A 138501-nucleotide genomic window follows, 5' to 3' on the forward strand; every position below is an offset into this window, starting at 1 on the left:
GAGGCGTCCTGGAAAAGGGATGAGGTTAGAGGCACGAGAAAAAACACAGTGTGCAGCTGTTCCTAGACACCACAGTTCCCAGCAGGGCTCATGGGGTAGAAAAGCAGGTTAGACACTCACCAAAGAATGGAGAGGAGCCCACAATGAAAGGTTAAATAGATGGAGAGTCTACGTCTCCTCATATCCAGCACAAAAAATGTGGAGTCACCACTGACGGACAGGTAGATGCAAGGGAGGTTGTCTGGCTAATGCCAGAAGCCTTGGGCTATGCTTCACATTCTCAGAAATTGCTGAGGCAAAGGAACAGTGTTGCATGTCCTGCCAGTGAGATCTCGGGGAGGTGGTGGGGGAATGCAGCCTGTTGCTGGTGATACAACTCACCGGAGAAGAGCATCTTGCACACATGGGTTAGCGAGACCTCAGTTTCACTGCAAATGAGCAGTGTGGGGCTGGGCTCCCCACGTGTCCTGCTACACCACAGGCATCCGCCAGCACCAGCTGCTCCTCTGGGCAAGGACTGCTCGAGGCAGAGATGTCCATCTTTCTGTGCTTCATGCCTGAAATCTCTCAGGGTATGTGCTCTATGGTCCTGTGGGTTTCTTAAGCAGTACCAAGAGGCCAAAGTATATATGTCATGAATTAGGCACAGGGGAAGCTAGACTTAGCCAGCCGCTCACAGAGGTTTCCACGGCAGAGAAAGAGCAGAAAACGCTGCAAAGACATGTATGGGAAAAGGGATTTGCAGGAACCAGAAGAGCCTCCAGGCAGGATAGAGAGTGAGCCCAAATCTGCTGCGTGAGGCATCACCACTCAAAAGAAAAAGCCCAGAGGGAAAGAAATAGAAGCAATAGGGCACGGCAGTGTGGAGGTTGTGGGGCTCACAGCAAAGGCCCCATCTCACGGCAGGCACTGAGGCACACAACTGCCACCTGCTCGGAGAGCCAGGACGTGGGAAGCACACCTCTGCTGTTGCCCTGAAACACTCTCCTGGCTCCTCACAAGAGGCAAAGGCAGCACTCATATGCTGGAGCCCACCTGCAGCACACCATTGTCTGGAGAACCGACCTTCCCCGGCGGCAGTGACAGTGTCTCAGCTGCACCCTGGCCTGGAGGCTTCCCCAGCTGCTCACGTCTGCCATGTGCAGGGCCTTGCCTCCCCGCCGGCTCTAACCGCCCAGCTCAACCAGTGCTAAAGTGCCAACGCATGCCTTAACTGGTCTTGCAGGCGTAGGCTGAGGGCCTCACCCTGCCCAAAAGCCGACCCTCCGCACCTGCGCTGCGCGGAAGGGCCGGCGCTCGCAGCTCCAGCGCAAGGCCGCATTAGCTACCCAAGCTAAACCCATGGGGAAAAACTGCTCCAGCTCTCACCCCTCCCCCTTTTATCTATCTTACCTAATCTTAAGAGATCATCCAAAAACTCTACTGCCATCTATTTTCTCTTCCCTCCAGGACCATTTTTCTCTTGGAGCTTCACCTGCCTTGTCTGTGCAGCCTGGGTCCAGAGCTTGGTGGGCAGGCCTGCAAAACACTGCTGACTCTCAGCAGGCTGCACTCCCCCTCCCACCACCCTACCAGGTCCCAGCCTCCCATTATCAACTAAGCACCTGCAAAGGCTGTGAGAGAACGTGGGATGTGGAACCCCCACCGCAGTTACGCTGAGGTTGGACACAGAACTGAGTCCAGATGCTGAGAAGATGCTCTGGGATGCCCTGGAGCAGCAGAGGAGACCAGGCGCTGGGAAAGTCCACAAGTTTAGCAAGTTTGCAAGCCACGTTTAGCTTTGCTCCCAACCCCTCAGCCTCAGCATCGATGATGCTCCAGGTTAAGAACAAGGCAGCCCATGCAGCACTGGTGCTACAGATGGCCCATTGAGAGCAAGGGGCTCCCAGATCACTGCCAGTCCCATCTGTCATGCCCAAGAGATGAGTTTATCCCAGGGGAAGCCCCCATTGATGCAGACTTGGAGGTGAAGTGGAGGACACCCTCCACCTTGAGCCGTGCGGCACCCACAGCAGCACAGGGAGAGCCCACACGTGGCGAAGCTGTAGAAAAGGAAACTGTCCCATTTAATGACCCGTTGCCCCCGTAACACAGATGTGAGCACACCGCTGATGTGCAGCAAAGCAAAGTGCACAGTGAGCGGGACTCGGTCCCCATCTCCCCAGGGGAAGGCCGGGGGGCTAAGGGTGCTCGGTGCAGCACAGCACCGCACAGTGACCAGCCAGGCGACAGGCCAGCAGCAAGGACAGAGAGCCAGGGGCTCGGTCCAGTCGGCACCAGTGTCAGGTCCAGTTTTCAGGGAGGTACAGCTCTTGTTCGGCTCCACGTGGCACAGGAAGGGCAGGGGGCAGGTCAAGCGTACCAGGACGGAGGTGGGAGGAGGTGGGCCTAGAGACAGGTCCTGGAGAACGCTGCCATGGCAGGTTTGGAGCCTCCCCGCCCAAGCCGCGGTTTAACCAAAGCAGGGGAAGGGAATAGAGAAGGGGCCGGAGGCTGAGCGGCCCAGGCCAGGGCCCTCAGGTCTATCTAGCTATTCCCACTTGCAAGATATCCGGGGCAGGTGTGGGATCTGCCAAGCACCCCAAAACGGGAGTAAGCCTGGGCAACAGGCGTTTACCAGTGGCTCCACATTCCTGACAGTCTCTCCCAGGCACAGCTCAGGCACCCCCGTGCCAGGAAGGGGGTCCGTGGGAGTGAGGCCTCCCCTCATTATCTGATGGAAGCATCGCTGGGAGGGTCGCGGTCGGACTCCTCGCTCTCCTCATTCGGGGCTGACTCGCTGTTGGAGGCTGGGGTGAAGGCAGGGGATTTTCTGCAGAGAAGAATAAAAGCACAGTGGTCACGGCACTGCCTGGGGAGAGGGAAAGGACCCAGTTCAGTGTGGGCAGGGGGCAGCTCCTCTCTCCATCAAGGCTTCACCTGAAAAGACTGACTGCTGTGCACAGCTCAGCTTCTGCAAAGGAGGCACTGCAACTTGTGTGGAAGCTGGTCACCAGGAGTCCAACTGCCTTCTCTCCACACCATACCAGGGCAGAAGTACCACCCCACGCTTTAGCTTCCACTCACTCCCACACTGGCTCCAGTCCTTGAGCAGAGCTCAGGTATCCCAGCCCACCCACTGGAGCTTACCTGTCCCCAGACTGAGTGATGAGCCTCCTGCAAGTCTCCATCTGCACGTCCAGGCCTCGCTTCATGCTGCACATTTCCATGTACTCGTGCAGGTGTCGATTCATGTCATTCTTGGCTGTAGCCAGCTCCAGCTGCTCAAGGGAAATGGGGTAGAGATGAGTCTGGGGCAAGGGCGCAGGGTGAGGGACAAAGCCAGACCTAAAGCTCCTGCCCCCCATCACCTGCTCCAGCATGGTGTCTCCCTCCCTGGGGGACCTACTTCCCCATTTCACTCCCTCTGTCCCGTGTCCTCCCCACTTCCTCCTCCTCTTCCTCCCACCTCTATTTGGTCGATGGTTTCCTGGTACTCCTTCTCACGGCTCTTGAACAGAGACTCCGTGTCCTTGATCACCTTCTCCAGGCTGTCGTCTTGCTGCTGGGGAGATCAGATGGCATGTTTAGAGGCAGGGAGGCATCCAGCAGGAGGAACCAAAGGCAAGAAAGAGAAGAATCAGAGAAATAACTGTCAGCACTGGGAGAAGAGGAAGGGATGTATGCAGTGTAGTATAAATAAGGCATGAGTCAGTCCTGCCAACTGTGGGTAGTGAGTACACTGGGCAGTAAGCACCTCAGCCCAGAACAAGCCCAGCAATGCACAGCTTTGGATACCACAGACTGTCCCCAAGCATGACACATCCCCACGACACTGACAAGGGCTGAAGATGCAGGATGGTGAGGCCTTTGGCCAGACATCGAGGCCTTTGGGCAGTGCTGCTGCTCAGCAAGCAGGTGGGCTGGAGAACCTGAGCAAGAGATCACCAGAGACCAGGCTGGACAGAAGAGGTCTTCTCTTCTGGGAGGGCTGTGGCCCTTTCCATGCATGTGGGACACGCCCTCGCACATCCCTCAGGTTACAGGTCTCCAATCTGTCTAACAAGGAGACCCTCATAAGGATGTGATAATGTATTAACATAAAGAAGATGAAGTGTAGAGGGCAAGGATCTGTACAGGCTTGAAAGCGATGGAGGGCTTGAAGTCTGGTCTTTGAGGGAGCACCTTCCCAGGCTGAGGCAGGACCAAGTGTCACAATCCAGGGCTGCATCCCCAAGGGAACCCGACACCACCATTACCTCCCCCTGTGCCTCTGCAGCTGCAATGGCGTATCCAGAGAAGTCCTCCCAGAGGAGCAGTGTTTCTTCTGTCTCCTCCCAGGTGAGGCTGTCACAGTCATCCTCAAAGTCATACTCCCTCCTGGGCGAAAGAGAACAGCATGTCAGCACCCAGCAGGAAAACCCCAGCAGGTAGAGCAGGGCAGGACAGAGGAGGGGAGGCAGTAGGCCACAGCAGTGCCAAAAGCCTTGCCCCTGCTTGCAGCACGGCTGCAGCTCTTGGAGGTCTAGCCAGGGAGAGCTCAAGTGTGCCCACATGCCACAGTTGATGGGGAAAGGGCTGGCTTCACGCTGAGGAGCCCCAGCAAGTGCAGGCCGCAACTCCCAAAAGGTGGGAAAGGAGGCACAAGAGGAGGAGAGCTGGACCTGCTCTCATCCACAGCACAAGTGGGGTCAGGTTTCCCTGGGTCGGTGTTCCACAGTGTCAGGGGGTCAGTGTCCCGCAGCAGGAGCTCATACGTTCCCCTCTCCTGGGAAGCAGAGCCACAGCTCTGCCCTACCCTCCCCATTCCATCCCCTTCTGGGAGCTTGATGCCAGTGGCAGAGGTGCGGGGCAGCCGCACTCACAGCTGGTTCAGCATCCTCTGCATTTCCTCATTGATACTCATGGCCGTGGTCTCATCCTCCTCTTCCTCTTCAGGTTTTCGGGAGGCATCGCTCTCCGACAGCGAGGTGTCTTCATCGCTGACCTGCTTGCGCTCCCGCTTCCGCCCCACCGAGGCTGGGACCTTAACGGGAGACAAGTGCAGAGACTACAGAAACGAGGCCGGGTCCGAAGTCGGGAGCAGGCAGTTGGGAGGAGATGGGAGGGGGAAGGGATAAGTGGAGGGACAGAAAGGCAGGGAAAGAGAGAAAGAAAGAACAGAAGGAAGGAAGAAAAGCGAGAGAGAGAAAGAGAGAGAGAGAGATGGGCTCATTATGATCAGGTTAAAGATGGTGCAATGGATAAAAAACATGGTTTTAGCATTTTCTAAAATTAAAACTAAGCAACTAAAGATGGACTCTATGAATCTGATGAGAAAAAAAACAAAGTGGCTTTACTGCAGAAAAACTGAAATCGCCCACCACCCCAGTCCAGAGACAGGGAAACACAGCAACAGAGACAGGGAAAAAACGGACAGTCTGAAAAAGGTGAAATATGTCAATATTTACAGTGCGGCCTCATTTACTAAAATTTTAAAGTTTGTACACTTTCCCAACTGAATGGAACTAACCAGTTGCTTCTGTAGGGACAAAGAGAGCAAGACAGAAAGGCAGCGACATCCAGAAAGAGAAAAGAGACAAAGACAGAGATAGAGAAGAGAGACAGAGAGAAGATGACGGAGAGGGGAAGGGGAAGGAGAGAGATGGGAGTTAGAGACAGACACTCAAGCAACGTGTCTCCCTCCTGCAGCTGCTGCCCTACCACTGCGGGGTTCCCCGGGCTCAAGACACACATCAGCGAGAGGCTGAGGGGACTCTCGATGCCCAAAGCAACATCTGGAGCTTTCCACCTCCTCTCTGTGCCCTTTCACTTGGTCCTCCCGAGAGAGACAGAGAGCAAGGGACTGCAAGGAGCAGGGGTGAGGGTGACCAAGCTAGGTCTCCCCTAGCAGGGGCCTGGTGGCGTCTCTTCTGCCTCCTTTGGACACTCTCCTCCCCAGAGCCGGCGGCTGAGCCTGGGGCAGCAGCAGGCACTTCTCACCTGGAACATCTTGATCATGTCCTCGCAGTTCCGCTGCTGTGCCACGTCGCACAGCTTGGCAGTGATGTCGATGCGTCGGCAGATGTCCATGTCCACTTTCATGGCCTTCTCCTGGATCTTGGTGTCCAGCTCCGTGATGTTCTGAACCCACAGCACCGCAGGAGGGGGACGAAGGAGGAAGATTAGGCAAGGCAAACGGCAATCAGCATCCCCATGTGCCCCCTGTGCCGCAGGACTGCATCCACATCCCCACTTTGCTCACTGCACTCTGGACCAGCCCTGCCAGACCACTTCTGTGCTGGATGTGCATCTGAGCTGGTATTTCTACGCGGCCTCGCTGCTCGGGTAGGACACTGCTGCCGGGTCAGAGAGGGGTTAGGGACTCACATTGCTCATCAGTCCTTTGAAGACAACAAGCTCTGCCTTCAGCTGTTCCACCTTCATGGCCAGCTCCTCCTGACAGGCTTCAGCCTCCTGGGCTTCCTGCCCCAGGCAGAGAGAGATGGGCAGATCAGCGTCAGTGTGGGGCAGCTGGAGAGCAGGGGAAGGGGGGATATGGTGGTGGTGCTCACCTCCTGCAGTTCAGTCACCCGGTCCTGAAGCTGGACACGCACTGTGTACTCCTCTTCCCATCTAGGGAGGCAAATGCACTGGTCAGATCCCACCGGCCCTGCCTCACCAGCTGCCAAAGAGAGAGGAGGCAGTAGCAGCTGCTCACCCCAAAGCTATCCGAGAGGGGGTGATGACGGTACTGGGGCGGGAAGGAGAACATGCCCAGGAATGCATGTTTCCAGATGAAGGCAGCTGCCAAACGCCTGTCAACCCCCACCCCCCACGCCACAAACCATGCCCCACCATGCTCTTTGAGGCTGTTCCCAGTAAGGGCTGGCCAGCACTGCCTGCTCCATGGCAGGAGAATCTGGGGACACTGACTGCTCGGGTCTGCAGTCAGTGTAGGCCCTCTGACTGCAGGCCCACAGCCCCACACAGCCCACTGGCCCCGCCATCCACCCCCCAGTCCCTCGGCCTCGGGTCACATTAAGTTCAGCTCCAACACTCAATTGTAGATATGGCAGAGCTGCCCTCACTCCTGCACTGCTGCAATGCAGAAGCACGAAACCCAACCCAATACCAAACCATGTTACAGCACAGGTGGCCACGCTGTGCATCAACAAAAAGGGTTGCTCTTCTGCCTGTACCAACGCAGAGGGCTGCCCAGTGCCAGGCCACGAGTCTCCTCGGCTGCCCTTATGCATAACAGGTTGGATTAAAGACCACTGTTTCATCCCACAAGGAAGCAGGATGGATTGTTCCACTTTATGCCAGGTTGGCCAGTGGGCACTGTGCTAGAACCCGCAGCTCAGTGAGAGGCTGAGCTGCCAGGTGCCCAGCCTTGCTATACAAAGACACGTCGCCTAGCAATTATTATATTTCACTACATGAGATCATCCTGGGCCACACTGCAGTGTTGTCCCAGTCCACAGTCTCTTGGGAGGCCAGTGGGCTGCATTGTTCTTTGCTAAGCGACTATCCCACAGAGCAGATGGGTTGGCACGCGCTGCGGTGCAGCATAGGGCAGGACTGCTGCATTCTGACCTGGCTCCCGGCTACCCTGGGGGGAGCCATATTCCTCTGAGAAAGTGTGGTTTCTAACCCTGAGCCAGCAATGTGTCCTCGTGGCCAAGAAGGCCAATGGTATCCTGGGATGCATCAAGAAGAGTGTGGCCAGCAGGTAGAGGAAGGTCCTGCTCCCCCTCTACTCTGCCCTGGTGAGGCCTCATCTGGAGTCCTGTGTCCAGTTCTGGGCTCCTCAGCTCAAGAGGGACAGGGAACTTCTGGAGAGAGTCCAGCACAAGGCCACCAAGATGATCAGGGGACTGGAGCATCTTTCATACAAGGAAAGGCTGCGGGAACTGGGGCTGTTTAGTCTGGAGGAGACTGAGGTGGGATCTCATTAATATTTATGAGTATATAAGTGGTGGGTGTCAGGAGGTTGGGACATCCCTTTTTTTCTATTGTATCTAGCAACAGGACAAGGGGTAATGGGATGAAGCTGGAACACAAAAAGTTCCACTTAAACATAAGGAAAAACTATTTCACAGTTCAGGTGAGGGAGCCCTGGCACAGGCTGCCCAGGGAGGGTGTGGAGTCTCCTTCCTTGGAGGTCTTCAAGACCTGCCTGGACGCGTTCCTGTGTGACCTGATCTAGGTGGATCTGCTTTAGCCAGGGGACAGGGGACTAGATGATCTCTAAAGGTCCCTTCCAACCCCTACTATTCTATGATTCTCTGGGAAAGCAATCAGAGCTGGGCCTTGCCTGCTGCTGCAACCTCTGGTTTCTAGTAAATGCTTGCAAGCATCAAGCCAGGCATGAGGATGTGAAAAATATCTCTTCTTGCTCACTCACACTGAGTTTGAAAAACAAATTCTAAAGTCTAGGAGGCCAGAAAGCATATGAAAAGCCCTCACACATGTTATCTGATGATATCAGGACAATATGATGACGTGTGAAAGTCCTGGCTTGTGAATTTCTCAGCTCCTCAGGGTGGAAATGCTGCTCTTGTACTCAAACAAGGACAAAGCATGCAGTCCTCGTGTTGGTGTTGCCTCCACAAGGCAGCTACAGAAGCGTAGTTAAAGGGGTTTCCCTTCTCTTAGGGGGAAGAGGGGGCACAACAAGAGAGGGAAGAAAAATGTCAAAAAGTAGAACTGCCCTTATATGGGAACTGCTCAAACACAGTCTCCCTCCCCGGGGAGAAAAAACGCCTTCCAACAGAAGAAAACATTTTCAGCATCTTCAGCGTGGCACTTCCTCCCTTTTTTGGTCCCCGCCTCCCTCCGGGTCTCTATATAGCCGTGACTTACTGGGGAAGTAAAGCACAGCTGCAGATCCTAGGAAGAACTCATTTCTTCCACCCCGATGCTATAGAAGGTGAGTGCAGATCAGATAAACGCTGATTTAAAGACAGGAGGCCACAGCAACCCGCCCCACAAGCACCAAATCTGCACATCCACCCGTGACCAACCCCTCTCCTGCTCGCCTCCTGTTTGGATCCTTCTTCCCTCCTGCAATGCACCACTCCTGCCTGCAGCACTGCACCCGCAGCCCAGTGCAGCTGCCAGACGCTGCCGGCTGGCACCAGGGCTGCCCACACAACCCCACGGCTGCCAGGCGGCACCAGGGCTACCCACACAACCCCATCGCTACTAGACGGGACCAGGGCTGCTCACACAATCCCCTGGCTGCCTGATGGGACCAGGGCTGCCCACACAACCCCATGGCTGCCAGGCAGCACCAAGGCTGCTCACACAACCCCACAGCTGCCAGGCGGCACCAGGGCTGCCCACACAACCCTATGGCTGCCTGATGGGACCAGGGCTGCCCACACAACCCCACGGCTGCCTGATGGGACCAGGGCCAGACCTTCTTGCAGCTTTTCAGTGTACAAAGGGGGGCTTATAAGAAAGATAGAGGGAGACTTTTTACCACAGCCTCTAATAACAGGACAAGGGGCAATCGTTTTTAATTGAAAGAGGGTAAACTTAGATGAGACATGAGGAAGGATCTTTCTGTGATGACAGTGGTGAGATACCAAATCAAATTGCCCAAAGAAGTTGGGGTGCACCATTGCTGGGAGCATTCAAGGTCAGGGCTTGGAGAAACCCGATCTAGTGAAACTTCATGGATCCTTAAAAGTCCTTTCCAACCCAAATTATTCTGTGACTACACATTGTGCCACAGCCACTACTCACCCCATATCTCCAGCATCCAAGATAAAAACTACTTGGGACTATAGATCCAACAGGCAACACAAATCCGATGAGACTCTCAGATCCCCAGCATGTGATGGCTCTGTATGATACTGGCAGGAATTCTTTGCCCCTCCCTCCAGACCACCTAGCCTCAGTCTGCTCCTCTCAGGTGTGGCTCCTGTGAGTCCCTCTCCTGCTGCTGCAACTCTTCTCCTCCCTCCCTATTGGCCTCACACCTCTCTCAGATCCCAGATTTGAATTTCAGGCCCTGCATGCTTAGAGCGAAGCTTCTCCTGCTGCACTGCTACGGGTGCACAGTGGCAACACTGCCCTGAAGAAAGGACAAGCTCAAGCACCCAAAGCCATGGGTCAGAGAACTGGGAAATCTTGTGTTACCATGGTCTCTTCCCTCTGCCCCCAGGCAGGTGGCAAAGAGATGACACCAACCACATTGTTGCCATGGCAGATCAGAGGCTGCCATGGCAGGGAGGTCTCTGCATTCTAGGAGATGTTGGGGTCAGCCCTCAGCTTGAGTAAGGGTGTGGAAACGGGATCCCATCCCATTTCCCTGTTTGGGACCTGGCTGCACCTGCCAGAAAGTTCCCAGTGCCGGCAAGGGTCTGGGGGTGGGGTGTGCTTTCCCCCAGCTCCTGGTAACACAGTCCAAAAATAGATCTCACCAATAACATTGGCCTGCAAGCAGCTCGTGGTGCCCTGCTGCCTGCCCCCAGCGTTCCCACTCCCTCTGTCACCTCCTCTCTACAGCTCTTCCCAAAGTCCACTTGCCAGAGCAAGGACGGCTCTCAAAAGCTCTCCCTTCTCTCAAAGTTTCAGCAGCACTGACAAACTCAACTCAGTCCTGTCTGGCTGCTCCACTTTGAATAGGGCGGGCTCAAGCCCACCGGGCCAAAACAGCAGCTCCAGCCCCCTGCTCTGAAAACGCAAGGCCAAGAGAGGTTCCTGCTCCCGGAGAAGGAGCCTGACCCCTGGCTTCACCATACAACACCTTAGGTACAAGCAGCAATTGGTGGGAAAGAAGAGATGCCAGCTCTTCCTTTCCACGTGCCTCGCTCAGTGGTTTCAGAGCATCTGACAGGCAACTCTGCTCAGCCAGAGCCTTATAAAGCCAAAAACGTAAGGTGTCATCTTGGATCCCCAGCCTTGATCATGGCATCAGGACCCACAGGAGCTGTGAAGCACAGCTCAGTACCACAGCTCCCACGGGTAGACTACATGGTTTCGCTCCCTCGGGTACGTCATCAGACACTTTCAATTTGCTTGTAAAGCATCATAAAGTGAATTTTCTTCTGAAAAACGGTCACTCGGATAGCGTCGGTGGCCAGTGGTGGTCTTGCCTGGCCCTGTGCCCTGACCCAGCAATGCTAGCCTGCTGCCTGATCTCATCCTACATGCGGATCTGGGGGCAGCCTCGGAAACTGGCTTGCAACAAAAGTTCTGTGGCACAATGTGAGAGCAGCAGCAGCCACCCCGCAAGGGACAGAAGAGGTGGCCAAGAGATTAGCTTTGCATTCTGTTTTCCTCTTCTCTGAGGCACATGCCAAGTCGCAGCTATTTTGGGTTGGGAGGAAGAACCCCTTGAATGGGGTGCTGCTGCAGAGCTTGGTGCCACTGAGGTGCCAGCTGGGCAAGAAAGCCACTCCACTGGGGAGAAACAAGGGCCCGAGGAGCCAGCCAGGGCCTGGGGAGCCAGCCATCCTGCCCAGGGGCTTCTCAGCATCTTCTTACAGAAGCACTTCGAGCAGCCTTTTCCAACCCAAACCCGATCACTGCTGCATGTTCACCTTCCTCATCTATTTCCAGCTGCTGCTCCTTCCCAAGCGTTTCCAGAACCCCTCCCCTTCAAAACGCCAGCTCCTGGAGTCATATTATTTCTTCCCCGCTTGGAAAACCCATTCTGCCCTCTCCAGCTGGCTTGATAAGATGGAAAAGGGCGCTGCAAGCATCCCGAGAGCGTTCAAAGACCAGGAGGCAGGTGAGGAGACCCAGGAGCGGATGAACGCGTTCAGGGGTCCAAGTTATCGCCCTACTGTCAGGCCAGGGCCGCCTCTCCCCCTCTCCACGCACGCTTCTGTGGCCCCAGCACCGCTGGGCAGAGCCCCGCTGCCTCCCCGGTGACGGCTGTGGTCCCTCGGGGGCCCCTCGGTCCCGACGCCCCTTCTCACCTGCGCTTGTACTCGTCGCGCTCCCTCTTCACCTTGGCCAGCACGTTGTAGAGGGCCCGGATCTCCGGGGTGATGGTGTCGATCTGCACGCCCACCCCGTCGGGGTGGACCCAGGAGACCCCCGGCCCCTGCACCAGGGTAGTCTCCGGCCCCAGGCCCAGCCGCCGGGCTTGCGAGAAGGACCAGATGGTGCCGGGCATGAAGCGGGAGGCGGTGGGGAAGGAGGGAGGCGCCTGGCCGGGGGCGCCGGGGCGGCAGCCGGGGGATCCCAGCGCCCGGGCCGGCCCCAGCCCCGGCCCCAGCCCCAGCCCCAACCCCAGCCCCAGGGATCGGATGGGGCCCACGAAGCCGGTCTGCACCGCCTGGTCGCGGCGCGGGGGCCCGCGGCCCCGGCCCCCTCCCGCGCCGCCGCCCTCCTCCAGTGCCTGCTGCAGCTGCTTCTCCAGCTGCCGGTTGCGCCGCTCCAGCTCATGGACCTTGGCCAGGAAGCAGCGGAACCGCAGGTTGAGCGTCTTCAGGACGCTGATGTTGGAGCCCAAGTCGTTGCGGAGGGCCATGGCGGCGGGCGGCGCGGGGAAGGGAGCGGCGGGCGGCGGGGCGGCCAGCTCGGGCCCCGCGCCCAGGGGCTCGGCGGGACGCGGGGCCGGCGGCGGCAGCTCGGGGCCCGGCAGCCCCTGCTGCTCCTGCGGCAGGAGGAAGAGGTTGGGGCCGAAGAGCGGGTTCATGGCGGCGGCAGCGGGACGGGGCGCGGGGGGAGCCCGGCGCCAATCAGGGCCCCGTCGGGGGCGGGATGCGCCCGGGAAGGCGGGGGGGGCGGGGGGGGTGCTGCGCCCCGGCCCCGGCCGCGGGGGTGCGGCTTCCGCTGCGGCGGGGATGCGGCGGGGCCGGAGCGACGCTCCCCGGCTCCCCCGCTCGGCCCCGCGCCCCGCCGGCCGGCCCCGGGCGGAGCAACGAGAGGAGGGAGCAAGCCAGAAACCTCCCTTTCCTCGCCGGCCCGGCCTGGCCCAGCCCCCCGGGTCGGGGAGAGGGGGGCGGCGTTCGGCTCCCCCGCGCTCCGCTCCGGCGGGGTCCGCGATGCGCCCGCGCAGAGGGAGAGGGGGTTCGGGCGGTCGGGGCCAGGGACACTCCGGCCGCAGGCGGGGCGGGACGGAGAGGGGCCCCTCAAGCTGACGTCCCGCCGGGCACCGATCCCGTCGTTAACCCAGAGTGCTTGTGCTTTCCCTTTTTTTTTAAAAAAATATAATCCTTTGTTTGGTTTTTTGGGGCTTTTTTTGCACAGCTTTGAAGTTTTTCCCCGATGCCGTCTCCCCTATAAAAACGGCGTCACTTTCTCTCTGCACCCTCGTTATCCTCAGTCGAGCCGCGCTCCGAAGGCAGCCCTGCCCCTGCTCCATCAGCAGCTCGCCTACAGAGAGAGCTGCCGCTAGACAATGGCGAGCCAGAGGGCAGGGGAGGCTGCTTGCAGGCAGACAACATCTCAAGTACCATCCTTGGCTTACCACCGGCTTTCTTTTTCGTTATTCACAAAGCGGCCTCGGTTCCAGTCTCCTATTTTAGCCTTCTCTAGGTCTTTTCCTACAGTCCCCCCAACCATGATCTCAACCCCAGGTCGACGTTCCAAAAAGCCCTGGCAGACACAGTCCCTCTCCCCCTTACCCAGGGGGAGGAGGCTGCACACAGATCCATGGCTACGTAAACATTTGTGGATGTGGACACCTGTGTTACGCATCTGTGTGCTCGTGGCCCCTTTCTGCAGGACCCAAGATCTCGAATGAGCTGCCAACAAAGGATGAGTGAGCAATGGGTTTGAATTTCAGGAGGAGCCCAGCGCTGCACTGCCTTGAACTCTGTGGCAGGAGGCAAGTGGGCTCCAGTGAAGTGGTGTGCTGCGGTTCTTCCCTTGGGGTCTGAGGTACAGCTCCATCCACACTACCAGAAACTTCCCAGACACCCTGAGGATGGGTCTGCCTATTGCATTTTCCCTGTTGCTTCTCCAGGCCTACAGAACTCCTCCATTGCTCCATTGCTCTTCTGCCTTCCTTGCCTGGGAGAAGAACAAATCAAATTTGTTCCCCTCCTCTGCCTTGCTGTGTCCAGCATCAGTTTTGTCCTGTGACCTGCCTGTCTCCTGCAGTTCTGGTCTCCCCACACCAGTCCCTGTTGGCATTTAACACATGTCCTCTCTCACTGGTAACCTGTCTGCATCCTTCCTGGCACACTCATGACTACTGGAAGTTGTAACTCGGTTTCGGTCCCTCCCATACGCACCTTGGGTGGGAAGTGAACTTTCCTTCTCCTTCTGATTTTACTCCCCATACCTGCCAGCCTGTTTGCAATCCCCTCCTGTAGTACCCAGGCAAAAGAGTGTCAGGCAGTGGGGTGATCTGCGGCTGCATGCAGCCCATGGGGAGCTGCACAGGCAAGAGCAATGCCAAAGATCATGGAGCAAGTGCTTTCCTAAGCTCTGTTGGTCCTGCCTCTGTCCTGCTGCAGAAACCTGGCAAGTGGAGCTGATTAATGAAATGCTGGTAGAAGAAGGCATCGCCATCCATCAGGAGCAGCTTTTTTACCGGGAGGCCAGCACAGCACCAGAGCAGGTGTTGGAATCTCCATCCTTGGTGGTTCTCAGGGCTCAGCTACTCAAAACCACAGTGACATGACCTAGTGCCAGGACAGTGCTGCTTACAGCAGCAGGCTGGGCTACAGACCCGCGGTGCCTCATTTCCACCAATGCTCCTGCTGTCTCTTGGAGAGGACAGGGCAGTGTACAACCTCCGTTTTTTACCTAGCTCACTTGCTTGAGGTACTTGCAGGGATAAAGGATTCCTCCTGACACAGAAGATGGCTGAGGCAAAGACCCAGTTTCTTATAGTTACTCCTTAGCAAATCCAGAGCCTAGAGACAATTCTGCTGCTCAGGGGACCACAGCCTCACCTCAGCACAGCAGCTCCTCTTCCTCATCTTCCCATCTTGCTTCACCAAAACCCCTGACAATCTTCCAGACGCAGCTCCTCTTCCTTTCTTTGTTCACCAAAACCCCTGGTATTTCTCCAGACCCTCCAACAGCTCCTGCCTCGAGTTGCGAAAGACACATAAATGAGGTGCTGGGGAACACGGTTTAGTTTAGTGATAGGCCTGGCAGTGTGAGGTTAGTGGCTGGACTCAATAGTCTTTTCCAACTGAAAAGTTTCTATGTGAAGGCAGTTCTAGATACTACAGCCGAGAGCCAGGGACCTAACTGACCTTACTCTCCTCAGCATTGACTACATGGGGCAGGTGACACTTGCTCTTTGGGGTTCTCCACATCCTCCTCAGCAGGAATGGATAACTTGAGGGAGCAAAACCTAACTGACGCGAGTTTGGTTATTTGCAGGTTCAGCTTCCACAAAAACGTGTGTATCTAGGGGGTTACATGCAAGAGAGAGTGTGCTCAGGGATCTAAATTTTATACCCGAGTCCCTGAAATGTGCAGTGTAGGATTTCAGTCCCTTCCTCTGGATACAGCCTGACATGACACAATGCAACCTTGGGCCGCTTACCCAGTGCAGAACAGACATTACAGCATATGACATCACTGGAATTAGTGACTGACCCACGTTGCTACCGTCTCTTCACTTTCCGTCACGTTGTCCCCAGAAGTCTCCCGTTTCCTCCCTCCGCCAGGCCGAGGGTGCCGTGTCGCAGAGCTCTGCCTCTCTATCCTGGTCTGCAGAGGTGAGCTGGCACCACTCCAGAGCCTGCCAGGCAGGAGCTGCCAGCTGGCCCTTTCAAATGACACCCTGATAAGGCTCCTCTGGTAGGCTCATTCCTCTCTGCTTGGGGAGAAAGCTTTGAAGAATCTCCACTGAATTCAAGATCTTACAATGTACATTACGTTTATTCCACTGTGCTGGCAGTCATTAACACAGAACCTTTCCTCTTCCATGCACCACAGTTGTTTTGCATGCTTCTGGCCTTCTTTAGCCTAAATAACTTCACAATACATGGTAACTGTTACAGAACTGCCTACCCATTACTTCCCCCCACCCCGAGTCATTAAATGCCACCACAGTAACAGTTGTGTACAGCACAGTGGAACAGGTATCAGGACACATCACACTGACGTCTATCAACTAAAAATGATGTCGTGTTTACTTCTCTCAAGTAGAAAATGATGCCATTTTTACTATTCAGGTCTGCTTTGAACCCTTGCTTTGCCTCAGCTCTCACAAGCCACGTTATCAGCAGCAGCCTTCAGATATTCAAATACACTAAAGGAAGGTACTGAAAGATGATCCAGTAGTTACACTTGAAAAAAATCTCAGCTTTCAGGTAACAAAAGATTCCCAGATTAAGAAGACAGCTGCAAGAGCCACTAAACTGGGTCAGACTGATGGCCCATCTAAGCCCAGGAATCAGTTTCCAGCAGAGGATGAGGACAGAGGATTTTGTGCCCAGGGCAAGTGAGCAGCAATCACTTCTCACAACACTCCCAGCCACCAGCAGCTCACAGCTCGTGGGTCTTCTGAGCCACTTGTATCTACCAGACCTTATGAAAAACATGTTTCTTTTGTGCATACAGATGGGTTTTCAACCTGCCTAAGCTTCTAGCATCCACTACGTCCTGCAGAAAGGAGTTTCATGGCAGCCTACACCTTTGGTATATTTGTTGGATCTTAGGGTTTTGGGTTCATTGGAAAAAAGCAAGCAGTTGTTCCCCATTCATCTTCTCCATACCACTAACAATCGTATCTGTCACATCACTTCTTTCCCTGTGCTCTCTTTTCCAAGCTGTAGCTGTTCTTCTCACAGAAGCCATTCCATGACCTCAGATGTATTTGTCTTAGAACCGTAGAATTGTTTCTATTGGAAAATACCTTTAAGATCATTGAGCCCAACCATTAACTTCACACTGCCAAGCCCATCACTAAACCATATTGCTCTGAACCTCATCTACACAGCTTTTAAATATCTCCAGAGATAGTGACTCCACCACCTCCCTGGGCAGCCTGCACCAGCATTTAACAACCCTCTCATTTAAAAGTTCTTCCTAATGTCCAATCTAAACCTCCCATGGAGCAATTTGAGCCCATTTCCTCTTGTCCTATCACTTGTTACTAGAGTGAAGAGACTGACCCCCACCTCACTACAGCTCTCTTGTAAGGTAGCTGTAGAGAGGGATTGTGTCTCCCCTCAGCCTCCTCTTCTCCAGGCTAAACATCCCCAGCTCCCTCAGCTGCTCCTCACGAGACTTGTGCTCCAGATCCTTCACCTCCCTGAACATTTGTCCTTATTCAGACGGAGAGCACTAGAACCATGGTATTGAAGTGCATGTACATGGAGGTAAGTTTATACAGGGAGGCAGTAATTTTCTCCATTTTGCTATCTAATAGTTCCTTTCCTAATAGCACCTAGTGTTCAAATTTTCCTGAAAGACCTTGGAAAACTCTCCTTGGGTGCTGTATGTCTGGCAATCCAGAGACTTCACCACACAGGCTTGGAGTCAGATGGTCGCATTCAGAGGCTCCTCCCTGCCCCAATTTACTGGGAGACACAGGGGAAAAAGTAATTTTCCACTATAAAGGTATTTGGTTAATGGCTACTCAACACAAAAAGACAAAGTCAAGCCCCCCAAAACCAGAGTTATAATAAACACACAGATATATAAGCCCTATAGAGCAGAGGATAACATGGGCTGTCACAAAGTCTAGGACTCCTGAGAGGTTGAGAACCATTATGGGAACCACTGAAGCGCAGCCTAAAAGAGCTTCAGCCAGAAACTTTTTAACTGGTGAGAAAGCAAAATTATCAAAAAGAGCAAATTTGTTAGGGAACGTTTGAGAGGAGCCGTGGGGCTATGTGAAGTTTATCATGCAATGTTTTAAAGAATATTATGGGACCAAAACTTACTATGGGATGTTTAGGGAAAAAGGAGGCAGCAAGCCAGATAAGGGAGAAGTGAGCATGGGAAATGGAGAGTAAATGAGATTAATAAATAGAAGGGGCCAGGCATACAGAGGTTGGCTGCTGGTCAGCATGCTTGGCTGTTTGAGCCCTACCACCATCTGTCTTGGCCTTGTACTAAACTAATCCTAGCCCTTTCCTCTGTATGCATGTGCATTTGTGATCTAGCAGGCTGCATGCTGGACTATCCCCTAAGCAGGATATGGGGTCTGAGAGACACAGATTGCAGGCAGATCATGATCTGAAGCCCAACTGCCAGCAATCCGCATGTGTTGATGCATGATCCACAGATGTGCTCCGGGTTGGATGGGCCAGGGAGTACAAACAGGATTAGGCCTTTTTATTTTTTTGCCATTAATATTTTGCAAGTGTTGTGCTTTCCAGTGACATTTTTCTTGGGCTTCTGCTGATCAGTCTGCATCTATAGTGTTTGTGCACAAGTTTCAGGCAGTTTCTGCACTTCATACTCAGCCTTGCTGCTTGCTGAACTTGGTAATGTAGCAGACCAGGACAGAAAGCATTTCCTCCATCCTACAGTCATTGCATTCAGCTCTCCTTAACACGAAATGCTGGCACAGCACAGAAAGTTCTTGCGTGAACCTAAAGCTTGCTGAGGAAAACAAACCAAGGCAAAGCCTCAGGTGAGCTGAGCTAGCAAGGCAATTACAGAAACAAGTTATGCCCCAGGTCTGTTACGCACCCGACTCCATGCACACTGTGGCAGAGCAGAAGCTGGAGAGCACACTTGGGAGAAAGCTTATTAATGAGTTCTCTCTAGAAAACGATTTATTCACTGGAGGGCAGAACTGAAGGGGAAAATATCAGCTCTCACTGGCGAGGGAAAGGGACTCATGCTGACCTGCTGCTTGGTATGTCTCAAGGAGAAACAACCACACGTAGGTGTGCAAAGAGGCAAAAACAACATTGTCCTACAGCTCCAGGAGCAGCAGCCAATCCCTGCTGCAGCCTGGAAGGCCAAGAAGCAAGAGCCTGCTTGGGATCAGCACAAAGCTGAAAGAGGGACCATCACAACAGTGAACTGGAGCAGCACATAGTGAAAACAGGGAGCTAGGGTGCAGCACAGGACCACTAGCCTGTGAGCTGACAGGCACTACACAACACAGCCTTGATCCAGGCAGCTAGGATTTCAGCTCCTAGTGCTTCTTCACGAACATCTGTGTTGTAGCAGAGCCGAAGAACAGACATCAGGAATGCCAGAGCATCAGATGGGAGCAGAAGGGCCTCCTGTTGCAGAGGAGTAAGGGGACATAGCTGAATCCCATATTCTGTGTTCAAGGGAAAAGGACGAGACTTAAACAAGAGTATAAAATTTTTAATGGGTTGGTGCATCAGTCCTTGATGCAGAGGGAAAGGAGCAAATGGTGTCCAGGCACTCAGTGCTGCAGAGACTGCCTGCACAGAGCAGGAAAGACAAGGTGGTACCTGCACAGCTGCAGCAGCTTTTGCTCTCTACGGAGGGGAACAACACCTGGCAAAGCAGTTCCTCTCACTGTCCATTCAGTTTCACTCTACGCTTCTTCCTGGCAGGGCCTTGAGGACGCATCACTTTGGGAGACGGCCGGCCAGCCTTCAAGGGTTTCCTCTGTGCCTGCAATGAATGTCTCTTCTTCAAAGCAGGTGGTGGTGGTGGCTTCTGCTCTTTGCCAACTTTTGATCCCTCCAGTTTCTTCTTTTTTGGCTGAGGCTCCACGACGGCATCGGGAACAGGGGACAGAGCTGCTGCTTCCACAGCAGGTTCTTCATCTGAAACAAGACAGAAAGATGCTGTAAGAAGAACCCACATAGCATCTGCACGGGAAGCAGCTGGTGAGAGCAGGCTCAGGCATCTCAGCTGAGCTCCAGTACTATATTACCTTTTTGTGCCTGAGGGATGGCATTAGAGAATTTCTTGAACTTGGCAATGAAGAACCCATCCATATTGTGTGTGTGGGGGTAGAAACGCCGCGTAGACTTAAGCGAGGGGTGGAAGCGACGGTCCTTGAACCTGGAGGAGGAAATGGGGTGAGGAGCTATAGAATGCCCCTGCTCAAATCTAGGCCACCAAGGAATAGTCACTTGTGCAGCTTGTGACCTGGCACGCACCTGGTGAAGCCTTCCTTGCCAAAGTCCAGGCCCGTGGCCACCAAACGAACATTGCGCTTCTTCAGGGCATAATCCACAACCCACTCATTCTCCTCCACCTGCCAGAGACGGAGCATTAGGACACAAAGCTCACCAGTGCCCCGACGAGATGACCAGAGCAAAGCGGCGGAAGGGACTTACCATGATGGAGCATGTGCAGTAGACAATGTAGCCCCCTGTCTCTGAGGCAGCATTGACCGAATCTATAGCACTAAGAATCAACTCCTTCTGCAGGTGAGCACAGCGCAGGATGTCTTTCTCATCCTGAAAGAGAGGTGAGGATGCCAGAGGTACAGGGAAGCACCCCAGGCGTCTGTCGTGGATGGATGGAAGGAGGGAGGGAGGGATGACAGGAGAGCAAAGCATATATGAGAGAGAAAATTCCAGAGTCTTTGGCAGAACTAACATAAAAAAAAGTAGCTCTGGTACAACACGCAGAATAGGAAAGAGAAGGAAAACTCAGTGTCCCAGTTGCAGGCACGTCTCAAGAACAGAGCTGTCCCGAAGTCCCTCCTCTCACAACTCATGCTGGAGTCCCCACTAGTCACTCACCTTGTTGGTTTTGACAGCAGGATCCTTGGAAATGACACCTGTTCCGCTACAAGGAGCGTCAAGCAAGACACGGTCGAACCCTCCCAGCACCTACAGGCAGATGTACGTTTGGGAAAATTACACTCACAGGTGGAGACTCATTCAGAACAAGTCCAGAGCTAGAAGGGGAACCAGAAGACTGGGGAGGAGGGATCTCTCGCTCATTCCTGTCCCCCTTCCTGTCTCCATATCAATAACACACTCCCCAGCAACTCTGCTGATCCTCCTGTGAAGAGGGTCCTTGGAGAACACGTCTTTACTAAAGGGACGGCTCAGCAGCTGCAGGTAAGCACTGTTAGGGGCACACCAAAGCAGGCAGGAACATACCTTAGGGAACTGGCGTCCGTCGCAGTTACTCACAACGGCGTTGGTGACTCCCAGCCGATGCAAGTTCCCCACCACGCTACGCAGCCGCTCGGCGTTGCTGTCGTTAGCCAAGATCATACCCGTGTTCTTCATAAGCTGAGCTGCCAGGGGGCAAAACACATCAGCAAGGGGCCAGGAACCTCCTGCACTTTTGCCCGTGTGGGCAGCTGCCCCCCTCCTTTCCCCAAGTTCAGTCCTTGCCCATTCCCTCTTTCTATGTTTCCCCAGGGAAACTCTTCACAGAGCATCCCTCCCAAGGCCCCTGGTTGGTACCTATGTAGCTAGTCTTCCCTCCAGGGGCACAGCACATATCCAGGATGCGTTCATTCTCCTGTGGAGCCAGAGCCATGACAGGGAGGAGACTGGAGGCCCCTTGCAGCATGTAGTGCCCAGCCAGATACTCAGGGGTGGCACCTGGGCAGGGAAAGCAGAACAAAAGATGACACGTGAAAGACAGGGAGCAGAGAGTAGGTCAGCTCAGCCTTACAACAGGACAGGCTATCTTACCGATGGGCACAGAGGAGTCATAAATAACAAGTCCTGTTTTTGACCACTTCCCCAAGGGGTCAAGATTCACCCCACGGTTGATTAGTGCCTGGGAAGAGAAAGAGACGGGGCTGAGGCACTGCTACATGTGACAGGCAGCATGGGAGACAGCCACAGGCTCCTCCTCACCTGCGCCAGGTCCCGTCGCCGCGTCTTGAGCGTGTTGGTGCGAATGGTCACGGGGCGGGGAACCTCATTGGCTTCCAGGAAGTTTATCAGCTGGATGAAAGAAGGGACAGAAATAAAAATGAAGGCCTGGGGAGGCAGCCAAACGCTCATCATTCAAAGGCGGCAGGGGCAGGATCCTACCTCAGGGAGCGGGAAGATGTCCATGAGCTTCGTGAGCAAGAAATCGCTGTAAGAATAGTAGGCGGCCATGTCCCGGCGCAGCAGTGCGAGGTACTCCTGCCGCGTGCGGCCCTCCTCCCGCTTCACCACAAAGTCCTGCAGCACCTCCAGGTTGCCCTTGATGCGCTGGTGAATGAGGTGCAGGTCAGGCGGCTCAGCAGGTGGGAAGGTCATTAAGGAAGCACAGACAGAACAAGAGACGCTCTTTACGTAAGCAGAGTCTGCCATGCCAGGACTCCTGCGGGACAGCAACGCTTGCACCCTCCTCCCTGATACGTCCTGCATGTTCATCAGAGCTCAGCAGAATCAAAGGGGATGGAACTGGATAAAAAGGTTCACGAGGCAAGAACTACAAGGTATTTAAAAGAATTTGGTTAGTTACTTCAGATAAATGTTAAAAAGAGGAAAAATAAGATAGTAAGAAGTCTTTTAATGCTGAAAACATTACCTCTAGCAGAAAGTCCCCCAAGGGCAAATAAGAGGTATGGAGGAGAATGAGAAGAGGAAAGAATAAACTGTGCTGGGGTGGTAGGGAGGAGGCAGGAAATGAAAATCACCAGAACATAAGAGACTCCAGACAAACATTGGACCTTTAACAAATGTCTAGGCAGCAGATATACCCCCGCCAGGGAAATCAGGGTACAGAGGAATGAACTACATGATAAGATATCCACAGGCATTTAGGACTAGAAAGGAAATTGGGGCAGGCTCCATGCTTCACACAGGGCATAACAGATTTCCTAACTGTGCTGTACAGAAGTGCAGCATTGGACACTATCTGTTAGGGCAGCTCATCTAAAAATACCTTTCACAAAACACTCTTCCTAAGCCATACTGATGATAAAATCCAAATGAAGCTTCAGTTGTAGCCAGGCCCTGTGCTGCTGCTTGCACATGGCTTAGGGCTGTCACAGATAAAAAGGATATCCTCTCTCTCAATCTGTTCGTTAGTTGGCAGTTTAAATTCTTCATCTATATCCAGGTTGAGCTGCAGATCTGGGTTCTCTTCCTCCTTCTGTCCCATTTTCTGCCTGCTTGTCTCCTCTACAGCCTCCTCTTCCTCCTCCTCACTATCATCTTCACTGAGGTGTCCACTAAGGATAAAGAACAGAACAGACGTTTGACACAAGAACAGTCCTGCACAAGAATTTCACAACTGCCATTTCTTAAATGGCAGAGTACAAAAGAATGAACAACACACAGGCTCTTTGTCTAACCCTGAAAGACGCTGCTATGGCTGCTATGTCCTCACCTGTCAGACTTCTGCTTCAGGGCAGCTTTTTCAATGGGCAGCAACTAAATAGAGACAAAAGATTAATGAAAAAAAATCCTCAGGTACCTCCTTACTTCTCACCATCTGTGAAATTTATCTGCTCTGCTTAAAAAAGGTAACGAAAGTACCAAATGGTATTCTAGGATCAGTTGATGAAATTGCTCTTGTGAAAGAAAGAGGAAAGCTGTTTGCTACCTCATCATCCACCCCCCAGGAAAGTCACCCTTTTTCACCACGCCTGATGGGTCCATTTGGCCAGCAAAGTCAAATACTTCTTGGGTAATTTAAGGGCAAAAAGCTCCTACCTCTTCTTCCTCGGATGATGAGGCACCATAATCATCGACCATCTCCTCGCTGCTCCCATCCTCATCCTCCTCCATCTCCCAGCTGGCCTCTTCTACCTCACCGTCGCTAGATAACTCCATGTTGTTCCCTTTAGACTGGACTTTCTTGGCTTTGGCTGGGGCCAGCCATTTTGAATTGCCATCACTGAAGCCAGACTGGCCACGAGGAGTTTGTCCTGCTGCCTTTACGTCACGTTTCTCTTTCTGTGGGGGTATCTTCTCTTTAACTACAGGCAGAAGAAACAGTTAAAAGTCAGGTGTTCTCAAAAGCAGTTGCCCTGCATTTTTAGTTGGTATACAGAAAAGGCCTTCATCCTAATCCTGAGCTGTCTGTCCAAGGCAAGGCACTACTTGCTCTCCACACCACCTTTTTCAAACAAAACAAGGACACATTCTCACCTCTTCCTCAATAAAGTTTTAAAGAGATCTAACCAGAATTACCACAGAGAAGCACAACTAGAAGATTCTTATGGTGTATATGACACATTATGGTACCCTCCCTCCCAAATCTTCAAGCCATCCCTCCTTCTTGGTCCCGTGACAGCTTCCCAGGTGATGCAGGATGTACCGCAGCAAGTTTAAAAGCCTCAGCTGCCCAACCTGCCTGCCACCACCCTGCTGTGAACCGAGGGTCGGTCACACGCAGCTCCAACACGCGGAAAACGGGCGTTTTACCGGTTTGTTATTCACACAGCGCTGACACCACCAGTAATCGGAAAAAAACACTGAAATGTCACCCAGCCCGTACCATAGAGCGGCAGGAGGCAGACGGGGGGCGCGGGGACTCGGGGCGGCTGCCGGTCCCCATCCCAACACTCACCTGCCGGCTCCCGCCCTCCTGCTCCTCCTCCGAGCGGCCTCTTCCCCGCCGGGCCGCCGCTCGCTGCTCCCAGACGCCTCTTCGCAGCCCTGGGCCGGGGAAAAAAGCGGCGGTCAGCCCCGGCCCGGCCCAGCACACCCGCCCCGCGCCGGGCCGCCACGGCTCACCTCCTCCGCCCGTGACTGGAGAGCTTCTTCTTGCCGGTCTCCGGTTCTACGGAAAGACACGCGGCCGTCAGGCAGCCCGCACCGGCGGCACCGTGCCGTTCCCGGCCGGTCCGGGCCGCACTTACCTGGCGGCAGGAAGCGGGCCAACTCCACCTCGGCCCCGCGCTGCTTGCGGGCCTTGCGCCCGGGGCCGCGCTTCTCCTTCTTGGTGGGGTCGAGCTTCCGCCCCATGGCGCCGCGGCCGCTCCGCCACCGCCGCCACCACACGTGCGCGCAGCACCGGCTCCTCTGCGCCTGCGCCCCACGGCCCCGCCTACAGGCCGAGGGACGGGCCCGGCTGGCAGCGGCAGGCGCACGGGCAGGCGCAGGGCCGGCGCGGCGCTTGCGGGCGGCAGGAGGGGCCTGCCGCAGGGGGCGGGAGCGCGTACCGAAAACGCCTGCGCCTGTGGGAACCTTTAGAACCTGCGCCTGTTCGGAACCAGGGCCGGAGTGCTGCACCCAGGGAGAAGGAAGGGAGCCCTCGCGCACCCTGGCACGATCAGGATGTAGCCGAGGGGTGGGGGGTGATAAACACAGGCAGGATAAAATACACAGGTAAAATACAAGGAAACTTTATTTTTGAGTTTTACCAAGATTTTGCTCTGTTTTTTTAATTTTTTTTATTTCTGTTTGTGGGGTTTGTTTTGTCTTCAAGCTGCTTCGTAGTGGACAAGTCCGGTCAGTTTTTGTATTAAAAAGGATCTTGATGGAGGTAGCTTTGTCTCTGTCCTGGCTTTTGCTTGGTCTTGCCTGCGCACTCGTCTCAGTAAACAAACTCAAAATAATATTAAGAACGAAAACTGGAATTCCAGGCGGAGGCAGTGAGCAGTGCAGCCAGGGTCGCCGTGTAACAGACATGGCGCTGCGGCCTCCAGTCACTATATACAGAGTCCATCATACATCCCCCTCTCGCCTAAGCACACTCCTTGCTCCAAGAGGCTGGCTGCAGAGAATGGAGTTTCTTCTTTTCCCCAAGACTCACGCAGCAGCTTTCATGGAGGGAAACAGCACCCAATCAGGAATGGCAGGCAGAGGGGTGGGGAGTAGGGGGGTTGGGGAAGGGGGGGGGGGGGGTCACTTCAGCTTAGCCGAAAGGTCAACAGCACTGGGCCAGGGACTCACTGCTGCTGGGCCACCTGTGGGGCGAGAAAACATGACTCGAGAGTCCATGGCTGGTCAAGGGGCTCCAGCTTTCTTCATGAAGCCCTGATGGCTCCCCTGATGGGTCACGCTGCTTAGGGACCAGAGAGCGTACGTACTTGTTGGGGGGGTGGGGGCGGAGGGGGCTCACTGCTGCGGTTGGCCAGCCGGCTGAGGATGTTGCGCTCAGACATCTGAAGGCGCACCGCCACCGGGGGGATGCGGGCAATGGTGGCGGGCAAGCGTGTCACATCTGCCTTCATGTCACTCAACAGCTCCTCCAGCTGTTTCAGAACTGGAGGAGAAAAGGACATCTGTTCAGAGGGCAAAGGACCAGAGGGAAGAGTGATGCTAAATGCCTATCCCACACGGACTTACCTTTGTGCAGCACAGCGTTGGCTGGTTTATTCCCGGCCATCGACTCCTTGGAGAGGTGCTGGTGGCTCTCAGCCAGGCATTCCACCTCTGCAAAACGTGTGTTCAGAGCCATAGAGGGATGAGATGGGTCTTCTGACATGTTCAGGTAGGCAGCTCGCCGCAACTGCTCCTCAATCACCAGTGCTTGCTCCAGGAGCTGCAAAGTGAGGCAGGAGCAGGGGAAAAAAAAAAAAAGGAATTAAAAAACATTAGTTGCCTGGAAAGGAGCCTGTTTGCACCCCCACTCTCTCCTGGTCCAGCTCTCCAGTGTCTCACAAGACAAGATTCTGCAGCCGAGTCTCCTCTCACCAGCTCCCCATTTATATAGAGTAATGCCTAGAGAGCCCAAAACAATTAAGGGCTCAATTCAGAGCAGCCGGGTAGACAAGAAAACCAGGCTATGTCTAGAAGACTACCATAAATTCTCATGGCTCCTTAGAGTCCATGCCAATTTGTTTGTTATTTTGCTCTTTCTTTATGGAGCAAAGGGGATGGAGCTCTTTCTCTAAACCCAAGTAAGGAGTATCCCATGCTACTTATAGGAAGAGTCTAAGCACTGTTAAGCAGGTGAGGGACACATGTGAGAAACTGATATGAATCCTATTAGCACAGATGAGCCAGACTACACTGAATTAATGTTCTGCCCTAAGACCAAGAACTACATGGCCTCTATTTGGGTCAGTCTTAAATTGTCTGAGGCAGATTTCGTACAGTATTTCTGAGTTCTGTTTATGCACATCATGTGGGTGGTAGCACACCCAGCAGGAGCTGTGATGGAAACAGCTACTTCAGCCTCAAGTCTCTTGCCTACCCTGTTGTTCAATAAACACGTGGAGAGCAGGACCTGAACCAAGCTCCCCAGCACTGTTTTTACAGCAAGGGGGAGCTCCTATCATGGAGTTACTGCACAAACCCAGGAAATATTGCCTATTCCCCCCACCATAAAATGACAGGGGCTACAGAAGCCTCCTCTTTCTTAGCAGAAGGTCTTGTTCCTAGAACAACAGCTGTCCGAAAGGCACAGAACAGAAATCCTTACCTTAAATCTCCTCGCCAAGAACTTATTCTTTATTTCCAGGAAGTTACCCCTGTTCATCTCACCCTTGAAGGGTTCATTGAGGATGGCGTAACGTGGATCATTCTGAATATCCTGCCAACGGGCATAGCCATGACTGAGATGGGATGAGCTCAGGCAAACAAAGGCAGCGAGAACAAGGGAATTCACAGCCCAGGCAGATAACAGTTCTGAAGAGGGGGTGGGGAGAGGGGGCACAGAGAGGGGAGGAACAGGAGCGAGGAAAAAGAATGAGAACTATGTCCTGCTAAGTCTTAACTATGCTGGCAGGAAACTACTCCTCCCACCATTGCTTTCACTGTTGTGAAAGAGGATAAAGCACTCTCTCCTTCAGCATACTCCAGCCAGACCCAACCCAGGACAGTCACCTCCACCATCACAGTTTATGTACAAGGGGAGAGAACCAGTCCAAGCTGTCAGGGTAAGGATACTTGATAATCCCAGCAAGGAGCCAGTAGTCGTGACGCCGATGCCAGATCTCGTAAGTCTTCTTTGTGACAGTTGCAGCACGCTCTTCGTTCTGCCACAGGGAATGTAGCTCTGGAAAGGCAAGACACACCACAACAATTGAAACCTAATATCATGAACACAAGCAGGGGCATATAAACAAGTTCAAGCATATAAGAGACTACTCATACCAGTGAAGCCACCATCTGCTATGTTGAACATAAAGCGCTGCTTTACTGCCTTCTTGTGCCTTTCATCTACTGACTCTTTCAGCATCTCACCATTCTGCAGCATCACCACATCTCTCTTATCATCCTCCTTTTTCTCATCTGTAGACACAGGAAGTCAGAAGAAAAAACATGGCAGATACCACTGGAAGCTGGACCCACAAGGAATCCTTGCAGGAGAGGGCTTAAGGAAGAGAATGGAGTTGTCACAACTCACCTTTCTCATCCAGAGTGATTACAGGAGGTTCAGGGGGATTCTCAATAGGTGCTCTGTCTTCCACTTTCTCCACATCAGCTGCAGGACAGAAAAAGATGATGAGATGTGGGTGAATACAGAGAGTCCAAGGTTTTGTTCTTCAGCCTGTGAAAGCTAACAGTGTTCCCTAAACTGTGTGCTCAAAGCCCCAGAATAGACTCCACTGATTGTCTACATTTATGCCAGTTTCTTTAGGACGAAGTGCTGCAGATGATACAACTTTAGGAAAATGGTATTTGAGGGGGAGAAGGGATTTATTGATGTTCAAGGTATTAAACAATTCCCTTAGAGATACCTTTGCTTTCTACTTCCATTGGCTCATCCGGTCTTTCCTTCACTTCAGGCTCATCTACTTTCTTCTCATCTGCTTCTGTGGAGTTCACTGGGGATTTTGCTTCCTGTGGCACTGTCTCCACAGGCTGAGCACATTGCTGAGGAGAAGAAATCAAATGAGAAGGGAGGTGAGGTAGTGCATAGGAACAGATGACAGTCACAGCAGTTTGGGAAGCAAAGAGATGCACAAAATTTACCAGGGCAATTCTGAGGACCTGAGAATTATCTTTCCAAGAACTTATCTCTCTCAAGTTGAACAATACAGAAGGAAAAGAAGTAGTGACATTTGCAATTCCATGAGGCAAACAAGGAACCCAACACTCACCTCCATGGGGACCTCTGTTTCAGTAGCAGAGGCATTGAGCTCCTTCTCTGGTTCAGATGACTCTCCTTGCTCCTTAGCACTGGCTCCTTCTTCTATTTTTACTCCCTCTTCTGTGTATTTCCCACCCCGGGACAGCATAGAGGACAAAAAAAGAAAGGCCATCAATAAGGTCTTCCCCTGTTACCAACCATGCATCTCCTTTGATCCCACAGATTAGATGCATCAAAATCAGACCAGCATGACTCAAGATACCCCCACTTTCCTTCTCACTAGGAATACTGGGCTTCTCACTGGTGTCAGCTCACCCAAGGCTAGTGTCCTCTCTTGCCTTTAAGGGCTTGCACATATCTTTGGCAGCCCTCCTAACATGAGAGCTAAGTTGATCTGCGTCCGCCCCCAGACCCCACCACCATAGCTCTGGTGAGGGGAACAGCCAGGATGAGGTCAGGACACAGGACTGTACAAGAGGGGAGCTCTCACCAGCTGGAGGGACAGGGGCAGGCGTATTTGGCTGCGTATCCCCTGGCGTCGAAGGAGTTGGAGTCTTGGGAGAGGGTGAGCTTGGCTGTGAAAGTTTCTTGTTCTCCTCAATCTCCGCCAGCTCTGGCATACTCCAGCGGCCATTCACATGCTCAAATTCCTGCACCTGCATGAGAGGGATAGAAAGAAGCATCGCTGTAAGTCATACAAAGCCCATTCTAAAAACCAGAAGAGACAGACCACTCAGCACACAAAAATAGGTGTGACAGGAGCGGCAACTCGCTAGCTTAGGACCCCAGTGACTGCAAGTTGTATGTAGAGCGAAGGCCTACATGGTTCTGCCAGGCACCTACCTTTTTTCGTATCAGTGACATGACCCCAATGCGAGTAAGGACATGCTGTCGAGAAAGACCTTCCCGTGGGACCCCATCTGCAAAGGTCTCTGCACCATCAGCTCCAGGTTCACACAAGTGGCGCATAAACAGCGACACATAGGCCCTGGAGCAGTTAGGAGACAAGCAATTAGACTATAAACATGCTTTATCTGACCCCTTCCAAAATGTACAGGAAATCACCCTGAGACTTCTAACCCATAATGACACAAACTGTGGGGTTCCAGGCTCCTTCAAGAGAGAGTTTTCTGACAGAACTGCCACATACATCAAGGAGACAGCTGACCAGAGTTCTTAAGCCAGAAACAATCATAAGCCCAAAAAGGACTCGGAGAGCATTCACTACATGCTTGCACGGCTATGCTACTCCCCTAAAAGCATTTGCTTTTGGCAGCTGAAAAGTCAAGTGCGAGGAACAGAACTAGGAAGAAACCCCCATTCTCTCCCACATGGAATCACCTAATACATGAAGGAAATATAGTCTAAGGGAAAGGCCAGGAAAAGCCCAGTTCTTGTTCTTCCCCAAAAGGACTAGGCATTGCAAGTATTCCATCCCTGACTAATGCAGACTCACTTGAACTCTTTCTCTGACTTGCCCCGGAGGTCCCGAACAAGCCACTGAGTGGTGAAGGCATCCTGAGGTGGCATTCCATAGCGCATGATAGCATTAAGGAAGGCTTTCCGCTGGCGAGCGTTGAAACCCAAGACCTAAAAGACAACACAGAGGTATGGCAAGAACCATAAAGAAACAGCTAGGATGTAAATGCTTGCCTACCTACCCTGGTACTAACTTACCTCAATGTTCCCTCCAACACGGGCAAGTAAGGGAGGCAGAGGCTTATCCTTATCATTTCTCAGGCCTTTGCGGCTAGGCCGACGAGCTGCTGAAGAGAAAGATGTAGCTAAGGAGGAGCGACAACTCCCAGGGTGTCACTGTGTGAATGCTGCCCTCATGGAACAGCACTGCAAAGCGTGTAAGCCACCAGAATCGAGTCCCAGCCGTTCCCGCACCCAGAAAAAGCAACCTAGGAACTCTGGCCTCACCACAACTTACCTTCAGACCTCTCATCGAAGTCCTCGTCTCCTTCCTCAGAAGCAACTGAATAGTCTGACTGATTATCTGACTGGTCATCCTGCCAGTCTGAAAGAAAAACAGCACGTGAGCCTGAGACGCTACTCCGTCACTCCCCAGCAACACGTACTTACACCCATTTCCCCCTCAGGTTCCTGCGGATTTGTACCTCTATCCTCCTGCGAGCCATCGTTGTAGTTAACTTGCTTGCGAATACGTTTGCCCTTGCCCAGGTTCCTGGCCAGATCCTCTTGTTGCTGTTCATAATGGTGACGCAGCAGTTTCTCCCAGTAATCAGGATCCACTGACTCTTCCTGCTTAATGATCTCCCGTTCAACCTCCTCTTCCTCCTGCCACCGAGAGGTAACAAATTTAGAGCCCTACACTTCAAATCTCAAACAGTCTGAGCAGAATTATGACCGACTGCCCTTAAAAGCATCAGAGATCCAATTTGCTTAATTGATCCTATACCACTTGGCAGAAGATACTAGCTGACGTCCACCTCAGACTTACCCCCATCTCCTCTTCACGAACCACATACTGGGCCACCTTGAAGGAGCTGAGATACTCATTCATGCCCTGAAGCTCTGTATCTTCTGTTTCATCCTGGTTCCGATCCAACAGACGCTCAATTGCTTTGTCATCATAGTGGATGACACTGCTGTCCTCACCTTCTTTGTTATCCCCTGAGGGAAGAGCACAGGCACAGTTGCTGTGTGGTTCGAGCAACTAGGAAAGGGTATGTCATCCTAGACCTCTCTGTAGAGCTATAATCAGCACTGTGCCTACAGTTGCTCGCTAAATAAGGAGCCAGACCTCCCCACCTCCTTCAATTCTACTCCCAGGCACTCACCCCCCTCAGTAGCCTCATCCTTGAAGAGCTCTTCAGTGCCAAACTTGAGAATGTCATCAAGTTCCTGCTTGGACATGGAGCCTGTCTTGGAGCCCAACCCTGGTCTCACTACCAGATGAGTTAGCATCATTTTCTTCTTGGCCACCTGAGTGATACGCTCCTCCACTGAGGCCCTTGTCACAAAGCGGTATATCATCACTTTCTTGTTCTGTCCAATTCTGTGTGCACGACTGAAAGCCTAGAAAAGAGATGTGCTCAGAACAGTCTAGAGCTACACAAGTAGTAGCACCACCCCACCTGCCTCCACAAGTTTCCCAGCTGCCTTCGTGTTGGATTTTAACCTTAGTGAAGTCTGGGCTCTGGAAGAATCCTCCACTATTTCACTTCCCATCTCTGCCCATCCTCAACTGCTCTGTTTTTGTATACTTCTAGAGAGGAAATCTCACATTCTTTCACTCCACCTGATGGCTTAATTTCCCTTCTTCTGCTTCAGGATTACTCTGTAGTAAGCTGTCTCATTCAGACTTACCTGGATATCGTTGTGTGGGTTCCAGTCTGAATCATAGATAATCACAGTATCTGCTGTGGCCAAGTTAATACCAAGACCCCCAGCTCGAGTTGAAAGCAGAAAGCAGAACTGCTGAGCACCAGGAGCTTAAACAGAAGAACAAAAGTAATCAAAGGATTACTCAATTACTCATTATCAACCAAAGATTTGTACCTGACTCACATCACCTGAGTGGGAATCACTACTAATTTAAGACTCCAGAAGAGCAATGGAAGACTTGGGGCATATTGACTGCTATGTGCATACAAGGCAACAGCATTCATTTTGCAAAGTAAATAGGGAATTCCATACCATTGAAGCGATCAATAGCCTCCTGACGCATGTTCCCAGTGATTCCACCATCAATTCGCTCGTATTTGTACCCTTCATGTTCCAAAAAATCTTCTAGAAGGTCCAACATTTTGGTCATCTGCAGATTGGAAAAACAACACCACCAAAGAGTGAGGGATAAGGGGATACCAGATCATCAGGTTCCTTTCTCAGACCTAGCCTTAAGGTTTTTCCACACATACCTGAGAGAATATGAGCACCCTGTGACCTCCTTCCTTAAGGTTCTTTAACATCTTCTGGAGCAACAATAGCTTTCCCGAGGCTCGAATAAGAGCACTACCATCATACATGCCATTTGGCATTTTTGGAGCTTCCTGAGAAGACAGAAAAGAAAGGGAGTGAGGGGTGAGGTAAGGAAAGAAAACAGTTTGAAGAGCTGTAGCTTCAGCTTAGTCCCTATCTGCATTCATCAGATGCTGACTCACATCCCATCATTTAGCTCAGCACCATAATGTGTAGCACTACTTATATGAAATATCAGTGCTATGCTATCCCTGTGCCTCTTTTGCAATTTGACTCCTAGGTGCCCTCTTCTTTCTTTTTTTTTAAGTCTCTACTCTTACTGTCTTCACCATCTTGCACGAGTCACAAGTCAGACTCCACCTGCCATACAAAGATATGGGAAAGGCCTCCCAGCATGTTGAAAAAAAACCACAGGAGCAGAGAGAAAGAGTAACCTCTCCATATACTAGAGAACTATCTCCTTGATATCGAGCGAGCAAGGAACTTGCTTATACAGAATGAGTTACTGGACATACCATAGCAGCCACAGGAAAGAGGTAGGGGTGGTTACAGCACTTCTTCAGATCCATAACAACATTGAGCAAAGAGACTTGGTTACCACCACCCCGAGCATTCAGTGCCTCAAAGTTCCTTGTCAAAATGTACTTATAGTATTTCCTGGAAAGAAAAACAAAATACAGCTCAGACACCCCTCATAAGAATGACTATCATATTTTCTTGCTAAACTCTTGCTAAGCTCTTGGCATTATCCACCATCTACCTAGGCTCTAACAGTGATGTTTGCTATCTCTTTATCCCTTACACAAGAGCACAGGTTCTCTGCTATAGTGGCAGCAGGAAATCTTCCTCCTATCCACTGTGTAGAAACCCATATTGCAAGAATAAAGCTGTTTCACCCTCCCCTTTGAAACAACAGAACACAGCAACTGTTGTTCAATAGCAGGTGCTCTCTTCATCCTCACACTCACTTCTGCATGGGGCTCAACTCCACTCTGACAATGAGTTCAGTCTTGGATGGCATATTCTTGAAAACATCAGCTTTGAGACGCCTCAGCATGTGTGGGCCCAGCATGTCATGCAGCTTCTTGATCTGATCTTCCTTGGCAATATCTGCAAACTCTTCTAGGAAGCCCTCCAAGTTGCTGAAGAGAAAGAAACACTCAGCAAAAGACACAAAGGAAAAAGAGAAAAAAAAATGAGGAAGGGGTCTGGAACGACAAGACAGGCAGGCTGATTTGCACTGCAAGACATACTGGAATCTCTCTGGTGTCAGGAAGTTCAGCAGGTGGAACAGTTCTTCCAGGTTGTTCTGCAGGGGAGTTCCTGTAAGCAGCAGCTTGTGCTGGAGGGAGTAACCGTTCAGCACACGGAAGAACTGAGAAAGTAGAGAGCAGGGAAGAAGTGGTAGGGTGAAAAAAAACAATAAAAACCAAAACATAACTGTGTTAAAGGCTTATTAAGTACTAGACCCTGAAAAAAAAAATGTCATCAAGCTAGGGTTCAGTTTGGATCACATAAGCTGTTTGGACAATTGCTCCAAGCAGTTCACATTCCATTGAGAGGCACTAAACTCATCTCATTTGGATCACTCCTCTGCACAGCTAAAACACACAACTGCAGCAAATCCTACAAGCCATCAGGTCCTGGTAGGTTACCTTTGCTCTTTAAGTCACAAGATCTTTCAAGACCACCAATCATTTCCAGACTGCTATACTATGTACTTTTGCTAAATTAGTGTTCCACATTCTCATAACTACTCTGCCTTGAGAATTCTAGAAATAGCTAAGTCACTCTTCCTATTCATCTCAATCCTGGCAACGTTCCAGAGCTCTGAACAAGCAGAGGAGAAAAAGAGCTAAGGGTTTGCCAATCTGTCTTTAAGGTAATTTGTGCCCATTCTCACAACAATGAAGTAATTCCAGCCAGAGGCAGCGAGCAGTTAGAAGTGCTGAACTGAAAAAGGTAGCCGTGCCATGTTCACCAACAGAAATTGACAATAAAGTGGTAACTTATTTATGAGCTTAGCCATTTCTTTGCTTATTTTACAATCAGCATAACACAAGGTTAAACTTAATGAAAGCAGCTGGTACTAGATGGCAAGAGAAAAAAAAAAAAACAGAGAGAAACCCACCATCACTTATGTTTTGGTTATCACACCAGAAGCATCCTTCTAGTGGCCTCCACGGGAATTGATTTTTCTACACAGTTGTAGTTAAAACCATTCTCATTTCAGATAAATGCAAGATATAGGAGTTATTGGTTATATGTACAAAACTTTGGTAAATAACCAGAGACAAGAAGCATCTCATTTATCCTGCAGGCAGACACCTGAAACCATCCTTACAAGACAGGAAACAGCTCTAGAAAAAGGTAGATTTAACGGTCTTGGTGGATAACCTATCATTGCTACTAGTCATTGCGTAACCTTGAGCTTTCACATCCACTTACAGTTAATGAAAGTTAATAGTAAGCATTCAGTACTACTTCCAATTAACTTCAGTGCTACGCATAGAATGGCATCCAGTCTTCATGCCTACAAGAGAGATCTGGAATCTGGACTGCAAGCACAGCTGTGATGTCTTGGAAAGATGCCTCATGCCAAAATCCAAAAAGCTAAAGCCATTTAAACAAAAAAAACAACCCATCCCACCCAAAAGAGAAAAATCAAGAGGCAATTTTGTCTTACAAGGTCTCCAAGACCCTATAAAACCAGATTTCCAATAGCAATTGTTTTTAATGTACTGAGCACAAGAATCCAGTTGAAGACAGACAAATTCATACTAGAATTAAGGCACAAAGACTTTAGGGAGGGGCTGGATCAAGAAAGTAGTCTAGTCTACCAAATTCAAACAAGCTTAGTTAAGGTGCAGCATCACACAGAAGCAACTATGTCTTTCAGCATCTACCTGGGCATTTTTTAAACACTTCTGCCCAGATCTCTCATTTCTGTAACATCTATTTAGTTCCACTACAGAACTAGATGAATGCAGAGAGCAAGCTTACTCTGGAAGAAGCCAATTATGTTCACATGGCTTGTTTTATGCTCAGTATGGTAAACCTTCTAGAACAGAGGTGGTGGAGATATATAATCTGCCTTCAGAAAAGCTGGTTTGAGAGAAACAGCAACATCCAGGTTTTTGTGTTTTCAGTGTATGCTATTCCAGTGCCTATTCACCAGAGAAAAAGCTGGTTTAACCAGAGATGTGTAAAAGTGAAGCTGGTGCCAACGATAATAAATTTCCAAATCACAGAATCCTAGATTGGCAGGGACTGGAAGGGACCTTTAGAGATCATCCAGTCCAACTCCCCTGCAGAAGCAGGTCCACCTAGATCAGGTCACATAGGAACATGGCCAGGTGGGTCTTGAAGACCTCCAAGGAAAGAGACTCCACAACCCCTCTGGGCAGCCTGTGCCAGGGCTCCCTCACCTGGACAGGGAAATATTTTTTTCTTGTATTTAAGTGGAACTTTGTGTTCCAGCTTCATCCCATTACCCCTTGTCCTGTTGATTTTTTTTTTTTTAAATAATGCATCAATCTTACCATTGAATGAATGGCTAAGAGTTGGCAGACAAATTTAGGGGCTTAGGAGAAGCTATCTAACCTTCTCAATACTCTCTGCCCGTTCCCTGCTGCTACATATGCCATGGCTATAAATCACTCGTGCTTCTCTGTACCTTAGACTGATTGTTCTTCAGCCTGTGAGCTTCATCCACAATGAGACAGGCCCAGTCAATAGAGCCCAGTATGGCCATATCAATTGTGATCAGTTCATAGGAGGTGAGAAGAACGTGGAACTTCACAGCAGCCTCCTTCTGCAAAGGACAGACATGGTAATGGGATAGGGGGGTGCCCCAGGACAAAGTAGGTGCAGTATTTCTCCATCACGTTATTCTGATGAGCCCTGGTCAAACAGCACAAAGAAATTTACTCCCACAGTTTCCTGTCACAAGATTAAAAATGCTACCCAAACCAATCCCAACCTTCTAATCTCCCGTTAATGTCTTAAACGCGAGTCTCCTCAACCCACTCAGTACCTGCTGCTTCTGACAGTTCCTAAATACAATAACAGAAAACAAATAAGCAGTGAACCGACCTATGTTATGCAAATCAGATTTGGAGAAGAGTGGCTCATAAAAAACCCTAAAGCTTATCTTTAAGTAGTTTATCATGGAATTTTAAATTTCTGTTGGTACTTAATGTAGTTCAGTTTGAAGGGAAGGCAAGGAGTCCACTCTGGCACTGGAAAAGCTTTAGCTCCCATCTTGCTTTTACTAGGAAGACTAAAGTTCTACAAAAACTAGCCACCTAAACCAGGCTCTTCCTGTCTGCACACAACACAATTTCTCAGTTGTCTAGGTATGGTCTTCACTGGGTTTTTTTGTATGTTTGCATTTTTCATACAGTGGCAGTTCTGATATTAACTTACATTTGCAGAAACGATGCACAATTTCACAGATATAAGTGAGATAAGAGGACTTGCCTACAGTCAGTATTACCTTAGTCAACTCTTTTTCCAATACTGAATTAGCTCAGACTAGTAGGAGTGTTTAAACAGTCTACAGCAGGAGTCTAAACACCCACTAGTCATCAATTTGCAGTTACCTCCCCTTAGAAACTACAAGTATAATCAGTTCCCAGGGATATCAGAGTATATGAACCTCAGCTGCTGAAAGATAGTCTACTGCAGCTCTCCTTGCAGTTCAGGCTTGCATTATACTAGAGTTCCATACCTTCATTCTGGATGCTTTTTTGCCTCCACGTATGGCATTATCCTCAAAAGTGAACTCATTCTCCCGGATGATGGCCCGGCTGTCCTTGTCCCCAACGTAGGTCACTACGTACATGTCTGGGGCCCACATCTCAAATTCTCGTTCCCAGTTAATGATTGTGGACAGTGGAGCACTCACCAAGAAGGGACCCTTCGAGTGGCCCTGTGAATAGAGTCAGTAAGAGCATTAGATGAATGCAACCACTTAGATAGGCAGAATTACCCTTGGTAGCAGTGCCCCTGTTCTCACCTCTTTGTATAAGGAATAGAGGAATACAGCTGTCTGCACAGTCTTTCCCAGACCCATTTCATCAGCCAAGATTGTATCAGTGCCCTGGGCCCAAGAGAAGCGCAGCCAGTTCAGCCCTTCCAGTTGGTAGGGATGCAAGGTCCCTCCTGTTACATCGAGGTACTCTGGTTGCCGGTCATACTTCACTGTTGGCTACAATGGAAAGAAGGAAGAGTTCAGATCCTTTACCTTAGCTAGACAGTGACTCCTTTTCTCAGTCACCCATATATTCCCTAGCGCAGATGGGGCTTCACAGATGACCAGACTAGCACCAGATAAAATTCCCAAGTGGCCAAAAGTATTCACAAAAAAAAACCCCAAAACAGTCAAGTGTCTCTCCTTTCCTAAAATAATCAGCTATATTAGATGGCTCCTAAGCAATAAAACAGCAACTTACATCTACTGTGGGAGTTTCAGGTGGCCTTTCCAGTTTCCGCATCTTCACTTTCTTTAACTTCTTACCAGGCCTGCCCTCTTCACCTCTCATCAGCTCCCTGTGCAGATACAGGCCCAAGAATGTGCAAGTTTAGTGGCTTTTCTAACAGACTGAGGTCAATTATTGCAAAGAATAAGAGGGCAATCACCCAGTTCAAGTAGGCTCAAGACAAAAGGGCTGGAACCTTCATGAACTGGTAGAGAGGCACAAGGTCCCTGCCCAAAGGAGTAATGGGTCAAAAACAGAAGGCGCATCTTTGGCTATCTCTATATATTAATCCAGCCACTGCTAGGGGCTGACATACTCCAGCAGTTTCTCTTAAGGGAACAAAACTTCTAGATACCTGTGATTCCAGTAACCTTGCTTATAGGCATCGTAATCTTGGATATCCACATCTTCACTTTCCCAGGATGCCTGGTCATAGGGTAGGTCTCTCCATTTAATCAAGTAGTGAACATTCCCCTTCTTATCCACACTGTGGAAGAAACCAGTAAGCCTTAAGCACAGTGAAATGATAGCATTCACCCAATCAACTCAAATGGGAGAGAAGGATTCCTTAATGAAGTAATAGAAACAGAAAAGCAATGCTTATCATACTCTAGAACTCCCAGTTTCCCCCAGTCATATTGGGTTTAGCTCATCCACCTTCCCTTAACCCTGCTTAAGGTCTTGACTGAAAATCCTCTTTGCTACCTCCCCTACCTGTGATTAAGGATCCTATGGATCATCATCCACTCGGGCTTGATCCCATATCGATAGAAGCGCTCTTCCATCTCAGCATATTTGGGGTCCTTGTTTTTTCTCTTTCGGCTTTTCTCCTCCTCCCCTCCGAAGTCCCCTGAGGGTGGCTCATCCATGTCATTTTTGCGTTGGTAATTACGAAACATGACCTGGCAGTGCAGCTCCAGCTGGGGTCAGGACAGGAGCAGTAAGTAGGTGTTTTTCTCTCAACTACCCAGTCCTTAAGACGTGGTTCAGTGCCCTCCACTCACCTGCAACTCTGACACCCAAGAGCAGTGCCAGTAGGACATGCCCTGCCATTTGACAAAGAACTGCCTTTCAGGCCGACCCTCCAGAGGCTTAGGGGGAGGAGCGTTAGGGTCTGCATCAGGTGGACGTGGTGGGGGAGGGCCAACTGGGGGTTGACCCCATTTCCAGATCAAGATCTTCTGCACCTTTCCTTTCAAAGCTGGGCACTGAAAAATTAAAGAGAGGTTGTTGCATCAGACTGTACGCACTCTAACACAAGTGCTGAGGAGTAGCAATGTTAACAGTCACAGTTCTGTTACAGCTTCATTGTGCAGATAAAATTTGGTTTTTGGACTTGAAGCTTTCATCCTCTTATCTCCAGCATTTCTTTGAGCTTTCTCCAGTTTCTTTCTGTTTTTCCCCCCTAGGATTGACAAAACCCAAAATGAATTCAGTATCTCAATGTAGTTGTCTCCCCAGGGCCATGTCAGTTCAGAAATTCTACATGAAATACAGAAATTGCCAGGCTTGATGAGCCCAGTAGTCTATCCAACCACAACTCCACTGAAAGCTTGTACAGAAAATACTTTGCTGCAGAACTATCAGTTCAGCATAGGGATACATCCTGAAGTAGCTTTTTTGTTCATCATTTGAAAAGTCCTTATCACCAAATGAAAGCACCTAATAGCATTTATAATACTTTATTTCAAGAACTTCCTGGAAGAGTGACATTTCTCCTAACCATCTACTAAGAAAGGGCTTGAAATTATAGAGCTTGCAGTGCAAAAAAAAAAAAGCCCAAAACAAACCTATTTGGCTCAGCATTGGTTTAATTTTTATAACTGAATTTGATTGAACTCATTCATAGAAGATCTCCAAGAAAACTGAGCCTTTGCATCCTGGACCCAAAATTGCTCAGCTGTTTGCCCATGGGCAAACGCCATCAGACTCTGATGGCCGTGACACCGTAACCCTGTTGTCTGGAGAAAGCAGTCAATCGACAAGTCAGAATCCAGCCACAAAAAGCCAAGTCTTTATGACTGATACAAAACTGAGAGGATCAGTTTTCAGAGGACTAAACATTTCCAGGGAAATACAGTGATCTGAAGGGATTAGAGGTTGATCACCTCTTGTAGCAGTAGGAGAATGGTACAAACAGAAACTCACAGTGCAGCGAGGACATAGCCACTCTCCATTGGGAATCTCTGGCAATGGGGGATTCAGACAGTGGATGTGATAGGATGAAGGACAGGCATCACAGCAGAGCAGCTCTCCACCATCCTTACAGACTCTGCAGAACTCCATATGGTGATCATCCTCTTCCTCGGCATCTCCCACAACATCCTCCAGGATTTCCTCACCTTCAGAATTATCCTCCTTTGCTTCCCACTGAATGCCCTCTTTTTCCTATAGGAAAAGGAAATCAGAAAACCAAAGTCCACATTTGTGGATTTTACTACCACAGAAGAGCAGCGTCAAGTCACCTTACATCCACCTCTCCATGATCTCTTGCACAGTTTGAGGGAATCCAGTACTCACACAGTGTGGGCAGCTCCATTTGCCTTCTGGGGCTTTCTCCATATCTGGGTCCAGGCAAACCATATGGTAGGCACGAGGGCAGGTATCACACAGTATAATTTCTCCCCCCTGCTGGCACACCTCACAGTAGTCCTGGTGATCAGTCTCATAGCCATCCACAGCCACTGTGGAGTCATCCTCACCTGTAGAGGGTTGTGAGGAGTTACAGCAGTATAAGTCATAGGTACAGGCTTTCCTACAGCAAAGGAGGAAGGTTACTCTCCCAACAGCCTATGTAGTAATACAGAGATCCAGAATCCAAAACTCTTGCTCTATCTATGTAAGTAAACAGGCCAGGGAGCAAAAGCTGGAACAGGTGTAAAACCAAACACTTCGTGCCTTTCATCCAGGAAAACTCAGCACACTGTTTGACCTACTACCAAGGTAAGAAAGAACTCCTGAGAACCTTTTCCTTATTAAAAATATCAGGTTCTTCCTTCATGAACAATTGTCCTCCCTCAAGTACGCCAAAAAGTATGCAAATTCTGCACAGACATTGCTCTAATCTTTCTACACACAGAGCTATGCTTCTGTCTCCCACAGACAGCAAGCATCAATACCTTTCTTTTTCTTCTTGCCAGCTTTGAGTTTTTTGCGACTGCGGCTGCTACGGCTTGTAGATCCATCTGAAACAGAGTAGCTGTTGATGCTGGCATCATCGAAGTCTGACTCCACATCCAGATCATCATCTTCACTCTGAGGCAGGTAAGGAAAAACAAGCTATGCTACTCAGGCATGCATGCTAGAGGCGGCAATCAGACATCCCAGCACTTCCAGTATGTTGTCACCTCCTCAGAAGGACAAGTAAGGAGCATCACTTACTGATGATCTCTTACGCTTGGAACCAAATCCTCCTAGTTTGATTTTCAAAGGTGCCACCTTCTTTGTTTTAGGTTTCTTCATGTCAGGAATACGAGGACTGGCCTTTGGCTTCCGCCGAGCATTGGGTCCTGCGAATAGAGGGGCCTGTGAGTCAGAACCACTGCCTTGACATCACTCACCCTCTACTATCTTGCCAGATTCTTCAACTTACCTTTGCCCTCCTTTGTCTTGGCTTTCCTGAGTGGCACATCTACAGGGGGCTGCGGCAGCACAGCATCCACATTTGTCACCATACTCTCCACCACTGCAACAGCTGCAGCTGCAGCAGCTGCCACAGATGCACCTGAACTTCCTTTGAAGGGGTTGTTTGTGCTGAACTCTCTCCATTTGGCTCCTAATACCATCATCATCTTTGACACTGCTATTTTAGGGTTCTTGGCTGCAATAAGTGGCCTGTGAACAGTTAAGGAAGGAAGAGTTACTGAATCACCTTGAAATCTAGATCATTATCCCTCTTCCCACTGCCACCCCCTATCAGCACCTCTATCTCAAACTACATTCCTTTCTAATCTTTGATCTCAACAGCCAATGAATCTCTCCACTCACATCTTTTACTGTGTGGAGGATGCAAATGCTCAGGGACTTTGAAAGTGAAATGGAATTTAGCATACTGCAGAAGAAAGGGAACTGGGAGTGGGGACTTGCCTCATCTCAAACACTGAAAACAAAAAAAAAAAGTGAATCAGTTATTTTACTGTTGCTTTAGGTTTTGCTCTAGGTATGACATCAGCATTTCTCATGTGCCTCAAGGTTCCAAAAACAAGGAACCTAGTCCCTATCCCATCTCTTTTTTCGCTCTAGAGGCCTTCCAAGTGCAGGCTTGCAATTCACCTGACAAACTGGCTGAAAGCTTTGTAGTTGGTGAGAGTGCGGTAATCCTCCTCTGTGAAGATATGATCAATATCCTCCATGCCCCAATCTTCCAGGAGCTGAGCAGATGACTTTGGCTCCTGTGCAAAGAGAAACACAGCAACTTTGAGAAAAAGCTCTAGTTCTGCTCTAGGAAAGAGCAGAACTTTCACATATTTACAGATGACCCAGTGGGTTAGGCACAAGGAATTTTTCCCCATCCACTTATGACAGCCATAGGACACAGCCTCAATAGTACATCAGTAGAGGCGGAAAAAGTCTTTGGATTCAATATACATCCTGGGTGTATTTAAGGCAGAAGAGGGAAAGGAATACAAAGCAGGAAAAGGGTCAAGTCAGGCAGCTCTAGCAGAGGAAGGGGAGACAGAACAGCTCCAATTCCAGGTATTGTTTACAAATACATACCACAACCATCTCCAAAATCAGATACATGGGAAAGAGGAGCAAACAGTCAGTCAACAAGGTAGCTTCTCACCTTCGAGTCATCATCTTCTTCCTCTTCTTCCTCCTCCTCTTTGCGCTTGGCTTTGTTCTTCTTTTCCTTCTTGGGCCCTAATTTCTTCTTTTTCTTCTTGCCAGGGGTGTAGTCACTGCCCTCACTGTCAGAGCGCAGAACCTCCTCTTCTTCCTCCACAAACTCATTCCCCTCACCAGAGCTGTCCCCTAGCTGAGGGAGGGAGAGAGAAGATGAAGCAGCTGTGAGAAAATACTCTCCATAAGCACTAAACACCACACTCTTCCCCAAGCTTTAGAGGGTTCATACAAAGGATTGCTGCTGTAGGCCAACAACAACAGTAATCACCCTCATCCCATGTATCCATACTTTAGAGTGTGATCTTGGGTGTCCTTTTCCTTACCTCCTTCTTCTGACGCTTGCTGAGCTTGGGCACTTTGGGTTCCTTTAGTTTCTTGGGCTTCTTCTTTTTCTTTATTTTGGGTGTCTCGGCCTCTGACAGAAGCTCTTCTTCTGGTTCTTCTTCAGGCTCTGGAGGGGAAGAGGCAACATGTCTTATTCAAACCCCATCTGTGCAGTACAGCATAGCCCACTTTGAAATCACTCAAGGTATCTACTTCTTGCTACATAGTTAAAAAACCACAGAAGTGTTAACAACTGATTCTTCTGTTACCCTTCGCAACAGATACTAGGAAATCTTAAGTTACCACTGCACATGGTTCTCCCCTTCCCCCATCACCACCTATTTCCAAAGTACTTCTCCAAGCAGAATTGCACTCAGATCTTGGAGATCAGAAGCTTGCCACAACCCAATGAGAAGCAGAATGAGCACAGAATAGATGGCCACATGTAACTAGGTGAATACATTAAATAATCTGATCAGGATACTGTTTCAGTCCATGGGTGTCCAGCAAAGAAACCCACAACTATCCAACCTCTTCAGCAGTACAGAGCATCCTACAGCTACGTGCACAACATAGGCCAGTAAGCTGACACTTGTTCTCCTCTATAGGAAAGTTGTTACTCAGCAACTCTACACAGCCTTCCCCCAACCCCCTACCTCTGTGCCAACAGCTAGCAAGCCCGCTGCCCAGTCAAAGAAGAGAAGAGCGTGTGCCAGCTGCCCACCACTGCCTGTCCCCCTTCCCTTGCCCGCCTGCCCCTGGCCTAGGAGGGGGCAGACAGGCAGCCCTTCCCTTTGTGGCAGGCTGCAGGAGCAGCCCGCCCTCCTTCCCTCCCCCACCGCCCCGCCCACCACACACACACAGTCACTCCTTCTCCCTCCAAGGGAAAATGGCCTCCTGACCACAGGAGCTGGGCAGGATAGAGGAAGCCACAGGTCAGAGGAAGTACCGTGGCCAGAGGTGAAACTGCAGAGGTTGAGCCCTCAGAAACTGGGGTCCCATGCCTGGCGCCTGCACCGTTTCCAACTGATGGATGTCCCTTCACTCCCATGGTCCTGAAACTCCAAGTCCTTCAGGCATCTCACCTCTTCTTCCCCAAGTTCTGATTTAAAGCCTCCAGTGTCCCATCCCTTACAATGCATTACCTAAAACCCCTCCAGTCTGCAGGGATTTAAAGTTTTTCTTCACCAAGATTCTCCTTACAAGGCATACTGACAGTCTCCTTCTGCCTAAGACTTCAAAGGTGCCAGAAAACTCTAAACAAAAAAAACCCTAAGAAGTCCACAACACCACCTTCCCCCTCCAGTTACAACATTTCTCTTATACAAGACTACAGCATGAGTTAGTAGGAAAACTGAAGACAAGTGTCTCACAATCCAGCACTTCAGGATATATATTACTCCTTTTCACAAGGATGCAAAGAATCCAGATGTGTGTCCACAGAGCAAGTCATCAACTGCAGCAACAAGGAAATCCAAAACATAAGAGCACCCAGGACTCTAACTCAAGTGATGAGGATGCAAACACGGGGGAAAAGGTAAGATACAAAGACTACAATAAAAGCAAAGGTGAGCAAGCAGCAGAGTAAGAACCACAAGAAACCTCAGTAATTGGGTGTGGTGATGAAGGAAAGTGGGTCACGCAACAGCCCAGGGCAGTTTGCTCTGGATGTCAGCTGGTCTGAGTTCCCAGATGAAAGAAAGGGAGGCATCCTGCCCTTTCATATCCTACCCCCCTTCCCTCTCCCCATTCACAAAATATGCAACTCGCAGGCATTTTGGTACCCTGTCAGAATTGGACACTCTGCCTCCACCCCTTACACCTCCTTAAAGCGTAAGCCCTAACAACCTGCAATGGCTTGGAACAAAATCAGCTCCACACGACAAAGCCATGAGCATCACACTTTGAAGTAATGCTCAGACCTGGATATCAAAACCAAAAATATGACTCGCAGTGGGAAAAAAATAACCAAACCGGCACATCATGTATTTCACATATTCAGCCTGAGGAAAGCGTTACCCCCATTTCCCATGCACATCCTGCATGCTCTCAATACCTGGATGCTGGGGGATAGCATTGTTCAATAGGATCTCCATATCATCATCATCGCTGCCTCCTGAGCACGGTGACGGAGATCCAATGCCTGATGCCATGTCCTCCAAACTGGGGGAGGCCTGGGCTTATACAGGGTGTCTACTTCTCGCCAGTCAAGCGAGAACTACTTTGCTGAAAAGAAAGAGAGAAAGTTATAGCAGATCTGAACTCTGTTTTCCCAAGCAATAGTGCTACCAAGAGGAGCTGTGAGAAAGCTTAGACAGCAACTTTAATAGATTGGGAGCCTACGGATAATAGAAACACTTGGCAGCAAGTATCCATTTAAAGTTGCGATGAAGCAGGTTTTGAAGACACTAGATATTAAACTGAGTCAGCAACTCATCTCTGGCGGGTAAGCCAAAACAGCTGTCCTATAGAAAAAATTCTCCTGTCCTCTGCAGCCTGCTGCCCTCGGTTATTTCTACCTCGGGCTAGGAGATGGTGGAGTGGCAGAGAAGGCAGGTGTGCCTCCCTAAGAGACCTTGCGCCAGTCGGGACGCTGTCAGCGAGCCGGCGGCCGGCGCGGGGCAGGGTACGGAGGACAGCGGCGGAACGGCAGCCGCCGGCAGCCTCTCCAACTCGCCCGCCTGAACTTGGCGCGTCGGCCGCGAGTTAACACTGCTGCAGCCGGAGCGGCAACCCAGCGTCGCCTTCCTCCTCCTTCTCCTCACACAAAAGGCAGAGCAGGTTCGGTGGCGCCGGCAGCCCCGCGCCGCTGCCCGCCGCACCCGCGCCCCCGCCCGGAGCGGGGCTGCACGGCGCAGGGCGGGGGCGGCGGGGGTGGGGGGGCAGCGTCTCGGCGGGGCACGGTCTCTCGGGCGGGGGCGCGGGGCGGGGCCGGGGAAGTCCAGCTCGCATGCGGCGAGGGGCCGCCTTCCCCCAGGGACAAGTGTCGGGCGGGGGCCAAACCGCAGGCGCTGGCCGAGGCTGCGGGGACCGGCGGGGCTGCCGCTCCCCGGCGCGGTGACGGGTGGGGGAGGGGAGGGAAAAGTCCTGCGGCCGCTCGGGCACAGGGACGGCGCGGACCCGGGGGCACTCTGCGGCCGGAGGCTGTCGGGGGAGAGGGAAGGTGTGCTCGACAGAGAGAGGGGCTCCGAGAGGGGACGGAAGGCCCGGCCCTGCCCGCCCCTCTTCCCTCCCGGCTGCTCACCCGGTTCCAGACCCCAGCTCCTCTCTCACCACGGCCACTGCTGCTGCTGAAGGGAAAATGGCTTCGGCCCCGGCACCGCCTCTTAAAGGGGAAAAAACCCGGCCAGGCTCCGCCCCGCTCCCGCCTCCATCCCATAATATGCCCCGGGACCCCGGCAACGGGCCCCGCCCCCGTATCCCCGGCAACGCCCCCCCCGCCCCGAGACATCCCATAATACTCACCCTCCCCTCAGAACTTCCCACTCACTGCCCGGCTCGGCATCCCATAATAATAACCCCTCCCGCCGGGAACATCCCATAATATGCGGGGCGCCCCCCTTCCCCCCCACCCCCCTCCCCGGGATAAGCATCCCATAATACTCCCCACACTCGCACCCCTTCGCTCCGGCATCCCATAATACTCGCCCCCCGCCCGGGACCCCGTGCCGGGGCAAGGCGCCCCCCGCGGCGCGGACCGTCGCCCGCACGCGCGCCACCCGCCCTGCCATCCTATAATAGACGCGTCCGTCCTGCGGGGAGGGGGCGCGCATGGTAGTAACCCCCAGAACATCCCATAATAGTCACACCCCGGGCACACATCCCATAATAGACACTCCCCCCCCTTGCCCAGGCAGGCATCCCATAATAGTCGCCGGGAGCCACCGTCCAGCCAGGCATCCCATAATACTCGCGGCCGCCCGCCCCTCAGCCCCTAGGGCTCCGCCGCCGCGCCGCCGCCGCCCCCCAGCCCACCCCAGCTCCCGCCCTGCCCCGCTCGCCCCACCTGCCCGCCGCCCCGGGACCGTGCCAGCAGCCCGGCCCCAGGCTTTCTACGCCGCCGTCAAGGTCCCGGGGCACGGGGCCAGGCACACAACCCGGAGCGCTCTGGCATCGCCCGGCCCCTGAGCGCCGCCCGCCCGCTGACACAGGCCCCAGGCGGCCCGTGGCGGGCAACACCCTCCCGTGGCCGGAGGCGCTGGGCCCCGGCCGACAGCCGCGCTCTGGGTGCCGAGAGCCCTGCTGGCTTTCCTTCCCCCACCCCGCATCCCTCAAAGGGGCACGCGGCCTGTGTGGCACATTCTGGCCTTCACATGCACGGTGGGCTGTGGCCAGCCGTGCCCCACACCCTCTGCCCGCAAGGCCCCTCTGAGGCTTCCCGTCCCCAGCTTGTGACACCCCGCAGCACAGTCACCGCCAGCGTTTGTGTGTGTCTGGGGAGCCCGCAGCGACTTCCGCTGCCTCCCCACCGCAAGGGCGGGCCTGCAACACGAGGCTTCCTCCTCTTCCAACTGGTGGTACCCACAGAACTATCTGTGCCCCAGGGATATGTGGCGTCTCCATGTACCCCATTGCTCCCTCTCACCCCGCACCTGGTAGACCAGGAAACTCATCGTGTAACTATCACAAGTGTAACTATCATTAACTTCGCATTAAAACGAGTCACAGACCATAATTCTGCCTGTCCCCCATTTTGCAGCTTCTTATCACGAATCTCAACAAAGAGGCACGGTCCTGTCTGTCTCTCCTGGTAAACACGTGGGTGACACCGATGGCGCATGTTCCTCCACAAACAAACGCCCCTGCTGCCCTGCGCCCAGGGGTGCACATGCATGTTTAGCCCAACCATAGTGAGAGCTGCCAGAGCACAAGTGGAGGATTTACTGTTACGGACTGGTTACAGATCCCGTAACGTGAGTCGTGCTTTGTCTGCCAGACCACACCAAAAATATGTCCACTCATGCACTGGGCAGACAGGTGCTCTGTGATACCACCCCATCACCTCTGACTGTCGGCAAACTACCTGCACGCACAACCCCTAACTGCCCGCCTCCTTGCTCCAGTGGCTCTCTGCTGAGATACTGCCGAGCTCCACCATCTTGGCCATGTGCTCTTCACCACCATGTGCTCAACAGGACATGTGTGTGCAGCCACTCTGCAACACGAGCTGCTCATCACATGCACATCCATCCTGGCTAAAACTAGACTGTACATCCCAAAATGCTGTTGCACTACTCACCTTTTTGCACGTATAGGAATCCTGCTGACCCTGCAGCCCCTCGCTGGACACACGTGTGCTGTCCCTCTCTGTCTATCTTTGCTTGAGTGACGATGACACTATCATTTACCTTGGCTCCACAGAGGAAAAGCAGTATGAAAAAGCCATGCTACTGTTCCACAGCGCCTATCCATCCTCTGCATGGATCGCACCTTTCAGGACATCCCACACAGTGGGTAAATGCCACTGCCAAATGCATATGGACCTACAGGACTTTTCATTCCCTCTTTTGTGTGCTGACAGCTGTAATCCTCCCTTATAGGACCCAGGTGGGCTGCCACGCCAAATTCCCATGCTGAGCAGCCCAGCCCCAACTGATGACATCCGGACTCCGTGTGCACCTCTTTATTCTGGTCATTTGCCAGCATGGGGGAGAGGTATGACACTGGTGAAGACCCCACCGAGGGAGTTAGTTACTGGGGCTGTCTCTACCAGTGCTCCCTCAGGCTCCTGCTGGCAGGGTCACGATCTGAAGAGGGCTACTGGCTACCAGTTGGGCAATATGTACATCAATGCCTCGACCACTAAAGCGTCAGGCTCCTCAACGAGCCACTGCTTCCCCAAATTCTTACTCTATATGACACCTGAACACATTTTTATCATTTTCATCGTGAATATTTTTTTTGCCCCATCAAATTGCTCCATCTCACCTCTGGCTCCTTTTTCTCTGCAACTTGCAGTTTCTCAGCTGGTGAAGCCTTAATTTTCACTGTAAATAAAAATCCATGCAGGATATAAATGGTTATGATTAAGGTGTTTTTAGTGTTTGTGGGGGCCAAGTAGATTAAATAGATTTTTTTTTGTTTTAATTAGACTTTTAAATGTTTTCCTTTGATGACGACACCATGAGGTAGGTTCCCAGCTGTTTGGCTGCTTCAAACCTGGAAGCTGCCCTCCCTTACTGTGGTTGGACTACTTACCCTGTTTAACTGAGTCTTCTGAGTTTATAGCGCTTGCCTTGGAAACAATTACAGCAAGATGTGAGCAACAGAACCTTCCCTACCTGCTGGTGGGTGTCAACACCCCAAACGTCTCCCCCCAGCACACTTCCGTTGGGGAACATGCCTGCGACACCCCCTCACTTTGGCACTGCACCCATTATGGAAACCCAAAAACCAACCAGAGGACCAGGGCACATCTCTGCCTGGCTCTGTGTCGGAGGGTAGCTGGTTGGAGTGGGCTCCGTATCCCCATAGCAGCACGCTGGCACAGCCTCTGAATGATTTCTGTAGTTTTGTGCATGGTCCCACAGGGTTCAGGTCCCTCAGGTCTCAGCCTCGGGACCCAGGAGAGAGTCCAGTCTCTTCTTCCTGCACCTCTCAAGTGACCTCCCCTGTCCCGGCTTTTATCAGGCCCACAGCCCTTTCTTGGTTTCACTTTCAACAGAGACCTGTTTCTCATAGGTACCAAGAGGAAAGTGTTACATTGTTTCAACCTGGTAGTCCTTAGGTGTTTTCACTTAGGCCAGAATCCTCCATTCAGTGCTGCCTGGTTTGCAAGACAAGGGTGGCAGGGGGAGGGACTCCAGAAAGGGAAGAAGGGAGACTTTCCAGGCTAGGAATGTAGGACACAGATAACAACTGTAAGCATGACTTGCTGATGCTGCAGACAGCATGATCTTAAAGGTCAATTTATGGTCTCTCAGGTTATTTTTTGTATTGGTCTCCTTCCAACACCAAAGCAGACGTGTCGATGGGTTTAGATGCTGGATGTAGTGATGCTGCCACTGTATTGCTTCATCTGGGTTGTGGGACACAGACGTACTTCTGTTCTACGCTTCTTCACTTTTGCTGTTCCTCTGACAGTGCGTTGCTCTAGCCCAACTGTAATATTAGTTTTGTCAGGTTACATACAACCCATAACATGAAAAAATATGTTTCAGTATCAGTGTAAAACTGGCATCATCCGATATATCCATAAATGTGCTACTGTTCCTCAGAGGCTGCAGGTAGATTTCACCCCTTCCTTTAACCTCATTTTGACCATTTGCAGCTAATGCGAATGGACACACTCACATTGTGTTTTCCTCTCGGCAGCTCTGTAGGCTCTCCTGACCATATTGGTGGCTTGCCATGACTCTGAGTCGAGGTTTTATGGCTTCTACTAAGTAACCCTGAAGTTTTAAGGGTTTCTGTGAAGCCTTGCCTTTTGTTTTTCTTTGGGAAGACAAATAATTTTGCCTCAAACCATTCTGAGAGGGGAGGAGTATCAAACTCCCTGGTAAGTAACTTTAGTAAGAAAGGGGTCCAAACTTTTACTCAATATTTGGTTACTATCTCAGAGTCTGTATCTCTTCAACCCCTCTCACCCTCTTTTTAAAACTATCTTGTGAGAATCCTGTGTCCACAACACTAACCGAAGCAATTGTCCCAAATTCTGCAGGTCTTCCCCAACACTACAAAGCTCTTTGCTCTGCGTGATGTACTCCTCTCCACCTCCAGATTTCTGCAAAGCCTCCACAGCAAGCTAAGGAAACAGTATATGATACATTTTCATTGTTGCTTTCTTCATTGTGCTTCCCCCTCCCTTCCCTTCTCTTTTTTGTTTATTTGTTTTTTCATAGAGAAACGTGAGCTTATTTGGTCAGCACAATGGAAGTATCTTTGCTTTGGTGTCAGATATGGAAGAAAACGACACAAGAAATACTCTCCTTATCTTATGGAGAACAGACAAGAGTCCCTTCTCTCATGTCTAGGAAGCTGCTCCTGCAGCAAACAGATGCCACCGGAACAAGAGGCAGAGTGAGATTTGCACACAGAGAATTTGGGAGTATACAACCAGAATAAGATCAAGAACCACTGAACACACGATGTGTGCTGCTTTTTCAAGAGCCACATTCCAGTGCCAATGGAGGATCTAGTTTCTCTAATAGCCACCTAGGTGAGGACTGCCCATACACCAGCATGACTCTGCATCTACTTCCCGTTAGAAGAACGGCAGCTCGGGCTTCACTCTCCGCTCGTCATGAGCCTCGTCTCCTGTTTGGCCAGGAGCAGGAGGGGGCAGGGTGAACAGCGCGGCGGCCGTGCAGCCACAGCCACACCGCCTCAGCCAGACGTGCACGGTGTGTGAGGCGGCACTGTTGGTAGAGAACTGAGGTGGTGAGAGAGATAGAGAAGATTGGGGATTGCTTAGCCCCCTGTAAATCTGAACTGTCGATCTCTATCTCCCTGAGCTTTGCTAGTTTGGTTGCTTTAAAAAACATCACAGATGTTACTTCATACCGACACTTACAGCTAAGGTTATTTGATATTTTCCATCACAAGTCTGTTGTCAGTTACTCAGAACTTTGCCAGACGGCAGACTTTCACATCAGAATTTTCCATGTTTATCTTCACCTTTTTTTTTCCCTGAAGATGGAGGCACTCAATAAGATGTAAGAAACAAATGTTGTTTTGCAATTGTAACAATTTGACTTTGCAACATTACTAGCCTTTTACCATAGAGTTTTGTATATAATGAATAATGAAAGCTGGAAGTGATACCCAATAGTTAAGGATGCTTACTAGTTATCATTTTTTAGGTTCCCATCTCCCTGAAGTGCCTTGGATAGGGATGCCCTGCTCCTTTCTTCACTAAACAAACAGTTGGATCCAGTCAGAGAAGAAGCAAGTGATCTCAAACAGACAGCAGTTACAGCCTACTGGTTTGAGCTGCCTCGATTATGATTCTGTGATACCTATTTCTGCATCCTGTATTAAAGCTGGTGCATGCTGGCAAAAAAAAAAATCACCGAGGCATATCTCCTCCAGAGCTCAGTTAGCAGAAATACTGAAAAAACTGGCTGGGACAGAATACTCCTTCATCTCCTACCTCCAGATGGATCTGGGAGAGGCGTTTCCAGCGCTGCACCCAGCAATAACTGTGCTACAGGCAACGGTGCAAATTAGCCGAGAGCCTGCATACTCCATTTGATTGGGTCTGAACCTCACTGCTGCTGAGCAGAGCTGACGGAGGTGGGTTTGCTTGAGAGAAGAGGGGCATATGACGCTCAGATCTCAATAGCGATACCTACTAAGTCACCTTTGGCTCAAAAACAGCCAGAGGTTTGCAAAGCTGCTTGAGCCAGGAGGAGGAGGTTTTCTCTTGTGCTTTAACAGGCAACCACCAGCCAGATAACTTTGAAGCCAATGATCACGTATCAGGTCCTCCTTTGAAATTAACTACTCAGGGACGGGCCCTGCTTTGTGCCAGGCACGTGAACGTCTCCTTCAACAGCCATCTCCTTTAGCCTTGCCACATTGGCACTTACACGGCAAGTTTTTTCCTTAAAAAGAAACACCTTTGGGACCAATATTTGAGCACCTTTCATACCGCAAGTCATTGGGATGCTCTGGAGCCCCAGGCTGGAGGGCTGTTTCTTCCTTTCCTCAACTACACAGGCAACACGATGTGCTTCGAGCGCAAGCAGACGCCCGCGGAGGCGGGAGCGCCCGACAGCAGCCTCCCCATCCTGGGGACCCAGCCGAGGAGGATTTCTGCCAGCCTCACGTGAAGCGGGCGGCCGCAGCCCCCATCGCGTCCGTTGCCTCTACCCGTGCCCGATGTGCTCCCGCAGCTGCATCCCCCGGCCGCGCTGCCTCGCGGGGCCGCCCGCGCCGACCCCCCTCCGGGGCAGCCCCGAGCAGCCCTCCTGGGCAGCCCCGCCCCGCCCCGCCGAGCCGGCCGCATCCCATAATAGTTCACAAAGGCGAGTCCATCCCATAATAGCCACCCACGGGAAACGCTCCATGGCAACCACCCCCCACCCCACCCCCATCCCCACAGCGTGGAGCAGCCATCCCATAATACCCTGCCGGCTTTATTGGTTATGACTGCTAAGCAGGGGAGGGGGAGTCAGGGTGAGGGGCCCCGGGGCCAGCGGGACGGGGGGACGTCGCCAGCAGCCCCCCAGGCGCGTGGTGGGATGGGATAGGACGGGACGGGACGGGACGCGACGGGAGGCAGCGGAGCCGCGGCACCGAGGGGGTCCCAGCGGGAAACCTGGCCGGGGATGCAGCCTCCCCCCGCCCCCGCCCCGGGCTGCAATGACATCCCATAATAACTCCCTCCCTCCTCCCGCTGCCCGCTGCATCCCATAATAGTTCCCAGGGAGGCAGCCCGCCGTAGGTATAGAGCCATCCCATAATAGTCGCCCGGTCACACGCGCTGGGAATAGTGCCATCCCATAATACTCCCCTCCCGCCGGCTGCGGCGAGCCCTGCCATCCCATAATAGCCGCCTGCTCCCCCCCTCCCCCCCCCGCCCCCCGCCTTATGGGGCATCCTCATCCCATAATACTCCCCTAGCGGCAGGAGGGCCTGCCATCCCATAATACTCCCTGCCACCCACCTGCCCCCCTCCGGTCGCGGGAGGCCTCGCCATCCCATAATAGTCGCGGCTCGCCCTCGCCCGCCGCAGAAGGCCTCGCCATCCCATAATACTCACCGCTTGCCCTTCCCCCCCCCCCCCCCCCCCCCACTTCCCCGGCCTTGCCATCCCATAATATCCGCGGCTGAGGCCTGACCCCGTGGGCTGGAGCCCGCGGCTCTGCTGGGCTTGGCACGGCACAGCATGGCACTGCTCGGCACGGCTGCCGCTCGGCTGGGTCCCTTGCCGGCCACCCATCCCCTCCCCACTCCCCACGCTGCCACCACCGGGCTGCCTTGCCCCGGCCCCACAGCCCGGCGCTGCGCTGGCTTTACCCCTGCCTGGCAGGTGGCTGGCACGCTACTGCCGCAGCTCTGCAGGGCTGCCCACCTCGGTGCCACACCTGCCCCGGGCAGCCCATTGCCCGTGCGGGGTCTTCCTGAGCCCTGACCTCGTTTGCCAGGTGCCATGCTGCTGTCCGCGAGGCCTCCTGCTCCAAGCCTGCAGTCACCGCGTGCCAGCGGTTCGGTCACTAGGCGGAAAGCTTTGCTGTCCGCTCACATCCACGCTACCATGTGTCTGCTGTGGAAGACAACTCCTCATCTTGCCCCCGCTCACACGAGTGCGTTTCACTTCTGAATGTGGTCTTTAGCGTTGCCTATCTCGCTGCTCTGTGCCCCTGTTGTATTTAAAGTTTATTAGGCGCCTGCGGTCGTGTTCCTGAGGCGCTTGGTGGCCTCACTGGACATGCTGGCCACCCATCCTCACAAGTGCAGCTTTGCCACATTCACTGCTTGTTAAGCCGGCAAAAGCGTCCCAATGTCTTAGGGAGGAACAGAAAGTGAAGTAACGATGCGTAAAAGGTTGGTATGCAGAAAGGCACCAAAAAAAGACTGATTTCCCACCAGCTCAACGGAAGCTCCAAGATGATCGACTTTGGGAGGTTTTAAGTACCGAGGAGGCAAGGAGTTTCCTTGGTGCTGTGTAGTGTGGGATACAGCGAAGGCGCCTGTGTCCGTTTGGTCAGATCCCCGCAGAATGCCCACGGGGATTCGGCTTTACAGCAGCAGCGGCAAGTTGGGACACAGCTGTGAGGGAAGGCGGGAAGGATGCTGTTTCCCACTGATGTTGCTTCGGGGGAAAGCTTTCCATCGAGCCTCCTCCCGGTGAAAACAGAGATGGAGCTTACGGCCGGGGGCCCACGGGCAGCTGCAGTCATTGTCCCCTGGCAGGACTGGTGAGGTGTGGTCTCTTTGTCTGGTGGCTGCGGATGCAGGAGCCCCCTTCACAAAGTCAGTGTTTTGCAGGGAGTCCCCCTGTGGCAGATCTGTTAGAACAGGGAAAGCGTCTGGCAGGCAGCACAAGGCAGTGGGGGATGCCACCCGTCGTACATTTTGTTTGCGGGTGATCTTTCAGCGGTGGTTAGAAACCAAGCAAGCAAGCAGGCAAACGCATGCAGCGCTCCACAGTCTCAGAGAGAGAGCAGTGGAAGCAGAGTCCTTTTGACCGTCCTTGCCGCTTGCTGTTTTTCCTGTTTCTGTGTACCCGGGCACCCACTGAGTTGGTCTCCAGCCCGTGTCTTTGGCTTCTTTTACATAGAGAGCAACTGAAGGGCCGAGTGAGGTCCTGTCAGGCTGAGCTAGCACGGAGCTTTCACTTGCAACATATGCTCCCTAATATGCTATCTTCACATGATCTGTTCAGATCAACGTTGCAGCTGTTAAGTGAAACATTGAGAGTGCCTAATACAGAGGAGGAACTTAAGCTGCTCCAAGCCTGGCTTTAGTTGGATAGGTGTGTGGTTTGGGCACATGCTCAATGGAAATGCATTGCAGTTTAGGTGCTCTTGTCTCCTCTTGGTGTCCACCATGGACCTACTGTGGTAGCAGTTGCTCCTCTCTCAGCCCTGGAGACAGAGCAGAAGATGTGTGTGCTTGCTGCCTGCTCCAGTGCAAAGTCCAGCACTTCACAGCACGACAGCTGCAGGAGAAAGTCTGAGCTGAGGAACCCGGTCTGACCTCAGTGGCTTGGACCCCACCTAGGGCATCCCAGTTTTCAGGGCATGCCTTGCCAGTAGCCATTTCCTCCTCTCCACGCCGTCCTCCCTCTCCTCCCCATCCTCCTTAGCCCCCACAGTGGGTCCTATTCTGGGCTGCCTTCCTGTCTTGAACCTTTCACAGAGAAAAGGGCACCTGCTACAGGCGGGCTGCTGCCCGGGGGAGCAGGAGCCATATTTCTGCAGGGGCAATAGCTGCCACTTGGCACCCGCATGCTGTAAGTGGGCATGGGAGGGCCATTAGCGTCCTGGGCAGTGAGCCATGCCAGCCTGCAGGCTCTCAGTTTGATTGCACTGAGTGAACAGGTGCCTCATCCTTTAAGAACTCACTAGATTTAATTATACCACTTCACAGTGTCCCATCTGAGAGGCGAGGCTTGTATGTGTCCACGTTAGCTGGTTTTAGAGGTGTGCCGAGACCTTTTTAAAATGGATTGATTTATACTGGTGACACTGCTAACAGACAAATCACCATGCAAAAAACTCCAGGTTTCAGGTTTGCCCTCCTCACTTCCCAAAGAAATTGTACAGGCTTTGTGTGTGAAGTGGCCGTTTCCAGCCATCAGGCCTCGTTTCTCCATCTCCCTCACAATTCGGACAGAGCTTCTGAGAAGGCATGACCTACGTCAAGCACGTGCTGTAGTCCTGCCTCATGCTGAAGTTGCTAGGGATGGCAATATGACTGACCACAGAGTGACAAGTTCAAACTGTGGATTTTTTGCAAGGAGAAAGTTACCAGCAGAGCTGGAGCTCTACTGTCTGGGCATTCCTGCTGTAAACCAGTTCAGTGCGTATAACTTTTATGATTGGAGCTGAAATTTTCCATGCTGGCTGTCTGCCTACATCTGACTTTTTATGGGTTTTTTTCCTTTTCTTTTTAAATATGGCTTGAGCCTGAATATTTAAACTACTCAGGGGAGGCGGGGTGGGGAAGGTAAGGAAAAACATTTTAGTTCAGACTGTTAAAGTACACGTTAAAAAGAACAACCCTTTACTATGAACAACTCCAGCCCAACTGCTTTGGAGAAGGAAGTGTAAGCCTACAAAGAAGTGCTGTCCTTGCATCAGAGCTACACCGGTCATGATCTCCAGAGAAAGCAGCATGAAATTTTGATAAACGATAAGGTTTTAGAAAACCATAGAGGTCCGGTTCTCATGGGCTCTGTAGGGACACTCTAGACTTCTGCCGTGCAGTGTTTCAGAGACCTGTCATCACTGACCACTGACATAGTCTCTGTGCATGTTGCAGGGCTGTGGGGGAAAGCATCTTCTGCAGCTGCTGCCCTGCCTGAACTGCCAGAGCAAGCACCCAGCCGCTGATGGCTGCTCTGGATCCGGACAGGGTGAAGGAGGGGCCAGGAAGTGCAAGGAGGACAACAAGTCCCTTGGGGAAGGGAAGCATGATGAGACGAGAGCAGGGAGCCTAAGGATATTAAAACTGGTTAAGACAGAAGGATTTATTGGAAAATGAAAGCGTGGAAAAGGGAGAAAGGAACCTTGACTGGCTGAATAACATCACTAGATTGAAAATCAAAGTACACAGGGTTAAAAAAGGTTCAAGGCTGGTAGTAGTAGTGGAAGCAGGGCCCAGAGTGGGGGGAAAACTTGGACAAGTTGAACAACCAAGCTAGTCTTGGGAGCCGTGGAGAAACCGAGAGTGAGGATCCAGTGAAAAGGGGAGCTAAAAGGGTTTGGAAGGGTGTAACATCACTGGACCTGGAGATAGGAAAGAACAAGTGTGATAGACTCGTTAAGGAGCCAAAGAGCAGGAAGGATACTCAAATAACAGAGCACAGAGGGTTGAGGCAGAAGGATGGGCAAGGAGTCAACCAACCAGGCACTAGTGTCTATCCTGTTCTTGGGGCATAAGCAAACCCTCAGGTTTTTGCATCTCATTGTTCCTGAGGTGTGACTGAAGACTGCTGAGACTGGCAGCACTGCTACCATGATGGAGAGGAGGAAAAGGAAGAAAGATAGAGGGAATTCTACAACAACTTCTGAGCTGCCATTCTCCTCATGGAAAAACACAAATGAGTTATGCATAAAAAAGATCTGCTTCCTTTACTAACTGATAAATGTCATCCTGAGACCGTGTGATGGGCAAAAGAGCATCCCTCGCAGTCCCCACATCCTCATCCTCTCCCTTTCCAGACTCCTTGCTGATGTCACAGAGGCTGAAAAGAATGCATTAATACTCACCTGTTTTAAAGTTTTTGGTTAACAAATCCTTTTCTTTCTTTGTTTGCTTTGGGTTTGGTTTTTTTTTTTTGTGGGGGAAGGTTAGCAGACCAGATAGGAAGCTCTTTATGTAAAAAAGGGTAAGGTGCTCCCAAGGTCTGTGCTGTACCTCTTCCTTATTCTCACACGTTCTGCCCACTTCCCCTTACAATTACCGTACCTGCCCTCCACACCAGCTTACCACCCAGGCTGTCAGGGGTTTCACCAGAAGTGCTGATGGGGCAAGTGACTGGGATGCCAGCACTGGATCCAGCCAAAACCTGATGAAGGCTGTGATTATTCTCCTTTACCCGTCCTCTTCAGAAGCTGTGATGCTATGGAGGATAAAGCTGGACAAACTGAGAGCAGCTGGGCCCTACAAGAGGTACCATTCCCAGACATGTTTCTCCCTGTACAGCAACACCTGATATGTTTGCTCACAGATGTAGTCACTTAGACTTGAAGCAGAAATAAAGATGGCATTAAGGCCCCCACCCCTTGAGCTACACATAGGACCAATGTCAGATGTTAAAGTTGACCTTCAAGTCTTCGTGTTACCATCTTCTTAAAAACTCCACCGGCCAGACAAAACAAAGACATTGCACCTTACCAACAAAGTTTCTAGTTTCCTTTAAGTATTTCCATGTACAGACAATGTAACTTGCTCCCTTTTATGGGTGCTCAGGTTTTTCTCTCCTGTCCCCATCCCCCTTTCTCTCCTCTCTCCAAGCACTTTCCCCCTCCCCACCCCTGAGAAACTATGGGAGCAACAAAATATAAGGAAGAGATGCTGACTTTTCTTGACTAGCCTTCTCTTCAAAATCATAGCCACAAATCACTCCTTAAGCTATTTGGGGAAGGAATTTGAGATGGATTTGATGCAGGTTTGCTGCAGGACATGGAGTATCAGCTGGCACTCATGAGTTACATGAGATCCAGGAGCTGTAAGCTCCAAGTGGCTGCAGGTTCAGACACAAGCAAAGCCGCATCTCAGATTCCAAAAGCAACCATCACTGTGGCATGAGTCCAAAGAGCTGAGACAAAAGGCTGTTCTGGACATTTTCCCTGGCATCCAAGCACAGAGACAGTGCTACGAAGATCCTGTGTTACTGGTAAGGTCACTGTGCCATCAGCATCTCAAAACGTTCCTCTGGTGAGGAGCACAGGAATCATCTTCTCCCGCAGGTCTCTGAACCTTTCCTGTTCCTTTCAGGCTTTGTTGCAGTGCAGCGCCTGACGTCTCACAGGCAACCCTGGCAGTTGGAAACACAAAGCAGGACAGTTATCCACCACAGCGCTTGGCTGCTGACAGAAACTCTGCATGGGGAAGAGCTGTCTGTCAGATTCTGAGATCCCACCCACCACCCTGCTCAGCCCGACAGGCAGGAAAAGCAGTACAAAGCTCAGACGGATCAAACCGTCAGTGCCGAGGAGGTTATTTCTCAGGATCACTAACACCACTTGGGTGCTAAACCCGAGCTGGTAGGAAACACAGGTTGGTTTGGGTTTTTTTACAGTTTTGGTTTTTCTTTTTAAACCTGATGTAGGCTGCTCCCAATAGAGGGCTATGGAAGAACCCAAGGACGGAAACCAAAGTGGCAGAAAAGGCAGGCACAGTTTTGGTGCCCCTGGGAAGTTGCTCTCCCAGCTGAATGATGCTCTTGGTACAAAGTGCCTCAGGTTTTTGGAAGAAAGTAGTTTTTCTTAGTACTTTCAGACTGCATGTCTAGAAAATGACACGAGGAAGGACAGAATGGAGGGAACAGAGTAGCAGAGGCTTAGGTTTGGAGGGAGCAAAACAGAGAATTACATGTATGACAGGACCCTCACAAGCTTCAAAAACAGCTCATGTGATGAGCCTGACCATTTCCCTTTGATGTGTGGGTGTCACCCTGCCCGTGGCAATGATCTGCTTATCAGTTTGATGATATATTGCTACTGGCAGTTACTCTGAAACAGAGAATTTTCCTGTTGCTTCTCTTATACATTCCTTGTCCAGCAAGTCAGCGTCTCCCTTTCCCTCGCTATTAGAGAGTACAAAGTGCAGAATGATGGAATGACCCATGTAATCTTTTTGTCTGTGTTACCCTTTTACTTTCTAAATTGCTCATTCATGTTACCTCTGAACTAAGGTGACATTTTCCCATTGATTATAGGTGTAGGCTCTTTGACTAGTCAATAAACTTCGTGCATCCAACCGCCAGATCTCACCAGTATTTTTCTGTCAGTGTTTCTTCCTGAATAATTCCCCACATCACGTCCCTCCTCTGGAGGCAGTTCCTTTTGGAGCACCAAATGTGGGTGTTAGTGGTTCAGATTGTGCTCCAGATGCATGAATAAGGCAATCAAGTGAGGAAGACAACCTCCAATTCCCAGGCCAACAACGAATGCCTTGTTGCTCATCATAACACACCTCAAAATCAAGCCAACTTGTGGCAGCGGCATCCTTTGCCTGCTTACAAATTGTCATCAATAATTTTGGCAAGCGCTAGTGAGACATCCTTACTATGGCTGTAGGAATTTCCCATACATCTCCCAGGTTGAGGTCACTCATAGAACCCAGATTCAGGACTCCCCCAGCACATCCCGCCCCTCTCCTCTGGTGGTTTTCAAAATCCAGATGGACACCTTCCTGTTTGACCTGATCTAGGTGAACCTGCTTTAGCAGGGGAGTTGGACTGGATGATCACTAGAGGTCTCTTCCAGTCCCTATGGTTTTATGATTCTATGTCGCCTGCTGCCCATCCGCGTACCCTCCGCCGGGTCTGCAGCCTGCTGGGCACACCACAATGCTTTCAGTGGCCACACAGCAGCGAATGCTGTCCCTAAGCCATAGCAGCATGTTTTTCCCACACTTTTTTATTTTGTTTTAACCTCCCTGTCCCCTCTGAATAGGCCATAACATAGGACTGGAGCGCTATAATCATGCAAATCGTCCCACAGTGTTTTTTGTAATGCTAATTATATCAAATGCATGCTCATCAATGAGAACATCTAATTCCCCTTGCTCATTACCTCGATGTTGCATGCTGATATAGGAGCAACTGAAGAAAAATAATCTCCTTGCAACACAGTGTTTCTGGACCCCTGCTGTCACCTTTGGAGCCCCTGCCTCTGCCCCAGAGCCCCCAGGTGATACTGGGCGTCAGCACATGCACCAACTGTCCTCTAAACCCACCACTACTACTTTACCCCTTGTTGCAAAGGCTCTCAGCTTGACACTTTGGTGTTTGATTTGCAGAACTGCTTAGGTCTCATATTTGTGGACCGAAATCAGCAGGAGCAACACCAAGGGTGTGTAAGTGCTATATAGCTCTCCAAAAAGTGACATGCAAAGTAATTCAGAACACACATTTTAGCTGCTAAGTTTCCCGCCTAAGAAAGAGTAATAACACCTTATCAGCTTACGGGCCTCTGGTGAAAAAAAGTTAATTCAAATTTATGAAGGTGTTGGATGCAGGGATGGTAAATACTACAGGAAAGCAGATCAGTGGCCCTGTTTGCAGAATGGAGTTCGGATGTGTGCAGTAAATAGCTGATGGATTTGTATATGGTGTGTGGGAAAAAAAGAAGAAAAATAGCAAACAGCTACTTCCCCCCCCCCCCCATCTTTCTGTGAGGTGGTGTTCTTCCTACGCTGGGAACAAAGAAAGGACTTGGTGGAGAAAACAATCTGTCATTGCGTAACCAAGGACAACCATGACACCTATGCACAAGGAGTAAAACTAAGTCTGGCATTTCTGAATCCAAAGTGCAGGGCTGCGAAACCTTTTTGGAGGGCTGACTGTCCTTTATTGCAATGCTCCCTAAATGTGCGAGTTCAGCATGTGCACAGCTCTGTTGGTTAAAATCCTGACGGCAGACTGAGTTGTGTGATGGGCAAGATGACTTCCACATGCTTTTATTGTTGTTGCTGCTCTATTCTTTACTTCTCACCAGTCTGTTACTACCCCGACAACAAAATTAACTCCCAGGGAAGAAGCTGGTTTGGGCACACACATAGCTCCTCCTGTTTAACAGCTTCTTACTTTTTGGTTTTTCTTTTCCCAGATTTGGTTTTTCTTCTCCCAGATTTGCTTTTTCCCAAAGGCCGAGAGGAGGAGAGAACAAGCAGCAGAGCCGTGCCCCGCCGCATGACCGCGCAGGGAAATCAGCCTTGACGACTGCTCTGTGGTGAACGGAGCGAACCTCCCGGCCGACAGCCTCTCGCCCTCAGCCGACACGGAGCCCCTCCTCCCGCCCCCAACCCCAACCGCGGCCGCGACCCGCGTGGGGCTGTGTCTCGGCGGCCCTGTTCCCTCGGGGACAGCCGGTCGGTGACCTCAACCCGTCCCCGCTGCGAGACACCTGGGAGTGAGCCGGCGCTGCAAGGAAGCTGAACCCCTCCGGTGCTCCGTGCGCCTGGACCCTTCTCCACCCCCTGCCCCCGCCCCCGTCGGGCGGGGACCCGCCGGTTCAGCCGCAGGGAGCGCAGCCGCCGCCGCCGCCAGGGGCCGCTGTTGGCCGCGGAGAGCGCGAGCCGGGCGGGCCGGCGGGAGCGGCGGCGGCGGCGGCGGCGGCAGGGGCGGGCCGGGGGCGGGGAGGGGCGGCCGCTGCCTCCCGTCAGCAGCGGCCCCGGGGGCAGCGGCTGCGGCTTCTGCCCGCCCGCCCGACACCGCGGCGGGGGGCTAGGGCTTGGGCCTGGGCGGTTTTGCGTTTTGTACCCACCGCACCGCCGATCGCGTGGGGCTGTGCCCGGCGGTGCGGTGGTGAGGAGGGACGGTCCTATACACAGGTACACAGAGGTTGTTTTGGAAATTCTCCAGGTTAAAAAAACAGAGAAAACCCCAACCGACCCGAATCAGAGCTCAAACGGTAACGTTGGTCACAACGACATCCATTTTGGCGCAGGTACCCCCCTCATTTCAGCCAGCCCTGGCTACTCCGGTTCCGTGTGTTTTCTCGCCTCCCGGGCTCCCAGGAGAGCAAAGAATAAGAGGCTGAGGGCCTGCAGGCATCCCTCTGAAGCTAGGACAGGCTGTTCCAGCTGTCACACCGTGCTGAGGGTTTGGTCCTGTCATCTGAGTCCGTTCCTGGTGGAGTGACTGGCTGCTTTATAGCCCAGTGATGTCCGTACTAGTTTTCTCTCTCTTTTTTTCCTTTTTCTTCCCCTCCCCCCTGCCCCGAGTCAGGAAGGGTCTTTCATCATCACTTTGTGGTGAAAAGTTTGATCCTTTTCCTCTACCCCTTGCCCTTCCGGAGAAAAGTACTTTCATGTTCCCTTGTATTTCAGGGACTGAAGTGGAGAGCGATTGTCTGTGCTCCAGGGGTTGGTATCTGCAAGGCAGGGAGGTTTTCCAGCTGGTGTGGCAGACTGCTGCCATGTCACTGTTACTATCTGAGCAAAAAAGGTTAAAGCAGTGATAGCTATGTCTGGCTTTAGCACGTCCAGACTCCTAGATATTGTCAATTAGCAGCACAGCAGGTTCTTCAGTGATGCTCTGCTATTTCTTTTTTATTTAGGAGCCCTTAGAGACCAGAATCTTGCCATGCAAGGTGCTACACAGGCCACACAAAAAATGGTCTGTGCCCAAAGATCTCATCAAGTGTTAAGAGTAGAGGCAGCAGATGCCATGGAAATGTGGGAAACTGCAAGGAAAACCTAAAATGATTTTGGTCAGCAGGATGTACAGCGGTACCAGCGCAGCGGCAGCCTGGCCTCTGCCGAGTTTCTGTCAGCATTGCAGAACAGAAGAGTTTGAAAGAAAAGCTTCAAAAGGAGCTAATGAAATGCAAAGCTCAGGCTGACTGTTCTCAGCCGCAGGATCAAGGACTCTGGCTGCAGATGGAAGGCAGGCAGGGTACACAAAGTGTAATCCAAGTGAGAGCAACTCTAAGAGGGAATGATAATGAAGAGGCTGAAAAAAATGCTCCGGATCTCAGATGAGCAGCTAAAACACAAGGTTCGAAAATCATACAATTATTGAGGTTGGAAGGACCTCTGGAGGACAACTGTTTCAAATCCCAGCGACTCAGGGGATGGGAGGAAGCAGAGCGTGGCTGGGAGGGGGAATAGCCTCCCAAGCTCAAAGCAGGCACAGTTTAAGCTTCTCAGGGCGTTTGTAATGCAAAATACATGTTTCGTTGGGGAGATACATCAAAGGCTGGGAGGCATACAGCCAGTATGTGGCAGAAGGTGTACAAGCAGTAACAAGAACAATTTGAAGACTAAGTCTGGCTTATTCTGGGACTTCTGAAACATCTTTTCAAGATGACTTACAGAACCCAGAGCATCAGTGGGTTTTGAGAAAGTATGAAATACATTTAAGATCATGATTACTAGTCATAGCACTGTCTTTCTGTATAATCTGAATAAGGGATGGTTTCCAGAAGTGAGTTGGCATGTCCGTTCTGGAAGTCAAAAGGCTTGAAATCTTGATGTATTTAGGTGTTTTTGCAGATACCCTGTCTGACACATATAAAACAATAATTCTGTGCTCCTTTGCCACCTCTCTGACCTGTCACTTATTTAGTCTTACTTAATAAGAAGATGTTTGTTTGTTCACCTCTGCGAATGACACAAAGTGCAGGGAAGCAGCAAATGGCATCTCGTACCCCCAACATGCTACAGCAAGAATTCCAGTTCAAACAATAATCGGAGTAGGACTTAGAGGGTCAATTATACAGATTGAAAAGGCTTTGCTGAGCTCATATTCCCACTTAACTTTCTTGAATACCATTGCTTCATGTGGTTTGTTCCTATTGTTTTAAATACATGATTTAAAGTGGTTCTGTTTTGTAGCACTTGATGTTGTTGGATGCCATCATACCCTAGGACTTTCAGCTTTGTTTGACTCTTTTTTTTTTAAATACATACTCATTAAACAGAAGTCATAAAGCAAGATAGGGGGAGTGACTCACTGAGATACAGTACGTATGTGTTCTCTTCTTTATCACTGCGTGATGGAATAAAAAGACCAGGATAACAAAGGTAAAAACACAGGCACACAAGACCTAGCTACTGCTGATTCTCTCTGGCAGACATGAAAAATATCCCAAGTCCCCTTCAGAATCCAAGGCGAATAGATTTGACTAGAATTCTCAAAAATGAAACAAAACCAATGCAAGCTGAAAAAGATTAAAAAATCCCAAAGGACAAAATGCAGCAGCCCAGACTGGGCACACTATAGCCTGTATATAACAATTGAGGAAAACCTTCAGAAACACAAAATCGGGAACTTTTCTGCTGCTTGTATCATGACCAGCACCCCCCTTTATTGTTAAAATGGTTGATGAGAGTCATTAAGACATCAGCTTCTCACTTATTTGTAATTTTGTCAAAATATTTGAGCCACAGTTTCCTCTGCTATAGGTGGAATATTTATAAAATGTTCCAGGTAAAAATAGTTCCACTCTTTTAAGGAATGAAACTACAAGAAAAGATTATGTTATTTTCCTGATGCTCTTTTTGAGAAGTTCTGTGTTGTGTTTTGGAGATGATACCGTAACTTTGGCAGAGGAGCAGCCTCTTCGAAAGGAATGGCATCTGCCACCTGACATTTCATTCATACTTGACAAGCTTCCTGAGAGAAGATTGGAGCCACACTCTGCTTGAGGTGGCCGTGAGAATGGACAAGAGGCCATCAGCCATGACTTGCAGTAAGGGACATTCCTGATGAGCATCAGGAAAGGCCTCTCCTCAGGGCGTGTTTCAGCAATTGTGTAGGTACCTGAGAGGCTGAGAAATCTCCAGCTGTGGAGGTGCTCAGAAGACGCCTGCACTAGCAACCTGAACTAGTGCAGGCCCTGAGTGTATCCTCCCTGCTCCTGGGCTTTGGCTGTGTGAGCCTGGGACCAGATCATAGGCAGCACGAGTGAGGGCTGCCCTTTCCCTCTGGTGACTTTGGGGAGAGTTTCCAAAAGGCTCTGCTGGAGCTTCAGCCAGGGCTGACCCTGTCCTCCAGCAGCTGCTTTTAAACTGGTGCTCTTGTCCTCGTCTCCTGCCTGAGCAGTCTTACCTGTGCCTGTGTTGATATAGACAACAAGCTTTCTGGCTTGACTAAGACCTGCCTTGTCACCATGGACTTGTCTGGCAATCGCTGGACTGTGGTTCACCCTGTTTTCTGCCTCCAGATCTGATCCTGATGACGACTTGACTTCTTAGTTTGACCTTGGCCCTGCCTTGTCACCACAGGCTTTTCTGACAATCTGGAGTCTGAGCTCAGCTGAGTCCAGCCATCATCACCGCAAATGCCTTGTTCACCTTGTTCAGGTGTTTCCCCTTGCTGGGGAAGCTTCTTCCTCTGCCTGCCTTGTTACCATGCCTGATTCTCAGCTGCTATTCCTTTGGGGAGCAGCCAACCCTCACTGCCCCCAACAGCCTTATTTGGGTGGGGAGTTGGGGTAGGGACCTCTTGAGGTCTCCACCCAAATCTTTCAGTGAATTTATGACAATGCCCTACCCAAGTTAAAAGGAATGAAAAAATGAGCTTCTCTGGGCAGGCAGTGCAGAAAGCATAGCAGTGAAGATGTCATGCTGGTGCTTAGGTGCATGGTGTATTAGATCTGGGGAATAGAGAAAGGACTAGAGGAATGAGAACAAGGAAAGGGCTCTAGGAAAGGAAGGTAGAGGAAGAAGTGGAAATGGACAGCAGTGCAGTTTCTGCAATATTAATCCCCTACCCTGTAAATTCCTGAACAAAAGCGTAACGTCAGACCCTGGCAGAAGGTGTGCACACAGCTGCTTCCTCTCCAGCTGCACCATGTCATAAACGATTCATACTCACATGGCAGTCCTGAATTTTCAAAGCAGAAATACCTACTGCCCTGCAAGCCCTCCTCCACCTCTCTCACTGCATCTCTCAGATATCATTAAATGTCCTTCATCTGCAGCATTACTTCAAGGCTGTTCTGCTTGTGGTGCACAGGCTGAGAAGGGGGATGGAGCTGGCCTACCTAGGGCATATGTCTCCCAAGGCAGCCTGTGACACAGGGACCTCTGTGGAGAGGCTCAGCATCTTCTACAGGTCATCTTGAAGACCTGCTTCTACAGTCACCTGTTGTAAAAGAGATGGGCTTCAAGGGAGGCTGGGATGATGGATTTAAACCCCTGACTTCTAAGTTGACTGTGGTGATGCAAAGCCACAATGTGGTACTAATATATTTATTCCCACAGCAGTCATGAGGTAAGGACTTGAAATAAGATTAACTGCTAATTTAGAAGTCTAAGAACCAGGAATTTATGCTGAACAGCATCTCTTGGTACTTTCCCTTATCATTCCTTCAACATTTTTTCAAAAACCAAATGGAATATACTGTAACAGTCCCACTCTGGGACAGCCCGAGTCCTGCTGGAAGCCACAGAGAGGCTGTTCTACAGCGGAAGCGCAAAGGCAACCCTTGGTCACTAGCAGTGAATGAATGAGATTTCTGGAACTGCCTGTATACAACAGAGTCTCTCTCTTCTGGGGAGATTTTCAGGGCTTTCACATCCGCACAGGTTGATGATGCTTGATCAAACAGTGCATGGAAATGTATTCCGCCCCAGCCTCATTCTCTGACATCATTTCTTTTTAGCAGTGAAAATCACTCAGAGCTGAAATCAATCAGCCTATGGACAAGCTACAAGGAAGTGCAAAGCACTAACATCAACCTGAGCTTCAGAACCAGCAGCAGTGTTGATATCCTCTTTTTGCTGGGGCCATTGTGAATACTGGGCGTGTTTTAAAACAGGATGGTGTTTCCCAAGCAGTTTTGCTTTAGGTGACTGTATGGGGATTGTGTGGCATCTGTGTGAGTGTACAGCTGCACAAGCACATTGGACATCCCTCCTAAATACTGTTTTGCTAAGGTCTGTGACTCACTATACAGCTAGGAACATATTTTCTGCTAGAATACTAAACATCCAACTCTTCTCCTTGACCTCAACAAGGGCTGCTAAATGCTTCAACTCTTTGGGAAAATAAAGATGCCTATTTAGGTGTCCCAAGCTGTATTGAAGACTCAAAGCATCTAGTTAAAAAATCAACTCCAAGCTTTCCCTCAGTCTTTACCACTAAATTCATCTGTCAGCAGCGGGTAGCACATCTGTGCCCTGATTCACAACAGGACTACTTCACACTGCAGCGCAGCCAAGAAGGATGAGCTTGCTCTAAGAATCTATGCTGACCAGACCTAGACAAGTTGTTTGGCTCAAGTCCTTGTTCTCCACTATATTTCCTGTACCAAAAGAGTCAGATGGGACCACGTCACACGACATCTCTGTTTATTCAAAGCAACCTTTTGTCCTTCAGCTTTGTATCATCACATTCACCCACATACAGTCTGCTGTACTCCCCCCAACAGTTTGCTGAGTTACCCTCACCTGTGCCCTATGGTCTTGCTGTAATGATTGAATGAGTGACTCTGCAATGGTATGACTTTCCCGTGGTTATATTTCTGAGTCCTCAATAGGCCCGTTCAAAAATACTGCAGTAGAAAGGGATGGTGAAGATTCATTTGGAGGGATAATTTTTTCATTTGGGAACTGTTTAACTTTTGACACAGTGTGGTCACGGGTTGACTTGCTCTCCACAACCTGATTCTTAAGCATCCCTATATCTGAGTCCCAGGCTTGCCCCCGCCTCAGTTTCTTGAAGGTGTTACGGAAACCCTCAGTACTAAAGTAGTAGATCAAGGGGTCCAGCATGCAGTTCATGCTGGCCAACAGCATGGTCATAATTAACACCTGGCGCACAGTCTTCTGTGTTTCTTGCTCAACCTTCATCACCCGGGCCTTTATCATCCCATAAACTGCCAGGGTAGTGTTGTAGGGCACAAAGCAGATGATGAAGATGACCAGGTTGACCAAGAGGAGACGAACAGTCTTCTGCTGTCGCAAAGTCTTCTTCTGGCTGCCCTGGCAGAGCTCCTGAAAGATCCGAATTGAGCAGTATGTCACAGAGCTGAGAGGCAGGAGGAACCCCAAGATTTCGGCCAGGACAACTAGGGGAAAGAGGTTTTTCTGCCACATGTTGTCACTGAAGCTTTCAAAGCACAGATAAATGGTCTGGTTCTGCACCTCACAGTGGTTCTGCTTGTGGACTATGGCCGTGGGGATGGAGCCCGTGAAGATCACAACCCAGACGATCAGGCAGAGGAGCTTGGCGACCTTGGGGCGCCGCAGATGCCGCCAACGAAGTGGGTGGACAATGGCAACGTAGCGATCCAGGTTGATGCACATGAGGAAGAGGCAGCTACCATACATGTTGATCTGAAAGACAGAGCCAGAGACCTGGCACAGGGTGTTACCAAAGGGCCACTGGTGGTTGGAGTAGTAGTAGAGCCGCAGCGGCAGAGGGAGTGTGAAGGTGAGGTCGCTCACGGCCAGATTGAACATGTAGATCATGACTACAGACTTCAGGCGCAGGTAGCGGATGAATATCCACAGGGCCATAACATTCAGCATCAGTCCCGTGATGAAAATCAGGATGTAGCCAGGCAGGAGGAGGTGGTGGTTGAAGCTGTAATCCTTGCATGTCTGAGACGTATTGGAAACCGACATGCCCAGCGGGGGTCAGGAGAGGGACTTGCTGGGATGGCTGAGCCTGCTGGTGGGCTCAGGAGGCTCGAAGAAAAGCACTGAGAGAAGTCATTCCCCTCTGAGAAGCCACAGGCAGGTCATTCCCCTCGTCTGCCGCTGGGAGGTAGGTGTGCACATCTCCTGCAGTTGCTGCTTTGGTTTGCCCATCTATGGTCATCTGGCAGGGGTAGTAATGGAGTCTCCCAGAACCAGCTTCTGCCTCTAGGTCAGCAGCTCTTCCCAGTGGCTATGAGCATGCTGAAACGATGGAGATGGCCAGTCGTCAGCACAATTCCTGGTCAGAGTGGAAGACCAAGGCACGAAAGTTTAAGTTAGAGGTGGAAATCTCTTGAAATGATACAATCGCACCATGGTGGCTTCTGCAGCAAGAACTCACAAGACTCACAGAAGACTAAGAGAAAGGGACAGTAGAAAAGTGAGTAATCAGAAGGCAGAAGAAGCCCAAACACAGAGAAGGTAATTGCTGTACAGAATCACTTGTCACTCTGCCCCGGAAAGTGCATGTTGCTGAGAGCACACGTTTACAAGAAAGGGACAGAGCAAGAGCACACAGCAAAAATAATCCAGGCAGCTCCAGAAAAAGAGAGACACACAGAGAAAGAAAAAGAAGAGAGCAGGCAGTTTGAGGGAAAATGCTGACTGGAAGGCACTGAAAATAAAACCTACGTGCTGTTGTTTTAGATCAGAGAAGCAGGACTTTGTACATCCATTGCAGATAAAAAGAATTACATAGCAGTTAGATTTGACTCCACCCTGACTCCTTCTCCCAGGTGAAGCAACCCACACAAACCTGAGTGCCAGCTGACTGGAGTTCCTTACACTGCGTTACTTTCATTCAGTTCCTTTGGTGTTCTCACTTGCATGGGACCAGTGGCGTTTACTTGGATTGCAACATCTTCAGACCATTTTCCCCTTACAGCATGGTAAAGCATGAAGCAGCTCCATGTCCCACAAAAACAAAGTAGCATAGACAGGTAAGAGGGCACACAGGAAGGAAGGAAGGGCCATGGGATTCATGTAGACAGTGACTCCAAAGTAGAACGAGACCAGTAACCCCTCTAGATACTAATGCTAGTACTGTCCTGCCAAACATTGATCAGCTGGAGTGAATCCAGTGGAAAGTCACCAACATGCTCAGGAGGCTTGAGCACTTGCTCTGTGAGGAGACACTGAGGGAACTGAACTGTTCAGCTGGAGGAAAGAAGGCTGTAGGAGATATAATAGGATGTAATAGCAGCCTCTCTAGGCTGGGTTTGCATGGCAAAGTTTTGGTAGCAGGAGGTGCTTACCAAGGGTGGCTTCTGTGAGAAGATATTGGAAACTTCCCTATATTGGACAGTGCCAGTACCAGCTGTCTCCAACACAGACCAACTGCTGGCCAAGGCTGAGCCCATTAGTGATGGTGGTAGTGTCTCTGTGACAAAATATTTAGGAAGGAGAAAAATCCCAACAGCACAACAGCAGCTGGAAGAGAAAGGAGTGGAACATGTGAGAGAAACAGCTCTGCAGACAGCAAGGTCAGTGAAGAAGGAGAGGGAGGTACTCCAGGTGCCGGAGCAGAGATTCCCCTGCTATATTCAGACTAGATATAGGGAAAAGTGTTTTCACTGTGAGGACAGTCAGATGTTGCAACAGGTTCCTAGAGAGGTTGTGGAGTCTCCATCCTTGGAGGTTTTCAAGGCTGGGCTCTGTAAAGTCCTCATTTGATCTGAAGACTGACCCTGCTTTGAATAGGAGGTTGTGTAGAGACTGCCTTAATCATTCTATGATCCTAAAACTAGCCATCTGCCCCCAAAAGGTGTCACAGTGGAGCAGGGGTTGATAAGTATGACACATTCTCCCCCATGCAGGAGTTAGATAGCAACTGCCTGACAGAGCCCACATAGACTGTGATTTCATTCAAAAGGAAAGAAGAATTTTCTGTCTAGAGGAAATCTTTACATCGAGTTGATATTACTGTAAGAGGAAGTTACTCAGCAACTTGACAAGCATGTCAGCCCTTCTGGATGGCAGTGTGGGGCAATGCACAGATCAAGAGGGAGGACGTGTTAAAAGACAGGAGTGTGTGCTGATGGTAGGAAAAATATTAATTCTAACAATAGTTAAATTGTTAAAACAAAGTTAAACAACGACTATATACAAGAAAAGTTAAACAATGACTATATACAAGAAGTCTACATAGAAGAGAGCAGACAGCTATCAATTTGCCCATCCATTGTGCTGTTGAGCAGATTCGCCACCAAGACATGTTTCTTAGAGAAGCTTATGCTGGTTTGCCAAGCTTTATCTGAGCAGATTCCACCCTTCTTGGTGGATGAAAATTGTGTATGAAGATCTGTATAAGATAATTCATTGAGACAAGGCAGATGTGCAAGAGTGCTGTTGGTTTCAAGTAAAATGATTAAATGACTCAAAAAAATCTCAAGGAGGATATGCCAGTTTTTGCTAGAGCCAAAACAGAACAGACTGGTGGGATCTTTGTCTTGACTGAGACTCTGTGAGACTATGACCTGCTCTAATATGTATGCCCAGCACAGCCAGGTGTCAGGTGAAGGTGACTTGTTTCCACAGACAAGCTGTTTTTATCAAGAGGTATTCAATAAGCATCTCTGGAGAATAAAATATGTAAGCACAGTCCATTCTATGTCAGATCAGTGGTCTGTCTGCAACTCATAGACGGCGAAGGGATAATGTAAGAACAGTGCAATTGTATAGTTATGCTCTCTCAAGTCCTCTTCCTGTTTCTAGCATATGGTAGCTCAGGGGTTTCCTGAGCCAGAAGTGACCTATTTGTATTCCTTGGAGAATTTTTCCTTCATGACTTTTTACCATCTACAACATCCAGTGCCAGCAGCGCCAAGGAGTTATGCAGCCTAATCACATCATCTCTCAGCCTGCCTTGTACTAATTTTTGAATCACCACCTGCTAGATTCAGTTTCTAGTTTTAGTACTGGAAGAGATAGTGGAAAAACAGAATCCTTGTTCACCTTCACCTTTATCACCGATGATTTTATAACCATTAACTATATTCCCCCTTCAGTAACCACTTTTTTTTGGAGGGTAAAGGGTCCTTGCCTTCATAGTTGTTCCTCACAGAGGAGCCATCCTGTACTTTGAATGTCCTTGTTGCCCTTCTCAGCACTTCTGCTACAGCTTTTGTGAGCCCTGTGGTGGTGTGCTCAGATTGTACACAATGTTGATGATGTGGATGCCCTGAGCTGAGTGGGTGCAGATCTCATTTGCAAGGAGTAATGGTCAGTGCAGATTGGTTTTTCTCATCACTTCACTAGGTGAAATTTCAGTTGTTATTTTAAGGCCAGCCACTCACACTTCTCTTAATCTCTGCAGTTCTTTGCAGCCAACCCTTAGCTTTTCTAACCTGAATAATTTTATGTCTCCAACAGATTTGTTATTTTATTATTCATCCCTCATGAATAACTCAAACATTTCAAGCCTCAGCACCGGTGTCTTAAAACTCCACTGAGAAAACCAACTATCTACCCTCACTCTCTGTCCTATCTTTTAGGCACTTTTTATCCAGGTAGGAGCCTTTTCTCTAGATATCTTTAAGCACCATCTGTGAGAGGCCTTTTGAAAATCCACGTGGGCCACTGTTCATGTGCTTGTTGACTCCTTCAAAGAAGAACTGTGAGACACAGCATCCCTTTATAAAAGCCATGATGACTCTTCCCCAGTAATTAGATGTGACTGAATGCCAATTGATTTTTTCCTTTATTATAGCTTCTACTAATTTGTTGAGCACAGACATCAAGCTCCCTGCTCTGAAATCCCCAAAGAGCCTTTTCTCAAATTGTGTCTGCTACTGAGCCTGGAAAAGCAGGTTTAAGCAAATGTTTCTACACCGCAGCTAGCCAGGTCTTCCAGCCTTCAGTCACTTTCAGACCTCTGGGGCAGGAGCCATGTGGTTTCAGACACTGCTTGGCTCATCTTGCTGCTCCATAACCGTTCCTACCACTGTACTGATCAGAGACAGTCTTTTGATGAATTTCCCCAAAAAGACAGTTTCTGCTGTGGGAATCTCCCAGGCTTTCCTGCTGTGAACACCAGTGCAAGAAATCTGTTTAATTTTTTTTCCCCACCATCACATTTTCTTTTTTTTCCCTAAGTGATCTTTCCTTACCTACTAACTCTTCAGCCTTCGAGACACCAAACAACAGTTCTAAACTGGCAGCAAAGATCACTGAGCGCAGAAAATAGATCAGGGTTTTCTGAGGGAATTTTGTGTGTATGTGTGTGTGTGTGTGTATGGAAACAGAAGCAAGAATCCACTATGGTGGTGGTAGAGAAGCTCAGCTGACTGTGCTAAAAGAGGTACAGTAACCAGCATCTCCAAGACCCAAAATGAGTTGTGTACATGCCTTTGGAAAGACAAAGCTGTGGAAATGTTTCTCCGTGGATCTCTGGAGGTACTGTTCTGGCTGTCCCTTGCTCAAGAGGAAAGCTGGCAACAGGGAGACAGAAGAGCTGAAAGAGTTTGGATTATCCTAGTTGGTTAATGCCTGAGAGCCACAGGCTGTATTCTTTGTGTCTGCCTCTAAAAGAACCTCAGGCACTCATTGCTCTACACGAAAGCTGCTGAGAGGCCTCAAGTCACCGTCTGTGTAAGGAGGCAACAGTACCACAGCCGAACAATCTTCCTCCCCATGACCAGATACTGTCTTGAAAGCCTTAAGGAACTTTCTGTTTGGTGACTGACCTGATGTGGCCCAGGAGGTGAAGGGAGCATCTTTTTACCTCTCAGTGAAGATCAATATGAACACCTGAAGTCCGTTTCCTGGAGACCATAGCCTTTTCTCCATCAGAGACAGAAAAGAGCAGTTCAAACTACAGATGCTACCTAGGCAGATACTACTTTCTGTTTCCAGGTGGAAAAAGAATTTCTTGCTAGTATTCGTGCTCTGGAAGGGGGAATGGGGGGAATGCCATAGACATGACAAATGCACACACGCACAGAGTATGAGCAACTGCTGCAGCGGAGGAGAAACTGTGGAAACTAGAAGGAAAGGAAAACATTGGTGAGGGAGGAAGAGGTGCTGGTATAGGTGTCACATGGGTGCAATGTCAACTGCTGTCGCTGTGTGAGGGGAGAGGAGAAAGCAATGCTGGAGGAGGGGCAGAGAACCCACAGAAAACAGTTGAAATGAATGCACCTCCCTCCCATCCTGTGACCATCCCACCTGGATGTCATCCACTTGCCCTCCCCAAGCACTTGGGAGTTGCCCAGGGCCCTGGCTGGCATGAGGTGCTGGACTAAGATGAGCCAGAGGTCAGTCCCAAGGTGGGCACCTCTTACCAGAGGCAGTGAAAACCAGCTGCTAGCAGGGAGGCCTCCCAGGGCTTTCATATAGCGTCTGAAACAGGTGTGCCAAGAGAAAAGTGTGCCTGGCATTTTGCTCCTTGTCCTGGATGTCTTTTCTCCTGACACTTTCTCACTAGCAGCCACTCCCTCCTAGCACTGCAAAAATGATGTACGGGCACAGCATGGTGGGATACAGGGAGGCTGAGAAAAGCCAAGTGTGCTGCAGGGCTGGGGTTCCTGAGAGTGACTTTGGATTTGAACCCTGGAGGGCTCAGGAGCTGCCGTGGGGACACAGAATGTGGCACTGGGGTGAGGAGCAGCATGAATGAAAACATAAACTTGTTTTTGCACAAGTTTGCTTAGTAAAACTGAGAGGAAATAACAAGAGAGCACCAAACCTCAAAAAAACCCACCCAACTTCACTTTAGAAATTGAAAGCATATCTGGTTTTTTGGGGGTTTTTTTGTAAATGTGTGTGCCTTTTTTTACCTGCCATAGGCTATATTTGAGCCCCACTTTTCACCTTTTTCTTCCTAACCAAGAAATTAGATTATTGTGATGATTAGAACTGCAAAGACATTAAGGCTTTGCATGGCTTGTTGGTAGTGAGAGACAGGTGACATCAAAGCTCGGACCTCCATATTTAACTCACCAGGTCAGATCCCTTTGTGATCACATTGTTACTGCCTACCTACTCCCTAGAAGTGTCACCCACCTCGATCTCTTGAGGACCATGTGGAAGAGCACTTCCATCATGGGCACCTTGGCAAGTAAGCTCTGCAGGCTGCCCATGCTTTTTGGGTCACAGGATCCCAAAGAAAGCCCCCGTGTGAATAAATACCAAGACTTGCCTTGCACCTCTCAGTTCAGTAGGCAGCTGAAGAAGAGTAGAGGATTCCGCAGTGCCCCATGGCTAGGTCTGGCAGCATAGGTGCAGCAGCTCACAGAGACCTATACCCAGTGTGCCCAGACCATCCACCTCTCCTGCTGTTTCCATCTCGCTTACCTCTCTGCTGGTGCAGAGCCACGGCTGCACGCTGCCTCGATGTCTGACAATCACTTGCACTGCAGAGGTGTTGATCCAGGCATTGAAACTGCAAGCAGCTTGAACCAAAACCACACAGGCTCTTTGGCTACTTGTTCATCCAAATTGCAGCCAACTCCAGCTGCGCCATGGCTGGTTCTACGTCTGTCATGCTGCAGTTCGCCTGCCCTCCTTTCTCACTTCCTGATGCACTTCTGCCTGGCCACAAAGCATGAACTTTGCTATCCAAAGCTGATAAGCTAAAAACATCCTATGAAAGCAAACGTAATTGTGAAAGAAGCAACACCCAGCTGTCCTTGCAACTAAGGAAACCCGTCCTGGATCATAGCGACAAACTCCTGTGCTAACTCAGACACCCCCTAGACTGAAGAGAAAATGGAAACATCCCCTCCCCAAAATATTGCTGAACGAGGCATAGAGGTGAAATACGGGAAGTGAGAGCAAAGTTTATTCAATCACTAGGCAGCTCAAAGGCTTGAGAGTCCTGTCAGTCCCAGGGGCTCAGGTGTTTTGGGGCCAAGCACCTGCCTGAGAACCCATCTGTGCACTGCTGGCACGAGGCAGGAACACAAAAATAATCGAGCTCTGAAGGGGTGGGAGTCAAAGGCATGTTTGCAACAGACAGCAGTCCCTATTGTTAAAGTCTGCAGGAGCCAGGGCACTATGAAAGTGCAAGGGCTGATTTAGCAGGGTATCTATGACCTTGCACTGCTGAGGGTAGTTGGGAAGAGATCTGCCCTCCCGCAAGCCCACTTGGAACTCCTTGGCTTCAAGTTTTAGTTCTGCTTTGCTAGTCCCAGCACACCTGGAAGAAGACACAGGTCATGGGGACACACCTAATCCTACAGCTGCCCTTTCCAGGAGCAGCTGCCCCAAGAAGAAGGTGCTGTGCCTGTGGGCTCCCTCTTTTTCTGCAGCCCTTGCCCAGCTCCTCTAACCGTTGGCTGTTGCTGCTGGTGTTTGACTTTCTCACTCCCTGCCTGCCGTGGTCTGCTGTCACTGCCTCCTCATTCAGGGAGTGACATGCCAAGGGACATATGTTCCTGCTGTTCATAAATCCTTGGAGGGTGCAATAGCACCCAAACCACTGATTCCACCCTGCTCCTTTTTCGTGCCTCTCTAAGTGTCTCCAGACCCCTTTTCTCACTCCTTAGTTGCTGGGATCTTTGTTCTCACAGCTTTTTTTTTTGGCGTCTCTTCAGTTCCCATTGAGGCTCTGTTACTGATAAAGGCTTGCAGATATAGGGGAGTGAGGTGTCCTTCTCTATTTGCAAGAGGAGTCTCTGAGGAATCTCCATGGGAAGTTTCCTCTGCCCTGCAGCCCTCACCCCCTGCACACGCCCGCACACACACTTGGCTGAGCCTGGCAGTCCTGGCTTTACTCTGTGTGTCACTTAGCTCCTCTGTGGCACTTAGCCTAGCCCATGGGCCTCCCCCCAGCATCCCTCCCCCAGCCAGGTTCTCTCACCTTGCGAGGTCTTGGTGCATCAGCCCATGAGCCCAGTCTCTCCCAGCCCAGGTGTGCTCACGTCTCTGCCCCTCACTGTCTCTTGGAGGCTCAACTTGTTGGGAAGAGCAGTGCAACTCCCGTCATTTCCTCACTACTGTCTGAGTCTACAGCAGGTAAGACCAGATTACTGGGGTGTGTGTCGGAGGCTACACCCTGATGCTGCAGATCCCAACATGCCCGCCACCACGGAGAAAGCAGGAGCAAGGACCCAGCAGAATGATGGATGGGGGGAGCTGAGAAGGCAAGGAGAGAGGTGGAAAGTGCTGCAGCAGGGGGGCTGCTCAGGTTTGACAGCATGGATGATGAACCCCAGTACTCTTCAGACCTCTTTGTGCAGGGAAATGTGGAAGAGCACAGCAAAGGGGTGAACTCACACGTGGGGCTGTGTTGGGAAGGACCAAAGCAAGGTCAGAGCAGCCATGTTTTACTTCCTGAATGATTCATATAGAAAAAGCAGGAACCACCTGGATATGTGAGGAGATTCACTTTCCAGGGTGATGGGGACAGTCATCACTTCCCATGTTTGCTGGGGAAACCCCAGGCTTTTCTCCCAGGACGTTTCAGCTCCCTGGTCATGCAACTCACATTTTCCTGGACTCCCAAAGGGCTCTTAGGAAAGGGCTACTCACTGAGCAGAGAAGCCGCCACCTCATTATGTCTGCTTAGGAGAGTGGCAAGGACTGTCTCTCTTCCATGGGGAAGAAAGTGAGAGGAGTGAAGGGAGAGCTGCTATGGAAAGAGTTAAGAGAGCCTGGGAGCTGCTGGCATGTGTCTGCTGTAACTGTGTGGGCTTCAGGGTAGAAAAAGTATCTCCAGCTTGGAAGAGGCAGATGAAAGAGGGTCCTCGAGGATGGTAACTGGAGATGAGAGAGGCAGCATGTTTTCCCCTCTCTGCTCCCACGAACTTTCACTGCAGGAGAACTCTCTGACTCCCCAAAGGGCTCGGTGACAAAGCGATGCTGAGCTGGTGGGTCTAGCAACAGCTGCTTGGTGCTGCCAGGCTTTTCTTGTGTGGAAGGCTTTGCTGCTGACAGGGTCCAAGGCTGTCTTCTGCTGATGAAGTGACTTGGCTGTGGAGGAAGACAACCAGATCATCTGCTGACAGTGGTGCTCTCTGCAGCCATATGAGCTCCCTCCGCCACCGGCATTGCCTTTGTCGTGTCTCGTGCCTGCAGCTGTGGAGAGCTGGAGAAGAGCAGCTGCAACCACAGGCTCTGAAGAGCCAGCCCCAAAAGTGATGGAGGAGGCTGGTGACAGAGAAGATCCATGGGGAAGGCCTCCTCACCAGAGTAGAAGACACCTCCCTTCTCCACGGCCCTCAGCCCTTTAGGAGCTCCTCCCAGAGCTGCTGCTTCTTCATCTCATGGCTGCTTTCCCTCTTGCAGGTTTCCAGTGGCCAGGCTGCTCTGATAAACTCTTATGGAATTGCCTTTTGTCAAGCCATTGTAGACAACCCTGAGAGGAGTCTTGGTGTCTCCTCCAGCTGAACTTCATGAACCTACACAGCAATGAGGCTGGGAGGAAGGTAAGGGCAGGAACAAGAGCTGGAAGGGACTTATCCCTGGCTAGGTGGACCTTGGTTCAGCTCTCCAGCCCCAAGGAGCAGTTTGGGGCAGCCAAGAGGTCCCAGAATGGGTCTATGTCTTGCTGCCTTTCCTCAGCCCAGCACTAAGCCGTTCACACTGTGCTGGCTCCTTGTCAGTGTGGAGGAGAATCCTGGCCTTCCCTCCCCGCCTCTTGGCAGTCCTTTTCCTCACTGAACCCACCTGTGATTTACCTTCCTTGGCCTGTTCTGCAAAGGATATTACTTTTCCTTTTCTGCTCTGAAGGGCTCCCCTGCCTCTCCAGTCCCTCCTGAGCAGACACCAACCTCTGCGGGGGCCATTGTCACATCTGATCCCTTGAGCATCCTCTGGCTCTGAGCAGATCTGTTCCCTTCCACGCATCCCCATGGGTCAGAGCAGTTCACTATCTCTTCCCTTGGCTCGGGGATTTCTTTTAGAGACCCAAGCCAGCCTGTTTTCCACAGAGTGGATCCCATTCTGTTTCATATTGGCTTAGCAATATTTTTTTTCTCTCTTCTCAGAGGGAAGTACTGAGGGATACAGGCCTACAGGGCTGGGGAGGCAAGAGATGGCTGGGGATTTCAAACACAGATGCTCGGGCCAGTGGCTCTGAACCCAGATTCCCAGGTGTCACGGTTTAAACCCAGCTGACAACAGCCAAATCACGCAGCCGCTCACTCCTCCCCACCTCAGCAGGACTGGGAGGAGAATCAGGAGGAAAAGGTAAAGCTTTTTGGGTTGAGATATAAGGACAGTTTAATAGAAAACACAAGGGGAGAACAAACAGACATAACAGCAGCAGATGAACACAGAAAACGAGCAATGCTACTGCGGGTCTCACCGCTGACCGCCTGTAGCCCGATGCTCAGTCCTGACTGAGCAGCCGCAGCCCTCCTTACAGCGTGAAATCAGCGTGGGGTGCAATAGCCTGGCCGTGCCCCGAAAATTAAACACAGGACACCGCAGCTGATGCCTTCTCCAAAGCTCAGCTACTCCTCTGGCTGCAGAAAATGTTTTCAGGAGAAGTCCCAGCAAGTGCCACAGGGAAATGCTGATGAGTGAAGCTTCCCTCATGATGAGTCGCTGGCAGGGCCTCCGAGGGGCAGATCCTGCCCTGATGGGCTGGCTGGCCAGCAAGGGGTCTGGCAAGAGTTGTCCGAGTCTATCCAGGCTCTCTGCCCCAGCAAAGTCCCAGGGAGCCTGTTCCCAGAGGACTGAGCTTCCTGTGCCGCCCCCACTACCGTGTTTCATTCTTGGGCAGGTAGAAATGCTGGCGCCACAGCTGCACCTTCTCCTCTCCCTCCTCCTCAGTCAGCACCTGGTACTTCTTGTTTCTGTGGCAGCTGCAGCGAAACACCTGTGAGGAGAGCATGAGTTCATAGGCCTGCCCATGCTTCCCTCAAGGAAAGAGGACCCCACGATGGAGGCTGGGATGGTGGGAGCACCAGGGGAAAGAGGGCAGAGCCAGCTGGGAAGCGGGAGGGAGAGGCTGGTGCATGTGTTTAATGAGACAGAGGCTAGTCCTCTCTCCAGCTCTGCTGGGTTTGGGTTTTGCTGGCAGCGAGGCAGCACCCTGTCGCTGGGGGAGAGCGTGCCCTGCTGGGGTACGCAGGGACACTCCGATGGGCAGGAGCCTCCCCACAGCTCCTCTGTCTCAGCAGAGCAGCATCTCCGCGGCAATCTCTGACAACCTCTGTGCAAATGCCACCGCCTCAGCTCCATGCCAGTGGCTCCTGAGTCAGTATTTGTCACCCTCCCCCAAACACACCCAACTCTGTCCTGCCAAAGGAAAAGCAGCTGGACAGGGGACTCGGGGCTGGCTGTGGAGGTCCCAGCCGTGGAAGAGAAGGCTGGGTAAAGGGCACCACGTGCTACTTCTCACCTGCACGTTGTAGACGCTCTTCTGGAAGCACTGGTGGCTCTTGAACACGCAGTAGCTGGGGTACTGAACTCCATCTGAGTCACAGATCTGGGGGAATGGGAAGGAAGGTGTGTTGACTTTTTGTGAAGATGAGCTTTTTTGGTAACGGGGAGGTGGCTGCAGAGGTGACATCATGAGGCGTTCTCAAAACTTCCCCCAGCTCTGAGTTGGACTCACTTCTGGCCCAGTTAGACCTATCCAATGTCTCTGCTGCCACTATTTAAGGGGAGGAAGTCTGTAGCGCGAGGAGGAGGTGGAAGGAATGGGATGAGAAGGAAGTGACTGTGTGGACCCCAAAGGAAGAAGGGAAGAGGTGTGCCAGAGCAGAGACCCCTGCATCCCATGCTGATATGGTGGCTCTCCTCTGTGCTCCATGGAGGGTAATGGTGGAATTGAGATCCACCAGCAGCTCATGGAGGACCTCACAGCAGAGGAGTGTCTGTGCCCAGAGGGGAAGGTGAGGTAAGGCGGTCTTAATGAGCTGGTTGCACATTTTCCTCATCATCCCACTTTGTTTTGTTTTCGATTCGCTCTGCTTTTGGTTAGTAGCTGATTAAATTAATGTGTGTTTTTCACTAAGTCAAGTAGTCCTGTCTGTTTTGTCTGGGAGTATAATTGGTGAGTGAGTCCTCCTTGTCCTTGGGGATTTCCACGAGGCCCTCAGTTACCTTTTCTCTTCCCCATCCCACCACAGGGGCTGGAGGAACAAGTCCTTGTGCCTGGCTGAGCTTAAGCCAGGGTAGAGGGCCAGAGAAAGCAGAAGGAGAGACAGTAGTATCCCCTGGGCACCCACCTGGTCCGAGGCATCTCCATCTGGGAAAGCGGTGTACTCTATCCTCAGCCAGAGAGCCACACGCTTGTCCTCACAGCCACGCGTTGCCATCTGGCTGCACCAGTACTCTGCTTTCAGCCCCAGGAAATCCTTCATTCCATAGTACTGCCAGGTCTCTGAGGAGCTGATCTGCAAAGGAATGACAGAATCACAGAATCTCAAGGGCTGGAAGGGACCTCGAAAGATCATCTAGTCCAACCCCCCTGCCAGAGCAGGATCCACCTAGAGTAGGTCACACAGGAACTCATCCAGTTGGGTTTGGAATGTCTCCAGAGAAGGAGACTCAAAAATCCATCTGGGAAGCCTGTTCCAGTGCTCCCTCACCCTCATAGTGAAGAAGTTTTTCCTTATGTTTCTTTGGAAGCTCTTATGTTCCAGCTTGTACCCGTTGCCCCTTGTCCTATCATTGGACATCACTGAGAACAGCCTGGCTCCATCCTCCTGACACCTGCCCTTTACATATTTGTAAACATTAATGAGGTCACCCCTCAGTCTCCTCCAAGCTGAAGAGCCCCAGGTCCCTCAGCCTTTCATCATAATTGAGATGCTCCACTCCCCAAATCATCTTTGTGGCCCTGTGCTGAAGTCTCTCCAGAAGCTTCCTGCCCTTCTTGAACTGAGGGGCCCAGAACTGGACACAATATTTGAGATGTGGTCTCATGAGGGCAGAATAGAGGGGGAGGAGAATCTGTCTCGACCTACTAACCACACATTTTCTGATACACCCCAGGATGACACTGGCCTTCTTGGTCATGAAGGCACATTCCTGGCTCATGGTCATCCTGCTGTCCACCAGGACCTCCACGTCCCTTTCCCCTAAACTACTAAGAGTTCATTCCCCAAAGGAATGGCATAAAGAGAGCCGTGCTTCTTCCTCCCCTTCCCCTCCACCCAGGAGTGCGGGCTCCTCGTCAGAGGCGAGGAGCACATGCGGCACGCTCAGTACCTTGTTGGCTGCGGCCTGGTGCTGGGCTGAGATCTCAGGGTTGATGTAGGTGGTGAAGCTGCCTGCATTGCAGTGGACACGGGTCAGGTTTCTGCTGTCCTTACACTGCTCCCTCTTCAGCGAGCAGAAAGCGCAGTCATGGCACAGCTCCATGTGACGACGTCCGAGGCTGTCACACACCTGGAGGGGAAGCAGTGGGGGGCTCAGGGGTGAAAAGGAGACCAAGGTGTTCCCACATCCCTGGCTTGCAGCTTGCATCTCTGATCACCCAGGCCAGCTTCTCCCAGGAGGTGGCACCTGAAAGGGCATGGCTAACAGCTCTGGTAGCCAGAGCATTGTGGTAAGCCCTGCAGGGAGCCGTGCACACAGTGTGGGTCAAAGGTGGACATCAGCATCCTTACCTCATCTCCAAACTCATAGACTTTTGCTTCCATCTCCTTCCAGGCCTTTGTGTATGCCTCCGAGAGACAGTTTCCCTCCAGCACTGCCTTGCACAGGATCGTCATTGCCTGATCCAAATTCAGGGCTAAAAGGCTGACAGAGAAAGGGATGGAGGAGGTAGATTTGTAATTAAAAACTGAAAGGGAGGAAAGTGATCTCAAAAAAACCCTTTCCTAAAGAAACCTCAGGACTCTTGGCCAAACTGTGCAGGGAGGAACGGGGGTATTTGCAGAGTCCATAAGTGCCTGTATAACACGGAGGTTCGGGGGATTGTGTGCATTTGAGACCACGTGAGAAGAACTGGGAAAGTTCCTGCAGCCTTTCCTCATATGAAAAATGTTCTAGTGCCCTGATCATCTTGGTGGCCCTGTTTAGCACAGGAGGAGCTGATGGGGTGGTTTCTCCAGAGCTTGGAGACTTCAAAAAATATCCCAAATTTATCTTAGGAGAAGAGTCTGTAAGCTCAGTCACACAATACTGATTTTCCTCAGGACACATCAGGCATGGCTCCACATCCTGTGCTGAGCAGGAAGGCCAATGTGAGTGATCAGATGGACTGCCAGGCCTGGAGGCTGAGAGGGATCAACTTCCCTGCTGTCAAGCTCTTGGGATTACACTGTGTATGAAGTAACCAAGCTGTAAGGAATGACTGCCATCCACAGCTCCAGGGGCACGTGAGAGGCGTACACTGTATGCACAGGTTCATCCTTGCGCTTGGCGTTTGCACCCAGCTTAGGTGTGCACTCATATAGGAGAATGTGGGTAAGCATTAGGGCTACTCATAGGAAGATTTATGCACCTCCTTAATAGATCCCTGGGCCCCACCACACATTGCGGATGAAGCTCACAGCACGTGCTCTGCACTTGCAGCGGGTTGGAAACAAGTGATCCGGTATCCAAATAACCAAATAACACTAACCAGCAAATGAACATGTCTCTCTCACTGAGATACAACAAGAAAAGCTGGAAAATCATAGTCAGGGAAAAATGTGATGAGTGCTAGATTTTTTTTTAAAGGCATTATACTCAAACTTCTTTTATCACAGAGCAGCAGACACATCGAGGCAAGCGAAGGTGCTCCTTCCACACACTACCCTGTACAACACTGTGGAAAGGCTGCAAATGCAATTCTATGGGTACAAACAAATTACTGCAGTGACAGTCCACAGCACATCAATCACATCCACTGAAAAACTGGACAGCTGAAAACCTGGAATCTAATTATTGCAAGCATCCAAGGAAGCATCTCCTACTGCCATGCACCACGGTGTGACCAGCCTGGTCAGAGGCCTGTGGAGGGAAGGTCAGAGTTCAGAGAGGACAAAAGAATACAAACTTGAGGATAGCAGTGATAGATATCAGGTCTTTCAAGGAAGGTTGGAAAAAATTAGAATGTACCAGTAAAAGAGAGAAACAAACTTTCAAAACATGTAATATGTTTTATGTTTACTCCTCCATCCAGGGGCTCCGCATGATCCCTTTTATATTTGGGTTTAGTTTCTTTTGTTTGTTTTTTCCTCTGTAAACATTTAGACCATTTAGGAAACAAAGAAGAATACGAAGTTTAGAAATTTAGAACAAAAAGTCTGTGCTCATCCCAGTTGAAAATCTTATCTAATGTTGTTCAATTCAACCCTCTCAGCATTTTTCTGTGACTGGGAGCTGGACATTTCTAAGAACCAGTGACAGCCCCCAAGGCACATCTAGCATTTCTCTTCCACAGAGGATTGCTCTTTGCGTGGGGACCATTTATCTCTTAAGCAGTTGTAGCCCAGGAGAACAAGTGTTTAGTACACTTTGCTGATGATTCTGTGACAGCCAAAGGGAGTTCCTGCCACCACTCAGATGCCTGACTGCTTCTGCACAGCTGGATCTTTGCCTTCAAGATTTGGTAAACTGTCTGGGTGATATGCCAAGGCCTGGGTAACAGGCCTCAGACAATAGCTGGACTCTAGACAGACCCTGCAAAATAGCACTTGCTGATACTAGCAACTTTTTAGCAGCCATCAGCAGACACCAGTTGAGAAACACAAAGTTGAAAACCACAAAATCAAAAATACTCCCTTGGCTTCCTCTCTAAGTCCTGGCCAGACTTGGGCGGGATCCAGCTTGGAGGATAATGTGCCAGGTGTTGCTGCACAAAGAAAACGCAAGTCATCCTGATTTGCCAGGTTTTGACTATAAAGCCGAATCCCTGTGCAGCAGCTCTTTGGTAGCCACCCCTGTGAGCGCACACACTGCGCAGGACATCCCAATTGCCAGGAAAGGCCTTCCAAACCTTCGCTGCACCCAAGGCACCCCAGCAACTGTGGGTCTGGATGATGGTAACATATCAATATGGCAATTGGTGATGATTCTTAGTCACTATCGCTATTCTGTAGTAACAATTAGGTGCATTACCTTGTGCTTGTGCTCTTTGCTGCTTAGGAATCAGAGTGTCATAAGCTTATTGTTGTACCTGAATGCTTTATCATATCTTCTGTTAACATTTTAAAGTAGACAGTAAAGTAAGATTAACCTTTCTATTGATGCCTGTGTCCTTCCCACTGCCTCCCATCACTTGGCAAAGCATTGGGCAACACGCTGGGTCATCTTGATGGCACTCACAAATTTCAATTAATGACCTTGTTATTATTCTCCAAGCTTATCTGAAAGAATTTATCCACAAATATGTCATTATTGGCTATTGTTCCCCTACTTGCTTGTTATTCCAGTGGCACATTGTGATTTGATTGCTTCTTCATCACACTAGGAGGATCAAGCCAGTAAAGTCAGAGGCACATTAACCATCATTAAAAATGATATGAATAGCTCTGGTGTTTTCATCACCGAGGTAGAAAAAAAATGAAGAAAACTGTCCAGCTTGCTGTGCTTTTTTAAAAATAGCAAGTAAATAACAACCTGAGGGTTAGAAAGCAACTGCTAATAAATGGGTTTAACAGCCTTTGCTTGTCTCCAACACCACATGTCCTAGTCCAACAACTACAGACCAAAGAAGATGCAAATAGATGATTACGGGGAAAAGGGGCAGTCAAAGGGACTTCAGCTCCATTTTTTTCTAAAAAGAGTGCTTCCATAAGTAGCTGTTAAGTAGTGATAAAACATCTGCTGAGTGTTGATGACCTACTTGCTCAGAACAGACGCAAAGTCAGACATGGTAAGGAGCCTCTGCGGCACTGCAAACTTTAGCTTTATGGATCAGGTCTGATGTGATTGCCTCGTGCACATCAGAGAGCCCACATCCCTACACACCACTACTGTTTGCCACAGTGCAGCAGATGCACATGGACTGAGCGCACAACTTCTGTTTACCCACTCAGGAAACCGTCATGCCATCAGCCTGATGTTACAAAGAAATCCTGTTGCTTTCTCTGCCACATCCATTTCCTCCTTTATCTCTGTTCTCCACCTCTACTGTGAGGTTTTCTGGCCTCACGGTTGCAAAGTATGATTTGGTTTACCACCTCTGTGTGAGAGACATTTCCATTATCCCCAAGCAACAGCTAGTCCCCAAAAGCAGCTGAGAAGTGCCAGGGAAGCGGGTCCCGCCCCACAAGACCCAAGGTAAAAAAAAGTAATTGCCAATGGGTGATGATAATTCAAAAAGAGTGTAGTTTTGGGCTTTTTTTCTGGGGTGATACTTTTTAACAAAGTGTTTGTTCTTGAAGCTGTTGGGGGTGAGGTACATAAGAACCACAGGATGAGGTGCCTAAGAACCACAGGGACCGTTTGGAGGGGTAAAGCAGGAGCCAGTGGGGGGGCTGGGCTCAGCCTTGCTGGGGATGTTCTGCTCACATCAACCACGAGCACAAACACCAACAGCACGAGCTCTGCATGCGGGATAGACAGTACGCTGAAATGGGTGTCAGGGCCCTAGAGGGCAAAAAATGCAACAGCAGGAAGCCCTGGGAAAAAGTCCAAATGCAATTCTAGTGTGCAAGCAGAAGAGCAGGGCGGTTGACCTCCTTCTGCACACTCTACTGCTGAAACCCATGGCAGAAGGGTGCATGCAGGGCTGGAGTGTGTGGCTGTTTTAAATGGACACTGGAAATTACTGCAGAAAATCAGAGTTGCATGGGCTTTATAATGTAAGAGCTACAGAGCTCTAAGAGTCTCTGCAAGGCTGAATTGCAGTGTGCAGGTTAGAGAGAGGAAATCCTGGGGAATAAATAGCTTTCTAATTGTTGGGCAGAAAGCACAAGGACTAAAAATTGAAGTGCAGACATTTTTCTCCCCCATAATGATTCACTGCTAGCAGAAACGCCACAGAAGCGTGCTGCAAGTTCTTTACCTTGTTATATGGCTACCTTTGCCCTGTCTCCCTCTGAAGCCTCTCCAGTCACAGCTAGCTTCATCAGGTACTACAAAAGACAGCAGAGTTACCAGAGCAGCTGCCACAAGCAGAGGTGAGTAAGAAGGGGTGGATGTCCCACTGGACATAAGGCCTAGGGAAGACACGCAGCCCCACGTTCAGTGCCTGTCATAGCCGTGAGCGCTGCATGATAAACTAGAGGCTGAATGGCACCTGTGCACACTGACCAGTCCCTCCCAGCACTGCTGCTCTTGCTGGAACAGAAAAAAGCCTCAAAGCCTTTCACCCTTCTTTTGAGGGCATGCTTTGAAGTCCCCTTTGAGAGGAAGTGGGATGCGGTGAGCAGCAAAGCCGACAGGCGCGGCCTATCTTGGCTTTTCATCCTCGCTCGAGTTTGAGCTGTGCTGAGCATGATTGATGGGGCTTGGCTACCAGGCTACAGGCATGCAGTCGGCATTAGTGTCTTTGAGAAACTCTGCATCAGAGTAGCGAGTGTCATCTGCAATCACAGCAGTCCCTCAACAGTCCTGACACAACCAAATCAGAGCAGGGCTCTGTTTCAGAAGCAGGGAAAATGAATGTATCCTCAAGGAAACAGAATTTTGTCTGAGAGTACGTACACCAGGTGGTAAAAGCCTGCCACAATATGGATGTAAGCCTTGCAAAAGAAAAGTTATAGCTTTAACAATGATGCAATTAATTTTTACATGCCAAAGTGGCATGTAAACTCTGACCCAGCTGTAGTAGTGTGCTGTGTTTTTAATAGAAACTACAGCTGTGCAATCATACACAAAACCTCTGTGCTTATAGCAAAATCGTAGCCAGCAACAGAGTGAAACCAAAGTGACTTCTCCACAAAAACTGCATTTAGACAGCACTTTTTTTTTCTCTTGACAAGCAAAATAACCTTTGCATCTCAGCCAAGACAAATGCTTCTCAATCACAAAGCACTGAAGGATGAAAAAAGTTAATAGGAGTGAAGACACACAATCCTTTTGCAGGTCTTTCCTGTTTTGTCTCACTAGCCCCAGCTGCCTGAAGACAGAAGCAAAAGGATCCTGGCAGATCAACTAGGAAGAGCACAAGGTGCTTGACAAGCTCCTAAAGCATCCCTAGGCCAGAGGAACCAAGAAGGGCACGTAAAGGGATTGCAGCAAGCTGGATTGTAGCAAGACCATGTGTTTGCTTTCAAAACCACATCAGGAAACCAGAAACACCCTGGGAAGAGTAATGCACTGATCCAGAATACAGAGAAGTGTATGTGCTTGAGAAGTAGTGGTCCTGCACACCCAGGAGTGAAGATCTGTGCTCCCATCTTTGTTTCCTAGCCTGTGGCTGCTTTTGCTTTACCTAGGTGAGGATGGAGTAGTCCTTGGAGTGCTCCTCAGATCAGACTGTTTTAAGAAACATCTGCTTCATTGTTACATGCAGAGAGGTGAGGAGCACAGTGAGATACATGTTTATTCCAGAGTCCCAAGGACCCGTGTCTCTGCAAGGAAGCTATGACTTTCAGGAAATGTGAGCTGGGAGAAGGATGAGTGCAGAGGTAATTGCACACTGCAGATAGCCACAGTGTGGGCGATACATGTGCACGGGAGAAAGCCCTGCCTTTAGCTCTGGCCCAGTCTAAATGCATTTTGCTCAGGACATAAATACAGGAACACTTTTCAGGACCCAGCAGTGCTGGGTCACTCTCTCCCAGCTTAGTCTGTGCTGTCTCTAAAGGCTGTCTGAGGGGCTCCCTGGGTGCCTGCCTGCTCTGTCAGGGTCAGCTGCCCCAGAAAACCTGCCTGTGCCCACCTGCTGCTCAGGGCAGGGGCATGTGTGCTGCAGGGCTACCAGGTGGCTCGTATCAGGACAGCCCTGCTAGGTGGTGTGCCAACCTCTGGGTGGGGAGACGGGTCTTCCTCTCACCTGCCATGGGAGGCTGTTTTCTGCACCTCCTCCTTGGTGCTGATGGATGTGTTTTCTGTTATTGGTTTGCTCATGAAGTTTGGAGCAGAGACTGTGGTGACCTGAGGCAGCTTCCGGGAGAGGGACAAGTAGATGATGGGCCGGATTTTGTTCCATAAGTGTTGCCTCCATGTTCGCTCTGTCTGGGCGGAGGGTCCCGGGCTGGGAGGTGACAGGGCTGAGGCAGTTGGGACCTGTGGGGTTGGTGGGAGCACGGCCAGCTCCATGGCCTGTGTTGGTATCACCCTTCCTGGTGTGGTCAGGGGGAGCTTCTCCAGTGGCGATTTCAGACCTGACAGTATGTACGAGTAGTCCAGGAGAACTTTCACCATGTTGTTAATCAGACCATCAGCAGATGAGAGACGAGCCTGCTCTGGAGCTGGGGAGAGAGTAGGATGGAGCCTGAGGCCACTGGTGGGGAAAGAGCAGCTACAGTGGATCAGCAGGCAAACAGGGCTGCGCAGCACAGCTCAGGGCACCCTTACCTATCTGTGTAGGAGAGCTTTTGTCCTCTGCCTTGAAGACCACAGTGGTGGGTTGCTCCGTCAACTGGAGGTTTGTTGGAGATAAACCTGTACACGGGATCCGCTGAGCGGAGGGAAGAGGGAGAAATGTGAGTCCCACTGTGTTATCTTCCCTTCCTCCTCATCCATCTCCCAAGAGGTTCTTCCCCTCACCCCATCCCGAATGCTGCTGCCCACCTTGGTGTAGAACTGCTGTTTGATGCAGCGGTATTGGGTGAAATGGCAGAAAGACTGAAAGCTCGGTGCCTCCAGGAATTCAGAGCAGACTGGACCTGGAAAGAAGTGAGAGAGAGATGTGAGATGGGGCAGACCACAGGCTTTGGCATGTACCCCCTTGGAGTGGGCACAACAAGAGATGGGTGTCTTTGAGCAGCTTGTGGCTGACAGTCAAGCAGCTTGCCTCCTTTAGCAGTTATCCCCATGTCCTCTTTCTCTCAGCTCATCTTTTCTATTGAAATACTCATTTTTCCTTTGATTTCTCTAACCTTCCTGCCAAGGGGAGCTCTTCCCAGCACCAGCTGCTCAGTTTAAGCAGCAGGATCGTCTGCCTCTTTCCTCTGCTCCTCCTGCCCATGTGATTGCTGCAAACAGCTACAGCTTCTGCTGGATGCCAGGAAGCCACCCCCTTGAGCTTCCTGGCCAACTCCTTCTGCAGGAGCTCCCAGCATGGGAGGGTTGCAATTGCATCATCGCTAAAAGATGGAGCCAGTCAAAGGGGTTTGCAGCCATTCATCAGGAAACATCCTCCTGAGTCTCTTGCACAACAAAGAGCACTGCAAGGTTCTGTGTAGGCTTCCCTGCTTTAAAACACAAGGGAACTGCTTTCTGCAGCACCCCACCGGAAGAGGCACAAGTAATGCTCATGAATATTTGGCCATAGGCAGTGCTGCCATTTATGTGTGGAGACAGCAGAGACAAAGCATGTGAGGGCAGATGCTCTGCCACGTCCACTTGGCCCTTGGCATGCCCAGCAACACATGCCAAAATAGCCCCAAAGGTGGAAGGAAGGCAATATGGAGGGGAATAAAGTCTGCCAGATGGGTCTGTTGAGCTGAGGGATGCAAGAAGAGTTGGCAAAGCAGAGAGGATATCCTGCAAAACAGTCCCATCTCCTGGCATTCCCAGATGCTCCTGTTCTTGGCAGCTGAACCCCCAAAGGCCGCAGCAGCGGTGGGAGCGTGGCTGGAGGAAGCAAAGTGCAGGGTTAGGGCACTGGGAAAGGAAGAAGGGAAGGTCCCCAGTGCACCTGGCACCAGGGCATTGTAGATTGCAGGTGCCCACAAGTGAGAGGGGAGCCCAGGACCCTTCCCTGGCTCTGCTGATGTGGGGCAGGATCCATTCTCCTGACACAGCTGCAGAAACAAGCAAGAAATAGTTGCCCTGCAGCTGCAGAGCAAATCAGCACAGTTGGCTGATCATTCAGTTCATTGACGTTCATAGCTAAATATAAAGACATTTTTATGAGAAAATTGTTCCTGTTTTTTTTCCTCTGAAGAAAAATACAACAGAAGTAGTCCCAAGTTTTTCAGCTGCACAGATATAATTATGCCACTTAAATTCTCTGATGCAGGGGTGTAGGGAAAGTATGACTGCAGAGATTTAAAGGGTGCTGTTGCTATGGCACTTTCTGAACCGGGATGTTTCTTGGCTTCTGAAATACTAAACACTTAAAAAAGCAGCTTATCAGCTCAAGCTTTCTTAAAGACCTCTGGTAGCCCATGAGTTATGCTTCTGCCTTAAACCCAGATCAAGCAGGAAGGAGACAGAAAGGCTGTGAGACAAATTGTTGGGAAGAGAGCTTCAGCAAAATGCAAAAATGCAGACAGTTTCCCCCCCCCCCCACATCCCACTGAGGAAGATGTGGAGAAAGTGAAGAGCTCAGTGAAGGGCCCTGAAGTGGCTGTGGCCTTCAACCTGGGACCCATGAAGAGAGACTGAGGCAGCTGTGCCTGTTCAGCTGCAGGCTGAAGGGCGCATGGGGAAGTCAGTTAATGGCAGCCCACTAATGGCCAGTGAGTTGACGGCAGCCCCCTGGAGGAAAGCTACAGGGTGGCAATGTCAGACTCTTCTTCCTGGTGCCAGAGAAGAGAAGAGGGAAAAAACTGCAAATCCCAGTTTGGGAGGTTAGGACTGGCCATTAGGAAAACTACTTTCCTCTGGGAAAGTGGTGCAGCACTGGAGGCAGTGCCCAGACAGGCCACAAACTCCCTTGCTCAAAGCCAGGGTGGTCCAGTGCTCAGAGTATCCTGCTCTGAGCTGGGCCTTGGGCTAGAGACACCAAAGTGACCCATCCCTCCACCATTCCTGCGGTCCTGTGGTGTTTGGAGGCAGAGAAGCCACCATCAGTGCTCCAGCCGGGGCGATGCCTGTCTCTGCTTGGATGGGGCTTGGATGATGTCCTTACCTTCAGGGATGAGGCCATGGTTCTCCTCCATGTCCAGCTTAATGATGGCAGAGCTGTAGCAGCCTTTTGTCTGGCGCAAGTGGCAGAATGTTTCTGCCTTCCAGGTGGGCTTCAGGCTCTCAAAGAAGACCTCATACTCTTCACGTGATAGCGGGCTGCCCGGAATCGGAAGCACTGGTGAAGCCACTGATTCCAAGACCAACAATGTCAGGAGCCCTGGGGAAAGAGGCAGGCCATGTTTAACCCACTTTACCAGGAGCAAGTGGCAGGAGGAAAGGAAAGAGGGGCTGGTGGGGTGGCTGCTGCAGTCTGCTGGTGCTGAGTGAGGTACAGGGATGAGCTGGCCTGAGATCTCCCCCATCAGCCCAGCTTGCAGAGCCCTGGGGGAACCAAGAGCTCCACAACAATAAGGGGAAAAAGGAGGAGAGAAAAAAAAAGAGAAGAAAAAAGAATAAATAAAACCACAGGAGACTGGGCAGGGGTTCAGGGCAGGAATCACTCACCGAACAGGTAGGAAAACACTGACATGTTGACTACGCTTCAGCACAGTTGCCCTGGCAAGTGTGGCCCTGGCAAGAGTAGCCTTTGCAAGTGTGGCCCTGGCAAGAGTAGCCTTGACAAGTGTGTCCCTGGGAAGTGACAGAGTGATGACATCACAATTTGGGGCACTAGAGCAGAGACCACCAGCCAATGGTTGATGGCTGCCAGGGGCAACTGAGGTGATGGGGTGGCCAGGGTGTCACAGACTGCTGCCCGTGGGCATGTGGGCACCCCAGGGCGAAGGAAGATGCTGGGGCTACTGTGCTTCAGGCTGACGGGACCCCAAAATCTGCACCTCTGGGGTACTTTGTACCCCATAGTAGCTTTTTATGCTCTTCTGCAAGAGAAAGGAGACAAACTGTGTTTAACCCCAGACTCCCAGGCAGCCATGCCACTTTCTGCACCCCCAGCGTATCACGGGAGCAGCAGCTGATCTCCCTCTGCCTCTGTCTCCCTTTGCCTCTCCCCTCTGCACATTGAAACCTTCCAAGATGAAAGGAGGGTGGTGCTGGAAAAAGAGGCTTTGGGACCTCCACTGCGGAGGTGCCCAGAGCCCCACAGGGCTGAGTCTGGGGGAGACATACACCCATGGGCCTTGTTCTTACTGCAGGGACCAAAAAGTTGGGCACAGCTGTAGCTGCTCACGTATGCACCCTGTGGATTGCAGCCAACAAAGCATGTCCCATGGCTGGACACTTTCTGATGTGAGAGGGAAAGACAGGACCATTACCACTACAGGCAAGCAACTGTCAGAATGGCTGGAAAGAAAATGCTTGGCACAGCAGTGCCATGATCTGCAGCTGTAAGCAAAATGCAGGGCGGCAGGGTAGCTTTGTGCACCCACAGCAGCACCCCACAGCCTCAGCTTGGCTGCAAAATGCCACCCTTGCAGAACCAAAGGGGAGCTGCAGGCAGAGCTTCCAGGAGTGCAGCAGAATGCTGCTGAAGAAGGCGCTTCTGTTGCAAATGCTGGGAGATTTGAGCAGCTCGGCTGTATGCACCAGCTGCAGAGTGTGGCAGATGTGCCGGCTGCCCTTGCAAGGCTGACACATGACCTGCCAGCACTCTGAGAGGCCATATAGGCTATTGAGGTGAAAACTCAAACCGCCACAGCCATGCAGTCCATTAAAAAGGTGTCTGGCAACAGCACGTAGCTCTGCAGATTCTTGCAGGAGACAAGCTGTAGTCTGCTTTAAGATGTCTTATTGAACGGTAACATTTCTGAGAAGGTAGAAGCCTGACCATTTAACAACAGAATTGGATTTTAAGATGCTTTTGCAGCTTCTTAGAAACACACTGAGCCTGAGACACTTTCCAGCTAGCTCTTGCCACACACATTACAAGAGCCAATGCTGCTGGGGCTTGCAAATTTTAGACTATGCCTAGCCTTCCATCGTTTAGGTTGAGACACATTGCTTGTTATCTGTTTTTAGACAACTCCGAGGCCTTCAGCTCTTCAACCATGTTAACCCCCTCTGCTCCTTAATGACAAGATAGCTCATGCTGATTTCTGTTGCCCAGACTGAGCAGCTTCCCAGGGGAACTCAGTGCTAACTTCGGTGGCTGATGGAAATACGTGACCTAGGAAAGCACTCTGGCATGGCATGTCACAGTGTAACGAATGTCTGGCACGTGTTGGCTACACTGCCTACATCTACATGTGCCAGCAAGAGATTTATGGCACATGAAAACAGGGAGCAAGAATGAACAGACCAGAGTCCCCAGGCATGCACTGAGAACACAAACACAAAGCAGAAGACTTCAATCTCCCTGATATTTGTTGTAAAAGCCACAAAACCAAGCGCACACAGGAGGTTCCTACAGATTGCTGACGACAACTTCCTGTCACAGGTGACTGCGGAACCAACCAGGAGGGGTGTGCTGCTGGACCTGGTACTGATGAATAAGGAGGGTTTGGTTGGGGATGTGAAGGTTGGATGCAACCTTGGCTGCAGTGACTAAGAGTTCAATATCCTATGTGGAACGGGCAGGATACAAAGCAGGACTGTGACCCTGGATTTCAGGCGAGCCAACTTTGACCTCTTCAAATAACTGCTTGGACAGATCTCATGGGATAAGATCCTAGAAGGTAGAAGTGCCCAAGAGAGCTGGTCAGTCTTCAAGCAGCACTTCCTCCAAACCCAGGATCAGTGTGTCCCAACATGTAGGTAAGCAGGAAAAGGAGTTAGGAGGTCTCCATGGATGAGCAAGGATCTGCTGGGACAACTCAGGCAGAAAGCAGGTGGAAACAGGGGCTGGCTTCTTGGGAAGAGTATAGGAACATTGCCAGGGCATGCAGGGGTGCAACTAGGAAGGCTAGAGCCCTTCTAGAATTAAATTTAGCCAGGGATGTTAAGGACAGTAATGAGGCATTTTTCAAGTACATCATCAGCAGAAGGATGGTGAGGGGGAATGTGGGCCCGCTGCTGAACGCAGAGGGTGCCCTGGTGACATGAACGCAGAGGGTGCCCTGGTGACAAAGGATGCAGAGGAGGCCCAACTACTGAATGCCTTCTTTGCTTCAGTCTTTATGGCCAAGGCTGACCCTTGGGAAGCCCAGCCCAGCAAGGATAGCAGGATGGCCAGGACAGCTGAGGACTTGCCCTGGGTGGATGAGGAAGAGGTTAAAGACTTGTTGGCCAAGCTTAAGGCTCATAAGTCAGTGGGTCCTGATGGGATGCATCCTTGAGTGCTGAGGGAGCTGGCTGATGTGGTTGCTAAGCCTCTCTCCATCATTTTCAAATAATCATGGAGTACAGGAGAGGTGCCTGAGGACTGGAGAAAGGTCAATGTCACTCCAGTCTTCAAAAAGGGCAGGAAGGATGACCCAGGAAACTACAGGCAGGTCAGCCTCACTTCCATCCCTGGAAAAGTGATGGAACAACTCATCCTGAACGTTATCACTGAACATATGAAGAATAAGGTGGCTATTAGGGGAGTCAATGTGGATTCACCAAGGGTAAATCCTGTTTGACCAACGTGAGAGCCTTCCATGAGTGCACAACTGGCTGCTAGATGAGGGGAGAGCAGTGGATGTCATCTACCTTGACTTCAGGAAGGCTTTTGACACTGTCTACCAAAACATCCTCATCAGAACGCTCAGGCAGTGTGACTTGGATGAGTGGACGGTGAGGTGGATCGAGAACTGGCTGAATGACAGAGCCCAAAGGGTGGTGATCAATGGCACAGAATTGAGTTGGAGGCCTGTGGCCAGTGGAGTTCCACAAGGATATGTTCTGGGGCCAGTCTTGTTCAACATCTTCATCAATGACCTGGATAAGGGGACAGTGTACCCTCAGCAAGTTCACTGATGACACCAAACTGGGAGGACTGGCTGATTCCCCAGAGGCTGTGCTGCCATTCAGCAGGATCTCGACCGGCTTGAGAGTTGGGCAGAGAGGAACCTCATGAGGCTCAACAAGGACAAATGTAGAGTCCTGCATCTGGGGAGGAACAACCCCATGCGCCAGTACAGGCTGGGGGTTGAACTGCTGAAGAGAAGCTCTGAGGAGAGGGACCTGGGAGTCCTGGTTGACAAACTAACCATGAGCCAACAATGTGCCCTCATGGCCAAGAAGGCCAATGGCATCCTGGGATGCATCAAGAAGAGCGTGACCAGCAGCTTGAGGGAGCTTCTGCTTCCCTTCTACTCTGCCCTGCTGAGGCCTCATCTGGAGTCCTGTGTCCAGTTCTGGGCTCCTCAGCTCAAGAGGGACAGGGAACTTCTGGAGAGAGTCCAGTGCAGGGACACCAAGATGATCAAGGGTGTCATGGTTTGACATTACAGCCTTTTCTGGTAAGGGGGAAGGGGCTGTAAAGATGGCTCCTGTAAGAAGTTGCTCGCAACTCTCCCCAGCTCAGAGCCAGACCCACTTCTGGGGCTGAGCCAATTAGACGCTTCCACAATCACTTTTTGAGAAGAAGCCGGAAGGGGAGGTTTCTTTCCTCCATCTTCTTTCTTTCTTCTGCCCCTTCTTCCTTCTTCTGGCTGGTGGTGGTGCACAGAGTAGGAACAGTGAGAGAAACAACCATGCAGACTCCAAGGTGAGTGAGGGAAGAGAGGAGGAGGTGTGCTGGAGCAGAGACTCCCCTGCATTCTATGGAGAGAACTGGTGAAGCTGAGATTTATTTTCATTTCTTTAAAGACCCCACATCGGCAGTAGAGATTCATTTTGATAATGAGCCCGCATCAGGGGCAGAGACTTATTTTACTAAAGCTGACTCCGGACCAGGGGCAGCGATTCACTTCATTAAAGGCCCCGAGCCAGGGACAGTGATTTTCTTCTTTAAAACTATGGCCGAAGCAGGCCGTGTCCCGAAGGAGGGGCCCTTTATCACTATGGCTGGAGCAGGCCATGTCCTGAGGAAGGGACCCAATATCCACAGCTGTAACTGTGGGGAGGAACCCACGACAAAGCAGCTCATTAAACTTATGCCCAGAAGAGGCCTTGTCCCGAGAGAGGGACCCTGCAACTGCATAAACTGCAACCGCGGTGAAGAATCCACGCCAGAGATATTCACCAAGGACTGTGTTCCGTGTGAGGGACCCTGTATCGGCAGAAGCCGCAGCTGTTGGGAACAACCCACACCAGAGAAGTTCGTTAAGGACTGTGTCCTGGGGCAGGGACCCCTTGTTGGAGCAGGGGAAGAATGCCAGGAGTTGTCCTCATCTGAGAAGACAGAAGCAGCAGAGCCCATCTGTGAGAGACTGACCACATCCCCCATTCCTTGCCCCCCTGAGCCATTGCGGAGGGAGGAGGTAGAGATATTGGGAGCAGTGAGCTGGGCCCGGGAAGAAAGGAGGGATGAGGGAGGGAGATCTTAAAGTGCTGGTTGTAATTTTCTCATCATCCTACTCCCTTTTTGCTTTTATTCTGTTCTGTTTCTTGTAGAATAAACTTTCCTACTTTCCTCTCTGAGTACTGGAGTCTGATTTGCCCAGAACCATAATTGTCAGTGAGCCCTCCCTGCCCTTGTCTCAATCCACAACAATCTTGCTTATCTTTTTACTCCCATTTTGCTGGGTCCTCTGCCATCCTAACAAGGGTGGGGGTGAATGGGAGCACCGAGCGAGAGACTGTTGTGTGCTGCTGTGCTAGATGGGCCAAACCATGACAAAGGGACTGGAGCATCTTCCTTGTGAGGAAAGGCTGCGGGAACTGGGGCTGTTCAGTCTGGAGAAGAGGAGACTGAGGTGGGATCTCATTAATATTTACAAATATCTAAAGGGTGGGTGTCAGGAGGTTGGGGCATCCCTTTTTTCTATTGTATCTGGCAACAGGACAAGGGGTAATGGGATGAAGCTGGAACACAAAAAGTTCCACTTAAACATAAGAAAAAACTATCTCATTGTTCAGGTGAGGGAGCCCTGGCACAGGCTGCCCAGGGAGGGTGTGGAGTCTCCTTCCTTGGAGGTCTTCGAGACCCACCTGGACAACATTCCTATGTGACCTGATCTAGGTGAACCTGCTTCTGCAGGGGGGTTGGACTAGATGATCTCTAAAGGTCCCTTCCAACCCCTACCATTCTATGAGATGGGAAGAGCATTTGCTTGGGATGTGGTACAAGGAAGACACCAGCTGAGACAGCAATGCCTACCCCAGCACCTACAGGACACAGACTTAGTTGTCCTGCATCTCAAGAGCGTATCTGGTATAAACAGAAGAGACGATAGCCCAGCCATGAAGCCATCAGAGCCATTGCACAGCAGCCAATGAACTCTTCCAGTTCTGCTCTAGCTCTTCCATTGAGCAGAAACAACTCCTGAGTGGTCAACACTGAAGCCCTCATCCTTGTAGCTACAGCCCTGTGATGGGAGTGTGGGTACCAGCCCACTCAGAGCAGGGCTGAAGTCTCCATCTCCACAGACAAAAGCATTAGAGTGTGCTCTCATTTAAACCAAAATGATGTGAATTGCTGACTTTAATCACAGGTTAAATAATCTTCATTCCATGGTTGTACTGTATTTTGGTGGTGTAACTGCCAGTGGCTGAGAGCTATGAGAATATGCTGGTAAATATAGACTTTGTATTAAAATTGGCACTCGTTTTAACTTGGTGGATATGTTAATCTATTCACATTTATACAAACACTGTAGAGTCATAACACGCATTAATTCAGATAATTTACATTTTATTCTGTTAGGAAATAGGGAATGAAGCCTTTTTTTTGTTTTACTTGACATTTAGAAAATGGAATATTTAATTGATTGCAAAAACAGCATTTAAAAATAATTTCTTGAATTAATAATACAACCTAAAATGGAGCAGCTTGCTGAAAGCATTCTTGAACAAACTGCGCCCGTCTTTTTAGGCAGCTTTTTTGGGCGTGAGAAACACCTGATCCAACCACAAAGTTACCTCTAGCATGAGCAAAGACTTGGGCTACAGAGCTCCAGAAAGCTCTCTTCCCACCTACACCTACCCATGGTAACTAAATAGGTTCTTCCAATGACTGGATCCTTTGAGGTTTTGCAATGAGGAAACCTTGCGGTCTCATACTTTTTATTTTTTCCCCCTTGCTGCTTATAAATGTGTAAACCCCCCAATTTCGGCCTTTTCTCCTCCTAGCCAGGTGTTCAGCTTTGAATGAGTTATTCCTTCAATATTCCTTCAACAGAAACGACTGAAATTAAATAGTACATCTGCAAAAACATACCGAAGTAGGTAACCCGATGGACGCTTTTTTTTAAGGCAAGCTTTAGGAGCTTAGTTTTTTTTAAGGACAGGGTTTGCCTGTCCTTAAGACTTGGGGGGGAAAAAAAGGGGTCTTTTTTAAACTAACACTTAAGTTTCTTTTATGTATTCAGAAGAATAAATTAGCATAAATTAATCAAGCTGCTTGACTATTTTTACAAATGAAATGCATTTTATTTGATAAAAACAGCTACGTTTCTTCTAATACTGTAACTACCAGGCAACAGGGTTGTGGCAGCTTCCTTCAGTTGGCTTGGGAAAGGAAGGACATTTTATTTCCTTCTGCTAAGTCTGTAACTGGCTTAACGCTGCAGCCTTCCTTGCCTATCACCTGCTACTGTCGAGCATTCGGGGACTGCACGCTTCCCAGACGTCACGCAGCTTGTCGACGTCTCCAGAGTTTGCCCCTCCTAGTTCATGACAGGGAAAATGTAAAGCCATGGTTGGCTGGTTATACAAAGGACAAGGGTTCAGAAACTGGCAAGCCAGCCAGGTCTGCTTTGTGTAGGGCCCTCAATCTAAGCTTGCTCAGATGTTTGAATTATCACACCGGCTTTATTTTCAGACAGTAGAAACAAGTGATGTCTGTCTCTGCTCCTCATTTGACACATTGGGATTGATTTGGCCAGCATTTGAGTTGAACCTTAAGGTCTTCAGCAGCATCACCTTTCACCTGGAGCCAATAAATGGGCTTGAAGACACTGGTAAAAGTCCTCCCTCTTGTCATGCTGCTTCAGCTTCCTGAAACTCAAGACTTCACTTTATTCATCAACTAGGTTATTTCCAAACCCTCTAAAAGGGCAATTTGTCCAGCTCCGTTTTAGAAAGTGTTTATGTTGCACTGACAGCTGTTCCATGAAATCTGCAAGCTAGCCAGTTCTTTCAAGGAGTTCATGATTAACTCAGTGTATCCCTTCTTGAAGCACTCCAGTTCTAGGGGAAGCAAACTTTTCAGATGCCATTGGGATGCCATTCCCACCATTACCACCACGGTGATACAGGTAACTATTAACAGTGATTTTGAAAAACAAAAAATCCAATCAAATGGAATACTTTGTGACCGACCTTTTCTTTGCTGTTTCCAGTCAAGCTAATTTTGTTTTGTTGACCTGGATTTCTTGTGTGGTTTAGGGAGAAGCAATGGACTTCTCTGATGTTTCAGTATTTCACACGTGGACTGCTACTCCAGCCTTCTTGACATGTTTAAAGATCAGCCTTAAGGACCTCTTTTCCAGCCTTCTAGACTTTCCCTAGCAGCCCAAAGCCTGATGGAGAGCAGACCATGGATGTCTTTGGGTGGCTTTCACAGGATGACAAACACCAGTTACTGAAGGCCGCCTTTGCCCCGATAGATGTTATTCAAAACCCCCCTTACTGTTTGCCTAGGAAGTACATCATCTCCGTCTGACACCAGCACCAACACAGAACAAATATTTACAGAACACTTCCCCCTCCGCTCATTACAAACAATTCTGCTATCTGCAGTTGGTAATGGACACGTGCCATGTTCAATTATATCAAAAACAAAAGGCATTCTAAAAAAAGCTGCTTGTGTTTCTAGCCGTGTCGCTTGCAGGGCTCGTTCCCACTGGCTTCAGTTTTTGTACTTGGTAATTTCTATCTTCCACTGATTCTTTTATTTTCCTCCTTTGGTAATTAAATATTGCACAGTTACCGCCCTTATTCCCTCTCTTCCAAGGTTGATTTTTGATGTCTTTTCGTTTGCATTTTGTACTTGTAAGCCGTTAAAAAATCCTCGGGTTTTATCCGTATTTTTTCCCTTTTCCTGTAATCCAGAGCATTCCCTCAGCTGCAGCAAATGTCCCCCAAATACTCTGTGCTCCTAGCTGATGCACCCCTTTGCTGGGCAGAAGCAGGACAGCAGGCAAGTGGAGCCTGGCATACCCTGTCAGTTTCTGACACCGCATCAGAAACCGGCCTCTGTGCTTGGCATGTGTTTTGCCCTAAGTCATCAGAATATATCAATTCCAAGCGTGCCAAGAAGCACAAGAGTAACTCTGTGGCCAAGCTTTAGCCTGGGAGTATTCTGCTCTGCCTGCTGCTCTCAGCGTCCTATGCTGACTGCAGAAGACCTGGGATTTGTGTTTCCCAAACCAGAGCCACGTCAAACAGAGCTCCTCCTGTGCAGTCAGCAACATGTGAGGTAGATGCTGCTTTGCTTCCTGGTTTGGTGAGCAACACACCCCTGCCTGCTCACGTTGCTTTCACTTTACACCACATGCATTTAAAGCTACTCATTATCCTTCATCAGCAGTGGCTCCATCCCAGGGCTGCCACTTCAAACACCTCTCCACCCCACAGTTCCTAGAGAGCTTGCTGCTAATGGTGGCAATTATAATCCAGTGTCCTATCCCATCAAAACCAAACTGCTTTGAGGAGTGCTTGCGTCCTTTGCCACCCTTGCACTTTGCCCAAGGCTTTACCCAGCTGGTACCTACATAAATCCCAGCTGAAGAAATTTCTCCTCCTGGCACAGCCTTCTCACTCACTGGATGATGGCACAGCATCTCCTGTTATGAAGACTGTACCAGACACACAACCAGCATCTTCCAGAATTTGCTTCCTTCCATTTCAGGAGGGAAACCCCAGGGAAATGGTCGAGGCAATCTAGGGACTGAGATCCATTCTGTGGCAGTGGCACCACAAACCATATAAGCCATAGCCTGGGTAACTTACCTCTATTGGGGTTTTTTTTTGTGCAAAATGGGAACTTAAGTGCCCCCTCTCGAAGGCCCAGGAAAGACTGACTCAATGCCAACTTGCTCAGACAGAAGACTGACCACCATCCCCTGAGCTGATGGCTTTGAGAGGGTCCCCGTGCAAGTGCAAGGTGAGAGCAACATTGCTCTTCCGCCATGTGGTCCTCTGAATACTTTTAATAACGAACCCCTGGAAAAAGCTTTGGCTTCATGGCTGCAAGAACAAAAATGCTCCATTGACAACTTATCTGCCTGAGGAAAACATCTCCCGTTTCAGACAAAAAGCTTAAACTCTCCTGAGTAGCAGAGAACAAGCAGGAAGAAGAGACTCCAGCTCACCAACCTCCAGGCCATGCCAAAGGAATAAAGGGGAGCTTCACTAGGGATCATCTCCTCACAGTCATCTGCAGACACAAGAGAGACAGACCATGTCTTCAGTAATTGTCTGGCAGTCTAAAATTATCCTAGTAACAGCAGCTGGAGTTTCTGGCAACAAGGTGATCCAAGGTGAAAGTGACTCACTGTGGAGCAAGTTACCGGGGTATCTGGAGCATGTATCCACATTCTTGGATGCACGTGGTTTGTCCTCATGGCTTATCTTCCCAGCTGTGCTGCCCAACAGCCGCAGCCAGGGTTGGCCTTCTATAACTTCCACCTCTCCTCATTTCAGAGAAGACAACCGATGAAGGAAACGATCCAACAAAGCTGTGAATAAGTTGCCTCTTGCGAGGGCATGACTGAAGGAGCAGGTATTTTTCACAGCCACTAGAAAGCAACCTTTTGCAAGTTACTAGGTACACCGTCAAGCCTGACTTAGGCAGCATGTCACTTAGTAACATTATTCAGGATTGTGACATGAAAAAGCTCTACCACATTCATCATTTAGAATAAAAGCAGTGCTGAAAGAATAACGTTGATTGCTGTGGTTTTCTTTGGAGGTGACCGCGAGGCAAACTCAAAGAGTATTTATTTCAATGAACTTTATTTAATTCTGTATTATACAAGTGGGATCTGAATCCCCAAACTTCCCGTCATCAACATAAGAGAGAAGCACCACTGCACAAAAGGAAGGCAGAATTTTGGAGCTGGAAGACAGGCTAGATTCAAGCCATTTCTCCCCATGTGGTCAGAAATTCTTCCTCCTTCACCCACTGTGCTTCCCAGACCAGCAGGTTTACCCCAGGAATAAGAGAGACAAAGCTAGCTCTAAACACTCCCTCTTCCTTCTCTCCCCAACAAAAGAGGCTGCTCAATGCCAGTAGTGGAATGGTTAAAGACAGGGAGTACGGTAGGTTTTCAGTCTCTCAACCAGCCCACTAGATTAAGAAGTGGCCTCGTTACTCCCTCTCTCCTGAAAAAGATCCAGGAAAGTCAAAGGCCTAAAATGCTGAAGACTTACCTCCTTTCCTTCCCCCATGCCATTGCCTTGTTCTCTAAGCAGAGAGTAGGCAATGGACTCTGAGGAGGCTGAAGGAAAGCCAAGGAAAATCAGGGGCTACCTGAATCCCTGGGAATCTGGTGGCTACCCTGGTGCCCTCATTCATTCCCTTTGAGGTTGAGAGACCTGTTTGGAATAGTACAGAGAAAGGGCCTCCCTTAGGGATTCGGAAGCAACCAGGGGTACAGAACACACAGGAACCGCCGTGAGGGTACACACCATTCCAGGGATGGCCCAAACCACAAACAGGGCCAGCTCCCCCCAGCCAAGGCCCCAAGGGCTGGGGGAGCTGGGACGAGGCCCTGGCAGGGGGAAAGAGAGCTCCTGCAGCAGTACTGAGGGCTCATGGGATTTTACTTCTTCTTCCTCTCCTGGGAACAGCGAGGGCAGAACCTGGCAGAAAGGCAAGTAAAAGGCCAGCATTTATGGCATGGCATGAATCTTGAACACACAGTCCCAAAAGATCTCTTCCAAGGTCTCAGACAAAGCCTTATTTTGTTGTTGTTTTTGTTTGTTAAGAGGTCTTCTAAGTGTGTATAGACAGTACTGTCCCTTCTGCCACCCCAGGCCTCCCCTTTCCAAAGGCCAATGGGCCCTCTGGGTTGCTTGTTCACTCACCATTTTCCTCTTGGTTTTGTTGTCAGACCCACACAGGCAAAATGAAACCATTCAATGGAACACTGTTGGGATGGAGAGCAGGCAGTTTAAGAGCAGTTTTACTTTGAAGTCACTGTTTCTAGGCTACTGAAGCCTCCCAACGTTTGATCACAAACTCCCGGATCCTTAGCAGCAATTGAGGAATGAAGACCCACCCCCAATCTCTATGTTGTTAGTAAGCAGTAACTCCCCTCCTCCCTGGCTAACTGCAGGGGCAAGAAAGCAATCTGACATTTTAAGGAAAACCTTGAAGAATCCCACTTGACAGGCCCTAGCAAACGAGCTCTCTGCCCTCCCAAGCTGAGGTAAGCATTCCTCTTGTCCTTGCTTGCTGCACCAGGCCCCAACTAAGCAGGACAAGGCTTTCTGTGCCAAGACTCTCCCCACTCCCTTCTGCCCCATTTCCATCAAGTGCAGGCTCTTACATCTGGGTTGTCACAGCCGATCATCTCCCCATAGGAGACCTGGTGGCAGAGGCAGTAAGTAGGCTCATTGGGGTCCACGGGCATATCCAAGACATCTGAAGGGTGCACATTTCCAAAGGTGACTGAAGGCATCCCATACTCTGTGCTACTGCAGGACAGGAATAGAGTAGGTCAGCAAAATAACTTCCTTCAGGTCCCTTCGTGTCCCTCCCAAGACAGTGCCCTTGTTTACCAGAGACAGACACTTCTCTTGCTTTAAGCACACACACCCAAGTGACCTGCTTTTTCCTCATGCCACGCTCCCCTGAAAGAATTCAAAGGTCTCCTTTCCTATTGCTTCCCAGAAAGGGACAGGGGACACAGCATCTAGCCTGGGTGGGGACTGGATCCTTCAAAGGGAAGCCTGACTAGGCCTCTCTTGGCCTGATGTGTAGTGCTGCTCCTCATTCCCACAGACCTCTCAAACACTTACGTGCGGACAAGCTTCAGTTTCTTTTGGGCAGTTTTTGGTGCTTCCTCATCAGAATTCTTCCCTTTAGAGCGAGCACGGGCAGCTTTCTTCTCTTTTTGGGCTCGGCCCTCTGGTAAGAAGAGAACAAGGTGTCAGACGGGCCACTCCATCAAAATTCCTGACACTTGATAGTAACAACCTCTCCAGCACTAAAACACACTCCGACTTCAGAGTGCATATTGGCTTCGGGCCATGCACCCCATCTTAATTTTATCTATTGGCCTTGACCATGCTCACACAAGGAAGAGCCCAGGGCATCATCTTTTACCTGTCCTTCAGATTCCAGCGCAACAGTCTTTGATCTGTACCACTCCAGTGCCTGCCTTCATCCCCACCACTTCCATAGTCACTTGGCTGCCTCCTGTATCAATCTGCAGCCCAGTGGTGGTACTCACTCTTCTTGCCCTTGCTGGAAGAACTGTCATAGTCACTGGATTCTATCTGCTTCTCCTTCAAGTCTGCTTCGAAGCGGGCAAGGTCAGTGTCCAGCCGACGGATGTGCTTGTCAACCTGCAAAGACCACAGGGACCAGGAGTCACCACAGAACACAGTCCAAGAGGGCAATGGCAAGAGGGCGCAGCACCTGCACTAAGAGCTGTGAAGTAAGAGTGGGGAGGGCTAAAAAGAGAGATCAGGCCCTGTGAAGACTGGGGCTTTGGTACAGCCTTTCATGCGATAAGCACTAGACACTTCCCTTCATACCATCTCGTAGGTCTGCATAGCCAGCTGAACCTTGTCATCCCCAAACTCCTTGCACTTCCCGTAGGCCTCCTGGATTTGCTTGAGAAGCCCCAGTTTTTCCTCTGAAGACAAAGTCCGTGCATTGCTGATATACTCTGTGGCCAACTTATCGATCTCCGACTTGAGGTCTGAAACAAATTTACCATTAAATACGTCAATACATATAGATACATACACCTACACACACTATAATAAGAGAGACCTGAGGGATCACAGCAGTTGTGGGCTTCCTCCCCTGCCCTGAGATCCCCATCATAAAGGTAAAGGCAAAAAACAAGTTGGACAAGCTGCGTATTTGGAATCACAGAATGGTAGGGGATGGAAGGGACCTTTAGAGATCATCTAGTCCAACCCCCCTGCAGAAGCAGTTTCACCTAGATCAGGTCGCATAGGAACATGTCCAGGCGGGTCTTGAAGACCTCCAAGGAAGGAGACTCCACAACCCCTCTGGGCAGCCTGTGCCAGGGCTCCCTCATCTGAACACTAAAATAGTTTGTTCTTATATTTAAGTGGAACTTTTTGTGTTCCAGCTTCATCCCATTACCCTTTGTCCTGTTACTATCTACTATAGAAAAAAGGGATGTCCCAACCTCCTGACACCCACCCTTTAGATATTTATAAATGTTAATAAGATCACTCCTCAATCTCCTCTTCTCCAGACTAAACAGCCCCAGTTCCCGCAGCCTTTCCTCATATGAAAGATGCTCCAGTCCCCTGATCATCTTGGCGGCCCTGCACTGGCCTCTCTCCAGCAGTTCTCTGTCCCTCTTGAGCTGAGGAGCCCAGAACTGGACACTGGACTCCAGATGAGGCCTCCCCAGGGCAGCGTAGAGAGGGAGAAGAACCTCCCTCGGAACCTCCCCATTTCCTGTCTCATCAACAAATCCCTAATCCTCACCTTCTGTCCTCTGATCCAGATCTCGCATGAGCTGGAAGTTTCTCTGCAGTTCAAACGGCAGGTTCTCAATACCTGTAGGGAAAGGAGGATACATGTAGAAGTCAGGCTCCTGTCCATGCTGCCAGAAAGGCAGGAACAAAACTAACTGCTAACAACACCTACACTGCTACAGCGATTTCCAATGCCCTTTCCTGTCGCCCACTAGTGTGCTTCCACTTGTTGTCAACTCCAAAGGAGACAGGCTACAAAAACGGGATATATTCCATCCAGGATCGTATGTACCAGTTAACAGAAAACTGCTGCCGTGCACAAAGGCCTCCATGAAGAAAGAAAGCAGGAAACCAAAATTTCCAATGAAGTCAAGTCATTATAATACAACGTGTCCACCCAAAGACTCCATTGAGTGATGAAGAAAATAGTACAGCAGCTGGTATATAATGCCATTGAGGTTATTTCCAGACAAGGACTCAAAAATTAAAGTTGATCAAGTGCTAATTCACTGAAAAACTGAGTCCATTTCAGCACATCCGTTTTACATTCAGGGACCAGGACACACTTTGTGCAGAGCCACAGAGCAAGTCTGAGAAGATGGGGAGCAGCGAGCAGCAGTCTTAACACCCCCATCATGTGTTCCTTGCTCTGCCCTCTGCACCGTAATCTCGGTGTGGTCTGTCCAACACCTGGACGTTGCTACATGTCATGAATAATAAACATTTGTAGGGCTCTGAATGAACAACGTGAAGCTGATAGTCAATTAATTTTCAATGCACTACGCTACTCACCCCCCAGGCACCACCAGATGCTCAACTGACAAAGCTGATAAAAACAATGTGCATTTTTACATGCCTGTCTCATCCAACTGAGATCTAGTGTCATTAACTTGGAAGTCCAAGCTTGCTTACTGTCACCTTTACACCTAATAAAAAAACCCCAAACCAACGAATCCTCATAAGGTGAGGGAAAAGCTCTTCAGAAAGACAACATAAGCATGTCTGCTTCCTTAACTCACTCTCCAACACATAGGGAGTGTAGATGAAAGTGCATCTACCCATCATCAAAACTGTCTAATACATCAGTCCCAACAGTAGTCTCTGTTTTCACTGCCACGTATTTCTACAGCAGAGGCTCTCCCTGAAAAGCAACCAGTCGTAAGGAAAGGTCTGTATGCAAGAGGCAGGTTTTAACAAGCACCACACACGGGCCATGAAATTAATTCCTGAAAGAGGTAAAAACAACCGTGGGCCTCACTGGGCTCAGAAGCTGTTCCTTTAACTTACTTTTTTACACAGACCATAGTAAGTTGCATACATAATCCTTAGAAGTAATTGAGCTTGTCGTCATTTCTAATTTAAATATCTGAGGAATGCTCAGACAGTAGGTGTCCTTACGTAGCCAGATACATAACTGCCCAGCACGTACACATCGAGCACATCGCTTCCTGGCATTCAAGGACAGACAACAGTGCAAAATCCAATTCTCAAAAACCTCATCAGTGGCAAAACTAAGGCTGTCTGTATGTTCCTAAATTTGCTGCTTTCATGTTTGTCCAGCATAGTAGACTTCACAAAGGGTTCAAGCAGTTGACTACCAGATTACATCCCTACGGCTCAAAAAGGTATCTCAGAAGATAACAGGGACACAGTGCTGAAAATTATAGCTGCTTACAAAAGGAACTTATGATAGGGAGGAGATCCAGTTTGGCAGTCTCAAGACCATGCCTTTTTCCTTCCTGCAGTCCCCTGGGTTTGGAAAAGCCAGCTCCAAACCTTTCCATTTACACAGCAAACAAAACATGGGTCATACTGCAGCACGCTACTTTTCATTCCTCTCCAAAGCTTCCCCTGCAGAAGACAAGACAGGTATCCTCTAGGGGAAAACAGTATCTGTTCTTGCACTGCACACAATATGTCAAGTTTACATTGAGTTTATTAATCCTGAAAGATCACGACTCCTAAATTCTTGACTTTGAGGTTTTAAAAAAAGAGGAATGTAATTTCTATTCCTCTTCCAAAAAGGAAAGTCAGTACAGCACAAATTTCACCGGCTACAGTTAGTTTTCCCTGAGCACGTCTACAAACCTTTAGGTAAGAGTGAGTACCTGAGCTAGTACAAATAAACCAGCAGGATGCTATTCTCCGGGCAGAACATGGCCACAAGGCTCTGGCCAGGATTCACAGTGATGTTCTCGCAGTAGGAAAAAGTCAGGAGTTTGCTTCTGTTACAGAATCTGAAAGGGACTGTGCTCTAGTTTTCACAGTCCTCACTGTAAAAAACTGACACCACCACCACCACCAGTGTCTTCATCTCAAAAGCCTCTGTCTTCCCTTTGCCTCTACATGCCTGGTCTCATCTTTTCAGCCCAGGCCATCTGTCCTTCAGAGGCTCTTCCCTCCCGGCACTGGCCAGGCTGGTGGCTCCCCTGCCTCATTACCTGCCTGCATGCATGCAGAGCTCTCTACCCCCAAAGGCAGAGAGCATGGGGAGAGGCATTATCTGGCGCTGGCTCTGGCCCAGCAGGCATTCTGCACAGACACAATCGGTGGGACATTTTGGAGTCAAGCACATAGGAGCAATGATCTTCCAGGGGCTCATTAGCCAGGCAGGTTTCCACAGGGACAAACCCCTGTCAGCTGAATTCTTTCCCTGCTAGAAGCAGCAAAATAATTTCCTAAAACCCCAGCAAAACGTTTCACTCTGTCAATCTATCATCAGACCAATGTTCTGTAATCGCTTCATCAATAAACTGAGAGAAAATGAAACGAGTGACAGTACAGTGACTTTATAATGAGGAACTGTTATAAAGATGCTTTATCTATTCAACTGCAAGTAGAAAGACGCCGAGTACACCATTACAAATTATCATCCAGAGAGAGCTTGGCAGGAACAAAAAGCGTAATAAGACAAAGCTGCAGCTAAGCAAGTCTTAACAGAGCAACAAACTATTTGTACGGCAAGTAGTTTAATCGAACTATCGGGAAGGCAAAGGTTGGACTAGGTGATCTTTTGAGGTCCCTTCCAGCCCTTGTGACTCTCTGAAGATTTCTACTGTCTGCAGCTTGACTCAAAACCTCTCAACAAGCCTTTAAACAACAAAAGCGATGCTCTGCATCACAGAACTTGTCATAGTGGTCACAACACTTGCTGACATTGCTTGGCCTGGGCTGCGCTGACTATCAGACACCAGTACCCTGACTAAAAATAATAGTAAAAAATAAATCTAAAGAGTTAAGTTTCCATTTCTTTATTCCTACTAACACAACACACTTTCCCCTCAGTCTTTCTAAAACACTCACGTTATTTATGTAGTTTCATTTCCTCCTGAATGTCTCCTTTTTTCTTTACAATTCATTTGCGCTTTCTTCTTATTGTAAGATGCACCTAAGCTTTCCATGACTAAATAGTACCTACTGTAAAACACTCAAACAATTCTCACATTCTGATATGGATCACAGTATAGTAAGAGGCATCCTTGATCACTAGAGAAGAGGGCAGTGAAAGGTGGTCACTCTGGCCCAAATGGGCAACAATCAGATAGAAAAACAAAGCGAGGGTCTCTTCCCACACACTTGCCTTGATGTGAGAGAGGAAGAGGCGGATGCCGAAGATGTTCTGTGAGGAACGTGCCAGCAAGGCTAGCAACTTGGCCCAAAGCATGGGCCAGCCACGGAAGAGGGATCTTTATTACAGCATGCCCTCATGAGACCACATCTGGAATACTGTGTCCAGTTCTGGGCCCCTCAGTTCAAGGACAGGGAGTTACTGGAGAGAGTTCAGCACAGGGCCACAAAGATGATTAGGGGAGTGGAACACCTCCATTATGATGAAAGGCTGAGGGAGCTGGGGCTCTTCAGCTTGGAGGAGACTGAGGGGTGACCTCATTAATGTTTACAAATATGTAAAGGGTGGGTGTCAGGAGGATGGAGCCAGGCTGTTCTCAATGATGGCCAACGATAGGACAAGGGGCAGTGGGCATAAGCTGGAACATAAGAGGTTCCAAAGAAATACAAGGAAGAATTTATTCACTGTGAGGGTGACAGAGCATTGGCACAGGCTGCCTAAGTGGGTTGTTGAGTCTCCTTCTATGAGGACATTCAAAACCCATCTGGATGAGTTCCTCTGTGACCCACTCTAGGTGGTCCTGCTCTGGCAGGGGGGGTTGGACTAGATGATCTTTCAAGGTCCCTTCCAGCCCTTGAGATTCTGTGATTAAACATCACCCTTGGTTTCAGAAGCTTAGAGGACTTGCAAAATTGACACATCAAATGAGGCTCGCACCACTCTGGGCATGTCCAGCCTATCACAGATCTCCAAAGGCAGGGACTACCACCACAGAGATCACAGGGCTGTTTGCCACAACAGTCACATCAGATTTGCTGTGGGCTAAGTGAAGAAATGTGGAGAAAATGCAGTATGCTTTGTCTTGTAAAGTCACCTTGTATCAGCTCTGGTAAAAAGAGAACAACAAAATCAATTCTAAATGAACTGGTCATTAACAATAACACATGTATTAGCTTAGTGTGGGTTGTGCCAGTAGCTCTCACACAGAAACAAACGATGCCTATGAATCACCAAATTCTCTCCCCTGCATGAGACCTTCTGTAATTTTCCACAGATCCTGTGTGCTGCATCACAGATGCAACTAATCCAAAGTCTCAGTAAGGTGAAAGGCACCTTTCACTACACTGAAGCGGTGTTGAATATAGAAACAATTTATTAAGAGATTTGCATATCTAAGTATGAGGTGAGAAACTTTAGAGGCAAGGAGGGTATGGCCACATACTCCACTGAGGAGAAGATAGGAGAGATGAGGGTAGGTAGAGTGGGAGATAAAAGAGCTGTTGGGAAAAGTGGAAGACGGCCGGGACTGCGAGGGGATCAAGGGCTAGCCTACAGCAAGTTCTGACATTGCACCCATGCCCTCTGAGAGTATTCACACATCATGCCCTCATTTGACAAAGCTATGCAGAGGAAAATGCAGACAGATCTAGCTATTCCAAAAGAATAATCCTATTTTACTGGGTTACCTAATGTTACCAAGGAATGAAAGGACATTCCATCTCAGTTGCAGAGGAGAGATGACTTTCAAGAGGGCGTGTGCTATTTCTGTTGCTCTGTGCTTACTCTGCTGTAAGTTTTCCAGTACTGACAAGCCCTGAACTGGTGTGGCTCTATGTGCCTATCAACATCTGCAAATAGAAGGAGCAGAGGAAACTTGATGCCTCCCTAATTGGTATAAAAAATAGTGAGAAACCCCAAAGAAAATGACCACACATTACCATGTTAACTTACCAGTTGAGGACTAATCTATGTCTGTCGTCTCCATCATTCTCTTCACTGAGGCAGATCTGTCCTAGTGCCTGCTCCTGGAACAGGCTGTGACTGGTGGCCTCCAAGAAACTGAATTAATATCAAGCAGCCACCTGAGCAGACAGGTTGGTGACATCCTTTTACCTCTCGAGCTCACCAAGGTTACTGGCCCTCTGCTGCTGACTCTACCAAGCATTTAGGTCTTACTTAGATCAAATGTTGGCAGAATCTAATTTCTCTGAGGTTTGAGGTGAGGGAAGATGGAGATGATTTGTATTATTTAGTTACCACTCCTTACTGATATTTTATGCTGACATTTATTTAGTAACAGACCAGTTCAACCACATGGAAATCTGAATTTCCTGCCAGTCTGGCACACGTTTTCCAACTGGCACAATGCGTGCTTTTCATTCAGCAAGGCAAATAAAGCAATTACCTCTTGAGTCCAGGCAGGAAGATATGTAGTGGGCAGCAACAGCTGGAACCAGCAGGGAAGGTGCTGTTGAATTGCTTCAGAAAGCAATCCACAAACATGAACCCCTCCATTCACCTCAGCTATCTGAGCCACTGGGCAGACAAGTTCTCAGGAGAAGAGCATAGGCAGGTGAGCAGAGAAGTCATTTTATAACAAATCCAGGCATGAGACAGCTGAGAAGAGATACATGCCTTGGCTCTGTCGCCATAAAAGATAAATTTCTGTGTTGTCAGTAAGTATACTTACTTTATTCTCATACTAGGTGGATAAATAAGGAAGCACTGATAGTAGAAAATACCTGTGGCTGCAGAACAATTCCCTCTGCTATAAAGACAATCCATACATGGATGGCACATTCACATATAAATAGAGACTTGTAGGAAACAACTTGGAACAGATTTCTGAATATGTGTCCTTCAACTACGCCTGTTACAAAGAAGCTTGGCAATCCTTGAAAATTTCAAACACGAAGAAAACTCAAGTGTTTGCATCTCATGTTTGGGTAAACCTGTATTACTCACCTTTCCCTTCTCCCTCTCAAAGCCTCCACTATAGTATTTCTAACCCAATCTTCGCATCATAAAATACTGTTTTCTTCCTTGTTGTTTTTCCTCCGTTCCTTTCTACGTCTCTAACTTCATAGTTTTTCCCATGCTAAAGCTGCACTGCCTTCTTAGTGTGAGGGACAGCACTTCAGTGTCTTGCTTTCTGCCCTCAGATGCAAGCATAAAACTTGTAGAGACCAGGAGGAGATCAATATTTGAAGAGATGCGAATCTTCTCATGCTTAATTTCAGTCACTGAAGAGAGTCACAACTGAGAAAAAAGCCACGGTCAAAAAAACACATTAGGGAAGAAGAGAACTGAAACAAGAAACATTCCTCTTCTTCCCCTTCCAGGAATCCTTTGGCTCGGTTTAGTCATTGAAAGGGGCAGCTTCAGCAGGATCAAGGAAGGAAGGTGATGAGAGTAGACAAGACCTGGAGCTCCTCTGTCAGGATGTTCAGCTTGGAATGAACATGTGTATTTTTTTTGCTGCAAAGACATCTGCTAGGAGTACAACACATTTCAGACAGATATGCCTTGCAATTCACAGCCTAGAGCAAAGGCAAGGGCACGTCTAACCCTAGGTCTAAACTCTGTTTCAAATTACAGCAAGGACTTGAAAGCTACTGAAATACCAGACCTAGGAATCTGTCAGACACCTTTTATTAAGACAACTGTTGTTAACTTGGCTATTCCACAAAAATTCTCCTGGAAAAGAACTTTAAATCTCCAAAGCAGAGGACTCAAAATTAATGAGCTGAAACAAGGGAGGCTGTATGCACAGCTCCGTCAGACTGCTTGGGCGTTTTAACATATTGTTTTTTATTTACCTAACTGCAAAAGATTTTCATTTGAGGTGTTTCTCATTCCCAGTGTCTGAGCAGTGATTCAAAGTTCTATTTTATTCTCTTTGCCCCCTACAGAGTCACACATACATGACCCAAAGGCCAGTCCGAAAATTGGCTTGGTAATCAGCTTTTCAAGGTGTGCTTTTTTACAGTGCTGCTGGTAGAATAGCCCACTTCCCTTACCAATAAAGTGAAGGTCAAGCGATTTGCTGAGGCCAAGAGATACAAGCCAAGAGCGCCAGCTAATTACCAACACACCTCTCAAAATGTCTGAAAATGTCACACAGCCTGACTTTTCAGAATTATCCATCCAAAGCAGACTTCAGTTGCAGCTACAAGCATTCTGCACATCTGCTCCTCTGACTAGACTTTTCACTTAACATTTGAGGGAAGCAAAACCCATGTAAGGAAAGCCTGTAAAAAGCATGACCCTCAAAGTAAAAAAAGACCATCAAACTCCCTTTGTGAGAGTAGCACTCAACAACCTCAATCGTGAGGTCACCTTTTTTCTTCCTACAATCTTTAATTAATTCATTATACACTTTGCTTTCTTCAAGGATATGTCCTGCAAACAATTGCCCTCTTTCATCACACGCTCCTCATTCATTCCCTGAGGAGATCCAGCCAGTAAACCACATGAAAGAGAACCTCTGTAGGAGGAAAAAAAAAATTCAACTGAAAACTGTGTTCACATTAGCACTATAATACTAAAAGGATTCCATTCCAAGAAGTAAATGTAAATATTAGATGTTTTTAGAAGAGCTGACCAAGGGTTCTGCTCTATTTATTTGTATCGATTTTCAAGAAGTTTTGGAACATCAGTGATCTACTTTAACAACTCAACTGAGTGTTTTTAATAATGCTAAAAATAAAACAAAATGAAGGAAGGAGGGAGAAAGGATGAGACTGAATTCTGTCAGACAGCTGCAAAAAGAAATGGAATAGCTGATCGGAGATCATCACAAAGAATTAAAGGAAGGTGAAAATATAGATGAAGGGTTACACTTCAGCTGGTGGGGTTTTGGTAAGAGTATACATTTCATTAGTGAAAGGAATTTTTTTAAGTGATTAAACTACAGCCTGCATCAAATACTCAATGTAGTATCAGAAAGTATCTCATGTAACAGGCTAGAATAAGAAAAAAACAAACATAAGATATATTGTAAGTATTCTAAACAGCTACATAAGGGTTTAGAACACATCACAGAGAACTATCAGCAGGGGCTGCACTGCTCATGCAAATCAACCAGAAGCAGCTCTTGTTCCAACAAAAGGTAGCCACTTGGAAGTGATTGGATGTGGGCTGGAAGAATGGGAATGGAAGGAACAGACCACTGGGACAGCAAAAGACAGCCCGACTGCCAACAAATACTGTCCATCACATCTTACAGAGGGTAGTCCATTTAGGAAGAAGCAGTCCAAGTGATGGGTAAAGGATGCCAGACACTATTACACCTGTTATATCAGTTACCTAAGCATGAGTTCCCAGCTGAAATGCAATGGTGAACAGGGATAAGGGCATACCCAATGGACAACTTGACTTTAGTTAGCACCGTGAAGAAGACTGGCTACTAAAACACTGCATGCATGTGCAGAGAGCTGAAGTTCACCTAGGATGTCAAAAAGAGTATAGCAGACTTGGAGAAGAACAATGTGGGCAACTTGAAAACTGAATCACATATACACATATATCACATCCATTTTTTTTCTCCGAGTTACCAAAAACGTCATCAATTACAGACTACACGAGGAAGAAACTTTTAAATAAGGGGACACTTCAACATGTCAGGTAAAAGGCATTAAAGGTGAAATGAATTACAGACAAAAGCCACAAAACCCTGACAGCAAAGCGTATCAGTAACCTACCCTACTGAAGACCATCAGATAGATGGATGCCCTCTGACTGAGAGCATTACAATTCATACCATGTGTGCTTCTGGAAGGAGCTCCAGATGAAGAACAGCAACACTCTTATAGTTAACATATACTATGCAGGACACCAGACAAAAATTGGAAAAGGCCTCAAGAGCTCTAGGAGTATGCAAAAAAGGCTGAAAGACAGCAAAGATTGCTTTGTTCTTCCTAACACCTTTGTAGTCAGATTTTTTAAGCACTGTTACATCGAGCACATTGCTATTTTTCAAGTAAGCCACCTTAAAATGACATTGGTTTGGTCTAAACCACCATACTAATACTTGCTTTCAACAAGAAGAGAGTCTCTAATTCAATTGCAGGCCCACGCATTTCAGCTGAGAGAGAAAAGAAGAGTTTGGCATTTTTTCTGCAAGCATATACTAGAGGAACACAAGGGTTGCCACAAGGTTCATAGATTTTAGGTGACAGTGACAATGAGATCCAGGAGTGTTCGGCTTCAGTGAGAGCGCTGTCTAACCACCAAGGTCATCCACAGCTTCCTTTATCTCTGGTTTTGTGCCTACCATACCTCTCCCTACTCCGTGCTGCATCGTTCTCAGCCCTGCCCTCTCTGCAAATCCCAGTCCTTCACTGTCTTATCTTTGTATTGCAGCTCTTATTCACACTATGCTTGTGCTTGTCCAGTAAAAAACTTCTGCATCCTTCCCCTGTACCTACTTCTTGTCCATCTGCTTCTTTCCCCTCTTGTCTTGCCCCCAACCTCCCAACTCCTGCCCATCTTTGCTGAAGAGCCTCTGTCAACTGTACACTTCCACAGTGGAATGAGAACAACAGAACATACACCTTTGTTCAGTAGTCCTTGCTGTTCATCTGCCTCCTCATCCAACTCTTCTTGCAAGGCTTTTGCATCCTCTTTCCTTGCAGCTCCTAGACCCCCATCAATTCATTTCCAGCCTTCACTGGCATTTATTATGGGTCTTGAATTTTATTAATTTAATTCACAAGAGGTTTTCTTTCCTAATGACAAAAGCAGCCCTGCAAACAAAAGGAATGAGACCCTTTGTCCCTGTAGTAACACCGTATTGCTTCTGTGTTGGAGCAGACCTACTGTGGCAAAATTTCTGAAGAATCAAGCTCCAGCGTTTTGGAGCACAGCCAAATAGAGGGAGATTTTTAACTTGGTCAAGTATTGTTAAGTGAAAGAAACGTTACCAGAAGTACCATGCTTTAAAGACCTGGCGTTGTCACCACACTCTCCTGTTTGGAGCGTTGATATCAGAGCAGAAAGAAAACACAAAAAGAGCACTCAGCTAAGAACAAGTTACTAAATCTTAACTCATTATCACATTCCTTAAAAAAACTCCTCTGACTACTTTGCTTGACTATTTTAAGAACATTGGTGTAAAACACGCATCGAAAGTCTTATTCCCCTAAAGGGTAGAGTCTGACAGCTACAAGCACTTTAAAGCAGGATGAAATCATAGGAGGACTCAGATAACGTCATCAACTCCACTGGTATTTACAGGGCACTTCTTCGACCGGCAAAACGGGACTGCTCTTGTAAAATGACAGCAAAGGAAGCTATCGACACAGCCTCCACACAGATATATAAGCTGTCTTCGGCATAATGTCATCAACCTGGCAGTTTATCCCCGGAGAGCCGCTGACGGCCAGGCTACTGCTCCAGGAAGGCGGCCGAGAGCACCTGGCTCCCTCCTCCGGGGACAAACGAAGCGCTCGCCGCCGGTGGCAGCGCGAAGCGCTGGCGGCTGGCCCGGGCTCCCGGGGAGCCTCAGCTGAGCCCTGTCCCTCGGTGGACGAGCAGCCCGTACCAGCGCCGTACCGGAGCCCGTTCCGCCGTTCCTTAAGTGGCCCTGGAGACGCCTCTGCGCGGCGGGTTGCGAGCGGCTGACAGGGCCTAGTCCGGACAGCGCCAGGACCGGGCGGCGGCGGGGCCCTACCGGCCAGGCCGAGCCCGGCTGCCGTCCAAGCCGCTCAGAGCAGGCCGCGGGCGGCGCGGGGGCCGCTCGTAGCCCCCGGGCAGAGCTCGGCCCCCGCGGGGCCCCGCCCCGCGCCGCGTCCCGCCCGTGCTCGCGCAGCCTCCCGCCAGGGCGGCCCGACCGCGGCCCTCGGCCCCGCCCCCCGCGGCTCTTACTGTCCAGGTAGTGCTCCAGGTACATCCCCGCTGCCATCTTGGGCCCCGCACACACCGGCGCTTCCGGCGGCAGCCGGAGGCCGGCGCTCCCCGCCCGGAAGCGGCGCTGCCCGCCCGCCGCCGCTTCCGCCCGCCTTCGCGGGCGCTTCCGCTCCGGCCGACATTTTGGGCTTGGCGGAGCTGCCCCGCGGCCCCTCTTTGCGCGGCCTGGCGTCTGCTGCCCCTTGGGCGCCTCGGGGCTCCGCCGGCGGCCCCTCAGCAGCACCGGCCCCGGAGCTCAGCCGTCAGTCCGAGCCTCTCCGCCGCCTTTCGCGGGGCCAGGCAGCTCCGGGCCCGCCTGCCCCCGGCGGGAGGAAAAATACCCGGCGTCTTCACCCCCGCGCCAAAATAAACGGGCTCCGTCTTTTGGCGGCTACGGAGGTCTCTCCTGGCTTTAGACAGTTGTCAGCTGGGCACTGCCTCCGGGTTACACGGGTGAGGAATGCTGTTAAGTTTGCAACGGCATCGGATCTTTCCGTTCACCATAGAATTGTGCCAGCGACGAGTAGCTGCTGTATCACAGAGTCTGGCGTATCTCTAGAGATGATTGTGATACAAACTGTACCTAGCTAACAAACTTATCACATCAGTAAAAGGGAGTTAAATGTATTGACTGTGCTCTCACAAGAGAGCTACACCCACTCTTGGGACTCTATACCACAAGTCACTTTCGAGTTACAGATTGTCTTGCTAGAGTTCAGGAACCCTTCCCCTGACTGTCCTTTGCACATGGCTGGTACAGTGTTGTGTTAGGGTGAGATGGCATGTGCAATTATGAAGGAACTGACCAAACTGATGTTCCTTCTTCTTGTCCTCAGAGGCTGGAATATTCAGGATTGTTCCTTCAAGAGGTCTGAGTGCATCCTGCACCATTTGGAAGGTGCTGGGTTTGTTTGGCAAACTTTACATCCCACCTACCTTTCTCCTGTCCCCTCACCTACACTATTTTTTTTTTCTTGACAGCCATTGCTCAGGACTGCATGCACCGAGATTCTGGCCATCAGAAGTGACCAGATTTCTTTCATCCCAAAGATCTTCCAAGACACCATGGCTTTGCTTATATGGAGATTCTAGGATTAAGTCTTCAGGCACCCTGCAATGCAAGACTGAGGGGCTGTCATAAAAATGAACTGTTTGAACTGTCGGCCACCTTGCCGTTAAACCATTTGCTTAATTCAGAGGTTCTCTGTGTTCTGAAGGGGCAGTGTTTTCCAGTCCTATCCCTATTAGTCGTCTGAAGTTATTTATGACATGCTTTTAATTATTCAAAACACATTTCTTCTTTCCAGTTCCCATGAAGCAGCTGGCATCAGTTAGCTGAAACATTATTGTTAAGCTTCACGGCCTTGGGTTTTTTTAAAGTACTTCAAAATACTTGTAGACGTCGCCTTACACTCTTAATGAAGTTACATTAAAAAAATCTGCTCTGTTACACCCTGTCACTAAACCAGAATCCTCCAAAAGCATCCCACTTGGAGCTACCAAGCTGAATGGAGCTGATGTTAAGAAACTGGCATTCTTAAACCTCTCCAATTTGGTTCAGAGACCCCCTGGGAATCCCACTGGATCTCCCAAGTCAAGCCTAGGGATATGTTAAAATACTAAGACCAGTGAAATGGAAGGCTCCCTTGGGACTTGTTGCCACTGCTGTCTTAAGACAGGGAAAAGAGGAGACACTGGCCTCAAGACTTAAGGTAAACCTTCGTACAGACATTATCTTCAGCTTCATCAAGTGCCACTGTGAAGTTGGAAAACAAAGGGGAGAGGTGGTTTTGTGTCCCTGCGCCGTGCCACGGCAGCAGGGACTCTTCCAATCCGGCAAAAGCTGCGCTCTGAATCTAGAAAAATGTGTTGAGTGCGTATTGCTGCTTTCTTTGGGGAGCTGAGGTGCCGAGGTTGAGAGAGAAGGGGCGGACCTCGGGGGGCCCCCAGCAGCAGCCTCAGCCGTGGATGGTGCGTTACCACTGCCCACGTGCCATGTTTCTTACAGTACACACTTCTGCACGGGAAAGTCCTGGCATGGGTGCAGATATGTTTAAGGAATAGATGCCTCCCCATCTGGAACATGCTCTATTTATCTAGAGACTATTTATGTCTACCCCCACCCAGGCTCATAAATTGATACGTGGGGAACTACGGTAGTGTCAAGAGCCATATCTGCCAACCCCAAAGGTTACCAGCCCCCACCCCGGAGTTTGCTGCTGCAATTCCATCTTATTACACAGGTAAATAGCTCCTAGTTAGATGAACGACCTGACTGATGAGTGGGTGTACTGCCCAGAAGGCTGGTGCATCTCCCAGAGGGCAGCTGAACAGCTAAACAGCCTACTGGAATAGTCTAGAGTAGCAGTTCTCAACCTTTATTGATGTACAGATGCCTGTGTATTTTCCTTTGGAAATGTAAACATCTGCACACCAAACTGAAGCCTCCAGCTTTTCAGTTCCCCTACAGACCTCGTCAGTGTTGTCCAAGGACCACAAACTGAAGGCCAGTGCTCGAGAGGGATCCTCATGCACACCCCAACAGTAGGCCTACAATTTCACAGTCTTGTTTGGTTCCCTTTTTGCTGCAGAAGTACACATTCAGCTCTTCTCACTCTTTTGAACAATCTCAGTTCAGAGGTCCCTGCTCTGCACGTCCTTCTTTCTGTTCAGGAACGATTAGATGTACCCACGCTTCATTCTCACAAAAATCTCAAAACAGTTGAGCCCTCAAGGTGGCTGATCAGCTTTACAAATGAGAGAGGACACCAAAAGCCCCAGATTAGAGCCGTGTCCCCGTTCCAAAAACATATCCTAATTCAGTACCAAAACTAAGCATAGACTCTAGTTCTTTGGTGTCATGATATCTTTTCTTGCAGTTTGGTTCTTTTTTTTTCCATTCATTACACAGACACTACATGAAATCGAAATGTTTGTTGGACCAAGTTACTACATCTCTCTAGTACTTTGGTGTTCTACTATACAGAAACAAGAAACCATGCACACAAGTTTAATCTGTTGTACCTGAAGTGACGATTGAACAGGTACCTATCTTGTAGTTAAGGAAGTGTACAGAGCAATTTCATTCTGTGTTTGAAACTGCACTAGTAAACTTGGGCAGCTTTCGGGTACATTACCTGCAAAATATTAGAAGAACATCCTAAACATGATATATATCCTTTAGTTGATAGAAAGATGATAAAATAATCAATAAAAATATAGAAGACAGGCAGAATCCCATAATTATATTCTATACCAGGAAGAAAACTGGACGATGTAGACAAACCTGTGAAGTAAGGAAATATCGCCTATTGCCAATGAGATTTAGGAAGATGTTTGGTTCTACCCATTAAATAAAACATCCTGGAAGTTGCATAGCTAGAAACTGGCAATAATTTAAAGAGCCTTGTCTGGCGAGCAGACTGAAGCAATGGGTTTTCTTTCCCAATCAGGTTTGGAGCTCCAAATGTCTTCCAGAAGACCGGCAGATACTTTTCACTTTAAAAAGTATTTGAAAAGTAAATGGGATCATCCAGGTTGCTGTAAGACAGTTAACCTGACACTGATTTGGCAAAATCACAGTGTAATTGACAGGGGTTGCCCTCAGCTATTTGGTTTAGTTTCAAGAAAAAGATCTTATTAAAAGAACTAAATACCGTCTTATGGCGGTGTAAGTTCGGTGGCTTGAGATAGCGGTCTAGGCCTAACGTGGCAAGACTTACAACTGAACACTACACAGTCTACACTACACATTCAGAGGGGAAAAAGAAAGGCAATAAAGAAAGACTCTGTGACGGAGCCAAGCCTTATTGTGAGACACCTAAAGCAGCTCAATTTAATTTGGCTGTTTTGGAAAGACGAATAAAGGGACCTGATCACGGTCTGTAATTCATTACAAAATAATAAAGACTCCTCATAGCAGAAGACTTCAATGTACTGAACAAAGGCATAACAAGGCCCTATGGATTAGAGAAAAAAAAGAAGAAGAATAAAAGAGAATGGCAGCGATAACCAACAAAAAACTCTAATAAGGGACATGGCTGATTAAGCACGAGGCTTTAAATTATGAAAGTCTTACATCTTTCTTCAAGATTTAACTGAATTGTAGACCAGCAAGACTATCATTAGTCACAGCTGAAATTCAGTTACTGTTTGTGGGTGACTTTTCTAAATGATTTCCAGCCTACATGATGTTTCCTTTTAAAGCAACGATAATTTTCAAAATCCAGCTAAGAACAGACAATCAATTCAGTGAAGGACAAAAAAGTGCAACTGCCTTCCAGCAAAGATATGAGATGCGACCTAACGCAGAACTCCAGAGCCACTGTCGAGTCTTCTTGGGCACAGACACGCAGAAACAAATGGACTGGCATCACAAAGAAAATGCAGGGTCAAAGAATTCAGGGAGCTGAAGAGAAGGACCATGGGATCTTATTAAGAGAATCCTCCGCTCTTGTGAGTGGGAGTTAAATAATTGAACCGTTGTAGGCTTGAGCGCACAAAGCTGAAAAGCTGCAGGTTGTGGAACCTGAGGCTTCATCTCAACGGGGAAGAATTTTATATAGATGTTACATTTTGCATCCCACAGGCGGCAGCTGCACTTTTGAAAGCACCTGAAGCCTCTGAATATGTTAAACAGCCTTGGGAATCCAAAGAGGAAGAATCAAATCTGTGACAAAGATGATGAGTAAGGTATCTTCAGTTATGTCTACACCAGCAACATGACTCTGGGTTAACAGAGAAGTAAGAAATTCTCATTGATGAGAAAAATACCCAGGCCTGGAATAAAGTGGCATTTCTGAACTCCTGATGGGAAAGTCCCTTAGTGAAAAATCATTAGTTTCTTCCTGGGCAATAGTAAAAGCTATAGGAGCAGCAGCAAACTGCACAACACAAGCAGTAAGACCTTTGAAATAACTGGTATCACAGGAGCTGTACAGCCTTAAAGACACATGGATCCCTCTGCTAGGTAGCAGACTCCAAGAAGCGGAAGGAAAAAGACATCAGAAAACAACATAACGAAACAGGGACCAGGAAAGGCAGTTTCAAGCACCTTTAACATATAAATTGGAAAACCACTACAAGGAATTTTTAATTTGTGAGCCATTCCCTGGGGAACTCATCCAGTCGTCAAAACATCTTTTCAACTTATAAAACTGTAGCTTTCTTAATACAAGACACCGTGCCCAAAGCAAGTCAATTTTTCAGACTTAAAGGTGATGCACACAAGACAGCAGCTCCAGTGAAACTGGCAATTTTGTCCTGTTTATATGGCATATGGATGTGAGAGGAGAGCTACAAGCAGTAATAAAACTGTTGAGTCTGTTCTAATTTTCAAGGTAAGCAAAACTATAAACTGAGTTGTCCACGAGAAAAAAAAAAAAAGAAGTAAGAAAATGTGAATGAAACTCTTCTGTAAGAAACATTTATTATGTGGATAAAAAAAGCCCAAATTCCACAATCAAAAAAAAGAACAGGAAAAATTTTGGTAAAAGCTCTTCATGGGTTCAGTGAGGAAGTCTGTGAGCAAGAAGAAACAATTTTAAAAATCCCTCAAAACTTGAAACATAACACACGGAAAAGAGGAAGGCCAGACAGCAGCTGGCATAAATTAGACATCATAAAATAGAGAAAAGGGTTGAGGAAAGCTTTGTGGCTAGCAAAACTACTGGTAATAGGAAAGGGATTCTATACCTTTAATTCCTTTGTTTAAATAAAAAAAAAATAAATAAAGAAATCTTACTAACATTACTGATCCATGCTAGATAAAAACTGTGAAAATGCTCGTGACGCAGAACGGGGAAACCGGTGAGCAAATCCTTCCAATTCCGGATTCGGAAAGAAATGGGGTGCAGCAGCCATATGAAAAAAGCAACTTCTATCCAGTACCTCAGTATCAAAGTAGGAGATCAGGCAACGTCTACTAGGGATGGAAAAACAAGAGTCCTAAAAGAGCTCACTAACAAGTTCTCTACTCCATTGATTCCGATTTTAAACGCGGGGTATTGGAGAAATACCTTGGGACCGTATTCCCAAGAGGCAAATGAAATGACTCAGTGTCAAAGTTACTGAAAAGCTGTTAAAAGATGAAGGATTAGTCAATGAGAAAGAAACCCTACAAGCCAAAGGTTTTATGAAACAGATTTTGTAGGGGGAAAAAAAAACCAACCCCAAAACCCTCATTTCATTCTTAGATGACATCGTTACACATTTGGTTTAACAAAGGGGACTGCATAGGTGTGACATACTTAAATTTTCGTAAGGCATTGACCTAGCACCATAAGTCAAAAAGATTTACTGTACATAATCACATACCAAGAGGATTAAGAAACGCCTAGCCTGCAAGTCTCAAAAAAGAAGCTAATAAAAAGTTGCACTGAACGATGCTTTTCAAGTTAGTGGAGGTCAGATGCAATATAACACTTTCAACCTGGATCTGAAAGTAAAAAACAACAACTGATACAGTTTGTGGTGACTAAAACTAAGAAAGCAGCAAGTAACCTGGGCTATCAGTAAGCCAGGTCCGCTCGCACACACCAGCCTTCGAGACAGCCTCATGAGAAGTTATCTAGGAAATAAGAACTCAGACCACACCAGGGGAAAGGGGGAAATGCTATCATGGAAAGCTGAGGCTTCAGATAACCCGGGGGCCACACCAGACAAGCACCTAAAGTGAGCTCCTGTGTAATGCTGCGAGAAAACGGCAAAGACAATCCTCTGCAGACTTAAGGCAAAGGGCAGGGGGACCTTGTCCATGGCACCGGGGCTTGAACGCTCAGTTCCGAAAGGAACATTTTTACAAGGTACTGAAAAATTTGATAAGATGTATGAAGAAAAGAGGAGAATAGTTCATGGGCTGGAGGAAGTCCCTTATGGTGGAATATTTAATTATAATATTTAGCTTGTCAAAAAATGGACTGAGAAGAGACATTGCAGTGTTTAAACACCAGTCCAGGGAAAAAGGCCCCACTATGCTCTAAGGCTCCCTGAATCAGTGGGATGGACGTATCCAGAACTGGAAGCCAAAGCCAAACAGATCCAGAGAAGAAACTGGGTTTCAATATTAAACAGCAAGAACAAGAAGCCCTTCTTGTAGCAGGCTACCAAAGGAAGGGACTCCTCTGTGTCTGAAAATCAAGCCAATGCATTTTGTCGACACACACTTCAAATACACATTAGTTCTTGGGGCTCGATACAGGATAAATGGGTCGAAGCGTCACCTGTGAAATGCCAGGAATCAAATCAGACAGCTTCTTCTAGCCTAACCTATGGATCTGTGAAACACTCCAACTGTTTGCAGCCTACCCTGGTGACTAAACACAGAGGAAAATGTTTCTGGCAGGGGCTCCACAGGTGCAGAGCAGAGAAGGCGGAGCTCCTGGCTATCCTGGAGCCACCTGCAAGGCTGCTCCAAGGAAAGGATGTGCTACCCTTGCACCCGCCCGCACCGCTGCTTGGGACCGACAGCAGCACGATGCTCGTGCAGCGGGAAGGAACACACATCACAGTGGCAGGGTGCTCACAGCAGCACCTTCAAGGAGCCTTTTACACCAATTTATTTCTCTACAAGGTGGTTAAAAAAAAAAAAAAAAGAAAAAAGCCCCTATTTGTTGTTCATACAGAAGTCTGGGATTCTATAGTATAGGCTTTGGGTGGGTGATCGATTTTAAATCCCAACACACGCTTTTTCCCTTGCCTTCTCATTCTCTTCCAAATCAGCCTCCATGATCCAAAGAAACTAACGAGTGACACACAAGACTAGCAGTCGTGTGGACCAATTTAAAAACAAAAAACCAAAAATGGGTGGGGATGGGGGGAAAGGAGAATTGAAGACGAAGAGAAAGGGAGAAACAAACGAAGATTGAAAATAAAAATTCGCCAGGATAATGCGTTTTATAAACACAGAGATAGAAACAGTTACAGCAAGGACAGAGCGGGCCAGGGGTGGGGAATAGATATTTATATATATATATATATATATATAAATTCAAGGGGCCTTCAGTTTATTCTTGTTGGCTCCCCCTTCTCATTAGATTGGTCTCTCTGTGGGGATCTTCACCCCCTTCTCTCCACTGTCCACCTTTGGGGATTCTCTCCCATGACCAGGGTCCAGAAAAGGCCACCACTGCCATGTGAGTCCAGCCCGTCTTGGCAAGAGGGAGCCTGGGAGAGCACTGTGGCAGGAGAGGAGCAGGAGAAGCTAGCCTTTCCCTGCCTCCTGCCGGCTCCTCGAAAAGACTGGTCTATTCCTCCTCCTCCTCCTCCTTCCCTTTAGGAAACTGGGGGCAGGGCAGACGTGCGAGAGTGAGAACTGCTGTTGTTCCGCCTTTCAGGAAAGGGAGCAGAGAGAAGTGCGACGATTATTTTGGCAGTCTCTTACCCTCCCTCCAGTTGGTTTTTTGGTTTGTTGTTGATGCCTGCAGGCTTTTCTGAGGAGGTGTAGGGGGGAAGCATAAGGGAGAGGAGAAGGAGCACAAGCTGCTAGGACATCATCCACAACGGGCAGGAAGAGCAATGAGCAGGAACCCACATTCTTACGGGGCCTTGGCCATCGTGCTGCTCGGACAGCTGGGAGAGAGAGGCAGCAGCCAGTTCAGACAGATTCCTCTCTATTGCTCTCCATCAGGGGAGGAGAAAGAGTGCAATACTCCACAGCCCTCGGGCAGCATAGGCACCCCGTCTGGCCCAGAGAACATGCCTCACCTCTCCCCCCACACTGGTCTCACCTTCCACTGGGGAGGTTTCTCCCATCCAGTCCTTGGGGCAGGACGAGCGACCCCTCCTCCCCTTCACAAGCAGGAGAGACAGGAATGGATATTTCTTTCTTAGACACTCAAGGAAATCCTCAAAGAACCCCATCCAGCTGTGAACCCTGCCACATTCTTCTGCAGCCTGCTGAAAAATGTGTCCGAGCCCCTGCACACACAAGGACCGTCTCCATCCCATCCACCGTGTGTATCTCAGCACTCCCCCCCCATTCATACGCATCCTACAGTGAGAGAGAAGGCAAGACGGGGGCCTTTCTTTGGGTTTGAAAGGAGGGGCTCTTGCATGAGGAAGTGATCCCAGCACAGGAAAGGGGCTCTTGCACAAGGAAGCATCCTCCTACCAGGCAGGCTGTCGCACAGAAGGAGCACCCCCTTGAGCCAGGCTGTTGTTCAAGGGGCTGCCATGAACAGGGTTACACGGCCAGAAGAGGCTGCTGCAGGAGGAGAGGCCGGAGACTGTTGCACGAGGAGGGCCGCTGAACAAGCGGTGCCCCTGGGCGCAGGCTATGCACAAGAGGCTTTCTGCTCCCTGGGTTGAGGTCTCTCTAGGAGCTGGAGAGGTGCTCCACTTGGATGGCGCTGGTGCTGACAGTGAGGCAGATGTCCTTGTGATGCTCTGAAGTCTTGTAAGGAGTCAGGTCAAAGGAGCATTGGGGGGGAGGGTTGGGTTGGTTAGTGTCTCCAGAAGGGCCCCCTGCTGCCCCCCCGCCCTGCGGCTGGAAGTGCTGCTGCTGCTGAGAGGCCTGGGCTTGTGCCTGAACCACCTGCTGCTGCGGGTCAGGGATGTTGTGTTTCCGCATGTGCTTCATCAGGTACGTCTCCTGCAATGGGAAGAACGACGTGAGGGGAGGGGATGAGGTCTGCAAAACCCAAAGCCAACCAGGAAGGACATGGCAGCTCAGAGAGCCGCTCCCGTTGGATCTGGAGGAGTGTGTCCACATGTGCCACCCGCCAGGGCAGCAGACACTCACCGAGGTGTAGGCCCGGCTGCAGATGGAGCAGGTGTAGACCTTGGCGTGTTTCACCGTGTGCGTGGCCAGGTGCACCTCCAACGAGGCGGCATCCGTGTACGCACGGTGGCAGTTGTGGCACTTGAAAGGTTTGTCTTTGTTGTGCTGCCGTCTGTGGGACTGGGCAGCAGCAGGGTGGAGGAAAAAGAAAGCAAGCGAGTATTAGTACTGAAGGAGGCTTTACCTCTGACAGCCCCTACCCAGCCAGGCTCCAAACTCCCTAGGCCCCCAGAGGCTGAGGGAGGTACACCTGGCTCCTAGCTTGTGGGACAGAGCTCCTCCTTCCAGCCCACCACACCTTTTCCACAGATGCCTTTTTCTCTCAGGCATACCAGGCATTTGAAGAGCTGACTCTCATCACTCTTCACAACCCCCATCTTCTCAGCCGCCCTCTCCCTTTCTCTCCTCTTCTGCCTCACCACGTACTTGCTCCCCACATCTGTCACTGCCCTTCAGGGCAGGATCTGCTTTAACTGCTCAGGAGCATTTACAGCTCTCTGCCATTTGGCACACCCTACAGTTCCCCTCCTCCAGGACACACCACCTCTGCTTCCCTAAATCCCTACTCTCATGCCCTTCATTTCATTGTAAAACAAACAAAAAACCACCCCAGAGCGGATACCCAGATTTTATTCTGCATGACATTTAGCGAAAGTCTTGCCCCAGCGAAGTCAAAAAACTCTGCAGAACAGAAGGGAGGAGGAACTTTACCAAGGCTCTCAAGTCAAATTTACAATGTTACGGGGTGTGACTGTTTATGTGACTTCTTTGGGTCACTGGTGCCACAAAAGCCTAACACACAGCTTTGGCAGTTTTCTTGTATTCTTTTCCTCTCCTCCCAGCTGCCCTAATTTCTCCCTCTCCTGTAGAACAGGCAAGTAGCCTCTTCTGCAGCTTGACAGCTGCCCATGTCACCCCCACTGGTGAGCAGGACGAGCTTTGCCCCTTACCTGCAGGTTGGAAAGCTGGGTGAAAGCCTTTTCACACCCAGGGTGAGCGCATTTGTAGGGTCGGTCCCCGGTATGGATACTGTTGAGGAGGAAGAGCACAAATGGGAGTCAGTGAGCAGGAGGGCAGGGCAGAATGTCAGGGCCTGATGCTCACAGCCGTTCAGAACAGAGAAGGAGGAACGTTGCCTCCGGATACTGTTCTATCTGGACAAAGAGCCCTGCCCAGCTCCCAACGTCCAGCTAGAAGTTAGAGAAGATAGGCAGCCAAGATGATTTCAGATTGAGACTTGGACTGAGGAGCAAGAGCTTATGAATGCCTGGCTGTCTCAGCACATGGGCCACCTGAAAATGAGTTGGAAAGAGGGCTGGAGGTCCAGGCTCCCGTCTCCAAGCTCAGGAGTCCCGTATGACTGAGAGGAGCCCGTTGTCTCGCTTCTGCGGTACCAAGAAAGCAGCTCTGCTCCTTCCTCGGGGCAGACACTCCAACGCTTTTCCTTGTACATCATCGGGCCAAGCTCGCCTACAGTGTTCACCTGTCCCTGTCCCCCTGCAACGCCAGGAGCAGCTTCCACACACTCAGTCCAACCCCCGTGGTGCCAGGCTGGGATCCCCTACAGCCAATGCCTCTCTCTCTATTGCTCTCTCTCTCTGTGCCCCCCGCGGTGCAAGACCAAGGAGCCCCAGGGACAGCACGTGCCCACACCTCAGCCCTGACGCGGTCAGTGTCTCCTGCGCAGCCTCCGCTCCGTCCACTCTGGTGGGTCACCTCCTTCCGAGGGTGCAGCCGGCCGCGTCCCCCGCCCGCCCCCCGCATGCTTGGCGCGCGTGCTCCACAGGTGCATGCCGGCAGCGCGGGGGGGCCAGGGCCAGGCCCCCAGCCTCCTCTGGCCCTTACCGTGTGTGCTGCTGCAGGTGGGAGAGCTGGCGGAAGGCCTTCTGGCAGTAGCGGCAGGTGTAGGGCTTGGCCCCCGAGTGGATGCGGAGGTGCTGGGCCAGGTAGGATGTGTTGGCGAAGCTCTTGGAGCAGTGAGGACACTTGTGCGGCTTGACAATCGCCGTGTGGAGCTTGGAGTGGATCCTGCCGAAGAGGAGGAGGAGCAGCAGCAGTTGGACATGACCGCCATCTGGCTAGTGCTGATGGAATGAGGGCACAAAGGGGGTGGGACAGCACCACGCTATCTGCTACACGGAGGAACTCCAAACACAGTCTCAAACCGTGCTCCCCTTGCATTCAAGAGACCGTGGTCTGTCCGCACCGGGGGAGGATCCAGAGAGAGGAACTATAGAGCTTGGATTGAGGGGCATTGGCAGAGCTGTGTGTGGGAAGCCTACGGCTGAAATAGCAGGGGGGTCTGCAAGCCTGGACTGAGACGTTTGGCACAGCTACGCTGGGGTGACAGGGAGCAGTCCTCCTAAGTCCACTCTACGCTCGCTCTGACACAATCAGCCCTACCTCCTGTCAGAAAGCGTCACTGTGTGGCAGACGCCCCTCGCTCGGGGCGAGCAGCGCTACCCTCTGTGCACACCCAGCCCCTCACAGTGAGCTGCAAGCCTCACGTGTCGGACACCGCTGCTGCCGGTCTGTCGCGTACGAGACCTGACCGGAAACAGCGAGGTCTCCCCGGGTGGTCGCCCACTGCGGGTGCTCGCAGCATGCTGGGATGACGGCAACATGCAGTGCGGAGGGCCCCCAGCCTCCTCTGGCCCTTACCGTGTGTGCTGCTGCAGGTGGGAGAGCTGGCGGAAGGCCTTCTGGCAGTAGCTGCACGTGTAGGGCTTGGCCCCTGAGTGGATGCGAATGTGCTGGGCCAGGTAGGAGCTGTTGGCGAAGCTCTTGGAGCAGTGAGGACACTTGTGTGGCTTTGTCTCCGTATGGGACTTGGAGTGGATCTGCATCTCCGACTTGGAGTAGAAGGTCAGCGAACACATCCGGCACCTAGGACCGGGGCGAGGGGAAGAGACAGTGTCACATGGGGACAAGCCCCAATATCTATCAACTCTTACTGGATGGGGTCTCCCACAGTGAGTTAAGAAGGGGAGTTTTCTCCCTATGTGGTTCTGGGGAGGTTTCACCCGGGACACTGTGCTTGGCTGCAAGTACTCCAGTCCCTGTGGGACAAACTTAAGCTAGGAACTGGCAGAAGAGAGCAAACAATACCTTGCAGCCATACAAGTAAAAGTCTTGTAAGAATCAAGGAGGTTAATTTATTTGGTTTACAAGGGAGACAGGGCAGCACTTTCCAACAGCAACCTGAAGGGGATAGGAATAATAATTCCCAGACAAAAACCAATTTGTTCATCTATGATTTATTTCAGTCCAAAAAACGAAAAAGAAAAGGTTGGAAAACCTGGAAATCTCAGGTTAGGGTTCATCTTCATAATAAAAGTTAATTCCATGTACTGCAAAGTCTGCGAAAGCAGTCATGACCAAACCCTCTTGGCTCTGCTTTCATTTTTGGAGAATACACTCGACTGTATAGAACACAAAATGCTGCTTTCCTAGTCTTTCTCAGAAAGATACTCTGGATATCAAATGTGGTAATTCACTGGTCTAATGGGCTTTCATCATTTCAACCTTACTGAAGTGATGCAAAATGTTTTGTCTAGGAGTTTGGATCCATCTGTTCTCATAATGATCAGAAACGTACTTGGTAATACAAAGACTCTTTGAAGAGGAAGAAGCAGTTGGCATCTATCTGCTATGGATGCTGCTTTTAAAAACTGCTCCTCCATCATGACACCAAGCTGTTCAGAGAAGCTTGCACTGTTTTACAATCCAAGATGGTAAAGGCTGTTGTGGTTGGTAATTGGACTGAGAGATTGAAGCTGCATCTGAGTTACTGGACTTTTTTGTTTTGTTTTCCAAATGTGTCAACCAAGGGGCAGAGTTACGGCTTCTCTGAACTTTTTTTTTTCCTTTCCATTTGCAGACTTTTCAATTAAGACAAAACTGAACTTGCACTTGGAACTTCCAGGGTCACATCTGAGAGAAGAAAATGTCACCCAGAAGAAGTCTGGCTAACATGAACGCGACCTTCACAGCAGGCTGACGTTTGTTTTTGTCTGGGAATTTCCTCAAGTTTTACAAGTGTTTTACACAACTGCCGATTAACAAAAGTCTCTGCAGGTATTACAAGCCACAGACAATTGATCGTGCTCCTCCCTATATCCATCTCCTCCCAGGAGGATACTGTTACATCTGCTAACATGACTATTTACGTTGAGAGACGGAAGCTTTATGAAGTGTGCAGTCTAGATTAGCATATGTAATACAGGCAATATTTATCCAGAACCTACCTTAATTTCCACAGGCCCTTCCAAGCCACAGCTTGATTTTAAGCCAGTTAACTGGAAGCCACACCTCCCTAGCAAGCACTCTTCCACACACCTGCCACAATGTTTTCTTCCTCTCCATCATTGTTCTTCTACAGTCATTATTCGCCTCAAACAGTTGTTTCCATGTTTCCTACCTTCTTCTTTCTCTTGATCCACTTAACTGCAAACCCTAACAGAACTAGCAAGCTAAACACATCCTTACATAAGTCACTCTCCACACGTACAACAGTCCCTTCTGGAATCAACAAACAGAAGCAATTTGGCTCTTTATCCCGAGGTCTATTAGAGATACGAGGAGTAAAAAAAGAACATTAGAGTAACTATTTTTAAAAAGAGTAGCTCTTGGTTTATAAACCCAACTATCTCCAAACACTTGTGCAGTTTGTTCCAGACTTTCCAAAACGTTTAAAGCTTGACTTGAATACAGCACGTGCCTTTTGCAGTCACTGAATCATAATAAAGAGGTGAGAATTGTATCCTTGAAAGCAGCAATACCAGGAAGAACTTTGAGGTAAATGCTGAATGGAAAAACACCTCTGAGGCGCCAAGTCCGGTTCCCTGCTAATGCAAGCAATTACGGCACAATCCCATGCCTGACTTTTGTCAATCTCCTTCTCAGCAGATGCTTACTGCCATTACTCTCCAGTGAACTCTGTTCCACCATATCAGCCCTCTGATAAAGAAACACGCAATAGAGAACAAGCTCCCACTGCGATGCTGTGCTAACGTGGCTGACCAAAGAGGAACAGCAGGTATCGTTTTTGTAAACAGCAGTGGTGCAGCTGTTCTTGCCACAGCGCGGCTAATTCGGAAAGCCGTGGAGTCAATAATTATTGAAAAACCTCAGACGAGGTCAGCAAACTTCCAGAATGATAGCATATAGAAAATGGGCTTTGCACAGTCAAGACTCGCTGAGCCCAGCCTATCTAAGGTTTGGAGTCAAGCTTAAAAGATAGCTTGGTCAATACTCACATAAATATATGTAGGGAGAAAAATATCAATTACTAGGGATTTGTTTTTTGAGCAAAGAAAGGTATAAAGAGAAAAGACAGCAGAAGTTAAAAAATCCAAGAGGAAACAGGATCTTTCCAACCATGGGAATAACGCATCTTTGGAACAACGTTTGGAGGCTAGAGCGTGGCCTCAATCACTTGGCTCCTACAATCAATATTTTGAGAATCCACCTGCCTTCTGAGAGAAATACCTTTCTAAAAGTTTTGCTCTAGTTTAAAAAACAGTGCTGGACACTGATCTGTGCCATACAAACGACTCTGTATTTTAAACAATCTATTCTGTTCTGAAAAATTCATGAACTTTACTATGCCATCAAGTCTAAGTAGTCCTACGCATTAAATCTGCAGTGCCATAAAGCCATCCACTTTATTCACCATAATTTCTGTGCATCCTTTCCTTTACTTATTTGCTTGGTCAGGTATCTGCCTTCAGGTCAGAAATTCCCCAGAATAAACTTTAATGAAGAGAAACAGGCTGAAAACCCTTTTCCATTTTCAAAGTAAAATGATAAAGAAGGTATTTCAAAACCTCTCCTTCACTTGCATAAAAAAAATTAAGATAAATCTGACAGATTAGAAAAACCACTCCCCTCTCCCCCATCCCCAACAAACCTCTCTTGTCTGAATTTAGCAGCTATAGATGTTTCAATATTCTTTTAAGTGTTATTTGAAAAATAATGCCTGGCAAGGACTTGTTTTCCAATCATCTTACCAGCATCAGCCCTGAGACGGCAAGAATGTTATGTGGCATAAACAAATTGATGAGCCTTATGAGTTAAAAAAAAAGCCCTGGAATATAGCAGAAAGCTGCATTTCGCAGAGTTTTGTATTGTGCGTTATCAGGCACTTTGAAGGGAATAAATGATCCATTTAATTAAGGGCTTCGCATTCTGCCTCAGACATCATCAAATATTAAGAGTGGAGATGCCATCAGCCCTCTAGTGGGCAAATATGGAGTCTAAAAAAATGTCACAAGTCTATATAGGTAGTGAGAGCATTGTGCCTGACACCAATCTGCTTCAGTGAAATTCCCTTGGTTAGAGAGAGGAAAAGTTGGGAGTGCTCCTTGCTAAGTGTGAGCAAAACACTCGATGAAACAACTGATATTTTCCCCTCTGTTTAATATAATTTTTAAATCTTTTTTTCCTCAGTTTGCTTCTAAACTATCATTACTTCAACTTCATTCCCTTCAAGATCCAGTAACAGAAACGACTGCTGCATTCCCACTGACAGTGTGACACAATACCCCTACAGCTGCTCTGCAAATTCAGGCAGCCTAGGACAGCATATTCTTAATAACACAGAGGTTCATGTAAATAGTTAATTTAGTACCCAGCCATATGCTGGAGATCAAAACTAACCCCTTCCAATGTTTATAATCCTTTCTTTTTATAAGGAATCTGCAGGGAAATGAAGTGAGGCATTCAGAGAACACTCATGTTAAGAAAGAAACACTCAAAAATCATGAAATGCCAGTAAAAGGTGGAGGTACAATTCTAATTCTGCTCCCATATGAAAGTCATCACGATGAGTCATAAACAAAATGATGCTTATAGCAACTAGACTACAATTCTGGCACACAGTGCAGTATTTTTTTCCACTTTTCATGGAATGTTCCACCTCATTCATCAGATGCTCTTAGGAGATAAAATACCATCTGAAATACCAGCTCATAGTAAAATTTGCCTAACATGGATTAACAGCATTTTTCCGTCAAGTGCTTAATTAATCAGTATTACAGTTGTGAAAATTATGTAAGTTTTCACATGGCTTTGAGAATTGACATTCCTAGTATCAATACTGAGATTAGTCTTACAAGTTAATTGAGCCCTTGCTCCTCCTGTTAGGCTACAAATGCAAGTTAGACCATAACATAAAGAAATTAAAATCATGTCAGGAAGGTCTGAAGTTAAACTAGATGATAAGAGTTAAGTTTAGGCTTTCAGAGTCAGCAGTTCATTTAGCAAGGAAAGAAATGTACTTGCCTTTGCTGTGCAGAGTTAATGAAGTAACTAATGCAAGCATAGCATAATAATGGATGCAGGCTTCATGACAAATGCTAATTTAACCCTCGCATTCCCTGACTTTTTCAAGATAAACTGCTAGAAAACTTGGGTAAGCCCTGAATCCTAGAATGGTAGGGGTTGGAAAGGACCTTTAGAGATCATCCAATCCAAACTCCCTGCAGAAGCAGGTCTACCCAGATCAGGTCGCATAGGAACATGTCCAGACCGGTCTTGAAGACCTCCAAGGAGGGAGACTCCACAACCCCTCTGGGCAGCCTGTGCCAAGGCTCCTTCACAATAAAGCTAGTGAGTATGAAGGTGCCAAATGAAAGCATATTAATAGTACCTCTGCTTCCACACTTCTACACCCAACATCAGCTCCCAATCAAAAGTTAACATTATGCTTCCCCTTATCAATTTACACCACTGGCATGTATACTATTAAATCTATCAGCTAGGCTCAGAGATTTTATATCAAGTTATTCCCACAGTCCTTCAGTCACTTGGTGGCTTGATAAGACTATGGAAAAGCATATCTTCCTGGCAAGGCAGCAAGTGATGCTCTCACCAAATGGCAGTTCTCCAGTTCTCAGACTTGAGGGCACTCTTGTATTTTGTCATTTTTCGAAATGATCCTAAAGATACCAGACCCAGAATTTTGTGGTATCACAACATGCTTCACAAGTTGTCTATCTTCTTTTAATGACTCCAGCATTTATGCTTTCGACGGTTGCACTTACCCTCTGCTGTCACAGTCTTGCACTGGGAGCTCACATGATGTCACTTAATTCCTAAAAGCCTTTTTCACAGTCATTGCTTTCCAGGATACTGTTTCCACATATTCCTCATCTTTAGACCATGGAAATTCAATAATATCCAACAGGACACTTCTGCTTGATATTGTTTTCCACTGTGTCTAAACACCGAGATCTCAATCCCTCCCTGCTGGAAAAGTCACACGGACTTACCCAAAAGGCTAAGTCTTCCATTGGGCTGTATTAAAATACATTTTACTTGAATAGTTCCAGTGTAAAAAAACACATAAGGCTTCATTTTTTTTTTCTTCTATCTGTCAGCCAGCATTGCTTTTATCTGTAACTCATCAGCCACGACTTTCTGTTGACCTCCAAATCATTGAATAACATCAGGCCCTAGACCTTTTCTACCAATTTTTCAAATCACTCATCATTAACTTAAAAAAAACCCAACAAAACAGCAAGACACAACCCGATGCTTCCTGGTATAGTGACAACATGCAAAAGCTAAAGTCAAAATAATACAAAAGGCCCACGAGAAAGCACTAGCAAATTTGGCAACACCAGAATTAAGGTCAACTGTGTGACCACAGTTTGGCTCCGCAATGCAGGTGCGTTCTGACACAGCCTTATTGACTCTTTACACAGAATCGCATCCTCATTATGTTGTGCAGACAGATACTTAACAAGCGTTTGGGTTTTTTTATCACCACTCCATCTACAGCCTCAAGCCTCGTCGACCACATGCAATTTGAACTTCATGAAGCAGAATCACTCATCTGTTGTAGCCACCACTGAAACATCAGTACTCTACAAGGATTGTTATCTACCACCGCCACAATGTCCCCGTTTTAGTTTTTTCTTAGGGAAGGGAGTGACAAAAGCCAGAGGCGTGAAACATAGTAATGCAGATATACCTACTAATTCCAAGCAGACAAACTCGTATCTGTGACCGTGGTTTTTTCTTTAAAGGAAAATTCCTATCCCATACATTAAAATAACAGCTTCTGCAGATTTCTGTACCACAGCTGTGAGGTGCACTGCTTCTGCAGAGCCAAACAGTGTCTGACACGTTACAGAAGGCTACTGAACGATACTTGAGAAGAGGTTACAGTTTTGGGAACATCCAATGTTAAAATTATTTCAGGGTAACTGCGGTCATTTTTAGCCTGTGGCAAATGCGAATCCACCAAAGACTAGATCTAACTCACATTTGCACACGCTTCAAGGCAAGATTATGTGCATGCCTGAAGCGTCTGGCTGTAGGATAGCACAGCAAATCTGCGGCAGGGGCAAGCGTAATCTACAGTTCTTCAGCCTAGCAGTCAAATGCCTTCTCCAAATCATCCTTCCCAATTCCACAACACCAAAAAGCCCCCAAACCACTCCTTTCACATTCTCTGAGTGTACATGCAGGACTCGATCAGGCCATCACATACACCATAACTATAATCACATAATCAAGGATGGTGTCAAAATGCATTGACTTCATACAATCAAAGTAAGGTGTGATGAGATAAGATATGCAACAGGACAGTTTCAAAGTTTCCTCTCCCCAGCTGAAACTGTAACTGCCCACTTTCATTCCCTTCCATACACTCATTCCATTGACATGCGAATAATAAGTGCTAAAATGAAAACTTGTGACTGCAGGACCTTTACTGTTAATTCCTTCTGCTTGGCACTACAATGAGCTGAGAGCACGCCCGCACACACACACTTACAACCATCTCAGCAGAAGGGCGAGAACTTACCATAATGCAAGTTTTTACCTTAATGTATCCTACGGCATGCACAGTCAGTCTTAATTCTTGACACTTTCTCACCTCCAAGCACAGCATTCATACAGAAAGCAAAGCCTATGTGTACAAACTGTGTGTGTAAAAGTGGATGTGCATATGCACCTGTCCTCCTTAAAGAGTTTTGAGATCATAAGCCAATTTCAACCAAATCTGGAAAAGGGGTAAGAATCTTAAAGTCACCACAGGTCTCATAAAAACAGGCAGCTGGGGAAAAAAAGAGAGACCCTCTTGGAGCCTCCAGCTGAGGGAAAGGCTAGTGAGCTCACCCTTGATTAGACATCAGAGAATCCACACAGGAGAGAGCCGCTGGAAACCAGGCTTCATTAGTTCCGCTGCTCACGGAACTACTTGTTAAAAAAAGCAAACAGAAATTCCAACATGTGGCATCACGACACCCACGCTGCTCATCAGCAATCTCAAGATCCACTGCATAGACCTCTGCCACTGCAGCTAGGATGATAAACAGCAGCAATGGCACTTTGCTGCCTTT

At 49.3% G+C, this 138501-nt stretch overlaps 8 protein-coding genes and 1 non-coding gene across 33 annotated transcripts in view; all 9 read right to left on the reverse strand.

Annotated features, from left to right (window-relative positions):
• Positions 1-2043: 2043 nt before the first annotated feature.
• Positions 2044-12682, reverse strand: IFFO1 (intermediate filament family orphan 1). 4 transcript variants are annotated; one of them, XM_062005869.1, is made up of 9 exons: positions 11898-12682; positions 6534-6594; positions 6349-6444; positions 5962-6102; positions 4845-5005; positions 4239-4359; positions 3449-3541; positions 3130-3260; positions 2044-2812 (listed from the first exon to the last, which is right to left on the reverse strand). In XM_062005869.1, exons 1-9 carry the CDS (start codon positions 12620-12622, stop codon positions 2710-2712), a joined length of 1632 nt encoding a protein of 543 aa, XP_061861853.1. In that variant the 5' UTR covers positions 12623-12682; the 3' UTR covers positions 2044-2709. The 4 variants fall into 4 exon arrangements, with proteins under 4 accessions (XP_061861853.1, XP_061861844.1, XP_061861836.1 ...); XM_062005860.1 differs by having other exon boundaries at positions 3449-3544; XM_062005852.1 differs by having other exon boundaries at positions 4845-5029.
• Positions 12683-19158: 6476 nt separating this feature from the next.
• On the reverse strand, positions 19159-24721 carry NOP2 (NOP2 nucleolar protein). The gene is made up of 16 exons (XM_061988763.1): positions 24563-24721; positions 24438-24483; positions 24271-24359; positions 23412-23677; positions 23086-23129; positions 22761-22927; positions 21795-21994; positions 21615-21704; positions 21447-21534; positions 21213-21353; positions 20901-21040; positions 20535-20624; positions 20124-20246; positions 19944-20041; positions 19715-19845; positions 19159-19604 (listed from the first exon to the last, which is right to left on the reverse strand). The coding sequence occupies exons 1-16, from the start codon at positions 24666-24668 to the stop codon at positions 19348-19350; spliced, it is 2076 nt and encodes a 691-aa protein (XP_061844747.1). The 5' UTR covers positions 24669-24721; the 3' UTR covers positions 19159-19347.
• Positions 24722-25048: 327 nt separating this feature from the next.
• On the reverse strand, positions 25049-47434 carry CHD4 (chromodomain helicase DNA binding protein 4). Of its 6 annotated transcripts, none has more exons than XM_062005895.1 (40): positions 47293-47434; positions 46531-46576; positions 45343-45512; positions 43286-43413; positions 42904-43095; positions 42390-42508; positions 41710-41951; positions 41499-41626; positions 41237-41372; positions 40638-40819; positions 40266-40505; positions 39122-39325; positions 38832-39037; positions 38473-38604; positions 38091-38187; positions 37655-37846; positions 37367-37567; positions 36311-36448; positions 33888-34009; positions 33603-33776; positions 33150-33291; positions 32574-32705; positions 32353-32470; positions 32023-32147; positions 31494-31731; positions 31154-31326; positions 30810-30990; positions 30623-30709; positions 30364-30452; positions 30143-30276; positions 29530-29674; positions 29177-29342; positions 28697-28806; positions 28334-28469; positions 28000-28077; positions 27747-27884; positions 27540-27648; positions 27073-27205; positions 25995-26190; positions 25049-25911 (listed from the first exon to the last, which is right to left on the reverse strand). In XM_062005895.1, exons 3-40 carry the CDS (start codon positions 45437-45439, stop codon positions 25712-25714), a joined length of 5760 nt encoding a protein of 1919 aa, XP_061861879.1. In that variant the 5' UTR covers positions 45440-45512; positions 46531-46576; positions 47293-47434; the 3' UTR covers positions 25049-25711. The 6 variants fall into 6 exon arrangements, with proteins under 6 accessions (XP_061861879.1, XP_061861871.1, XP_061861894.1 ...); XM_062005887.1 differs by having other exon boundaries at positions 46531-46609; XM_062005910.1 differs by lacking the exon at positions 47293-47434 and having other exon boundaries at positions 25049-25612; positions 25736-25911; positions 46531-46644.
• On the reverse strand, positions 29010-29149 carry LOC133624738 (small Cajal body-specific RNA 11). Its single transcript, XR_009818088.1, has one exon. It is a non-coding gene; the product is annotated as a small Cajal body-specific RNA 11 (non-coding RNA).
• LOC133626894 (Krueppel-like factor 16) lies at positions 45812-47059 on the reverse strand. Its single transcript, XM_062008865.1, has 2 exons — positions 46905-47059; positions 45812-46430 (listed from the first exon to the last, which is right to left on the reverse strand). The coding sequence occupies exons 1-2, from the start codon at positions 47057-47059 to the stop codon at positions 45812-45814; spliced, it is 774 nt and encodes a 257-aa protein (XP_061864849.1).
• Positions 47435-68443: 21009 nt separating the features above from the next.
• LPAR5 (lysophosphatidic acid receptor 5) lies at positions 68444-76252 on the reverse strand. Its single transcript, XM_061988764.1, has 2 exons — positions 76074-76252; positions 68444-70020 (listed from the first exon to the last, which is right to left on the reverse strand). The coding sequence occupies exon 2, from the start codon at positions 69705-69707 to the stop codon at positions 68595-68597; it is 1113 nt and encodes a 370-aa protein (XP_061844748.1). The 5' UTR covers positions 69708-70020; positions 76074-76252; the 3' UTR covers positions 68444-68594.
• A 3781-nt stretch (positions 76253-80033) lies between these two features.
• Positions 80034-93048, reverse strand: ACRBP (acrosin binding protein). Its single transcript, XM_062008995.1, has 10 exons — positions 93024-93048; positions 92521-92736; positions 90294-90388; positions 90078-90180; positions 89554-89971; positions 83288-83420; positions 82887-83066; positions 81902-82069; positions 81070-81156; positions 80034-80544 (listed from the first exon to the last, which is right to left on the reverse strand). Exons 1-10 carry the CDS (start codon positions 93046-93048, stop codon positions 80425-80427), a joined length of 1545 nt encoding a protein of 514 aa, XP_061864979.1. The 3' UTR covers positions 80034-80424.
• Positions 93049-103438: 10390 nt separating this feature from the next.
• On the reverse strand, positions 103439-118434 carry ING4 (inhibitor of growth family member 4). 2 transcript variants are annotated; one of them, XR_009819536.1, is made up of 9 exons: positions 118351-118434; positions 107146-107217; positions 106209-106375; positions 105902-106016; positions 105468-105576; positions 104996-105143; positions 104532-104593; positions 104133-104306; positions 103439-104039 (listed from the first exon to the last, which is right to left on the reverse strand). XR_009819536.1 is itself a non-coding variant. In XM_062005931.1 (8 exons), exons 1-8 carry the CDS (start codon positions 118385-118387, stop codon positions 104267-104269), a joined length of 750 nt encoding a protein of 249 aa, XP_061861915.1. In that variant the 5' UTR covers positions 118388-118434; the 3' UTR covers positions 103439-104266. The 2 variants fall into 2 exon arrangements, 1 of the variants encoding a protein (XP_061861915.1); XM_062005931.1 differs by having other exon boundaries at positions 103439-104306.
• Positions 118435-126136: 7702 nt separating this feature from the next.
• The window catches only part of ZNF384 (zinc finger protein 384), a 22874-nt gene continuing 10509 nt past the window's right edge, over positions 126137-138501 (reverse strand). For 13 of the 16 annotated variants that reach the window (XM_062006031.1, XM_062005999.1, XM_062005966.1 and 10 more), the window contains 6 exons: positions 138278-138355; positions 130811-131035; positions 129995-130177; positions 129100-129178; positions 128111-128269; positions 126137-127960 (listed from right to left, as the gene is read on the reverse strand). In XM_062006031.1, the coding sequence (XP_061862015.1) occupies positions 127685-127960; positions 128111-128269; positions 129100-129178; positions 129995-130177; positions 130811-131035; positions 138278-138355 (1000 nt within the window). In that variant the 3' untranslated portion in view covers positions 126137-127684. The remainder of the gene's footprint in view (positions 127961-128110; positions 128270-129099; positions 129179-129994; positions 130178-130810; positions 131036-138277; positions 138356-138501) is intronic. The other 3 variants (XM_062006039.1, XM_062006045.1, XM_062006052.1) reach the window with 3 other exon arrangements.

The sequence above is a fragment of the Colius striatus genome, chromosome 1 (genome assembly GCF_028858725.1).
Source record: "Colius striatus isolate bColStr4 chromosome 1, bColStr4.1.hap1, whole genome shotgun sequence".
NCBI classification, from domain to species: Eukaryota; Metazoa; Chordata; class Aves; order Coliiformes; family Coliidae; genus Colius; species Colius striatus.

What these genes read in the sequence shown, in the direction of transcription:
- IFFO1 (XM_062005843.1), bottom strand. Translation starts at nt 12,622, where the DNA reads ATGAACCCGCTCTTCGGCCCCAACCTCTTCCTCCTGCCGCAGGAGCAG. An exon ending in AAACCATCGACCAAATAGAG is followed by an intron (nt 3,261 to 3,448) that starts GTGGGAGGAAGA and finishes TCCCTTGAGCAG; the next exon opens with CTGGAGCTGGCTACAGCCAA. An exon ending in ATCACTCAGTCTGGGGACAG is followed by an intron (nt 2,813 to 3,129) that starts GTAAGCTCCAGT and finishes TCTTCTCTGCAG; the next exon opens with AAAATCCCCTGCCTTCACCC.
- NOP2 (XM_061988763.1), bottom strand. Translation starts at nt 24,668, where the DNA reads ATGGGGCGGAAGCTCGACCCCACCAAGAAGGAGAAGCGCGGCCCCGGG. An exon ending in CATCATCCGAGGAAGAAGAG is followed by an intron (nt 23,130 to 23,411) that starts GTAGGAGCTTTT and finishes GTCTCTATTTAG; the next exon opens with TTGCTGCCCATTGAAAAAGC. An exon ending in ACGGACGCCAGTTCCCTAAG is followed by an intron (nt 20,625 to 20,900) that starts GTATGTTCCTGC and finishes ATCTGCCTGTAG; the next exon opens with GTGCTGGGAGGGTTCGACCG.
- CHD4 (XM_062005895.1), bottom strand. Translation starts at nt 45,439, where the DNA reads ATGGCATCAGGCATTGGATCTCCGTCACCGTGCTCAGGAGGCAGCGAT. An exon ending in TCTTTCCTGTGGCTGCTATG is followed by an intron (nt 32,706 to 33,149) that starts GTATGTCCAGTA and finishes CTGTCTTCTCAG; the next exon opens with GAAGCTCCAAAAATGCCAAA. An exon ending in AATCACTCTGGATGAGAAAG is followed by an intron (nt 27,885 to 27,999) that starts GTGAGTTGTGAC and finishes CTGTGTCTACAG; the next exon opens with ATGAGAAAAAGGAGGATGAT.
- LOC133626894 (XM_062008865.1), bottom strand. Translation starts at nt 47,059, where the DNA reads ATGCGCGCCCCCTCCCCGCAGGACGGACGCGTCTATTATAGGATGGCA. An exon ending in TGGGATGCCGGAGCGAAGGG is followed by an intron (nt 46,431 to 46,904) that starts GTGCGAGTGTGG and finishes CTCCCCCGACAG; the next exon opens with CCTCCGGCCGCAGAGTGCCC.
- LPAR5 (XM_061988764.1), bottom strand. Translation starts at nt 69,707, where the DNA reads ATGTCGGTTTCCAATACGTCTCAGACATGCAAGGATTACAGCTTCAAC.
- ACRBP (XM_062008995.1), bottom strand. Translation starts at nt 93,048, where the DNA reads ATGTCAGTGTTTTCCTACCTGTTCG. An exon ending in CCATGGCCTCATCCCTGAAG is followed by an intron (nt 90,389 to 92,520) that starts GTAAGGACATCA and finishes ACTTCTTTCCAG; the next exon opens with GTCCAGTCTGCTCTGAATTC. An exon ending in AAAACAGCCTCCCATGGCAG is followed by an intron (nt 83,421 to 89,553) that starts GTGAGAGGAAGA and finishes TTTCTCTGTCAG; the next exon opens with CCTTTTAGCCCTGAATTTGG.
- ING4 (XM_062005931.1), bottom strand. Translation starts at nt 118,387, where the DNA reads ATGGCAGCGGGGATGTACCTGGAGCACTACCTGGACA. An exon ending in CTATGCAGACCTACGAGATG is followed by an intron (nt 106,017 to 106,208) that starts GTATGAAGGGAA and finishes TGGTCTTTGCAG; the next exon opens with GTTGACAAGCACATCCGTCG. An exon ending in TCGGCTGTGACAACCCAGAT is followed by an intron (nt 104,594 to 104,995) that starts GTAAGAGCCTGC and finishes CCATCCCAACAG; the next exon opens with TGTTCCATTGAATGGTTTCA.